Source organism: Hylobates moloch, unplaced genomic scaffold (genome assembly GCF_009828535.3).
Source record: "Hylobates moloch isolate HMO894 unplaced genomic scaffold, HMol_V3 SCAFFOLD_1, whole genome shotgun sequence".
Classification (NCBI taxonomy): Eukaryota; Metazoa; Chordata; class Mammalia; order Primates; family Hylobatidae; genus Hylobates; species Hylobates moloch.
In genome coordinates, this window is record NW_026652276.1 from 164,948,511 (window position 1) to 165,059,421 (window position 110,911).

Sequence of the window (110,911 nt, forward strand, 5' to 3'; positions counted from 1 at the left end):
GGGACATGGATGAAACAGGAAAACATCATTCTCAGTAAACTATTGCAAGGACAAAAAACCAAACACCGCATGTTCTCACTCATAGGTGGGAATTGAACAATGAGAACTCATGGACACAGGAAGGGGAACATCACACTCCGGGGACTGTTGTGGGGTGGTGGGAGGGGGGAGGGACAGCATTAGGAGATATACCTAATGCTAAATGACGAATTAATGGGTGCAGCAAACCAACATGGCACATGGATACATATGTAACAAACCTGCACATTGTGCACATGTACCCTAAAACCTGAAGTATAATAATAATAATAAAAAAGAATGTAAACTATAAGATACACCTATAATATTTTATCAGTAAAATAAACTATGGTACATCCATGCAATGAAATATTATGCATCAAAAAATAAAGTACTATTAAGACTCAATAATACTTTATTATATTTATATATTATATTAATAAAGTACTTTAATAATACTATTTAATCAAAGAACAAAGTACCATTAAAGTACTTTGTACTATTAAGTAAAATACCGAATACTCAAGTTTTAATATTTAGTATTAGTATTTTAAAGTACTATTAAGTACAAACGTAGTACTATTATGCATCAAAGAATAAAATACTAATAAAGAATTAGAACCAACAAGGATAGTATGCATAGGTGACCACATGCTCAGAGATAATACTTAAATATTTATAAGAGTTTTATAGGGCCTTAATGATAGACAGTATTGATAGTATAATAAAAGAGTTCTGGTAGGTTTTATGCAAGTTCAAAAGTCTTAATGGTTAGATGGAAATATATTTACTTTAAAATTTTTTTTGAAACAGGGTCTCACTCTGTCACCCAGGCTAATGTGCAGTGGTATAATCATGGCTCACTGCAGCCTCCACCTCCCAAGGTCCAAGCAATCTTCCTACCTTGGCCTCCTGAGTAGCTGGGACCGCAGGTATGCACCACCATGCCCAGCTAATTTTTAAATTATTTGTAGAGATGGCGTTTCCTGTGCTGCCCAGGCTGTTCTCAAACTTCTGAACTTTAGTGATCCTCCCTCCTTGGCCTCCCATAGCACTGGCATTACAGGTGTGAGCTACTGCTCCTGGCCAGATTTTCTTATTTTAGCCATAGAAACACAAAATTTAATCAAGTGATGTTGCCAACTGGGTGAAGAGTTCACATTCTAACCTGATTTAAATTGTGAGTAACTGTGATGATCAGTTTTATATGTCAACTTGGTTAGGGCAGTGTGCTCAGATAGTTGGTCAAATGTTATTCTGGATGTTTCTGTGAAGGTGTTTTTTGGATAAGATTAACACTGAAATTCGTGGAGTTTAAGTAAAGCAAATTACTCTTCATAATTTAGGTAGGCCTCATCCAATCAACTGAAGGTCTTAATGGAACAAAGACTGACCTTTCCCAAGAGACAAGGAATGATGATGGCAGATTGCCTTTAGATTGAGACGGTACCTCTTCCCTGAGTCGCCAGCCTGCAAGCCTTCCTTGCAGATTTTGGACTTACAAAGCCTCTGTAATTGCATGAGCAAGGTCTTTAAAATAAGTGTCTCTTTCTATGTATAAATACTCTGTTACTTCTGTTTCTCTAGATAACCCAATGCAGTGATGATATGGCTAAAATCCAGAGATAAAAGATAGGTACGTGGCTAGCTCACTCTTGAGACTGGTGCATATCATCATGGTCACAGTGGTTCACTCATATAACAGTTTATATTCTCTGTTTGCTAGGAAACACCATCAAGCAAAGAAAGCAACCTCAAAATTATATAGCAAAATAAGCTCAAAAATCATGTGAGATAACATAAGTTTTCTTTAGTAGGTAAGCATTTTTCAACCCCAAGAATATTTGAAATTAAGTGTATAAATGTCAAGATAAATCTGTATTATCAATAATTTAGTATTAAGAATTTTATACGTATTTATTTTCTATATAATTGTAATAATTTAGATTTGGTCTAGTAGAAGAATAGCTTATTTGAACAACAGTCTTGTGATTCTAATTTTAAATGTATTGTTAAGTAATGTATTTAGACTTGTGATTTTAATTTAGTATCTTTTCTTTATAAACATTAATGGAACATTAAGAAAACTTAAGAATCACCTCTTTGGCCAGGCTTGGGGGCTCATGCCTGTAATCTCAGCACATTGGGAGGTTAAGGTGAGAGAATCACTTGATCCCAGGAGTTCAAGACCAGCCTGGGCAATATAGTGAGACCTCGTCTCTACAAATACAAAAAAATTAGCCAGGCTTGGTGGCACGTGCCTGTAGTCCCACCTACTCAGGAGACTGACGTGGGAGGACTATTTGATTTTTTGAGCTCAGGAAGTCGAGGCTACAGTGAGCTGTGATTGCACCACTTTACTTCAGCCTGGGCAACAGAGAGAAAGACCTTGTTTCAAAAAAAAAAAATCATCATCATCACTTTAATTTATTTGATATATGAGTTATTTAAGTACTCAAAAAGTTTTGTTAAATCACACAATGTAGAGCTTAAAAAGGAAAAAGAATATGTCAGTTTTTGTGAATACAGCTTGACTTAAAGAAGTCTAGGTAACTACATTTATAAATTGGACTTAACATTAATCAAAGACTCTTACAAGTGATTGTTAAAATTTGGTTTCATAGCCTATACCTTTAATAAGCTACTAATTTTTAAAACCGAAGATAACCTTTGAAAAGTATTTTCTTTTTTTTAATTTTTATTTTGAGACAGTTTCATTCTGTCACCCAGGCTGGAGTGCAGTGGCATGATCTTGGCTCACTGCAATATCTGCCTCCTGGGTTCAAGCAATTCCCCTGATTCAGCCTCCCGAGGCATGTAGCTGGGATTACAGGCATGCACCACCACATCCGGCTAATTTTTATATTTTTAGTAGAGACAGGGTTTCACCATGTTGGCCAAGCTAGCCTCAAACTCCTGACCTCAGGTGATCTGCCTGCCTTGGCCTCCCAAAGTGTTGGGATTACAGGTGTGAGTCACTGCACCTGGCTGGTAGAGTATTTTCTATGGCAAAAAAAATCATGCTTGGGGCACCAAAAAATTAGTTGACAATATTGCTGAATACACACACACACACACACACACACACACACACACACACACAATAGTACCATATGTTTCTACAGGAACATATTTTTTTTTAATTACACATATGAAAATAAGAGAATGATAATAAGTAAGAAAATAAGATGATAGATAGGAGTACATCTTAAGCTGAAAATAGTGTTTTCTCCTAGAAGAAAGCCAGGGAGACTTTAATTTTACCAGTAACCTTTGAATATTTTGCAATGCAAGAGCATTCATGTATTGCTTGTGTACGGAAAAATAAAGAAAGCCCTTTATCAAGTTATGTGTACCTATTTTGGGTTCAATAATCTGGGTCAACATACTTCTGACCCTCTATCTTGTCTCAAAATGAGTCTGTGTCAAGGGGGTTAACCTTGCTCTTTTTATTAGCAACAGAAAGCTAATCTAGCATTACAGTTTCCAACCACCTTTCTGCTTGAGGAGCTTCACATAACGGGCAAAACTAAAAGGTACAAACTAGATTCGGAATGCAATTTTGGCACTAATTTGAGAATTTAGTTTTATTTGATAATGTGACTGTGGCAAGGAGTGAAACATCTTATAATGGTTTAGGGAATATTAATGAGAGAAGCAAAAAAGCATGCTTGAAAAGGGACACTAGGGTGGGAAGCTATTGTCAATAGAGACCATATTTTCCAAATATAGCTAGGAGAAAACACTTGTTATTTTCAAAGAACTAAAGGTAGAAATCTTCTTGAGGAACTAAGACTCTTGTTTGTTTGCTATATGTTGGTGCAAAAGTAATTGGGGTTCTTGCCATTACTTTTAATAGCAAAAGAACATGCAGGCAGTTTCCGTGTGAAATAATAGCCTTTAAGGCATGGTCTAGAAGAGAAGGCAGAACAGAGAGAAAGCTGAAATCCTTGGCATAAACCTTTCATCCTAGGGCAAAACTGGGAGGATCCTAATAGTGAAGCTGAGTGTTCTTTTTTAGAGACGGAGTCTCACTCTTGCCCAGGCTGGAGTACAATGGCGCAATCTCAGCCCACTGCAAACTCTGCCTCCTGAGTTCAAGCAATTCTCCTGCCTCAGTCTCCCAAGTAGCTGGAATTACAGGCATGTGCCTCCACGCCTGGCTAATTTTGTATTTTTAGTAGAGACGGGGTTTTGCCATGTTGGTCAGGCTGGTCTCGAACTCCTGACCTCATGTGATCCACCTGCCTTGGCCTCCCAAAGTGCTGGGATTACAGGCATGATCCTTTTAAAATTATCCTTTTTGATTTTGTCTTGAAGAAAAAATATAGGCAAAATAAAGTGGCATTACTAGAGCTTGTATACAAAGGTTTGTGGAAGATGGAATATTTAACTAAAATTACAGCTACCTGTTGAAAACCTGTGCTTACAAAATTCTATTAGGTTGTAAAATCATGAGGTTTTAATTTTATTTATTATTATTTTTCCTTAAGAAATAGTTCAGTGATGCATATTGTCTTCCTTGATAATGCTTTAGTAATTATTTGTTAGGATTACTACCTTGTTGAAATTTTTTTTTTTTTTTTTTGAGACAGGCTCTCACTCTGTCAACCAGGCTGGAGTGCAGTGGCATGAACACAGCTCACTACAGCCTTGACCTCCCATCTGGGCTCAAGTTATCCTCTCACCTAAGCCTCCTGAGTAGCTGGATCTACAGGCAAGTACAACCACACCCGGCTAATTTTTTTTTTTTTTTTTTTGGTAGAGACAGGGTCTCGCAATGTTGCCCAGGCTGGTCTCAAACTCCTGGGCTCAAGTGATCCTCCTGTTTTAGCCTCCCAAAGTGCTGGGACTACAGGCATGAGCCACTGCACCCTGCTCCTTGCTGAAATTCTGTGTGAAAACTTGCCCAGCACAGGAGATGGCCCGACTCTGAGCTGGAAACCAGAGCTTGTTGCTGAAAGTTCTGATCCAACCTTCCTTTTTTCCCATGTGTTAAGCCTCAGAAGAACAAGAATCTCAGGCTTTCCAGGTGAGACACCCAACTGCTGAGCAGAGCTGAACTCTGCAGGACCCTCCAGGTGAGCATCAGCTCTCCTCTCCATGGCCCACCAGTGTCTCAGGGTGGCTGCAACCAAGATCATTTATTTTTCCACATAGTCAGGATGTTAGGTACAATTAATCAAGCAAAGACCAATTGGGATTATTTACAGAGAACAATTTTCAGTGCTTTTCTGGAACAATAAGTAAATGGAAAGGATTTTGGTTTTGCCCTTTGGAGACAAAGAGGGGAAGAAAGGTGCTGGAGAAATGGATTGAACACAAGGTTTCAGTGAGGATACAAATCCAAACCATGTCAGTATACTTACAGTGTACTATCTCCAGAATTTTACTAAAAACCTATATTATAAAGAATCAGCATAGGCTGGATGCAGTGGCTCACGCCTGTAATCCCAGCACTTTGGGAGGCCAAGGTGGGCGGATCACCTGAGGTCGGGAGTTCGAGACCAGCCTGACCAACATGGAGAAAGCCTGTCTCTACTAAAAATACAAAATTAGCCGAGTGTGGTGGCGCATGCCTGTAAACTCAGCTACTTAGGAGACTGAGATGGGAGAATTGCTTGAACCTGGGAGGTGGAGGTTGCAGTGAGCCAAGATCGCACCATTGCACACCAGCCTGGGCAACAAGAGTGAAACTCCATCTCAAAAAAAAAAAAGAATCACCCAGCACTTTGGGAGGCCGAGGTGGGCAGATCACGAGGTCAGGAAATCAAGACCATCCTGGCTAACATGGTAAAACCCCGTCTCTACTAAAAAATACAAAAAATTAGCCAGGTGTGGTGGTGGACGCCTGTAGTCCCAGCTACTCAGGAGGCTGAGGAAGGAGAATGGCGTGAACCCAGGAGACGGAGCTTGCAGTGAGCCGAGATAGCACCACCGCATTCCAGCCTGGGCGACAGAGTGAGACTCCACCTCAAAAAATAAAAAAGAATCAGCACTGGACAAAGTAGAATAAAATGGAGTATGTGTGTAGTGAGAGGCAATAGTTCTAGCAGTCAGACATCAAAGCAGGGTCAAAAAGTTTCAAACATGGAGTACAAGAGGGAATGAGCTAAAAAAAATAAGAGGTGGTGATTGGAAGATGAGATCTTAAAATTGTGATTTTGGAGGTGTTGTCATTACCAATAATGGAAAGGTCTTCAAGTATAACCACAGGAGTAGGTGTCACAGTGGAGTAGAGACAAGGTCATAAGAGAGGAGATTATGGAACTGAAAAGTTAGGTATAAAAAGGTTACACATGGATGCTAAAATCACCAGGAATTTTGATGGTGTGTTATAAAAGAGAATGACTGTAAGCCAGGAGCTAGAACCTTTTGGAACAGGTGGGAAAATGTCCTGGCACTGGGGGTCAGTAGATAACATGAAAGTTGAAGAGACTATTTAGAGATATTGTGAATATAAGGGATTTTGCTAATGATTGACTATGATTTCCAGGGGACATAAGGAAGGAGTTTGGGGAGTTGGGGGTGAATTGGGAGATGGGGAAAAGTACCCAACCACATAGGGAAGAGAATCTGGAAGATGAGGGTTGCTGGGGAGCCGCAACTTCTTTTGGGGACTGAAGAAATCTAGATCAAGGAGTACCACAAATATTGGAAGTGAGGCAGTAAGCACTGAAGAAGAGAGCGATCTTGCCAGAAGCACACTCCAGGGCTTGCTAGTCACTCCTGCTGCTGCTGGGGGTGTAGAGGCCAGGAGAGGGGCTGTCTTATGTCAAGCAAAACTAACTGGAGATTTCTTTCCAACCTCCTATCCCCATCCTCTTCTTCCAGTTGGTTTCCAGGCTCCGTGGAGGGATAGCAAATAAGGTTTCATTCTTCATAGACACAGAATGACTGCCTGGAGCCAGTATGAAGAATTTCAAGGTCATATATGCAGATTCAGGGGAAAGAGAAAAGGGCACCTTTATGTCAGCATCTGCTTTCCTTGGTTTAAGGTGATCCCTAAAGCTCAAATCAATTTCTACTTCTCCATTGTATTTCCCCACCTTTCCCCGTCTCCTAGCCACCTGCATACTGATAAAGCTCTTAGGAATTCTACTTACACCACTTCAGGCTACAGCCTCAAATCTTCCTGTAAGTCATTTACTCAGATTGCTACACTCTCGGTTAATGATTCCCAAGTCTCTATCTCCAGACAAGATCTCATTCCTGAGCAGCAGAAACTTGGCCGCAAATGTTTACTGGGCCTTGAGCACATCAAATGTGCTATGTCGCAGGCCGTACTCACATTTTGTCCTGTCCCTGCCACCCCAAACTGTTCCTCCCCCATCCCAGTTAATATGCCCCCATTCACTCATTTCCTTCCACGTTTTTTCTCTTTTTAAAAAAACTCTAATCCCATAAGAGATTACACCCACATTTAAAAAAAAAAAAAAAAAAAAAAGAGTCTCATTATGTTGCTGAAACTGGACTGGAATTCCTGGGCTCAAGTGATCCTCCCAGCTCAGGCTGCAGAAGAGTCTCTGCCCACCCCCATTTTATTAGCCATTTCTATCCATTCAACCTTCAAAATTCCTTAAATCTGTTCCTCTCCACCATCCCCATACCTCTGCCTTGTACACATCTGTATCTTCTCTTGAATAGACTCCAGCCCACCTTCTCAATATCCCCAGAGCCATCGTAGTGACCTTTGAAAACACAAATGTGCCTCCCTTCCTAGAAAGTCATTAGTGGTTTTACATCATACACAGCATAGAGATCAAAGTCCTGAGCCCGTTACAACATTGCATGTTTGTCCAACTGCCTAGACTCTGACCGCCACCAAGGCAGGGAAGGTCTGCCTCCATTATCTTTGAATTCCCAGTAACTGCTTGGATACACAGAATATCATCAATATTAAGTGAATTACTATAAGCAGGCAGAGGAAAAGTATAAAAAGCAACCTAGTTTTAAACTGTTCCTCATGCAAGTTTATATGATGTAATTTTCTACAGCTCTCACTACCAGCTCATCCATCTCTGCTCTGACCATGAATAGCAAAGAAATGGGAATCATTTTTTATTTGACAATTAACAAAAGACATATCAAGGTGGGTATGTGGTCTCAGTATAAATTTTTTTATATTGGGTCCTGACCCTACCATTTCCAGGTGTATAACCCTGGGTCAGAGACTTAATCTCTGGCCTCAATTTCATCACTTATGAATTGGGGATAATAATAGTACCTAATTCAAATGGTTGTTAAATGAGGTAGTGTGTGGAATAAGAAGTGCTCAATAAATTATACCTGTAGCTGTTACTTCAGCAGACCCCTTCATTAAGCCTTTTCCATTAAGCCTTCTAAAAGGAGTAGAACGTTTGGTTCATTCATGGAGAACTACAAACAATGCTGCTTTGGACAATGGAAAACATGCATGCATTTCCTAGAAGAGGATGTAACATGTCTACTTTTTCCATAGAGTTCAGCCCATCCAAAGTCAGCCTCACATGGAAGTTGGGGAGTTTTTGTATCTTTCTCTCCCTGCTCCCCTCTTCTCTCCCAGTGTTTTCTCCCTCTCTGTCCTCTTCTCCAGGGTTCAGTAGCTCCTGGAAGAGAGGCAGCAAAGCCTACAGCTCTCCAAATAAATAGGCTTGGGTCTCATGGGGACGGGCAAGCCAACTGGCCTAAACTTGAAGTTTACAAAGAGCCCTAAATGTTGACTTTCAACATTATCTTGGAATTCATTTATTCATACATCATAAAGATACATTGACACAACTGAAAACACTCATTCATTTTAAACTTGAGTTCCATGACTGGACCACTCTTCCTATAGTAAACCAGGAATAAATATTTTTTAGGAATTGCATATTTATTTTGTAACTAGAACATTACATTGTATTTTTATCTCTGTTTATTAATTTGACATCTACAAACAAGTTAATATCATTCAACTTATTATTTGAAGATGTTAATTTGTTGAACATAAATATTAAAAAAAAACTTTGTTTCTGTTAGGGCATTTCTTCACTTTTTAGTATGTTGGAATTCTCAGAAAATGGCCTGGCTGTGGGGAGGTTTCCTTTACTCTTTGAGAAGCCATGGAGTGAGGCATCTACAAGGCAAATCTTTCTTTTCTGATAATAACCATCTTTGATAGCATCCTTTCAATGCATTTTTGCTCCCTTTTTAAAACAGAGGTAAGGAGAGGAAGGGATAAAAGGAATATGGTGGGCCCAACTCCCTGTCACATATTATATAAAATTACAATAATCACGAGTCACCTATTTCACAAATTACTCTGAGCGTTACAATTAAGAATACACTGCAAAGAACTTTAAAGAGTTAAAAAGTACAATTATGAAAGGCAGTGTGCTCCAGGGACCATTTTCAATCTGTGAACTCTTTGTTTCTGGTCCATGGCTAGTTAAGTATAAAAAATTGAAAGTAAGCATTTAGAAACTGTTACAGAAATTTGACAAAGTAATTTTATGTCTGTTGAACCAAATAATAAAAGATTTGGGCTTGTATTTTGTATTTCTGGTTTTTTTACTTCCAGTAAGTCATTTTCATTGTATTTTACAAAGGCCAAGAAAAACCTGTCCTTCACTGCACATAGTTTGAGAAGCATTGATAAAAGGTATTATTATTTCTGAAATTTTGCTTAAAAACCACTTAATAACCACTAAATAAGTCAGAAGTCATTATCTGAGAAACACTGTTTCATGCCAAGTATAAGGAGTTGCCAGCACACAAGCAAGTTCCAGAACAAGTTTGTTTTGTATTGAGTAACTTGGTTATTTGGTAGTCAGAAACCACTTTCCCCAGGAAACAAACATAAACCAGGGGTTATGTTCTTGGTGTAGCCTATACATCCTAGTTATCTCAAAAGACAGCTAAACTATACTATACAATGTAATAACCACTATAACATTCTTACAATGGTTTCTGATTTCCAAATTAGAAAATATGCCTCATCTCTATCCCCATGTGAGGAATGACAGTTCCAGCCCTAGCATGGTGGTGGGGCTGGGGGTAAAGATTGATACTACTTCTGCAAAAGTTGCTTCAACCGCAACATTCAGAAAGAGAAAGAATATGGGGGTAGAAGATTCCTCACACAGATTATTGGGGGAACTCACTGGTCATGTTAATAAAGTTAAAATAAGGTTTCCGTTTCTCTTGATTCTCTGAGGGTGAGCTTAGGTAGGTTTTGGTGGACTTGAAAGTCCTAGCTCATTATCACAAATGCTTCCATGCTAAATCCCAAGGCCTTGTTCCTCCTGACCACTCAGCACCAAGATGGCAAATAAGTTTCATCCTGAACTGAAATCTGTTCCCTAGCTCAGGGATTCTTATTTCCCTTTTGTTGTTGTTTTAAAAAATTGTGAGAACAAGTCTGGGTGTGATGAGACACTTTGCCAAAATCAATTAGTGACGCCTACCATGGGCCAGGGAAGAAAGCAAAGTCAGCACAAAAGCTGGTTTTGGTTGTTGTTGTTTTTGCTATCCTGAGACTAGCCTAAAAGATGTAGACCTCCAACCCTTTAATGTCACCTGAAACCAGGTTGGAGAACATGACTATTAAGAACATGACTTTTTTCTCTTTTTAAAAAATTGGGAATAGCAAAAGGGAAATAGACATAGAGAATAGGATATACCTGGATATTCTTATTTGCCATCTATGTGGTTTCCTCATTTTGCGGAACCTGTGGAAAGACACGGTAGCCTGGCTCCTGACCCAGAATCCATGAGGCATAGTTGTATGTACTTCCCTTGGGGCCTAAGAGATTAAGAGAGAAGCCCAGACAATAGTCCAAGGCCCTCTGCTTTAGGTCTTTCTTCTAAATTCGGATTCTTTAATTTTTTTTTTTTTTTTTGTAGAGATGGTTTCTCCCTATGTTGCCCATGATGGTCTTGAACTCCCCACCTCATGTGATCCTCCCACCTGGGCCTTTCAAAGTGCTGAGATTATAGGCAAGAGCTACCTTGTCAGGCCTAAATTCTGATTTTGTATCTGAGGCTCTTCTCTTCCTCAATAATTGACACCAAAAATAGTCCTAGAAAGGAGATTCCACCCTTCTCTAAACAGTCATAGCTTTAGCCTATGTCAGAGTTCTTAACCCAGTGGTCCATTGATAGTTCAGAGGAATTAATGAACTTGGATAAGAAAAAAAAATCTTGATTTCAAATGGAATTTAGCTTTTTCTTCAATTACAAAACTAGCAGACAAACCTCAGAAGCATTTGCAGTACTCGTGACTGTTACTAATGGAAATAACAGTTATTTTCATTATTTCATTACAGTTGTTTTCAGTATCATGAAAGAACATTTGCGCTCCTCTCCATTTAAAAGAGTGTTGCTAGATCTTGTCATTTAATATGTTAAATAATGTTGCACACATTACATTACCACATTACTATAGTAAAAAATTATGTTTTAGATATTTTAACAATTACATTTCAATTGTTGACCTTTAATTTTAAAGCTAAGCAAAATTAATGTAAGTAGAGAGTTTATTTGGGCCAAGTTTGAGTACTGCAACCCAGGAGCATAGATTCAAGTTTCCCTAAATATACACTCTGATTAGCAGCAGTTACACATAGATTTTTAGGGGGAAGGAAGAAGCAGTTCCTAAATTCTTGCGTTAAAATAATATAAGCTGTGGATTGGTTATACTTTGTTCTTTGTATCATAAATTCCAGGAATATGAAGATAATGGGTGGGACAGCTACTCAGGAACAAAATGTCTTTAAACAACTGTCCCCGGGCATGGGTATTGGGGTGTGACTGAAGTCCCATACTCATGTCGCTCTGGGCCTGATAAATTTTGCCTACCTCACAGAGCTCAGACTGCTCTCAGCTATTTTTTTTCCTTATAATGTAATTGATTTTCTTTGTAATCTATACATTTTATTCATTTATTTAAAATTTTTTTTTCTTTTCTTTCTTTTTTTCATGAATCGCACAGGAGAAAATCTATGCATTTTATTGTAAGCATTTATAAACATTATTCTGAGAAGTTATCTACAGGCTCACCACTGCCAGAAGGGTCCACGACACAAAAAAGGTAATGCCTCACGGGCTTTCAAAGGACAACTTTTTACTTCTCTTTCTACCATCCAGTATAATCCAATATCCCTTAGGACAAAGCAGAGATACACACACAGAGGGAGAGAGAGGTGTTTTTTGTTTCTTATTTTTTTTTTTTTTTTTTTTTTTGGTGAGAGGCAGGTGGGAAATTGGCATCCACTTTTATTTACTGGGTCTTTATAAAACTGATATTTGTTGAAAATTGTCAAGTGTGACCATTTCTGCCTACATATTGTAGGGTGGCAATTAAATACTGAAAACCATTAGAAGCTTATTTCAGATGTACTCATTTATTGTAATGGTATCAATCTTGATGGGTAAGTTTCATTTTATACTTTTAAAATTGTATTTTAAATTATTCATGTTATGGTTGTTAGAGTAAAAAAGGAAAAGAAAAAAACTACACTTCTTCCCTTTGAGTTTGGATGAAAAAGACGTGTCTAAGTCCTTAAGTCTGTAGTCTAGAAGTATTAATAGAGGCTGGGCATGGTGACTCATTTCTGTAATTCTAGCACTTTGGGAGGCTGAGGCAGGAGGATGGCTTGAGTCCAGGAGTTTGAGACCAACCTGGGCAACACAGCAAGACTCGGTCTCCACACACACACACACACACACACACACACACACAGACACAGACACACACACAACTTACACACACTTAGCTAGGTGTAATGGTGCGTGCCTGCGGTCCCAGCTACTTAGGAGGCTGAGGCTGGAGGGTCCCTTGAGTCCGGGAGGTCCAGACTGCACTGAGCTATGATTGTGCCAATGCACTCCAGCCTAGGCAACACAGCGAGACCCTGTTAAACAAAAAAAAGTATTACGAGGCACAGGATGTTTATTTATTTGCAACTACGTCCTGTTATAAAAAGTAGTGATTCCAACGTGAAATATTTACAAGACACATCCCATTACTTTCCCTCCTTTGGCCACCGACCCCCACCCCCAAAAGCTGCTTTCTATGTAAGTTTCTCACTGGAAGAGCGAGTGAGAAATGTGTTTGAAGACTAGGGAAATGAGAAAGGTATGCGGGCTGCTAGAGGGTTTCGGGTGGGTTGTTTGGAAAAGGAAGTGAAGGAATTCAAAGTTTCACGTCATGAGCCTAAAGTAAGGCGTGTCCGGGCCGTCCCGAAGGTGTTTGGGGAAATAGGTTTCTGCGGACAAAGACCAGGGCCAGGCCCAGGGCGGAGCCTCCGCGGCCCCGGCGCAGGGACTCGGCCTAGCCGGAGGACGGGGCGGAGCGCGGCCGGCACCGTCGAGCCGGCAAGATGGCACCGCCCACGGAGCTGCTGGCCAGGCCGGAGCGAGGCAGTGCGCCCGGCTCCCGCGCCATGCGGCGGCTGGTGGCTGTGGGCTTGCTGGGGATCGCGCTGGCGCTCTTGGGCGAGAGGCTCCTGGCACTCAGGTAGGTGGGACTCCCGCGCGCCCCTCCTCGGCGGTCCCCAGGCTGGGGGTGGCCGCGTGGTGCGGGGAGGGCGCAGACTGGGGGAGGGATTCCTGCGGGACCTGGCCCTGCGGCCGGGGGTGGAGAATTTTTGATTGCTGTCCCTCCCCCAGCTAGTTGAACCCCCATCACCCCGACTCTCCGCTTCTAGTGAAAAAACTAGCAAAGTTTGGAGTGAATCGCGACACTTTCTTGAAAGTTTATAAGCCCTTGCTGCTAACAAAGTTCTCTTCTGCTCAGGCTGACAAGAGAATGCTTTGCAATTACTCAAGGGCCAAACTAGTGGTTTAAATTGAAAACAAAACTACTCATGCATTGAAACCTTCATTATGAAGATTTATTTCAGGTCATTGGTGCTGTTTCTCCTTGTTGCCCAAACCAGACCCGTCTTTAATAAAGTTGTTCTCCACCCAGTTCTGCATAGTTTGAGAAACTCTTCAGCTGTAGATCAAACACACTTCAAATATTCAGCTACTGTTCTTACTTCCTATTTATTCACCAGGGAAGCCTGAAGCCAGAATGCCAGACAGTGCAGACACTATTCCATCTCGTATTTTAGTTTTAATGAAAATCTCTGGTAGGTAGACATCATAGTTTATAAATTACCAACTCAAAGTTTGTTTTTTATTTTATTTTTTGTAGAGATGGGGTATTGCTGTATTGCCCCGGCTGTTCCCTAACTCTTGCACTCAAGCAATCCTCCAGCCTAGGCCTCCCGAGAGTGCTGGGATTACAGGTGTGAGCTGTTCTGCCCTGCCTCAACCACAATTTTATAGGCCTCATGCAAACGAGTTCCAGAAATACTGAGCACCTGCTATGTGTAATGTTCTCTCTTAGGCTCCTGTAGTAGAGTACGATCCTTATGGAGTTTAATACAGGGGAAGAGAGAATTAAAATACAGTAAATGTATAAATTAGGATGTCCTAAAGGTTACAGACACAGACGAACCCCATAGGCTTAAAGAGGAAAGATTACATCCCCTGAAGGTGGAGTTCCGGAGGGAGGAAGAGACATTCGACCTGACCTTGAAGTGTGGGTGCAACACATATGGGCATGAAGGGGCCCATGTCAAATGTATAGTGCAGCAGGAGCAAAGGGGCTAAGGTGGGAAGTTGGAAGACTAGCAAATGGGCCAATTTGAAGGGAGCATAAAGTCTGGAGATGAGAATAGTAGGGTGGTGGGAAGGATAGGTTTTGAGGCCATTAAATATAAGTTGAAAAATGGGGCCCCACTTTGATAGGCCCAATAGTCTTTCAAAAGGGAAATATTGGTGGGTTTTGCTTTTCAACAAGAGCTTAATATGACTAGTTGTGTTTTATAGAGATAAGCCTGGAAGGGGGGATTGGAGTAGAGCAATGGTTTTCTGTATATTAGAATCTCCTGGAGGGCTGGTGTCTGAGTGGCACCACCGAAGATTCTGATTCAGCTGGTCTGGATCAGAATCTACAGCTCACACCTGTAATCCCAGCACTGTGGGAGGCCTAAGCCGGAGGATTGCTTGAGCCCAGGAGTTAGTGACAGGCCTGGGCAACATAGCAAGATCCCACCTCTACAAAATGAATAAATAAATAAATAAATAATTTTGAATTGGTAATTTATAAACTATGGTGTCTACCTACCAGAGATTTTTCGTTATAACTAAAATGTGATATGGAATAATGTACTGTTTGGCAAGCTGGCTTCAGAGTTCCCAGGTAAATAGATAAATAAGGAAGTACATAATGTAAGAACAGTGGCTGACAGTAGCAGTGGCATTTATTTTTAAAAACACTCCTGATAATTCTAATGAGCAGTCAAGGTTGAGAACTACTAGAATAGAGAGCAGACATGGGGTAACTGGTTAAGGTATTGCAGTAGGTCAGAGAAGATAACAGGGACCCAAACTCTGGAACCCCCAGGGATGAGGGAGAAGTCAAAGGTGCTATCAGAGTTTGTGCCACAGCTCCACTGTCTCATGGTTGTAGTTTCATCTTCTGATAAAGCAGTGCAAAGAGGAAGCGTGTGGTGGCTGAGATGGGAGTGAGAGTTGAGGAAAGAACGCTTATGGGTAGGAAATGGACATGTTGACCTTAATTTTCATGTTAGGTAATGCCCATTGTGCTCTACAGAACATTCATGAGTTGGATGACTTTGTATATGATCTGTCCTGCTCTCCGTTTTAAAGGCAAGACCACCAAAATTCACAAGCTTATTATGTTGTCACCAATGTGTAAGCCACCAGTTTTTCTGCAAGTTGGAAGTTTTCTCAACAGTCAAATTTCCCCCCTTCTCACTAATCTTAAGGTTTTAAAGTTATAGCTGCAAATCTAAAAAAAATGTAAAAGTAAATAAAACTTATTGACAGAATGCACCTGATAGTTTATTTACAGGTTTTTGTTTGTTTGGTTTTTGTTTTTCTTTGTTTTTTATTTTGACACAAGGTCTTGCTCTGCCACCCAAGCCAGAGTACAGTGGTACATCAAAGCTCACTGCAACCTCAAACTCCTAGACACAAGCAGTCCTCCCTCCTCAGCCTCCTGAGTAGCTGGGACTACAGATGCATGCTACCATGCCCAGCTAATATTTTTATTTCTTGCAGAGACGGGGTCTCACTTTGTTGCCCAGGCTAATCTCAAACTCCCGGCCTCAAGTGATGCTCCTGCCTCGGCCTCCCAAAGTGGTAGGATTATACACATGAGCCACCACCCTTGGCCTACTTTACAATTTGATGCACCTTTTCTTTACGTGACTGTGATGTACTTTATTGGGCAGTGACTTTATAAAGTGGTAACTTTATTGGATATGTGGAGCCCCAAATGGGCTGACGTGAGAATGTTGGGGTAGGTGGTGGGTGGCTGGATTTAGCAAAGAAAAATGTAGGCTACGCAGTTAACTTTGAATTTCACATAGATTTTTTTTAGTATAAGCATGAAATACTTATGCCATACTTTTAGCATTAAGCGTGGAATTTGGGACATAATTATACTAAAATATCATTCATTGTTTATCTCAAATTAAAATATAACTGGGTACCCTGTGTTTTATCATATGGTCGGGTGCCTTCTGTCAGAATTTGGTGACCCTTAGAGTCTATTTTAAAAAGGAGCACGTTTGGCCGGACAGAGTGGCTCACGTCTGTAATCCCAGCACTTTGGGAGGCTGAGGTGGGCAGATCACTAGAGGTCAGGAGTTCTAGACCAGCCTGGCCAACATGGTGAAACCCCGTCTCTAATAAAAATACAAAAATTAGCCAGGTGTGGTGGTGCATCCCTGTAATCCCAACTACTTGGGATGCTGAGTCAGGAGAATTGCTTGAACCCCAGAGGTAGAGGTTGCAGTGAGCCAAGATTGAGCCACTGCACTCCAGCCTGGACAACAGAGCAAGACTCCCTCAAAACCAAGAAAAAAAGCATGTTCCCACCTCCCCATAAGGAAAGGCTCTTCAGAGGAAGTTGAAGGGATAGAGGCTTTATGTTTGATTTTTGCTTTAATCTGATGCCTACTGTTTGATTATTCAATATTTAGAGACGGTACTTTGGCAATCAAGTTATTTCTCTCCTCAGGTTGTCCACTTCAATTTTTAGTATAAGGATGTCCCAGAGGAATAAATGTCATCAATGTTGTCTTTCTTTTTCTGAACTGTAACTGGGATTCCACACCCTCCTTTTCCACCCCTCCCTAGTTGAGCAATAAAGGGAAAAATAACAGTATACAAATATTCCCAGACCATTTCCTGGTGTCAAGGTACACAGCCGTGGATGAATCATGAGGCTTGAGTGCATCAGAGACCTAAGCGTGAGAAGGAACCCCCAGAGTACCCATGTGAATGTTCTCCTTGCTGCCTGGCACCTTTTATGACAATTCCCACAAGAAGCTATGTGATCTGTTTCTACTTCTGAAGGAGCAGCCTTTTTCGCTTGTGTTTTTTTTAAACCACCATCCTTTAAATCATTTATTAGGTGACTCTTGTGTGCTGGTCAGTGTGTCAAAAGTGTAAAAACTTCTTTATTTTTTAATCTATCTTTTCAAAAATGTTTTCTTTCCTTTTTTTTTTTTTTCTTCAAGGCAGGGTCTTGCTCTGCCACCCAGGCTGGAGTGCAGCAGCACAATCATGGCTCATTGTAACCCAGAACACCTGGGCTCAAGCGATCCTCCCACCTCAGCCTCCTAAGCAGTGAGGACTATAGGCATGCACCACTACACCTGGCTAATTTAAAAAATATGGCCGGGCACAGTGGCTCATTACTATAATCTCAGCACTTTGGGAGGCTGAGGCGGGTGGATACCTGAGGTTGGGAGTTCAAGACCAGCCTGACCAACATGGTGAAACCCCATCTCTACTAAAAATACAAAATTAGCCAGGCATGGTGGCACATGCCGGTAATCCCAGCTACTCAGGAGACTGAGGCAGGAGAATCACTTGAACCCGGGAGGCGGATGTTGCAGTGAGCCATTGCACTCCAGCCTGGCGAAAGAGTGAGACTCTGTCTCAAAAAAAAAAAAAAAAAAATTTTTTTTGTAGAGATGGGGGTCTTGCTGTGTTGCCCAGGCTGATCTCAAACTTCTAGCCACAGGTGATCCTACCGCATCAACTTCCCAAAGCACTGGGATTATGGGTGTGAGCTACTGAGCCCTGCCAAATTTCTGTATATTAAACCAAAATGTACATTTACTGATATTTGGAAAGAAAGCTCTTTTATGCCTTCATCCAGTCTTCATAGATATCTTCCGTTTTACATTGTAACTGTAAATACTGAGGTTGGAGAGGTTAACTAGTTAGTTCAACAGAATAATATAATTATTGAATAATGTAATTAATGAATAATTAGTGCTGAACCTGTCCCCTCAGCCAGGTCTCCTGATTCCAAATACAGTTTGCCCCAGCTCCTCACAGTCTTCTAGCTTCTCTGCCAGTGGAGCAAATTTTCCCTAGGTTTACAGGCCTAAGCACAAATTCTTAGTTACTTAGTGCAAGTATTGCCAGAGCCCAAGGGGTGAATTCCAAAGGGTTTTTACAAGGCTGTACATAAAAGATAAAGCCCTGACTTGTATATCACTTGCACATAGGAGATAAAGCCCCAGCAGTTGTATGTAAATTCAAAAGCAGAGAAGTATGGCACAAAGAAACTCCTGATAGTAACACTGTGTTCCCACTTTGCTTAGGGGCATATTGGCACCATAGCGTGGTGCACCCTTACTGCTACCTGCCTTGAAGCCAAATAATAGCTAGTAGCCCCTGGTCTCATTCTACTCTGGATGGGTACTGCTGTTTCCTGAATGAAAGACACTGAGATTGATTTCATGCTAATGACTGTTAGTAAAGAGTTCATGCTTTCTATTCACTATAGCAAAGACTTGGAACCAACCCAAATGTCCCATCAATGATAGACTGGATTAAGAAAACGTGGCACATATACACCATGGAATATTATGCAGCCATAAAAAGGATGAGTTCATGTCCTTTGTAGGGACATGGATGAAGCTGGAAACCATCATTCTTAGTAAACTATCACAAGGACAGAAAACCAAACACCACATGTTATCACTCATAGGTGGGAATTGAACAATGAGAACACTTGGATACAGGGTGGGGAACATCACACACCGGGGCCTCTTGTGAGGTAGGGGGACGGGGGAGGGATAGCATTAGGAGATATTCCTGATGTAAATGACGAGTTAATGGGTGCAGCACACCAACATGGCACATGTATACATATGTAACAAACCTGCACATTGTGCACATGTACCCTAGAACTTAAAGTATAATAAAAAAAAAAAAGTTCATGCTTTGTGGACAGGTAGCCCGAGTTCATTCATAGCTCTACTATTTACCTGAAACCTTGGACTAATTATTTCACTTTTCTGTGCCCTGGTGTTCTAATCTGTAGGATGGGGTACTACCTGCTCCACAGTAGGACTATGAGAATGCTTAAAATAATGCCAGGCACACAGTCAGCTCAATAAATGTCATCTATGTAGACAATGAAATTCAAGTCTAATTCCTTAAACCTTTGTGCCATACATCCCTTTGGCAGTCTGGTGAAGCCTTCATTCCTTCTCAGCATCATGTTTTTAAATGAGTAAAATAAAATATATAGGATTACAAAGGAAACCAATTATACTTAAATACTGCTACCAAGCTATTTTAAAATCTGTGATATAATACGCTTTTTTAATTAAACCCTTAAATGGATCTAGAGGTAGGTAAATGTCTAACAGAAGATATTTTGAAGTTGCGATGAATGTAAATGGCACTTTGAGCTATCTACAACTGAAATGCGATAGAAAAGTATCTATAATTTCTATTAGTGACAGTCACAAATACTACTAATAGTATTGTGGTTTGTTGCTTACACTCATCATCAAAGGAAATACTCAATTTGAGTTAAAGGTTTAAATAAAGATGTATTTTTCTCCCATCCAAGTTCATGGATCCCTGAATTCTACCCATGGATTCCTTGGTCACTGGACTCCATAGGGGTCACTTGGGGAATGATTGTGACACCAATGAAGGAAGCCAGTGGATACTGTTTGCTGTATTATACCTACCATAGGCTCGTGATGAGGAAATAATAAAATAAATAACTGTAATGAAAAAGAAAGGGAAACAAAAGGAACCTAAAACAGAGAAGGCAAATAACTTTCCTTTTGAGTGTCAATTTTAACAGACTCCCTGTGGTTGCGAAAAATGTGTCTGAGGCTGGCTCTGGGTTAAAGGGAGAGTGCTGTTATTAATTAGCGGTTCCTGCATGACAGCAGAATGGCAATAGCCATGCATCTCTGACCTAGCACAGTCGTAAGCATGTTATAAAGTATTAGGGAACAAATAGGCTCTAGCAAAAGTAAAGAGTGTTCCTCCTCTCATATCATCACTTATATGTGTTTATACCATTTATGTTGTACTTTTTTACATGAATACTTTTAGGTTTATTAATCTAATCCAGAAAGGTTTGTATAGCTTTCTCTATATTGAGAGAAATATGTGTATTTCTTAAATACACAAACTTCTTAAATCTGATGCCAGTGAGGATTGCTTCCAGCCACAAGTAACATACCTCAGATTAATAGTAGTTCATTCAAAGGGATTTATTTTCCTCACATGACAAACACCTCTGTAGGTGACCCAATATAGAGCTTGCTCGTTGAGCTAGTGATTATATCAAGGAACTGGGTTCTTCATATATTTTCATTCTTTGATCTCTCCCTATTGACTTTATAGCTGTATCTTTCTCAAGGATGCAGAATGGCTGCCGCAGTCTCAAGCACTGTGTGTGTGTTCAAATCATGAAGAAAGGAGATTGAGTGATGCTAGCTAGCTCTCTTCTCATGACTCTCCTTTGTATCAGAACACAGTGTCTTTCCCCAAAACCTGGGTCATATGATTACACCTCAATACAGGGGAATCTGGGAAAGCAAATATTTGCTTTGCCCACCACTACAATAGAAACAGCAAGGGAGAAAGAAAGGGGGTTGGGCATGGCATTAATTTTGTCAGCCACTAGGGTCTGCCACCCAGAAAACAGAAGTCCACTAACAAGCAGGGAACTGATTGTTCTGCCAGGGAAAAAGCCTGGCAGTTTCCTACTGAAGAAATTTGGAAGTCTTGATGGTCCAGGAAGGATAGAAGCAAAACCTTCATTTTCTTTTATCAAAAAGGAAAGCCAAGAAAAAAATTAGTTAAGTAGAAGTTATGCACAACCCTCGTGTAACTCTTCCATGTTAATAGCAGGTAAGCTGCATATGAAAACATGATATTGTACAAGAAAACCAGTTGACGAAGATTGCCCTATTTCGCATCAATTACTTATGCAAACCTAAGTTGACTCTGAAACAGAATCATATTAAAGCCCATATTAAACTTTTCAAACAATCAGAATGTGTTACTTTGAACAGATTTTATTTAATTCAAAGAGATTATCTTTGAAAAAGGTAGATGGTAAACATCGTTATCCCTATTTTTGTATAGTCAAATAGACATAGTATATAGTAAGTTGTGTAAATTTGACATCCAAACCAATGCATGATACTAAAACTTGATGTACAAACAGCAGTTATAACCTATTGCTTTGTATCTGCATCTGTTTCTGGAGTCATATAACATTAGTAGAATCTTGGTGGTGTTTTAGGCTCATCCTTATTTTATCCATAAAGAAGACTGCCACCTATAGAGATTAACTGACCTGCCAAGGGTCATGGCAGTTTCACTGCTAAGACAAGAACACAGATCCCTTTACTTCTTTCTGAGAAAAGTACAAAGTAGTTTAAAGCAAAAGCTTCCCTGCTTCCAGCACTTCTGGCTAAGTTGCACCTTGGGAAAATTGTTTTGACTGATTCAATTTTCTCATCTTTAAAACTGGAATAATGCTACCTAATTTATAGTGTTGTTTGAAGAATTAAATGAATGCATGGAGGTAAATCACTTAGAACAGCGGTAAATTATACCTGTTTTTATTATTTATTTCCTTTGACCACCCACGATTATCATCAGTGTCATCCTCATCATCACAATTAAGATTACTACCACATTAGGCTACATAAACTTTTTTTTTCTCTCTCTGTTTTATAATTTCAATTTTATTTTAGATTCAAGGGGTACATGTGCAGGTTTTACATGGGTATATTGTGTGATGCTGAGGTTTGGGGCACAATTGATGCCATCACCCAGGTAGTGAGCATAGTACCCTATAGTTTTTCAGCCCTTGTCCACTTCTCTCCCTTCCCCTTCTAATAGTCCCCAGTGTCTACCATCGTCATCTTTATGTTCATGTGCACCATTGTTTAGTTCCCAGTTAAAGTGAGAACATGTAGTATTTGGTTTTCTAGCTTATTTTTCCTCTCTTAAATCACTTCTGTGACACATAGGCCATGAGATTTATTGTATTTTTTAATGCTTTATTTAAAAATTTGTATTATTTAATACATTTAATGCATTTTTTATTATATTTAAATATTTATTTTTACTTTTTGCCTTATTGCTATATTGTTTCAAAAAATTTAACATTATTTGAGTTACATGATTTCAAATACATACTGATTAACATTTTAATTAGAAACTTTATGTATGATATGAATTGCCAAAATGTGTAGTTGGTACAACCTATGAGTCGTTTTGGGTTATCTAGAAGAAACTGGTAGCCTGCCCCATACTCTAGAAGCCTTCCCCAGTGTCTAGACCTCAGAAGCTGTCAGGGATATGCACAGGAGAAGGACACATGGCAAATAGCTATTTTGTCTCTTAAATGTATGGTATGTGGGAACCACTGAAAAATGTAAAGTTTCTACAAGGTGCTATTTTTATTATTTATGGCTCTAGAGAACAGAGAAGGTGAAAAATGTGAGAGAGAAGGGAAAAGCCAATAGTATGTGGCCTTCAAAACAAAAGATCCCACAGATACTGCCCCCAACTGCTTCCTGGCTCTCTAGAGTGGAGAGGGAGGGGGAAGACAGCCTATTAGAGTTCAACATTCTCTTATTATTTCCTCCTTTTAATTTTCTGGATCTACAACAGCAAATAGTTTTGCTAAAGTAGTTACAAAACTAGTTGGTGTTCTCCAGCCTTCCTATTCCAATACATACTGTCATGGATGGGTACACTAAAATCTCAGAATTCACTGCTGTATCACTCATCCATGTAACCAAAAACCACTTGTACCCCCAAAAGCTATTGAAATAAGATAAACAAATAAATTCTTATTTAAAAAAATACTGTCATAGGGATGCTACGTTCTTTTCTTTTTTGTTAGTAACTCTTTGTGGGATGTCTTTGGTGTGTCAGGCTCTGAGCAATGCCATTTTCTTTTGGCTTCTTTGCAGTCTCTGTGTGAGGCTTACAGTCATTTTTCACTGTTTGACTCTTCAGAAGGAAGACAGGGCTTCTGGTTCTACATCTGGAACTCTTCCCACAACACCAACACTGAGAAATGTGACGTGGTGCTGTGTTTACATTTGCATAGGAACTTGCATTATAAGTTTTATTTGTTGAGTTATTGGCTTTTTTTTTTAAATAACCCACATCAGTATATAGAACTTTGCAATAGGCATTTTTGTTTTAACTTCATTTCTGGTGCAGTTTTATGTTCCTACTCTTGTTTTTCTGTTTTCTCTTTCATCTGCTTTAGACTTACACTGTGTTTTATGTATTGCTGTAAGCCTCTTTAAACCCTTTCTAAAACAAAGCAGGGAATACATAAACAAATAGATTTTTTTTTTTTTTTTTTTTGTAACAGAAATCGACTTAAAGCCTCCAGAGAAGTAGAATCTGTAGACCTTCCAAACTGCCACCTGATTAAAGGAATCGGTATGTACATGAAAATGCTTGTTGGGCACGTTGCATTTTTTGGCCATTAACATTAAAACACTCATTAATGGCATTTTAGCATGAAATTACTGCTTTTCAGTGGGTAAATCACATTAGATCAACAAAAACCTCTTTAGTCAACCTCTTGATCTCATGCACCCTGTATTTATTCTTCTTTCCTACCCTCTATTAGTTTAGCATTTGATTTCTTGCTTGTTTTGTGACTTCTCGGAACTATTTTTGTCAAGTCTGTATTGTTTGTCAGGTATGGCCGCTGCAGTCTGTTCTGTGAGCCTTGTGGTCAGCTACTGAAGGAAGCTTTATGTAGGCAGTGACAGCGTTTACCCTGCTCACTACTCTGTAACTAGGATCTGATCTTATGGCTAACACGTAACTGACCAATATGGTTTGGTTGTGTCCCCACCCAAATCTCATCTTGAATTGTAGTTCCCATAATCCCCATGTGTCGTGGGAGGGACCCAATGAGAGGTCACTGAATCGTGAGGTGGTTACCCTGTGCTGCTGTTCTCGTGATAATGAGTGAGTTCTCATGAGATCTGATGGTTTTATAAGGGCTTTTCCCCTTTTGCTCGGCACTTCTCCTTGCTGCCGCCATGTGAAGAAGGGTGTGTTTTCTTCCCCTTCCACCAAGATTGTAAGTTTCCTGAGGCCTCCCCAGCCACACGGAACTGTGAGTCAATTAAACCTCTTTCCTTTATAAATTACCCGGTCTCAGGTATGTCTTTATTAGCAGCCTGAGAACGGACTAATGTACCGGCACTTCACAATATGTATTGTAAAAACTCGTTTTTATTTTCTCTTCTAAGCTATGACTGCAGAGGGGGAGTCTCCCTCTTCCCTTGACTTTATGTAGGATGTATTGTGGAGTCTGAGTCTTTGAGGAGGGGTTCCTAAGAGCAAGCCCCAGTTTTGCTATAGATAAGGAGGGATCTGTCCAGATTCTTCTCCAGCACTGAGGGTCTCTCTGGTGTGTTTGCAGTTTTTCTCCAAGGTAGAGTCTGTGTCTTGCTGTCTTTTACCCTTTATCATCTAAGTACATGTCCCTAGTACATAATAGACTAGTAGTTAGTAACTATTGTTAAATTATCAATGAACAATAAATATTGGCTTTCCTTTTTTTTTAATTTTAATTTTTTTTTTTTTTTTTTTTTTTTTAGAGGTGGCCTCACTTTGTCACCCAGGCCAGAATGCAGTAGCGCAATCTTGGCTCACTGCAGCCCTGATCTCCTGGGCTCAAGCGATCCTCCCGCCTCATCCTCCCAGGTAGCTGAGACTACAGGCACATGCCACCACTCATGGCTAGTTTTTTATTTTTGTAGAGACAGGGTCTCATTATGTTGTCCAGGCTGGTCTTGAACTCCTGGCCTCAAGCAATCCTCCCAACTTGGTCTCCCAAAGTGCTGAGATTACAGGCACTGAGCCCAGCCAATATTGGCTTTCCTTAGATATGGTTCATGGTATGATTAGAAACAAAAAGAATTAGAAGTCAAAACACCTAGTTTCTAGTTCTTTTCTGCCACAATGTAACCTTAGGCAAAGTTGGTTTTTGTATTTGTCACCTATAATGATGAGTTTGTGATTAGACTAATGGTTTTTAGACTTTAAAAAGCCTGGGACCATTTATTTATAATCTTACTCTGAGAGCCACAGTGTGGAAATAACTAGACTGTCATTGAGTCCCTTCTAGTCCTTTACAACAACATCCTTCTCTAGAGGTAGGAGAGACAATTTAATATTTTGTTTTACTCTTTAGAAATTAAAACTCAGGTTACATGGAAATGTTCTCCTCTCCGAATAGGTAACATTGTTAAACAAGTTTTGAGTGTCCTTCTATCTTTTTCTTTTTATGAATACTCCTGTACATAATTTTTAAAAACATAAATGGGGTCAAATTATGCATAATATTTCAAAACTAGCTTTTTGTACTTAATACTAGGTTTTGGAAACTTATGTTTGTACATAGAGTTATCTTTTCTTCACAACTGCACAGTATTTTTTGTGCAAAGTTCATATAAACAGTGTATGTGCAAACAATGTAGAAAGATATAAAATGGAAAGTAAATAAAAATCAAAATCTCCCATCAAACTCTTCATCACCCCCAACAGAAATAACCCCAAGGATAAAGCTTCCTTTTTTATCTTTCCGGATAGTTTCAGTGCATATGCAAACAAATATATTGACCCTTTTTTCACAAATAGAATTTTAGTGTAAATATTTCACAACCTTCTTCATTCCTAAAACAGTGTGAGCAGCTTTCCACATCAGCATATATAGTTACTTTGTTCTTTTTAATATTTTCACATTCCATGATTTATTTAACCAGTCCCTTTTTAATGTACATTTGGGTTGTTACAGTGTTTTGCAACTATGAACAAATCAGTGAACATCATTGCTGTTGCGTTTGTGTGTCTGTAGAATACATCCTTAACAATGGGATTGTTGTTCCCTTAGAATACGTGTTTAAAGTTTTGACAGTCATTGCTAAATTGCTCTCAATTTGGCAACAGTAATAAACTCAGTACCTCATAGTTGTAACCACATTCACTCCAGACAGGGTTCTCAGCACTCTTTTAGTAAAAATAAACCATCAGTTGACAGTGCAACCTTCAGAGTTTCTCTACAGATACCTTGCTTGCCTCCCTTTCTTTTTTTCTTCTTTTAAATCCGCTTCCTCAGGTTGATCTGCCTCTCATTCCTTAGGCATCTGTTTCCTATGTGTTCTTTCTCCTTTTTTTCATTGATACTTTTGTATTTCCCCAGTTCTACCTCCCCTCCCCTAGACTGGTTGGCTGTTCTGGAATTTCCCTTCTTTCTTTCAATTGCCCAAACACTTAGTGGGAGGAGGCAAACTCATATCAAATAGCAGATTGACTCCATCTGTGCTGGATCATGCAGACAGTTCAAGAGTCCCAAGTAACTTAGCAGCTTCATCTTGCCTTCCAGCTGCAATCAAGAGGAGCCCTCTCAGAACTGGTCACTCAGCAAAAGCCAGATGGCATTAGTAAAAGATGTTGGGCAAGGTTGGGAGTTTGGGCCGGTGATCTCTTAGGTTACTTTTGCTGCTGAGTTAATAATTGTCACATTATTAAACAGCCCTTGGCCCTGGGAAGCCCACCTTCTGTGAATACAAGTCTCAGAGTAGACAATAGGGCACAACCAGCCATGTTACATGACAGACTGCCAAGTGCATTCCTCTTACAACTCACTGGGATGGAGTGCTCCTCAGAGAAAAACAAGCCCAGCAACATTTATATTCTGAACAGGCATCTGTCTATGTTTGTGACCTTTATGTTGTGATGTGTGTGAGCTGCTGTCTGGAATTGGAAAGAATGAGGAAATATGTCACCTATGGCCCCTCTTGTGAAGTGTTAAATGCCTCTGAGGCACTTCAAAAGGCAACAGAGCGGAGAGGATGAGTGATTAGAAGCACATTTGGGATACATTTTTAGATCTAATTAGAATTGTGCTTTTTTTTTTCTTTTTTGCTTTTGCCCTGTGGTTAGCACACACCATATGAACGTTTGTTGAATGCTATGTTAGTGATGCATAATGGTTAATAATAACTTGTGGTTATATATCTTTACAACAGTTGCTTATTCACAGGTCTTTGATAATAAGGAATAACAATGTGCTGGACACACATTTCTATACAGGCAAAAGCGACTTCTTATGAAAGAGAGGGCTGTTTCTTATTTTCTGTTTTGAAAACAGTAGTAGCTATGCACTTGAGGCCAACTAATCCCTCTAAGAGGTGAACCCTCCTTCCCCCTTGCCCTTGATTTCCATCAACACACACATACATATGCACACACTACAGTGCTTCAGTCACCATCACTGGAAGTGAACTATGTGCAACTTTTGGGTGCTTTATATATATCATATCATATTGTGTCTGTTTTAATAAATCATAGTTATTGACTACATATCATACAGGATGTGTGCCTTCTGTGGGTCAGAAAGTAAGTTCACTATTTAGTCCTTTTTAAAAATTCCTTCCTGATCTATCTTATAGACAGAAACTAAGCTTTTATACACCCAAGATTTGGAAGATTAACATCTGCATATTAAAATGTCAAGAGCTAGTTAACTTTATTTGAGGCTTAAAAGTTAAAAAATCTTATTTTCTAAATGTCTGGCCTTCAAAATTTGAATGGACAGTCTTTCTCAAGATAACTAACAATTTTATGCACTTGGCAGTCAAGACCTTCACAATAACTGCTGCTTGGGAGATTGGGGGAAAAAAAGCATTAAAGTTTGTGGCCTTTATAATCAAGTACTTTACAGTCTACTGATGGGAGAAAAGGAAAACAAAACAAAACAAAACAAAAAACCACTGTGAGATATAGATATGTCTTTTCTTTTTCTAACAGATAAGTACCTGAGGCTCAAGGAGGTTAAGCAACTTTAGCAAATTCACTTTCCAATATAGTGTCTTTTCGCAGGGTGATTAATGTATATACTTGATGAGTGAACCAGAAAAGTAGAAAATAATATGTTACATTACATATGGGATGCTCTATTGGGTATAGTAAAAGATGCGTTACTGTTATAAAATTATAGTCACTTAGAGAAGAGATGTTTATTTTTATTTTTCTCTCGTCAGTCTTAAGGTAAGCGAATGGTCTAGGGTAGTTAGGTGACTGTGTTCCATATGGTCATTCAGGGACAAATGCTGATAAAGCAACACAGCTATCTTCATCTAAGACTAGAACTCTGCTTGTTGCCATTTCCCAGCAGGAAGGGGTTGAAAGAAAATTTATATAGATTTTTTTTCTACCCAGTAGTTGCATATATATTGTATTCTCACATCCTATTGACCCAAACTTAGACATATGGCCACATCTGTCAGCCAGAAAGGGTGGGAAATGTTATCTATAACTATGTTGCTACGTGCCTATTGCTAAAAAGGCTAAAAAGGAAGAAGGGGAATGTGGATGCTGGTGAACACTTGGCCACCTCTGACACAGATAATTGCTAAAGCAATAAGAAGAGATAGAAATTAAATGTGCTAAGCTAGGAGACTTTATAAAGAAAGGGTTTGTCATGCTACGCTGTGCCATTCATGCGTTTTTGCTCATGCTGTTCCTTGTGCCTGGAAATTCTCCCTCTAATTCCCCTGAGCAGTGGATGCGGTGGATACCCTCCCCAGATCCCCCCCAACTTCCCTGAGTGTTGGCTACCAAAAGCTCTGAGTGCACCCAGGGAGCTAAGTCCTCCTGCCCACAGGCAATAACGGACTGACACGGGGTAGATTAAAAGAAATAAGGGACACATCAATCAATTGAAATGTGTGGGACCTTACCTGGACTCTGAATTAAACAAACTGTAAATTTTTTAAAGCTACACCTTTTAAAAATGATTGGCTATTTGAACACTAACTAGATATTTGATGATATTGAGGAATTATTGTGAATTTTTAGTGTAATAATGATATTGTGGTTTGTATAAATATATTTAGGGATAATATGATGCCTGAGATTTGCTTTAAAATAACACAGGATGAAGATAAGTGGTAGGGCTGCAAGGGAAACAAGACTGGCCATGAGCTGATAACTGTTGAAGGTGGGTACTGGGTGTATAAGGGTTCACCACACCATTCTCTTGATTTGTGTCTATTTCCCATAATAAAAAGTTTAAAGAGAGAGAACCGATGAAAGGGAGGGAGAGAGTCAAGCACACAATAAGAGTGACAAAACAGTGCCATATCAGCCCACAGTATTAAGTTTTCACATATTTACATAAATATCACCTGGAATGCAATATTGAAATTAATGTATATCACTGGAATAAAAAAAGTAAAGTTTATTGGCCAGGCGCAGTGGCTCACGCTTGTAGTCCCAGCACTTTGGGAGGCCGAGGCGGGTGGATCGCGAGGTCAGGAGATCGAGACCGCGGTGAAACCCCGTCTCTACTAAAGGTGCAAAAAAATTGGCCAGGCGTGGTGGCGGGCACCTGTAGTCCCAGCTACTCGGAGAGGCTGAGGCAGGAGAATGGCGTGAACCTGGGAGGCGGAGCTTGCAGTGAGCCGAGATTGCGCCACTGCACTCCAGCCTGGGCGACAGAGCGAGACTCCATCTCAAAAAAAAAAAAAAAAAAAAGAAAAAAAGTAAAGTTTATTAAATTTGTTTTGAAATTAAGTTGAAATACGAAAAAGACAGAAAAGGTTTTGAAAGAGGTTTTAAAGAAAAGTGCCAGATATTCATTGGTAAAGATGTTGGTGAGAGGCTTGGAAGCAAAACTTCAGGGGAAAAAGACAACATATGGAATTGACCACAATTGAATTTACAAGTGAAGTGGCTTTACAGAGGAATCAGGGGATGTTTCTGAGAGAAGAAATTCATTAAATTCTAACTTGAATATTTTCTGTTTGCTTTTAAGTCAGACCAAAGGCTTTGAGTCCCAGCTTCCCAGTTCGTGACCTTGAGCAATTGCTTAACTTTTCCAAATCCTCCATAGTCTCACTCTAAAATAAAAGATAATCATACTGCCTCTTAGTATTATGAAATCGTATGAGATACTGTATGCAGGGTATTTACAAGGAGCCTGGTGCTTGGTGTACCTAATGTATGTTAGTTATTATTATTAAATTAGAGGAGCAAAAATTTCTCTAGCATTGACTGCTCTTGACATAATCACACCAAAGAGGGGATATGCGATGATAAAACCTTCCTGCAGTAGTGGCTATAGAAATGATGACGGGGAGACGATCTGGAAAATATGCCAAAGAAGGCTACAGATAGATACATTTTTTCCATTGGAATTAGGCAATGGAGTTAAACAGAAGTTACAATATGGTTGAAATAAATATATTTTTTAAAAAAAGATTTCTCTTTCCTTAATTATTAAAAAATATACAATTTTGTAGAAAATTTTAAACAAAGTATAAAGAGAAAATAAAAATCATTCATAATCCTATCAAAGAAGCATTGTTAATTTTTTCTATATGTCCTCTTTTTCCATGTGTGTAAGCATTGTATACTTGGAAATTAAATTTTCTAAAATAATTTTCAGGAAAAACAAATTTTAATTAATTGAGCTTCTGCTAAGTAGAACTGAAAAGCAAAACCTGGACTAGAATTCTCTCTCTCTCTCGGTGTGTGTGTGTGTGTGTGTGTGTGTGTGTGTGTGTGTGTTCATGTGTATGTGCTGTGTATACATGTGTATGTGGTGTAGCGTTCCCCTGATTCTTAACTTATTACCAGTGGACAACCACCGTGGAACTAGAGTCTAGTCGTTCTTAACCTTTTTGGGGGAATCACAGTCTCTTTTTTGAATATGATGAAAATCAAGGACCGTTTTTACAGAAACGTTCTCATCTGTGCACACATGAGACATTTGGCATTGCATAGAATTTCCAAGGGTTCACAGATACGTTGAAGCCCAAAAGTGATCCACGGACCCCAGATTGAGAACCCCTCCACTGTGCCATGCTTAAGCTTATTTCCATGTATATTCTTTCTGAGGAACAGGCAGATGGGTCATCTTTACAATGTGAAGTTCTTGGCATTTTTATTTTGTTTTGTTTTTCTGCACTACGATGGAGCAAGCAACACTGGAGGCAACTGGCTAAATGCAAACTCATGAAGCAAGACCAAAATGGCTGGATAGATAGATGCTGTTTGGTTTTGACAACCTAGAAATAATATTGAAGAAATCCTATGGAGAAGTCTTAAAGAGGAAGATTGGATTTTGTAGACTCAAAGAATGCGTCATGGTTTGGCTTAATCTAAGCCATTTTTATTCTTCTTTTCTTGTGTTTGGGTCTATTATCTGTCTGTAGAATTTATACAGTGAGACTGCTGGGAAAGTCTTATGTCTAATTATTTGCTGTGCTGTGTGGAGTGTACTGCAGACAATCAATAAACAATCAATAGTAATTGTAGCCTGCCTCAGAGACAGGAGTTAGAAGCTTCAACTGGCTTAGGTGCATGGTATTTTTCATTAATTTTCTTCTGCTAGTTTTTTTTCTCTAATTTAAAGCCTAAATTTAAAGATTAAATAGAAAAGCTTTCTTTGCTGATGAGAACAAGTAGGCACTGTTTTTAAGGCATATATAATCCCAGGTGTTTTACCTCTGTTAATGAGAAAGATGTCTGTTTGCTTCAGATTGAATGAGCAAGGAAGAGGACAAGGATATTTGCATGGTTAAATGCCTATGAGCCCTTCCTTCAGAAAGTAATATTCCCCTGATGTCAATTACTTTTATACGGACATCTGGATGTTTATCATGAGAGTGTACAGATGTCAACTTTTTCTGTATTATAGCTGGAAATGTGGTGATAACTTGACTTTGATTTGAGTAAACATAAAATATCTAACATTTAAAGTCAGAAGTTCACTTCAGGAAGGGGTTTAAACTGACATTTATTAAAAAGAATGGTTCCTTGGAAAAAACATCAGAACCATCCCTAAAGATACAGTCACTCTGATAAAGTAAACAGAGTCCCAGTTATGCTCTATGTAACAAATAACAGAACTTGAACATGACATTTATCTGTTCCTTAAACTTACAGAAGCTGGCTCTGAAGATATTGACATACTTCCCAATGGTCTGGCTTTTTTTAGTGTGGTGAGTGTCTTCTTCCTTCCCCAAATTCAGCAGAGGAGATACAAGGGTATTTGATGAGGGCTGCAGAACAGTAAGTTGCTTTTAAAATTCATTTTCCAAAATGCATTCTGAAGAAAAGAGAGGTCAAACAGGATCTTGGAAAACTTCCTCCAGCTTTTCTAAACGTAGAGATGAAGACTCTTTGCCCTTTGAGATAGTGTTCTTTATTTCCCCACTGCATTGCATTAAAATATTCCAATGCAATCTGTGTTTTGTTTTGTTTTTCCTTTTTTAATTTTTTTTATTTTTTGAGACGGAGTCTTGTTCTGGTTGCCCCAGCTGGAGTGCAGTGGCACGATCTCAGCTCACTGCAACCTCCGCCTCCCGGGTTCAAGCAATTCTTTTGCCTCAGCCTCCTGAGTAGCTGGGATTACAGGTGCCCGCCACCATGCCCGGCTAATTTTTGTATTTTTAGTAGAGACGGGGTTTCACTGAGTTGGCCAGGCTGGTCTCAAACACCTGACCTCATGTGATCCCCGCCTCAGCCTCCCAAAGTGCTGGCATTACGGGAGTGAGCCACCACGCCCAGCGCAATCTGTGTTTTAAATATGCATTATTAAAAGGGATGTTTGAGGTCTTACTGTGGATACTGAATACTAACATTATACTATTTTAAATATAGCATCTACTCATCTTTCTATTACATATTCAACTTGAAGCAAATATTCTTGCCATTATTATTTATTTTCAAATATTATACCAACCTTGCCCTTCTGCTTTCTTTCTTTTTTCCCCTGAATAGCCAATCACAAGTGGAAAGTCATTGAGTTTATTTACAGCCTTCATTTTGCCTTGATTCTTGTAAGCTGAAAAACAATATCCTTTCTGGCTATACAATAGAAAGACTTTAAAAACAATTGACTTGTGAATATTGTTGTGAATATTGTTGAAACTAGCTTGTAACAATATCCATTCTAATTGGAAATCCAGATAAGGGGACAGATGAGGAGGTTCTGACCACTTACCTCCCTGGCTTGGGCAGACATAGGAGTTCTTGGCATCTTCATAGGTCCAGTTTTTCTGGAGGAAGAAGTAACCAACTCTGAAGCCTGACTGTAATTATTCTATTTCCTCTCAACATCCATTATTTTCAGGCTCTGAGACTCAAGAGGGATGTGAAATACTGGGAGATACTTAGAAGGGAGTCACCACACTAATAAAATAGTTGTTAGACTTATGAGAAAGGTGAGAGAACTCACCTTGGAGTAGAATGAGAATTAGAACACTCTTCAGCTTCCTGATGGTTTTTATATGAAAGACAGTGAGCAGCTGGTTATTACCACTGAGGAAATAAAGAAATACTACAGGCTTTAGCAGAAACACCAATATATATATTTAATTTTAAAAATAAGGTTTTAAAAGGAAGGTTTTATTTAATTGCCTACACAGAATGAATAAAGTGATATTTATAGTAGGACTCTGGGTTTGTTTAGGAGCACATGCTTGCACATGTGTGGCTTAGGAAAAACCACTGGGACCACTAGTCCAAAATATTCATAAGTAAAGATGCAAACATTCTGAATAAAGTAGAAGGCAGTTGCATTGATTTTTTTATTTGTTTATTTGTGTTTTTTGTTGTTGTTTTGCAAGGATGTGTTCTTGGAGATTTTTATAATCCAGAAGTCACGTATTTCAATATTTCTCTCCAGCCCCCATAGTAATAAATCTGAAGTAGGAGGGATGAGGTCTCCAAGCACATAAATCTACAGCCATTTTAGCTTGGGGGCATATTATAGTTACAAAGATCTTATAGCCATGTCAATAGAACTTTTTCTGCTTTTTTTCTGTTACCCTCCTTTGCTTATTTGACTTTTTTTAAAATTTAGAAACATTCCCAGTTTGCTGTTGTTTTTCATTTACTTGGCATTGTCTCTAATAAAACCCAGAGTGTACTCTCTTCTAAATAAAGAGGTCCTACATTGTGGAGGTTATTCATTCTTCTTCCTAGCTTTTTAGCTCATCTAACCCAACCTGTTTTACAGTTATGGGTTGAGGGTCACCTCAAAACTAATGACACACTTCATGAAGAATTGGATGACATAGAATAAAATATAAAAAATGTAAACAATGTGAGTGTGCTTAACACCACTGAACTGTACACTTAAAAATGGTGAAAGTGATGAATATTATATGTATTTTATTACAATTAAAATAAATTTTTAAAAAGAGAAAAAATACTTAAATAAATAAGGAGTGCGAACATAACCATGACTAGTTATCATCATCTGATAGTGCTTCCTTTGCATGTAAATCATGCTTTTGTTTTGGGGACATTCATAAAGAATAGAGATTATTAAGAACTGAAGTGGCACTGCCATGTAACAATAGCATAATTCCAGTTTGTTCTACTTACCAGGCCTGCCCTCCACGAAAATATACAATTGTAGATAATCTTTTTTAATCGGAGAGATTGCCTCTTATGTCGAATTTTATACATAAAGACTTTTTTATTGTGCGCCTAAATTTGTGTAAATATGACTGCATCGTGTTAGTAAACTGAATTAGGTAGTGCATTCACATAAAATTTAACATCACCAAGAAGGCTTTACCTTAAGAATGTAATGATGAATCACCATTTTAGATAGACTGATAGGTAATTTATTAACTGATTTAAAAGAGAAAAGACCTAGATCATCTCAGTGAGTACCAAAAAAGCATTTAATAAAATTCAATACTCATTCCTAAAGTTCCAAGCAAACTAGAAAGATAAGGAAAATTCCCAAAAAACTACAGCAAACATCATTCTTGATGGTGAAGCATTGGCTGCATTTGCATTAATGTTCAGAACAGGAAGAAAATACCCAACAATACCACAACCATCAGTAATCTACTAGAGTTCTTAGTAATTTAGTAAAACGAGGAAAAAGAAATGTGAGATAGAAAAGAAAAAGACAAAACTGTCATTAGAGACAGTAGGGACTGGCTCAGTTGCCCAGGCTGGTGTGCAGTAGTGCAATCACAGCTCACTGCAGCCTGGACTCCTAAACTCCTGTGCTCAAGAGGTCCTTCCGCCTCAGCCTTCCGAGTAGCTAGGACTACAAGTGCTCACCACAACACTCAGCTATTTTTTTTTTTTTGTAGAGACAGAGTCTTGCTATGTTGCCCAGGCTGATCTCAAACTGCTGGCCTCAAGCAATCCTCCCACGTCAGCCTCCCAAAGTGCTGGGATTATAGACATGAGCCACCAGGCCCGACCTAAAGCTGTAGTAATTTAAAAAGTGTTATATTGGCACAGGAATAGACATGAGACATTAAAAGAACAAAACAGAGAGTCCCTAAATAGACCAATATGTAAATGTCAGAGATCTAGCACATGATAAAGGTGACATTTTGAATCAGTGGGAGAAGGATGGACTGTATGCCAGGCACTGTTCCAGACACTGGGATCTAGCAGTGAACAAATTTCCACAGTCAGTATGTAGATGTCACTTTTCTCCACCCTCAGCTCTCCCTGGAATCACCTAGTCCACCAACCTTCTGATTACCCTCTGAAGAGAATAAATCCCTGATCTTCTGTATCAACTAAACAAAATCAGTTATTTTCAGGCTTTCAGTATTCCACCTCCCCGTTATTATTTTTTCTGTTATCTTTTCTCTGTTTTTTGAGTTTTTGTGGCTTTATGCCACTACTTTAACAACAATCTCTATTTATCCTTCATGTACAGTTCTCATGTTCATCCATAAAAATACTTAAGCTTTTGTATTTAACATTTTTCACCATTTTGGAAAGGGTTTAAAATTCCCAGGACTCCACAGCTTTGCACCAGATAAGCCTGGAGGAATACTAATGATGGATCTAAAAGAAGAAAAACCAAGGGCACGGGAATTAAGAATCAGCCGTGGGTTTGATTTGGCCTCATTCAATCCACATGGCATCAGCACTTTCATAGACAACGGTAAGAGCCAATGGGCTACCAACGTTTAGTAACGTGTGATGGTTCACAAATGACTGTGAAAAATAGATTCAGATCATATTTATAGGAAGAGAAGAACAATTAACTCATGAGTGATTTCTGTATTCTTCATTACAAAGAACTTGTTCATTTGCCTTCTCAGCTGGCAGTAAGTTATGCTACATTTTGAAATTCCTAACAGGTAACACCTGAAAGAATGTTTAGATTTCATAATCTTTTCATATACCTATGATCATTGCATTTAAAAAAGAACTGTATTTTTGAATTAAAGTAGAAACAGATTATGCATGAATTCTGTATATGGAGTAGGAAACACTTTCTTAAAGGTCAGGGAACCAATGATCAGAAATAACACCAGACAGACAGCAATAGGAAAGACAGAGGATGATCTGTTAGGTCGTCTAACAGCTTATACATTCAACCTTTCCTTGCCCGTGGTATTTAAATGTCAGTGTCTGCCCAGAGGTCCCGTGGTTATGTCTTGTAAATTAACTCTGTTCTTTCAATTCTTTAGATGACACAGTTTATCTCTTTGTTGTAAACCACCCAGAATTCAAGAATACAGTGGAAATTTTTAAATTTGAAGAAGCAGAAAATTCTCTGTTGCATCTGAAAACAGTCAAACATGAGCTTCTTCCAAGGTACTTCCTCATTTTCTTCCTTCTCTAATTTATCCCCAGCATTTTCAAACAATCCCCATGATGGGTTGTCCTGTCATCTTTTATAAGCGCTAATGTATTATTAGCTAATATGTAAGAGCTAAAGAGCTTATATTTCCTTATTTATAAATCTGTGTGTATAGTTTCCTTATAAACCAGGGCGAGCTTGGCATATGAAAGTTGATGTCACTCATTAATACTATTCACTGTTCTATGCGGACTCCTTTGAGAAATGATGAAGTGCCCGACTACAGGGTGATGCTCTTCAGGCCCATCTTGAGGGTAGAAGGCAAACCCTAACATTTTTTTCCTGCTGTCACCCTCAATCTTAGATGACTCATCACCCAGATGAGTGTCTTGCCAAGGAAGAGTGGCCTGTTTTTTATTGGGTTTGTATGCTTTGCATGGGATTTTATACCAATAGCTTTCATAGGGTTAGTGATGGTTGCATGCTAGTAATCCCACAGAATTAGAGCCACTCAAGTTGAGAGTGAGTCATTACACTTCAAGAACATAAAGCTGGTTGAAAATGTGGCTAAAAGAGAATCATGTGTACCCCCACCCCCAGTTCAGTGTGTATTAGCCTACTGCTTCTTTTAGTTTAAACTTGATGAATATTTTTAATTTCTAATGAAATTTTATTTCTAATGAAATTAAAAATATTGCCTATCTAGGGCCTATCTATGCCTATCTAGGGCATAAGCATGTAACTTCCAATCATTCCTTCCAAAAATGCACTTGGTAAAAAAAAAATTGGAGCATAAATACCATGCAAGCATTATGGTGCTCTTTCAGAAAAAGGAGACCTACCTTCCCTGTAGCTCTATATTTTTCATTTAGCAAAGAATAAAGCAGCTCTTTCAGAAATTTTTGCATAGAGTAATTGGAATTTAAATTTAATAACACCCTCACCTAACTGGTCTTAAAATTGAAATTGTTTTTAGCATATAAATCTCTCATCTGAAGCATTGTACTATGGCAATTTTATCATCCATCTCTCTGCAAGTGTTTATTGAGTGCCTGTTCATTCTCAGCATGTCAGCTTTGTGAGGCAGGTAGAAATTGAACAGTCAACCTTAGTTTGACTAATAATTAAGCAAGGGAAATTAGAAAAATCCAGGAACTGAGTAAATGGAAGCTAGGTAAAATGTTACTGACTGCCTAACCAGCTCACCAGCCAATCAGGCTCTCTCCAGCTCTGTACTGTGGACAGCTCTGTCCTTACGTATAATTAATTGTTAAACCCTACATTTCTTGCTGTCAAAAAACATGCCCTGATGTCACTAAGTTCTTTCTTCTCTTATGGTATTCCTGCCATAATTGCTAAATGACCTGTGTTCAGATTACCTGGTACCATACAAAATTGTTCTCTGGCAACAATATTATAGTATAGTGTATATGACTATAGTCATGTGATTTTAGCTTGTCTTTTCCTCTTACCAAAAATTTAAAGCACATGTTGCGTAAATCTTATGAGTACTTAATATTTAATATGGAGATCAACAGGCCTTTTATTTCCTCTCACATGCTATTTTTCTTTTTCAGTGTGAATGACATCACAGCTGTTGGACCGGCACATTTCTATGCCACAAATGACCACTACTTCTCTGATCCTTTCTTAAAGTATTTAGAAACATACTTGAACTTACACTGGGCAAATGTTGTTTACTACAGTCCAAATGAAGTTAAAGTGGTAGCAGAAGGATTTGATTCAGCAAATGGGATCAATATTTCACCTGATAATAAGTATGGCCCCTTATAGAATATCTTCATTTTTCTTCAGTTGTGGTGCTGGCCAAATTCTTTACTTTGCTTTCTTTGTCAATGTGAAAATAATTTTCTTGATATTTATGGTATATTATACATATATATAGATACACTATATATAATTATATATAGTTTGTATATATATTTACATATACTTAGTCACATGTAAGTATATGCAAATACAATACCATATTTAAATATACTATATAATACAATAATATATATGTATTTACATATGATATATAAAGTTTGGAATACATCATTGTCAAATTTAATTTTATAAATATAAATTTTAAAGTGTGATCATACTGATGCATACATATTGAAGTAACAGGTATTTCCTTTTAAATGTATTATTTTTATTGGCTATACATTATTCCATTATAAGGATGATCTTAAACTAATTTAACCAATTCTCTATTGATGGATATGTGTATCGGGGTGGGGAGTTCTACATAAAAAATATTTTATACTTCTTATTTACCATGGAATTTTAAACAAGTATTTTTTTTTTTTTTTAAAGAAAAAGTCCCTAAGAGAGTTTTTTGTTTTGTTTTGTTTTTTTGGAGATGGAGTCTCACTCCGTTGCCCAGGCTGGAGTGCAATGGCATGATCTCAGCTCACTGCAATCTCCACCTCCTGGGTTCAAGCGATTCTCCTGCCTCAGCCTCCCGAGTAGCTGGGATTACAGGCATGCACCACCATGCCTGGCTAATTTTGTATTTTTAGTAGAGATGAGGTTTCTCCATGTTGATCAGGCTAGTCTTGAACCTCCGACCTCAGGTGATCCTCCCACCTCAGCCCCCCAAAGTGCTTGGATTACAGGCATAAGCCACCATACCCGGCCCTAAGAGAGTATTATAACATAATGGATAAACTTGCAGATTTTGGACTCATACAGGCCTGGGTTCAAATCCTACCCAGGGCACTGGCTAAATGGTTCTATGAGCTACTTTTCTGTAGAACAGACCCCTGGAAATAGAACTATTTGCTCAAACAGTGTGATTCTTTTAAATGTTAACTTTAATAGATATTGCCAAATTGTCCTCCAAAATTATCTCATCATTTTTATATGCACAGCCACAACCTATAAGAGAAGATATTAAATTCTTGATTAGCTTTCTTATCTACCGCCTCATCACACTGGAAAATTTAAACTACAACAAATACAACATAAAATAAATTTGGCACTCCTTGACAACTAAATGCCCTTATTTTTGTAATCCAATTTCTCCTCCTTTCTTGTTGACTATAGAAAAAGAATGTAGAATCATTTAATTTAAATTGTCTCTAACTGACCTGATCCAACCTCTGCAGCCAAATCTGTTTTTCACTCTTATATTTCCATTATGATAGTCAAACTTTCCAGTCACCCAAGCTAACAAAAAAATAATGAAAAGGGAGAATCAGCTTTTACTCCTCTTTCACCATTCCTATCCAGCCTGTAGGCAGGTCCTATTGGTTCTACCTGTGCCTCCTTCCTCTACCCCCAAACTCCTTTCCCTTTGAGTGAGACCTGCCTAGTTTAGGTTCTCATCCTCTTTGACTAGCATATGAGACTTTCTTCCAATTTGTTTTCTGTCTACTTGGATTTTTTCACTCTTGCCAATTTTGTCTTTCTATGTCTATTAGCCTTGAAGGGCTCCCCAAAGAGGGAACTCTGCCTTCCTCACCTTTGACTCCTTATGCCAGCACAGTGCCAGGCACAAAGCAAATGCTCAGGAATTGTGGAACAGAACTGACCATTTGTTGGCACTCTATTATTCTAAGATTTCAGTGGAATCCAATTGCTTATCCAATCAAGGCAGGGTAAAGGGTTGGACTTTGTAATGCTCAGGAATTGGGGAACAGAACTGACCATTTGTTGCCACTTTTTTATTCTAAGATTTCAGTGGAATCCAATTGCTTATCAAATCAAGGCAGGGTAAAGGGTTGGATTTTGTTTAACAGGCCAGCTCCAACCTCCCTTTTCTACTGTTTCCATGCTTTCTATGCTTTAGACAAAGAACTCATTGTTTTAAACATTCCTTCCTCTTGTTGCTCCTGTGATTCTGCTCTTGTGCTTGCTTCTGCCTGGGAAGTGCCTCCTCTGTCCTCATCTCCTCAATTCTCATCTCTCTTTACATAGCCACTGCAGATGCCCCTTCCTTGGTGAGCCTTTCTCTGTCCTCGGAAGTTAGCTATTTCTAGACCTGAACTATTTCTCATGCTTATTAGGTGTTTAATGTGTACAAACCAGTGAGATTGTTCCAACACACTATAAACTTTCAAGGAGACAGGCTGTGTCTTCTTCATGTTTGTATCTGCTACAATACTGAGTTCATGGCTTTTCACACATAATTGCTCAATAGAACAGGTGCCATGGAACAGTCAATTCAATGAGTAAAATTACCTCAAAATAGTCCGTTAATTCACTTACCTTTGACGTAGACAGATTATTCTGAGTTGATACTTATCTCTTACTCTTAAAATTCTCTATGTATTAATAAATATTTTATTGAATATTAAGGAATAATCACTATTTTAATAAGATGTTCTTTACCATATATTTCTATATGTACATGATACTTAGAAGTATCAAATTATATTGTGGAATGTAAAAGGTTTTCTTATGAAGCCAAGCATTTGTTTTATTGTCATTTCAGTGGCAAATATGGACTTCATATTCAAAATGATGTTCTATATTATTTTTCCTTACAAGCTTTTTGAAAAACAATTTAATAATTCCATGATTGTTGTAGCACCACTGAATTGATTCTGAAAGCTTACTTTTTAAGTAAAAATTGACCTTTATCAAGCATTCCTTGAGGGCCCATGATTGATTAACTTCTTGGCAGGTTATTAAGACTTATTCTTTCATACTGTATTAATGAAGCTTTATATTGGCATGGAGCTCTAACCACTGTGTCCTTTCTGCAAAGGTATATCTATGTTGCTGACATATTGGCTCATGAAATTCATGTTTTGGAAAAACACCCTAATATGAATTTAACTCAATTGAAGGTAAAATATTTATTTTTACATATAGACAGTAATCTATTATGCTTTGCAATGACACAGTTTTTCTATAAGAGTACCACACGTAGAACAAAATATGGATGCCAGTGTAGCTATTCTGGGTTTTTAAATACTCCCTACAACTAGAGAAAGCTCCTGTTTCCAGCGATCACAAGGACTGACCATGATTACATGCAGCAGCAGGTTGAGAGTGATATTTGCATCACATTCAGGGCCCATTCCATGAAGTATTGATGGCAGTGGAAGAATTCCAATAAGAATTTTCACAATTGAAATCACTAATAGATGCATTCTCAAATGAAGATTTATGCACAGTGTCAGCTCTTTCAATAATAAATGAAGGTAGAAATTGGGTTCCACACCATTATTATTTTCTTCCTACTCAACAACACATATTTTAGATTAAGAATTTCCTATCTTGCTTTGGTTGAGTTCCTTGAGCTAACTGATCATTGTGCATCTTTTAAGGGAAAAGGAGTTCAGTTTTTAAGAGAGATTTTTAGAGAGACTGATTATCATCCTAACTTTCTTAATTTCAGGGAAGAAGAAAAGTGGCTCCAAAGTAGTTTTTAATACATTCCTTTTAAGCAATATTGGTGTTAGAAGGTGGAAGCAGGGCGATGTGTAATTTCCTCACATGCATAGAGGCAGGAAGGTTACCTCTAAATTATTTAATCAAGTTTCTCATGTCATTTAGATATTGACAATTTCTCATTTGGAAGGTACTTGAGCTGGATACACTGGTGGATAATTTATCTATTGATCCTTCCTCCGGGGACATCTGGGTAGGCTGTCATCCTAATGGCCAGAAGCTCTTCGTGTATGACCCGAACAATCCTCCCTCGTCAGAGGTTTTTATATTTTTCATTTTTCAAACTTAATTATTCAAGTCCTTTTGAACTAATAATACAATAAATTGTCACAGGGATGATTTGTTTAGTTATTTTAAAGCAATAATATAATAAACTTATGTCGTGGTTTTGTAATTGCTTTAAGCCAATAATTGGCAGAATGTTACATTGTTCAAATACTTTAAGAAAGGTAATCGTTTGATGTATTAAATTATGGTGGAAACTAGTCAAAAGGCGTTTTTATAAAGACATGTGCCCTTCTTGGGTGGTATACTGGCAATTTTTAAAATATCTGATTTATTGTCAGCTCACCACATGATGTGATATTTGTTCATGTTGAAGTAGTGTGAAAGTAGGCACATTAGTATGAAAGTATTTCTATTAAAGCTGAATTGCTATAATAACACTAAATCCTGTGTTGGCATGGAATAACTAGATGGTTTTAAGAAAGTACTTTCTTTGAAGATTGGAGAAAGTACTTTAATTTAAACATTAAAAAGATTGGTAACTGCTATTTTCAACAGCATGTCCCCTTAATCAGTGTGTCATTGTGGAAAACAGGGCTTATTGATGATTGAGTGACATGCATGTACGGTGGTCTTATATTAATACTTTGTATCCCCTGAATAGGTTCTCCGCATCCAGAACATTCTATCTGAGAAGCCTGCAGTGACTACAGTTTATGCCAACAATGGGTCTGTTCTCCAAGGAAGTTCTGTAGCCTCAGTGTATGATGGGAAGCTGCTCATAGGCACTTTATACCACAGAGCCTTGTATTGTGAACTTTAAATTGTACTTTTGGCATGAAAGTGCGATAACTTAACAATTAATTTTCTATGAATTGCTAATTCTGAGGAAATTTAACCAGCATCATTGACCCAGAAATGTATGGCATGTGTAGTTAATTTTATTCCAGTAAGGAATGGCCCTTTTAGTCCTTAGCGCACTTTTAACAAAAAAGGAAAATGAACAGGTTCTTTAAAATGCCAAGCAAGGGAGAGAAAAGAAAGCTGCTTTCGAATAAAGTGAATACATTTTGCACAAAACAAGCCTCACCTTTGCCTTCCAACTGCCAGAACATGGATTCCACTGAAATAGAGTGAATTATATTTCCTTAAAATGTGAGTGACCTCAGTTCTGGCACTGTGACCACTATGGCTGTTTAGAACTACTGATAATAACGTATTTTGATGTTTTGTACTTACATCTTTGTTTACCATTAAAAAGTTGGAGTTATATTAAAGACTAACTAAAATCCCAGTTTTGTCTGTGTTTAATTCTCAAGGCATATGGCTAGGAGAAATGGGAAAGCAGCTGCTTCCTTTTGGAGTTTGGATAAGCAGGCATGGCCATATTAATTTCTCTTGTGGAAAGCTGAAAGTGAATGGACTCTTAATTTGAAACAACAACAACAAAAATCAATGAAATATCGAAACTCAAATTCCCAGTTCCTAAGGAGGTTTCCATCAGCTCTCTTCCTTAATGGGAGTCCACTTTAGATACAAAGAGGAAATAAGGGGTTGGACAGGAAGGTCTTGCCACCTCCTCATTGAACAGAACTGTGAACTAAAGCCAGGAGAATGAAGTCAGTTGTCCGTGACCACATGGTTAAGCAGCAGCAATGCTAGGATCAGGGCTGCATGCCCAGCTCACAGAGGGAGAGTTTTTCTGCTCACTATACCTCCTAGAAAATCATCATAAGCCCTAGAGAGAGACTTTCATGCATTTCTTTCCGTTGTAATTTATCAAAGCACTTTACTTCACTTCTCATACTTTTTCCCTGTCATCATCATGAAAATATTTGTCAGTTAATTACAATATGCCAAACAATGCACTGAAAGTATTACATTCGTTATTTAATCCCAATTGCAGCCTGGAGTAAGTATTGATATTATATCACTGTTAACATTTCACAGATAGTCTATTTCTGATGCCAGAGCCTGTACTGCTAACCACTACATGATGCTACTGCCATAGAACGAACTAGTATTTTGTTACTCTTTTTCCTAATGTATACAGTTTCTTCATGTTTTGTAGATATGTTTGAGTTCTACTTTTAGATGGATCATTTAATGGATTTTAAATTTCAGTAGTATTCTTAAATTTGGGCTGTATCCATTTGGCCTGTGTTGTTATTTATATATTTAAATAGTTTGTTACATATTGTATTGATTTATTTCATGCTAAAATAATTATTTTCTTTTTTGTTTACATTGTCCATGGGAAAATGCTAAGTCACAGATGAATATAGCAAGATTAAATATTGCAGACCTAGGGATCTAAATGAAGAACTAGATGTTTTAGACTTTATGAGATTATATCAGACTACCTAAAAAGCTACATTTATAAAAAGTACTGGAATACAGTAGGCATAAAACAATCTTGGTTTCTATTGCATTTATCACAAATTTTAGAATGAAACCATGTCCTTCACAGCAACATGGATGCAGCTGGAGGTCATCCTAAGCAAATTAATGCCAGAACAGAAAACCAAATATTGCATGTCCTCACAAGTGGGAGCTAAACACTGAATACACATAGACAAAGATGGGAACAACAGACACTGGGGACCACTAGACAGGAGGGAGAATGAGGCTATGGGCTGAAAAACTATCAGGTACTATGCTCATCACTTGGGTGACAGGACCATCCATATCCCAAACCTCAGCATCATGCAGTATACCCAGATAACAACTCTACACCTGTACTCTTTCACTACCCCCTCAAAAAATACTGGGGAGTACAATTTGCTGGATCATATGGTAGAAGTATGTTTAATTTTGAAGGAAACTGCCAAACTATTCCAAGTGGCTACACTGTTTTGCATTTGCACCAAGCAATGAATGAGAGTTCCTATTACTCCATACCCTGGCCAGCATTTGGTGTTGTCAGTATTTTAGGTTATACTATTATGAAGTGGTATCTCATTTTGATTTCCAATTCCCTGATGACATAAAATGTTGAACATTATTATGCTTGTTTGCTATCTGTATGTCTTCTCTGATAAGGTGACCGTTTATACCATTGGCCCATTTTAAAATCTTTCTTTTGTTGTTGTTTTCATATTAAGTTTTAAGAGTGCTTTGAATATTTGGAATAACAATCTTTTGTTAGGTATGTCTCTTGCAAATATTTTCTCCCAGTCTGTTGCTTGTCTTCTCATTCTCTCGACAGTGTGTTCTGCAGAGGATATTTATTTTCAAAAACAAAATCAGGGCACCTCTATAAGATAATATAGCCACTTCAAATGATACTGCAGAATATTAGCGTAGACATGTACTCACAGTGTATTTTGAATAAAGCATGCAAGTATTTAAAAAAAAATTTATTTGGACAAAAGTATATGTAAGTTAATAAGAACATGTATGGCCAGCTACGGTGGCTCACGCCTGTAATCCCAGCACTTTGGGAGGTTGAGGTGGGCGGATCACCTGAGGTCGGGAGTTTGAGACCAGCCTGACCAACGTGGAGAAACCCTGTCTCTCCTAAAAATACAAAAATTAGCCGGGCGTGGTGGTGCATGCCTGTAATCCCAGATACTCGGGAGGCTGAGGCAGGAGAATCCTTTGAACCCGGGAGGCAGAGGTAGGTTGCGGTGAGCCAAGATAACACCACTGCACTCCAGCCTGGGCAACAAGAGTGAAACTCTGTCTCAAACAACAACAACAACAACAAAAAAGCACATGTATTATTTATCTTAGAAATTAAAAAATGAATAATCTCTGATTTTTGGCCTCTCTCGACCATGAGGAATTCTATCAAACTCAGTATATTGTGCACTTATTTATGGTGTCCTCTCTCTGGTCTTATACTGAGCTGAACAATTGAAAACAACTGAGACTGTAATTGGGATATGACACCATGAGGTGAATATAGGTCTTACAGGTGTGTGAGTATGTGTTAATTCTTTTTACTCCAAGATTCCATTTAGTGACAATAATTGTTTTTTACTTTTTACAAAATCTCAGCTCTTTTATAACAAATGTGAACATGAATACTTAATACAAGGAGTAAGAAAGATTAAATATAAGCTATAATACAGTATTTTTTTCATGTTGCATATGGATTAATCCTTAATTGCAACTCATATAAAGCTGATTCTTTTCTCTGGACTTTGATTTGCTCAGTTTGAATCCTATCTTGGAGTCACAGCCAACCTAGGCTAGTGAATATCTACTCTACTCAGCAAAGCAATGAAAAAGTAATAGCTTAAAAGTAACCCACCACCACACCAGCCACTTCTACCTTTCTGTGGCTACTTGTAATTTTCATTACTCACACTGTTTTCCAGGGAAGGATTTCTGGGTGTGAGAGAAGGAGCTGGGTGGGAGAATCCCAGTAGCATTCTCTCTTAGCTTTCTGCTCCTGCTTTTCAGCACTTTTCTTCTACTGTGTTTTAATTTTCGTTCTCTTTTTATGAGTTTAAGTACACTTTGAGATATTTAAGGAGATCTGTATTTATTTTTCTGTGAACTTTTTTTTCCCTCAAGGATGTTGGCCTTTTTCTATGAATTTCTAGGAGTTCTTCATGTGTAAAGGAGGGAATTATTTTTCCAGTTCATAACTAAATCATCCGTTATGCAATTCTTGACAGGGATTGAAAACATCAGGAAATGATGTTTTCCATTAGAAGAGAAAGCAGTACAGATATTTTCAAACTTTTAAAATCGTGGAACCTGGTTGTCCCATCATAGGCAGTATTGAGTGCAGAAGACATTACTCAGACCTTTCTTAAGAAAGGGCTAATGTAAAAAATACATTTATTACATGAATTGATTCAAGGCCTGAAAATGATGATTAGGATAAACATGACTTTTGTCACTCCACTTTGAAGAAAACTCTCCAGATTTCTCCTATAATATAAAATGGAAATCACGGCTTTAAATGGACCCTCTGAGGCTGGGCACAGTGGCTCACACTTGTAATCCCAGCATTTTGGGAGGCTGAGGCAGGAGGATCAATTGAGCCCAGGAGTTCCTGACCAGCCCGGGCAACATAGCGAGACCCCCATCTCTATGTTTAAAAAAAAAAAAAACTTTAAAAAAAAATTACTACAGCTTTATATATAAGATATATAGTGGCACTTGCTGTAGTCCCAGGTACATGAGAGGCTGAGGTGGGTGGGTCACATGAGCCTGGGAAGTAGAGGCTGCAGTGAGCCATGATCACACCACTGCACTCAAGCCTGGGCAGCAGAGTGAGACCATTTCTCTAAAAATTGTTTAAAAATGAATTCCCTGTTTTTCTATTCATGTTGCTTCTGTTTCTTGGTCCCCATATCCATAAATACAGCCCTCTTGAGCAGATTCTCCAAGCCTAGACACCTTCTTTCATTTCTCCCTCTCCCTCACTGCCCCTTTGCTCATATCCAACCAATTGTCAGTCCCTCCACCTAAATATTTCTCAAATCCATACAATTCTAAGAACTTTGAGAAACAATCTCCTCACCTTCTCCAATCACCCTCACATATCTCACCCAGAAAGGCTTCTAACTATCTCCTAGCCTCCAGGAAAGGTAAGTGCTCCACCTGCTCCATAATCCACTCTCATCATTGTGGAGCAATGTTTCTAAAACACCTGCCAAAACATGTTACTTCCAGTGGCTTCCCAATGCCCCTTAGAATATAATTCAAGTTTCTTAACTTGGCCTACAATCTGCCTTCCTCTCCAGATTCAATTCTCACCATCTTCTCCCAATTCTTTAAGCTCAGTGATTCTCAAAGCATGGTCCCTGGGCCAGCAGCATCAGCATCACCTGCAAACTTGTTAGGGATGCAAATTCTCAAGCCCCACCCCAAATCTAACAAACCCGAAACACTGGGTCTAGGACTCAGCAATCTCTCTTTTAAGGAGCCCTCTAGGTGATTCTTAGGCCTGCTGAAGTTTGAGAACCACTGCTGTATCCATACTGGACTATTTCTGTTACAGTTCCCCTACTTGTGGATGCCCTGACCTCTTTCTGTGAACCTCACCACCCTTTCTCCACTTAATTAATTCCTTCTCCTTGTCATACAATCTGACAAGTTCATGCTGAATCAAGTAATGTAATATGTTGAGTCTACCTTGAGATGTGTTCCAAACTAGAGTCGCTGAGGGGCTACCAGATATTGATGAAAAATCCCCTGAAGACAGTTAAAGTGGAAGATAAATCTGGAAAGAACCTTCCTGGCAAAGTGTGGCCTCTCAAGGATCCCCCCATTCACTTGGTGCTTACATAGTGAAATGTGAGTCTGCTGGAACCCTGGTGCTCATCCTGCTAAATACACTCAGCGCAGATGATTCCTAGCACACTGCAGGTTGCACCTGAAGTCCTGAGTGGGGGCACCTTCCCCATGGTGAGTTGCAGGAAGTCACCAAACAAGGTATCAGACTTTCACTACCTGACTTCATTATTAAGTGCATCTTCAGAATGAAATTCAGAATTTTATTTAAATTCAGATATACCTAAATATTTAATACTTAAGTATAAATTTAAAATAATAAATTTTCTAAATAATAGAAGTAATTTCTTCAAATAATACAAATATCTGGTCCTCTAGCTTTTCTCTCTCCTGAGCAGCACTAGACACATTAATGACATGTAGTCATACCCAGGTTTTTTTTTTTTGTTTTTTTTTTTTTGAGACTGACCCTGTCCGCCAGCGCAACTCCGGTCGCCTTCCTGCCTCTCGCGTCGTGGGAGGACCCGCCACCCATTTTAGTAGAGACGGGGTTTCACCCTGGTCTCGATCTCCTGACCTCGTGATCCGCCCGCCTCGGCCTCCCAAAGTGCTGGGATTACAAGCGTGAGCTACCACGCCCGGCCCATACCCAGGTTTTAAACAGTGGTTTCTATGGCTTAGGACAATGTTTCCTAATGTTCTAAAATCCATATCGTCTTTTTAAAAAACAGCTTTATTGCAATATAATCGTAATCTCTTCTGATTTGTTGCTCTTTTTCTCTATCACCACCTCTTTTTCTTGGCAAGATTCACTGATACAATCTTTTTAAACTAAAAATGTAGCGATTGTAAACATGATCAAGATATAAAGTTTGAAAATTTGAAACATTACAGAGGGTCGTACAGTAAAAGCAAAGTCTCCTTCCATACTCACTGACCTCCCCACTCTCCATGACCCCAATCTTCTGCTCTCAAAGTAACTACTCTTCAGTTTATGTCTAGCTTGTTTATATATATATATATACACACACACACACACACACACACACACACATATGTGGATATGTAATTCTCCTAATTTTATACCTTAGAATTATACCACATGTATATTCTGCATCCCCCTTAATGGCATTTTGATTATCAATGGTGTCAGACTCCCTAGATTGATATACAGTATTGTGTTACTTACTGTTTAAACGTATAGCATTGAATTTGGTCTACATTAGCTCTTTGAAAGCCCCACTATACATGTAAGGAAAGAAGGGTCCAAAGGTGGTGATAAGTGATTTCAAAAGATTAAAGGGCCAACTACAAATGGAACTGGATCTTGAATTTAGGCCTTTTGAATTTATCTGTCCTGCTCTTTCAAAGTCAACAAACCCCTTTTACAATACTGATGTACCTGTGGCCTCTTGACCAAGTCAATTTGGCCTGTTGCCAAGAGCAGATTTAGATGGTGACACTCGATACAGTGGCCTCCAAAGTTTGGAATTCTTTAATGCTAATTTACCATGCTGGGGATTTGAATTACTGATTATGGTATTCAAATAAAAACTAACCTCCTCTAGGGTTTAAAGTTAATGTACACACACACACACACAGACTCCTCTGCCTAAAGTGAAGAATTTGTAAACAAATTATAGCTAATACAGAACTTCAATCAATTGCCCAAGAATACGCTTCTTTCTTTATCCCCTTCTTCATGGTATGCTGCAAACACAGTGATAAGGAACATGAGCTCTAGAGTCACCTGATCTGAGTCCAGATGGAGGCACTGACACTTCTTAGTTATGTAACCTTAAGTGAATTATTACTTTACCTCTCTAAGCCTCAAAGCCTCACTTTCCTTCTTTTTAGTCCCATCAAACTTGCAGCAAGCAATTCACTTTACTTCTTTGTAGGTAAGGTTAATAAGAAGTAATGTGACAAGGCATGCAAACGCTGAGTGAAATAATAATATGACTATTATTATTTCATTATCCACTCCATTTATTTTTATTCTTCTAATTTTTCTTTCTCCCAAGTCCATATTTTACATCCATCCATCTAATCATATTTATTGAGCCATTATTAAGCACAAAGTTCTGTGGATGGCACGGGAAAACCCAGTGATCAATGCGATGAAGTCCTTCCCACAGGAGCCTACAATCTCAAGCAAAGTTCAGAATTAATTAGTGGTTAATCTTTACTGACTTCATAAAACGTTATCAAGCACAGTGCAGAGCACTTGACACTCATTATCACATTTAATTTTAAGCTACCTATGAGGTGGACGCTCTTTTACAGAAGAGGAATCTGTAGCTTAATAAAGCGGAGTACCTTATGTAAGCTGGATCCAAACCCAGGCAGCCTGACTCCCAAACCCTGCAAGCATGTCTACATCACACCCCAGGCCCCTCAGCTCTGTGAGCCCTCCTGACTTCGATTCCTCCTCTGCTTGCACTCTTTTAACATTTGTCATCTTAAATGGAACTCTATACAATTCAAGACGTTACACTGTCCTTTTAATACAACCCTTCTTCCATAGCTTTTCTAGAGGCAGCATGGTAGAGGCAGCTCAGTTAAGGGCTCAGATTTTGGAGACTGCTGCTTGACAGCTGCGTGACCTACAGCAAGTCACATAAGCAATCTGTGCTGCAGGTCTCACCTGTAAAATTGGGGTAAAGCTACCCACACTCCAGAGATTGTGTTGATAATTAAATGCGTTAACATAGGTAAAGGTGTCAGCACAGGCAAAGCACACAGTCAGTACTGCATAAGCGGTGGGCTTCATTATTCATCCTGTAATTACATATTCATACTAGAATCACGTATCCCATAGGTCAGGGACCACCTTTTCTTTTCTTAATACCCCCAGGATTGGCAAATCTTGCTCTCTCAACAAATAGTTTACTCGGTGGAACCCAGCAGAACTATTTCTTTCTGTCGGTAAATAAAAATAGATCATGCTTGAAGATGCTACTTTGCCCGAACTCCTCAAGTCTTCCCCCATCTTCAGTTCCTCCCCCTCCAACCTGGTCTTCATCAAGAGAGGGGAAAGAGCATTTCTTGCCTGGCAGGAACTCAAGACCTAGAAGAAAGAGGGCCTATCCTGCCAAGGAAACGACCTTCCCCTTCCTCGCCTCTGCTCCTCTTCCCGTTTCCTATGTCTTTTCCTTCTTTTCTCCTGGTGTTTCCTTCTCCCGTTAACTATGGGGACAGACACAGATATTCACATGTCCGTCTGGGCAGCACACTCCAAGGTAAGGCACGAAGGTCAGGAGACAGGTTCCTGTGCCCCAAATCCTGGAGAAGATGAGTTAAAGGTCTTCGCTTCGATTACCTTCGCCCTTCCCGTGTCTCGGGAGCAATTCAGTGTCGCCTCACGTCTTGCCTTGCAGAAGTCCGGAGTTCCGGCCCTGAACTGGAGCTCCGGTTTCCCCCTCAGGCCATCTGAGGAACTGAGGTAGGATTTCGCGGGTGTTAGGAGCAAACTCCCACCACAACTCGGTCCCGGGCTCCCTCTCCGTTGAGCCTTGACTTCTGCCCAAAAAACAAGGAATCGCGTGCGTGAAGGTGGCCTTGAACCCGGGCGGTGGGGCTGGGCGGGACTCGTCAGCGCCCTGCTGCGGCACCCGGGCCGCTCACCTGAGTGGGAGGCGTGCGCGGGCGGGGCCGAGCGGGCCCCAATCCTTAGGCGAGGCAGGAACCGCCCGCCACGCCCCCGGGAGCTCTCCGCGCCGCGCAGTCCCCGCTGGGCACCCCGAGACCATGGGGAAGCTCGTGGCGCTGGTCCTGCTGGGGGTCGGCCTGTCCTTAGTCGGGGAGATGTTCCTGGCGTTTAGGTGAGTGGCATCTTGACGGGGCGTCTTCGACTCTCTTTCTCTCCTCTTCCAAGTGAGGTCAGGGGCTGCCTGGCGCCCCCTTCCTAGCGGGTAGGAAAGAGCAACTTTGGAACCTCACTCCTCCATCGCACCCAGCAAACCGCCCCTTGAGACTCGCTTATGGGGAAAGTGAGCTACTTGCGTTTCCAAAGACTGCCGAGCCGAATTACTCCCGTTTATTTTTTGAAGGTTATGATCCCCCACTTTGCTTTCTGAAGGTCATGACCCCTTTTTACTTTCTGAACGTGATGACCCCTTTCCCAGCTCGCCCTCAACATTCTGCTTGGGAAAAAAGGACGTCCATTGGAAACGCTGGACTTGGGAGAGAGGATCAGGCTACCAATTGGATATTTATGGCTGACTGAGACATTGCCCAGATCTAGCTAACCACACAGAAGTACTGGATTATGGAACCTATCCTAGATTTTAAGAGCTGGCCAGACAGCAGGGCAAGCCAGCTGAAACCTGCAGGCGGTAACTGGCATTTTGTAGGCATTTGACCTTTTGAAGTGGAAGATACAATGGTGATAGCCAGCCTAGAAATGTCTCAGGAAAAGTCAATACTGGGCTAGAAAGAAGAACCTTTAAGTGATAATAATATACATTCATGAGTGGACCGAAAGCCTCTGCTTGCTCTCAGTTGTCTTTGAGTGTTTATGTATTTCTCTTAGTAGAAGCTGGTCTTCTCAGAGGATCACGTCTAGAATCTGTTGAGGTGCCTGGTGCCTATTAGTAATACTTCCAGTTTGAGAGTTTTATTGTTACATTTGCTCCCAGTGCAACCACATGGAGAATCATAAAATAATAGTAATAATAATAAAGTAGATCTAAGGGTATTTTTTAAATAAATGACTGTAAGATAAGTATTGAGTCTTCCTGAATATACCTTAATAAAAATTTTAAATTATCCCTGATATTAGAAGAATGTGGAAACATTCCATTTCACTCTGGAAACAAGAAAATTGTGTTGAAAAATAAATCGGCCAATTGTTTAAATTGTGGTTGGTTTAATGAATTTACATACTTGCGGAGTAAGTCAGCGTAAAATTTAAAAATTAAAGCAAAAGTGATAGAGTTTGACAATTAGGAGACCCTGTTGAATTTTGGGAAAGCAGTCTGGAAGGAAAAGTTCAAAGGGCAAGACTGTAGGGAATTAAGTGCAGATTTATAACAGATGATACTTCAGAAAATTAAGTAGGGCTATTTTGTGCATTTAAATTAATAATATTGTTCAGTTACTCATACTATTAAATAATGTCTTTTATTTGGGAAGCAGAATGTTTTCCATGTTGAATCATATTATATAGTTTTTCAGCAATAATTGGGTAAGGTTAGCTGATATAGGTAAAATACCCACATGTCTACATTATGTAAATAAACATAAAAAAGAGGTACCTACTTACTTGTTATGTCATTCATAAATTATGATAAAGATAGTTAACCAACATGAAGATGATTGAAGTCCACATTTAAACGTACATTTTGAATGCTGTGCCTTGACTTCCAGGGTTGGGTTTTATCTTCTACAGAGAAAGGATGAATGCCTCTCGAGAAGTGGAGCCAGTAGAACCTGAAAACTGTCGCCTTATTGAGGAACTTGGTATGTATGTGACAGTACCAAGAGGAGCCAGCACACCTTCTCTACCAGCTCGTTTAATTACCTGTCACTGCTTAAGCCCTCCCAGTGGGACATCTGCCCCGTCCACTCTGCCCCATGCAAGGTCTTCAGGGGTGTGCTAAATGACATTCTTTGTGGGTTTTTCTCAGCACATTTCCTTACTGACATCTCTCCACATTACCTAAAGAATGTCATTGATCACACCCTGGTTTTCCCCTCACTGAATGCTTCTCCTTTCCCATCTGTGGTATTTCACTCTCCTCCTTGTCCTCTGTTACATTTCTTTTTTTTTTTTGCTTCCTTTCTTCTTTCCTTCCTCCCTCCCTTTCCTTATTGTCATTCCTGGCTTCAAGTGTTATTTTTTTTCAAATAATATGACTTAGCCCCTCCCCTCAAAAACCTCACAGCAGGCTAGGCGCAGTGGCTCACACCTGTAATCCCAGCACTTGGGAGGCCGAGGGGGAGGAATCATGAGGTCAGGAGATCGAGACCATCCTGGCCAACATAGTGAAACCCCATCTCTGCTAAAAATACAACAATTAGCCGGGCATGGTGGTGGCGCGTGCCTGTAATCCTAGCTACTCGGAAGACTGAGGCAGGAGAATCACTTGAACCAGGGAATCATCATCGGAGGTTGCAGTGAGCCGAGATTGCACCACTGCACTCCAGCCTGGCAGCAGAGCGAGACTTTGTCTTAAAAAAAATAAATAAATAAAGGAATCTCACAACCTACCTACCTTCTTTTAAAAAAATTCATCAAAAATCCACGGCCCAGTCCCTAACCTTTCAAACTGCAGCCCTTCTTTTTTAGTCAGTTAAAGGGTAGCTGCACCTCAAACTCTCCCTAACCTGAAATCTATTTTACATTTCTGTCGTTTTCTGCCTCATCCTCCCACCCACAACCAGCTCTGCTTCTAGACTTTTCCTATGTATGGTACCCCCGTTCTCAAATGATTCAGTTCAAAATCCAGGAACCATTGTTCCCCGCTTGTCCCTCATGCTTCTACGTGAGACATGGGCTAATCTCACCTACTAGTTAATGCCACAACTGCTTATTTGGGCTCCACAGCTCCAATTCTTCCTGACATTGCTGACAGAAAAATAAAATAAAATCAGGCTAGATTGTGTTCCCTGTTCTGGGAATATGTTCTTTCACTTTCTCACCTTTGCTTATGAAATTCCCTCCAAACTTACTGATTCCTCTGTCTCTGCTTACTGAAATCAGCTGCAAAATTCATCTCCTTCCTCTGAACTCTCACAGCACTCTGAAGCTCCGATTCACTTATGACACCTGCCACCTGCGTTAGCTAGCAGTGTTCTCTCTTTCGCTATCAGATTGTAAACTCCCTAGGGCCAAGAACTGTGACTTATTTATTAGAATGTGATGAGATAGCTTATTTTGGGATATGATGTTCTATTTTATTGCTATGTTTAAAAATACAGAAAAAGTACCCTTTTGATTTGAGTTTTCTGCCTTTTTTTGCCTCTCAATTTCTAAAACATAAAGTAATCTGAGCCTTGCACTCCCTAGTCTTAGAGGTGGTTTGTGCTAGCTGCTGGAAAGCAGAAGAAACCGAAGAAACCGCCTTTCCTGAATTGTTTTTAAAAACTGAGCCCCTTCAAGGGATTCTGGTGGAGAAGGGATATGAATATGTGGATATCTTTGAATAATGGGGACCCTTACCCCACTGGCTGACAGCATTCTGGGAGAGGAGCAGGACCTCAGAAGGAATGGTTGCAAGGTATCTTTAGGGACGCTGGACCCTGTGTTCCAGCTAAGGTAAAGACCTTGTGTCAATGCATGACATGGAAGTAGCAGAATTGTCTAAATTAAAGGGACCAGTAACTTTGGCAATGAATAATTCGATGATACGTAGTGTAGAATGAATGCCAGGTGGCCTTTCCAAAACATTCTGCTTAGGTTTAGAACCCACCACCTAAAATGATTTCACAACCCTAACAGAGAAACCCAGTAATGACTCAGATTGGATTTTCCATCAACTTAGTGAAATGGGATATCAGAGTGATTTAATTTGATTTTAAAAATAAGGAAATGTGACATTTACTCATTTGTTTACTGTTTTGTGGTGTAGTAGTATTCATATTCACTCTACAAATAACTGTCAAAATATATAAGCCTGCAAATAATTAAGAGGTATAATTAGACTAGATGATTGGTAAGGTCTAGTCTGACTCAAATTATATCACTCAACTAGATTTGAGAAGGTAAAATTAGAGTTAATATTGTAAGTCTTAGGTCAATGTTCTGATTATCCAAATATTTTGAAGAAAATGACTTAAATAGTTGGAAGCAGGCTGGGAGCAGAAGAAAGAAATACCATGTTACTTCTCATGTCTATTGGCATATGTTTGGTGAACTAAACAAGTTAGAATGATGATGGGTCATGTGTCAGTAGGACAATACTGATATATATCTTTTGAAAAAGCTGCTTTATCAAAGGCCTGGTGACTATGAGCAGCCTGTTGAGTCCTTTACAAACATCTACATCATACTCATAACCAGTTTGTAAAGTGGATGCTGCTATCTATGTTTTGCAGATTAGGAAATTGACATACAGAAGAATTAAGTTGCTTGCCCAGTGGTCTGGAACTAGGGGGTGATGGGCTTAGCTTATGAGCCAAGATCGTTTCCTTCTATGCCTTTGTACTCTCGGTTGTGTAACACTACCTTTCTGATCTACTGACAACACATTTTTTATTTTGGAAGCTTCAGGAAAGTATTGCAACAGTGGAAAACAGAAAATCTGAGACGCAAACAGCTGAAATATTACTAGATATAGGTTAATCAAAACAAGGCAAACTAGATATTTAAATTAAGATAATGGATAAGATAATATTCAAAAGTCACAGCTAGTTGAGGAGTAGAGGCTTAATAAAGCCCTGAAAAGCTGCTGAAGGATTTTAGGTAGGGTATAGTAGGCTGTAACAGAGCTGGAGAAAAATTCTTGCTTGTGTTTTCAAGACCCAGACTTTTGAGGTTTATTTTATTGGTGGAAGAAACCCTTATTTTGTTTTTCTTCTCCAGTATTTTTTTCTGGGAAGAGAAGTTGAAAGGTGAAATATATCTTTCTCTGGAAATCGTATCTCATAGATCTTTCTGTGTTATGTTCATCTTTTTTTCCAAGGCTTTGAGGGTCAAGGATTGTTTTAACCAGGACGTTATCTGGCTGCCCTTGGCATCTAATCAAAGCTGCACTTGAAATATGAATACTTCAGTAGGGCTTTCACTGGGCAGGATTATCGAGTAGGTGGCCTCTGTATTTAATACCTACGTACCTTCCCTTCCACTCGTTTCCATTCTATAGCTTCCCATGTCTCCAATATATGCTTCTACTCCATAATAGATTCCATGTGTTTTCTTAGCTGGCTATCAGAAACTTCTCTCCAAGATGTGAAGTGACGATAATAAAATTAACTGATAGTAATGCTTTGATGTGATCCTTTATCAGAGTGCTTGTAGGGGATGACTGGAGAAATGAAGAAAAGAGTAAAGAAATGAAGTTATGCCAAGTAGCAGTAGGGTTGGCAGGCTAAGAAGCAGTAGGCACCTATTCATAAGACTGATTTTAGACTTAGCTGTGGGGTTTTAATGATAGTTGTGCATAGGCTAATAAGTGTGTGGGAAAGTCTCAGAGGAAGGTATCCTGGGGGCTTTTGCTCCCACAGGTGCCATTGTTGCTGAGATGCATGGGGCCTGTCATGCAGGCACAGTGTAGGTGGGAAGGAGCGGTGGTGATACTGTGCAATCTTGTGTGGTAATTCTTTTCCACTGCTGAGTGCAAAGCACCAGCTTTTCCATGCTCTGGATGGAGCAAGTAAATAAAGACAGGCACAACACGTCTGAAAAATGCCCACTCTGTTTTAGGTGAGTTATTGAAGTAGGTTTATGCTGTCAGAGGAGACATGTAAAATTGTGTTTGGAAGAGAAGAGGAGCCAAACACAGTTCAGGATATCTTGGACTCGGAAATCATCACCCACTTTTCAATAGTTTAAGCTGAATACAAGACAAAGTTCAAAAAACAAAAAGTGTTTATTTCTTTTTTGAACCAGCCAGCTTCATTAAGAGCTTCTGCAGTGAAAAGGAAGTATTATGTTGGGTATAAGGATACAACACTGAATAAAACCCAGTCCTTGCCTTCAGAAAGCAGACCATCTAGTAGGAAATTAACAAGTAAACAGAAGGGTGCAGCTCAGTATGAGAAAGATCATGTAGACATAGTCATAGATGACCATATTATACATAAAATGGATGCTGAAACCAGGAATGTTTGCATAGGTTGAGAAGGTGGCCCCGAAACTCCGGGAGCCTATGGCCTTGGCCAAGTAGGGTACGATTAGGATGGGGAAGGTCTGAGTGTTGCAAGGAGAAAGCAACATATGCACAGATGTGCTGGTGAATGAGTCTGGCCCATTTCACAAACTACTCACAGCACAGTAGTACGTACCACAGCATAGCTGCAATGTAGAGTGGAGAGTGGGGCCACAATAACTGAGACTGGAGCCAAGATGTTTGGGACCTAGACCAAAGAGCTTGGGATTTATACTGCCAGCCCTAGTGGGCCTCTGGGAGGTTTTAAGCAGGAGGGTAACAAGGTCAACTTTAAATTTTAAAATATGACTCTCAGCAGTGCAGAGAATGGGTCCAGGGAAGCAAAGCTGAGTTATTGGGAAACTATTGTAGAAATCCAAGAGGAAGTCCTAGAGCTTGAATGACTGGTGATCAGTTGGATTTGAAAATTAAGGAAAAGGAATGCATCAAAGATAACTCCAAGCTTCCTGCTCTGGGTGTTTGTGGAACGGGGGCACCATTCGTTGAAGTAGGAATATAGGAAATGGAGCAGATTCGAAGGAGAAACATTCCGATCAGTTTGGGACCTGTGGAATATAAGAAATAAAAGACCCAGGTAGAAATGTCCAACCTGCAGGTTAATACAAAGGTCTGGAACTTGGAAGAAAGCTTTGGGCTTGATTTAGAGATTGGGGATTCAAGAGCATCCAGGTGGAAACTGAAGCCATCTGCCACGACCCATGTGGGACTACAGTGCATCATCTGGGGAAAATGAGTGCTCTGCCATGAGAAAGAGCCATGGCCAGACAGAGCCTGGAAAATATCCACCTTTAGGACAGAGATGGGAATGAGATTAAGGTACAGGGAAACCAAGAAGAGAGTGCAGAGAGGAAGGAGAAACACCAGAAAAGTAACCAACCAGTATTCAATGCAATTTTTAAAATGGCTTTATTCAGTTTGCTGGATTCTTCTGATGTCTATGCCATTTCATGTGGAAATAGCTATCAAGGTACCATATATAGGTAAATCTTGATTAACTGCAATGCCTAGGAAATGGGAAGTTCTGGTTAATTTGATTTTCATATTTCTAGGTGGGGATTACTTTCAACCTTCAGTATACTGAATAAAATAAAATCTTTCTCAACTTCTAAGTGCCTATTGTTCAGCATTTTATTGATTTCAGTTTGCATCTTCTTTGACTTTGCTGCAATTTTCTTTTTCATATTTTCCCCTATACTTCCCCCATTGCCTTTTAACACTCTAGTAACCCACTACCCTAGGCAGCCATTTCCCCACATGTCCCAATAACTATGACTGTGTAGCAAACCACCCCAAAACTTAATGACTTAAAACAACCACCATTATTTTGCTCAAGAATGTGCAATTTTGACAGGGCACAGTGTAGGCAGTCCACTCTGTTTCATTTACGTCAGCTAAAGTGACTCACAGGTTGGGAACTAGAGTCATCTCTAGCTCCTATGGCCTGAGCTAAAGATAATGCTGACTCTCTTTCCACTTTGGGTGATCCCTCTGTACTCTTTCCTCTGTAGTTTTACAATAGCCAGACTTTTTACATTTTGATCCAGAGTTCCCAAGGTGCATGTCTTAAGAAATAGAGAGACAGCCAGTGGCAGCTGTGACTATGACTTAGCCTTGGATGTTATGTGGCATTGCATTTATCTTCTATTTGTCAAGGCAGTTACAAAGTTCTACCCAGCTTCAACAGGGGAGAATATAGACTTTACCTCTTGCTGGAGGAGTCTGAACATCACATTTTAAGAACAAGTGGCTGTGGTACATATTGGTTCTGACGTATTTGTAGAATATAGTTTGCCACACTAGATAACCATTGCCTTCAATCTCACTTCTGTCTACTTGGAGCCACATCATATGCAGATCTCAGTTCCTACTAGAAGCCATGACAGCTCCTTTTTCATCTTGTTCTCAGTCAAAACTTACTTATTATATGTCTCTTTCCATAGAAAAAAATGCTGAAAACTAGCTCTTACTGAGAAAAAAGATCTAACTAAGCTTTCATATTAATACTCAGTAATCTTTCATATTCATTTATACTCATTAATTTATTACTTAATAATTTCCCAATATGATTGTATAATATAGTGTTTTAGGCTTTATGTTGGAAGAGAAGGAATGCTTGGCAGAGAGGCCTGTAATAAAAGACCTTCACGATTATGACTTTCCAGATTTTATCACTGAGTCTATAGAGCAGCCTTCTATGGGGGATAAAGCTGAATCTCTCAGGACATGCCCTGTAAATTGTTACTTAAAGAGTAAATCTAGGATATGAGTTTATTTTCTAGGTATTTGCCTTTTTCTCCTGAAAATGGGATTCTAAAAAAGGATTTAGTATTTGAGGAGTCTGACTCAAGCTTTACTATAGAGTAGCATGCCTGTGAGATTCCCCAAAGTTAATATAGTTTCCCAAGTAAATGGTTGAACAAGTCAACAATTTCTAAAAGAAGTTTCCAAAAGATATTTGTAGTTTGGACTGTGAGACGTATTTTTTAAGCCTTTGTATATGCATTTTTCTGATTCTACCCTTCTTTTGCAGAAAATGGCTCTGAAGATATTGATATACTTCCTAGTGGGCTGGCTTTTATCTCCAGTGTGAGTATTTTCCATGCTGCTCTGATGCTCACGTCAATAGCTGTATAGACAGTGCATTAATGTTGTCCTCTGGAGCTGCCAGATGGATCTCTATGCTCTCATCCCACCTTTGGGTAAACCAGTCAACTAAAAAAGCCAAAACAGGATTTTGGAGGGCTAATTAGAACACCACAGGAATGCCCAGCTTTGACTGCCTCATGGTGGGCAAGTCCCTGTGGGTAGTGACATACTCAATAGGGTCTTGATAAATGTGTATTGATTTCCACTCGATTCCTAGGCTAGTCTCCAGTTCTGTCCTATTGCTATCCACTCTCATCATTGCCCTATTTGACTGGGCTTCCACTCTGGTAGTCATCTTCCCACTAACTGGTATTCCTTTCACCATGTCTGCCTTTACTTGGAGCTCTGCAAATGTTTGTGGATCGAATATTAACCGTGTTACTCAATTTAAAACTCTAATCACTTTCCATCTTGGGTTCCCTGCCATTCTTAACAAGTCTTTCAAAGAGAAATAGAGAAGAGACTGCATTTTAATTCCCAATACTGTCTTCACAGGAATAATCAAGAAGTTACACCAGGTACAGCATTTCGGTAAACAAAAAAATGTGTATTTATGAGATGTTGAAAATTTTCATATATTAATATTTGTTAAATCAATTGCATTTTGGAATGGGGATATGATTTTGAAAAAGTATATTTACCACATTTTCAATGTGAATTCTGATTGCTGGAATTGGATGTCTAATATTCCATTTGGGGCAATAAAATACCACCAAAGAACATGGATTTTGAATTTAAATATTTTTGGCCAAAAAAGGGGTACATATAATAACTGTGGCCTGAATTTATAAATTCATAAGTACACATGGTAGAATAGAGTGAGGCTCTCATTTGGACCTTAAACTGCTGCTGGTATCACTGCTGGAACTGGTGCTAGTCTGTGTGGGCAAGATTTTATTTCTTTATTTTTCCTTCAAAATCAAGGATAAAACAAAATGGTCTAGAAAAGCTTTTTCCTTGTTGACTTAAATTTTCTATTGTCAGTTTAGTTTTTTTTATTATACTTTAAGTTCTAGGGTACATGTGCACAACGTGCAGGTTTGTTCCATAGCTATACATGTGCCATGCTGGTTTCCTATACCTATTAACTTGTCATTTACATTAGGTATTTCTCCTAACGCTATCCCTCCCCCAGCCTGCCATACCCTGACAGGCCCCAGTGTGTGATGTTCCCTGCCCTGTGTTCATGTGTTCTCATTGTTCAACTCCCACTTATGAGTGAAAACATGCGGTGTCTGGTTTTCTGTCCTTGTGATAGTTTGCTGAGAATGGTAGTTTTCAGTTTCATCCATGTCCCTGCAAAGGACATGAACTCATCCATTTTTATGGCTGCATAGTATTCCATGGTGTATATGTGACACATTTTCTTAATCCAGTCTATCACTGATGGACATTTGGGTTGGTTCCAAGTCATTACTATTGTGAATAGTGCTGCAATAAACATACATGTGCATGTGTCTTTATAGTAGCATGATTTATAATCCTTTGGGTATATCCCCAGTAATGGGATTGCTGAGTCAAGTGGTATTTCTAGTTCTAGACCCTTGAGAAACTGCCACACTGTCTTCCACAATGGTTGAACTAATTTACACTCCCACCAACAGTGTAAAAGCATACCTATTTCTCCACATCTTCTCCACCATCTGTTGTTTCCTGACTTTTTAATGATCACCATTCTAACTAGCGTGAGATGGTATCTCATTGTGGTTTTCATTTACATTTCTCTGATGACCAGTGATGATGAGCATTTATTCATGTCTGTTGACTGCATAAATGTCTTCTTTTGAGAAGTGTCAGTTCACATTCTTTGCCCACTTTTTGATGGGGTTGTTTGTTTTTTTCTTGTAAATTTGTTTAAGTTCCTTGTAGATTCTAGATATTAGCCCTTTGTCAGATGGGTAGATTGCAAAAATTTTCTCCCATTCCATAGGCTGCCTGTTCACTCTGATGATAGTTTCTTTTGCTGTGCAGAAGCTCTTTAGTTAAATTAGATCCCATTTGTGAATTTTGGTTTTTGTTGCCATTGCTTTTGGTGTTTTAGTCATGAAGTCTTTGCCCATGCCTATGTCCTGAATGGTATTGCCTAGGTTTTCTTATAGGGTTTTTATGGTTTTAGGTCTTACATTTAAGTCTTTAATCCATCTTGAATTAATTTTTGTATAAGCGTGAGGAAGGGATCCAGTTTCGGCTTTCTACATATGGCTAGCCAGTTTTCCCAGCACCATTTATTACATAGGGTATAATTTTCCCATTGCTTGTTTTTGTCAGGTTTGTCAAAGATCAGATGGTTGTAGATGTGTGGTGTTTTTTCCAAGGCCTCTGTTCTGTTCCATAGGTCTATATATCTGTTTTGGTACCAGTACCATGCTGTTTTGGTTACTGTAGCCTTGTAGTATAGCTTGAAGTCAGGTAGCATGATGCCTCCAGCTTTGTTCTTTTTGCTTAGGATTGTCTTGGCTTTGCGGGCCCTTATTTGATTCCATATGAACTTTAAAGTAGTTTTTTCCAATTCTGTGAAGAAAGTCATTGGTAGCTTGATGGGAATGGCATTGAATCTATAAATTACCCTAAGCAGTATGGCCATTTTCATGATATTGATTCTTCCTGTCCATGAGCATGGAATGTTCTTCCATTTGTTTGTGTCCTCTTTTATTTTGTTGAGCAGTGGTTTGTAGTTCTCCTTGAAGAGGTCCTTCACATCCCTTGTAAGTTGGATTCCCAGGTATTTTATTCTCTTTGTAGTAATTGTGAATGGGAGTTCACTCATGGTTGGCTCTCTGTTTGTCTATTATTGGTGTATAGGAATGCTTGTGACTTTTGCACATTGATTTTTTATCCTGAGACTTTGCCGAAGTTGCTTATCAGCTTAAGGAGATTTGAGGCTCAGACGATGGGATTTTCTAAATATACAATCATGTCATCTGCAAACAGAGACAATTTGCCATCCTCTTTTCCAAATTGAATACCCTTTATTTCTTTCTCTTGCCCGATTTCCCTGGCCAGAATTTCCAACACTATGTTGAATAGGAGTGGTGAGAGAGGGCATCCTTGTCTTGTGCCGGTTTTCAAAGGGAACACTTCCAGTTTTTGCCTATTTAGTATGATATTGGCTGTGGATTTGTCATAAATAGCTCTTATTATTTTGAGATATGTTCTATCAATAACTAGTTTATTGAGAGTTTTTATTTATTTATTTTTTTTAACTTCTTTTTTTTTTTATTTTTATTTTATTATACTTTAGGTTTTAGGGTACATGTGCACAATGTGCAGGTTTGTTACATATGTATCCATGTGCCATGTTGATTTCCTGCACCCATTAGCTCGTCATTTAGCATTAGGTATATCTCCTAATGCTGTCCCCGCCCCCCCCACCCCCCACCCCACAACAGTACCCGGAATGTGATGTTCCCCTTCCTGTGTCCATGAGTTCTCATTGTTCAATTCCCACCTATGAGTGAGAACATGCGGTGTTTGGTTTTTTGTCCTTGCGATAGTTTACTGAGAATGATGTTTTCCAGTTTCATCCATGTCCCTACAAAGGACACGAACTCATCATTTTTTATGGCTGCATAGTATTCCATGGTGTATATGTGCCACATTTTCTTAATCCAGTCTATTGTTGTTGGACATTTGGGTTGGTTCCAACTCTTTGCTATTGTGAATAGTGCCGCAGTAAACATACGTGTGCATGTGTCTTTATAGCAGCATGATTTATACTCCTTTGGGTATATACCCAGTAATGGGATGGCTGGGTCAAATGGTATTTCTAGTTCGAGATCCCTGAGGAATCGCCACACTGACTTCCACAATGGTTGAACTAGTTTACAGTCCCACCAACAGTGTAAAAGTGTTCCTATTTCTCCACATCCTCTCCAGCACCTGTTGTTTCCTGATTTTTTAATGATGGCCATTCTAACTGGTGTGAGATGGTATCTCACTGTGGTTTTGATTTGCATTTCTCTGATGGCCAGTGATGATGAGCATTTCTTCATGTGTTTTCTGGCTGCATAAATGTCTTCTTTTGAGAAGTGTCTGTTCATGTCCTTTGCCCACTTTTTGATGGGGTTGTTTGTTTTTTTCTTGTAAATTTGTTTGAGTTCATTGTAGATTCTGGATATTAGCCCTTTGTCAGATGAGTAGGTTGCAAAAATTTTTTCCCATTCTGTAGGTTGCCTGTTCACTCTGATGGTAGTTTCTTTTGCTGTGCAGAAGCTCTTTAGTTTAATGAGATCCCATTTGTCAATTTTGGCTTTTGTTGCCCTGGCAAACCGAATCCAGCAGCACATCAAAAAGCTTATACACCATGATCAAGTGGGCTTCATCCCTGGGATGCAAGGCTGGTTCAACATACGCAAATCAATAAATGTAATCCAGCATATAAACAGAACCAAAGACAAAAACCACATGATTATCTCAATAGATGCAGAAAAGGCTTTTGACAAAATTCAACAACCCTTCATGCTAAAAATTCTCAATAAATTAGGTATTGATGGGACGTATCTCAAAATAATAAGAGCTATATACGACAACCCCACAGCCAATATCATACTGAATGGGCAAAAACTGGAAGCATTCCCTCTGAAAACTGGCACAAGACAGGGATGCCCTCTCTCACCGCTCCTATTCAACATAGTGCTGGAAGTTCTGGCCAGAGCAATCAGGCAGGAGAAGGAAATAAAGGGTATTCAATTAGGAAAAGAGGAAGTCAAACTGTCCCTATTGAGAGTTTTTAGCATGAAGGGCTGTTGAATTTTGTCAAAGGCCTTTTCTGCATCTATTGAGATAATCATGTGTTTTTTGTCATTGGTTCTGTTTATGTGATGGATTACCTTTATTGATTTGTGTATGTTGAACCAGCCTTGCATCCCAGGGATGAAGCCGACTTGATCCTGGTGGATAAGCTTTTCGATGTGTTGCTGGATTCGGTTTGCCAGTATTTTTTTGAGGAAGGATTTTCTCATCAATGGTCATCAGGGATATTGGCCTAAAATTCTCTTTTTTTGTTGTGTCTCTGCCAGGCTTTGGTATCAGGATGATGCTAGCCTCATAAAATGAGTTAGGGAGGATTCCCTCTTTTTCTATTGATTGGAATAGTTTCAGAAGGAATGGTACCAGCTCCTCTTTGTACCTCTGGTAGAATTTGTGAAACCGTCTGGTCCTGGACTTTCATTGGTTGGTAGGCTATTAATTATTGCCTCAATTTCAGAGCCTGTTATTGGTCTATTCAGAGATTCAACTTTTTCCTGGTTTAATCTTGGGAGTGTGGATGTGTCTAGGAATTTATCCATTTCTTTTAAATTTTCTAGTTTATTTGTGTAGAGCTGTTTTTAGTATTCTCTGATGGTAATTTGTATTTCTGTGGGATAAGTGGTGATATCCCCTTTATCATTTTTTATTGCATCTATTTGATTCATCTCTCATTTCATCTTTATTAGTCTTGCTAGTGGTCTATTTGTTGATTTTTTCAAAAAAGCAGCTCCTGGATTCATTGATTTTTGGAAGGGATTTTCATGTATCTATCTCCTTCATTTCTGCTCTGATCTTAGTTATTTATTGCCCTCTGGTAGCTTTTGAATTTGTTTGCTCTTGCTTCTGTAGTTCTTTTAATTGTGAATAACCAGATAGCATCATGATGATGGATCAAATTCACACATAAGAATGCTAACCTGAAATGTAAATGGGCTAGGTGATAATTTTAGATCTTTCCTGCTTCCTCTTATGGGCATTTAGTGCTATAAATTTCCCTCTACACACTGCTTTAAATGTGTTCCAGAGATTCTGGTACATTGTGTCTTTGATGTCATTGATGTCAAAGAAAATCTTTATTTCTGCCTTCATTTCGTTATTTACCCAGTAGTCATTCAGGAACAGGTTGTTCAGTTTCCATGTAGTTGTGTAGTTTTGAGTGAGTTTCTTAATCTGGAGTTCTAATTTGATTGTATTGTGGTCTGAGAGACAGTTTGTGCTTTCTGTTCTTTTGCATTTGCTAAGGAATGTTAACTTCCAATTATGTGGTCAATTTTAGAATAAGTGCGATGTGGTGCTGAGAAGAATGTATATTCTGTTGATTTGGGCTGAAGAGTTCTGTGTGTGTCTATTAGGTCTGCTTGGCCCAGAGCTGAGTTCAAGTCCTGGATATCCTTATTAACCTTCTGTCTCGTTCATCTGTCTAATATTGACAGTGGGGTGTTAAAGTCTCCCATTAGTATTGTGTGGGAGTCTAAGTCTCTTGGCAGGTCTCTAAGGACTTGCTTTATGAATCTGGGTGCTCCTGTATTGGGTGCATATACATTTAGGATAGTTAGCTCTTCTTGTTGAATTGATCCCTCTACCATTATGTAATGGCCTTCTTTGTCTCTTTTGATCTTTGTTGGTTTAAAGTCTATTTTATCAGAGACTAGGATTGCAAAGCCTGCCTTTTTTTGTTTTCCATTTGCTTGATAGATCTTCCTCCATCCCTTTATTTTGAGTCTATGTGTGTCTCTGCACATGAGATGGGTTTCCTGCATACAGCACACTGATGGGTCTTGACTCTTTATCCAATTTGCCAGTCTGTGTCTTTTAATTAGAGCATTTAGCCCATTTACATTTAAGGTTAATATTGTTATGTGTGAATTTGATCCTGTCAATCCTGTCATTATGATGTTAGCTGGTTATTTTGCTCATTAGTTGATGCAGTTTCTTCCTAGCCTCAATGGTCTTTACTATTTGTCATGTTTTTGCAGTGGCTGGTACTGGTTGTTCCTTTCCATGTTTAGTGCTTCCTTCAGGAGCTCTTGTAGGGCAGGCCTGGTGGTGACCAAATCTCTCAGCATTTGCTTGTCTGTAAAGTATTTTATTTCTCCTTCACTTATGAATCTTAGTTTGGCTGGATATGAAATTCTGGGTTGAAAATTCTTTTCTTTAAGAATGTTGAATATTGGCCCCCACTCTCTTCTGGCTTGTAGAGTTTCTACCGAGAGATCAGGTGTCAGTCTGATGGGCTTCCCTTTGTGGGTAACCTGACCTTTCTCTCTGGCTGCCCTTAACATTTTTTCCTTCATTTCAACCTTGGTGAATCTGACAATTATGTGTCTTGGAGTTGCTCTTCTCGAGGAATATCTTTGTGGCATTCTTTGTATTTCCTGAATTTGAATGTTGGCCTGCCTTGCTAGGTTGGGGAAGTTCTCCTGGATAATATCCTGCAGAGTGTTTTCCAACTTGGTTCCATTCTCCCTGTCACTTTCAGGTACACCAATCAAACGTAGATTTGGTCTTTTCACATAGTCCCGTATTTCTTAGAGGCTTTGTTCATTTCTTTTTATTCTTTTTTCTCTAAACTTCTCTTCTTGCTTCATTTTATTCATTTGATCTTCAATCACTGTTACCCTTTCTTCCACTTGATCGAATTGGCTACTGAAGCTTGTGCATTAGTCATGTAGTTCTCATGCCATGGTTTACAGCTCCATCAGGTCCTTTAAGGACTTCTCTGCATTGGTTATTCTAGTTAGCCATTCGTCTAATCTTTTTTCAAGGTTTTTAACTTCTTTGCCATGGGTTCGAACTTCCTCCTTTAGCTCGGAGAAGTTTGATCGTCGGAAACCTTCTTCTCTCAACTTGTCAAAGTCATTTTCTGTCCAGCTTTGTTCCATTGCTGGTGAGGAGCTGCATTCCTTTGGAGGAGGAGAGGCACCCTGATTTTTAGAATTTTCAGTTTTTCTGTTCTGTTTTTTCCCATCTTTGTGGTTTTATCTACCTTTGGTCTTTGATGATACTGACGTACAGATGGGATTTTGGTGTGGATGTCCTTTCTGTTTGTTAGTTTTCCTTCTAAGAGTCAGGACCCTCATCTGCAGGTCTGTTGGAGTTTGCTGGAGGTCCACTCCAGACGTTGTTTGCCTGGGTATCAGCAGCAGAGGCTGCAGAACAGTGCATATTGCTGAACAGCAAATGTTGCTGTCTGATTGTTCCTCTAGAGGTTTCATCTCAGAGGAGTGCTTGGCCATATGAGATGTCAGTCTGTGCCTACTGGGGTGTGCCTCCCAGTTAGGCTACTTGGGAGTCAGGGACCCACTTGAGGCGGCAGTCTGCCCCTTCTCAGATCACCAGCTGTGTGCTGGGAGAACCACTACTCTCTTCAAAGCTGTCAGACAGGGACATTTTCTGCAGAGGTTTCTGCTGCCTTTTGTTCGGCTATGCCCTGCCCCCAGAGGTGGAGTCTACAGAGGCAGGCAGGCATCCTTGAGCTGCAGTGGGCTCCACCCAGTTTGAGCTTCCTGGCCACTTTGTTTACCTACTCAAGCCTCAGCAATGGCAGGCGCCCCTCCCCCAGCCTCACTGCTCCCTTGCAGTTTGATCTCAGACTGCTGTGCTAGCAATGAACAAGGCTCTGTGGGCATGGGACCCTCCGAGCCAGGTGCGGAATATAATCTCTTGGTGTGCTGTTTGCTAAGACCATTGGAAAAGTGCAGTATTAGGGTGGGAGTGACCCGATTTTCCAGGTGCCATCTGTCACAGCTTTGCTTGGCTATGAAAGGGAATTCCCTGACCCCTTGCACTTCCCTGCTGAGGTGATGCCTTGCCCTGCTTCGGCTCACACTTGGTGTGCTGCACCCACTGTCCTGCACCCACTCTCTGACAAGCCCCAGTGAGATGAACCCGGTACCTCAGTTGGAAATGCAGAAATCACCAGTCTTCTGCGTCACTCACACTGGGAGCTGTAGACTGGAGCTGTTCCTGTTCGGCCATCTTGGATGGATGCATGTATATTTAGGATAGTTAGCTCTTCTTGTTGAATTGTTCCCTTTACCATTATGTAATGGCCTTCTTTGTCTCTTTTGATCTTTGTTAGTTTAAAGTCTGTTTTATCAGAGACCAGGATTGCAACTCCTGCTTTTTTTTTTTTGGTTTTTATTTGCTTTGTAGATCTTCCTCCATCCCTTTATTTTGAGCCTATGTGTATCTTAGCACATGAGATGGGTCTCCTGAATACAGCACACAGATGGGTCTTGACTCTATCCAATTTGCCAGTCTGTGTCTTTTAATTGGGGCATTTAGCCCATTTACATTTAAGGTTAATATTGTTATGTGTGAATTTGGCCCTGTCATTATGATGTTAGCTGGTTATTTTGCCCATTAATTTATGCAGTTTCTTCCTAGCATCGATGGTCTTTACAATGTGGCATGTTTTTGCAGTGGCTGGTACCAGTTTTTCCTTTCCATGTTTAGTGCTTCCTTCAGGAGCTCTTGTAAGGCAGGCCTGGCAGTGACAGAATCTCTCAGCATTTGTTGTCTGTAAAGGATTTTATTTCTCCTTCACTTATGAAGCTTAGTTTGGCTGGATATGAAATTCTGGGTTGAAAATTCTTTTCTTTAAGAATGTTGAATATTGGCCCCCACTCTCTTCTGGCTTGTAGGGTTTGTGCCGAGAGATCTGCTGTTAGTCTGATGGGCTTCCTTTTGTGGGTAACCCAGCCTTTCTCTCTGGCTGCCTTTAACATTTTTTCTTTCATTTCAACCTTGGTGAATCTGACAATTATGTGTCTTTGAGTTGCTCTTCTCAAGGAGTATCTTTGTGATGTTCTCTTTATTTCCTGAATTTGAATGTTGGCCTGACTTGCTAGGTTGGGGAAGTTCTCCTGGATAATATCCTGCAGAGTGTTTTCTAACTTGGATCCATTCTCCCTGTCACCTTCAGGAACACCAATCGAACGTAGATTTGGTCTTTTCACAGAGTCCTATATTTCTTGGAGGCTTTGTTCATTTTTTTTCACTCTTCTCTAATCTTGTCATCTCACTTTATTTCATTAATTTGATCTTCAATCACTTATATCCTTTCTTCCACTTGATCAAATTGGCTATTGAAGCTTGTGCATGCATCAGGAAGTTCTCGTGCCATGATTTTCAGCTCCATCAGGTTGTTTAAGGTCTTCTCTACACTGTTTATTCTAGTTATCCATTTGTCTAAACTTTTTTCAAGGTTTTTAGCTTCCTTGCGATGGGTTAGAACATGCTCCTTTAGCTCGGAGAAGTTTGTTATTACTGACCTTCTGAAGCCTACTTCTGTCAACTCATCAAACTCATTCTTCATCCAGTTTTGTTTCTTTGCTGGCAAGGAGCTGTGATTCTTTGGAGAAGAGGCACTCTGGTTTTTGGAATTTTCAGCTTTTCTGCTCTGGTTTCTCCCCATCTTTGTGGTTTTATCTACCTTTGGTCTTTGATGTTGGTGACCTACAGATGGGGTTTTGGTGTAGATGTGCTTTTTGTTGATGTTGATGCTATTCCTTTCTGTTTGTTAGTTTTCCTTCTAACAGTCAGGCCCCTCAGCTGCAGGTCTGTTAGAGTTTGCTGGAGGTCCACTCCAGACCCTGTTTGCCTGGGTATCACCAGTGGAGGCTGCAGAACAGCAAATATTGCTGCCTGATTTTTCTTCTGGAAGCTTCGTCCCAGAGGGGCATCCGCCTGTATGAGGTGTCTGTCAGCCCCTACTGGGAGGTGTCTCCCAGTCAGGCTACATGGGTGTCAGAGACCCACTTGAGGAGGCAGTCTGTCTGTTCTCAGAGCTCAAATGCCATGCTGGGAGAACTACTGCTCTCTTCAAAGCTGTATGTTTAGGTCATATGTTTAGACAGGGATGTTTAGGTCTGCTGAAGCTGTCTGCTGCCTTTTGTTCTGATTTGCCCTGCCCACAGAGGTGGAATCTACAGCAAGGCAGTAGGCCTTGCTGAGTTGTGGTGGGCTCTGCCCGGTTCAAGCTTCCCGGCCTCTTTGTTTACACTGTGAGCACAAAACCGCCTACTCAAGCCTCAGCAATGGTGGACGCCCCTCCCCCTGCCAAGCTGCAGCATTGCAGGTTGATCTCAGACTGCTGTGCTAGCAGTGAGCAAGGCTCAGTGGGCGTAGGACCCACCGAGCCAGACACGGGAGGGAATTTCCTGGTCTGCTGGTTGCGAAGGCTGTGGGAAAAGCACAGTATTTGGGCAGGAGTGTACTGTTCCTCCAGGTACAGACTGTCACGGCTTCCTTTGGCTAGGAAAGGGAAATCCCCTGACTCCTTGCACTTCCTGGGTGAGGCGACACCCTGCCCCACTTTGGCTTTCCCTCCATGGGCTGCACCCACTGTCCAACCAGTCCCAATGAGATGGACCAGGTACCTCAGTTGGAAATGCAGAAATCACCTGTCTTCTGTGTTGATCTCACTGGGAGCTGCAGACTGGAGCTGTTCCTATTCTGCCATCTTAGAAGCCTCCTTTCAGTTTAAATTTTCAATGTTATGCCAAATACACCACTAAAAGTGATTATTCTATAGCTAGGAGATTTATTTGCTGTTGTGAAATAATGTTTGTCCTTCCTACTGTATGTTTTCTTTTCTTTTTGTTTAATTTTCACTGGAACTAAAAGTTCTGAATCATTGCTATACAGGAAGTATATATTTTCATCACAAATAATTTTATGAGAAATGTTAACATGAAGTTTTAAATAATGGATCTCCTTTTGTAAATGAACAAACAACTTATAGGATAAGGATTATGTTGTTTGCTTGTTTCTAATCATTCTGCACTATAATAAATTCAGGACCTTGTTCTTTTGGTTTCTCCTTTTACCCTTTCTTGCCATCCTAGAAGATGTTTGGAAGTTGCTGATTTGGAGAATAATTCTGTGCAGTAGATATTTCTAGTCTATTTAGGGATGACAAACAGGATATTTTCTTCCCTGCCTTGGGACTTGACATGCTTCTCTTTGACTCCAAGATTACTCCCTTCTTCACACTTTGCCAGCTAACTCCCACTTCTTTGTGAGGGTTCATTGTGGTGGCACTTTACTTCCTCAGGAGAGTCTTCCTTGGCACTCTCTTGTGGGGTGAGGTGCCTCTTCAATGTTCCCTCTTGAATATTCCCTCACATCCCCTGAGTTTAGGCTGTTATAAACCACACCATACTTATGTGCTTGCTCTAGATTTCAAGATCCTTGAACTCAAGACTTTGGAGCATGTATTGACATGTCCAACACTGAACATACTACCAGGCATTTGCAAGTCCTCGAATATTTACTGAGTACATGCGGTGGTGAATGAGGATAGTGGAAGAGTTCATTGATTGTCCACATATACCCGTAGTTTGTTGGGAAAAATAAGATTCCTGCATGTCTAGATGATGATTTTCATCACTTTCACCAGTGAATGGTATGAAAAGAATCGCTTACAGTCATTAACACCCAGTTGGTTTGCTGCCACAAATTCCTACCTAACTGCTTTACACAGAAAACTAGGTGAATGTGAAGCCATTTATCAGAAGTGTTTCTTTGATCATCACACTTAATCTAGACCAAGCTTGTTTGCAGTGCCCCGCCCTTATCTATCAGATTATTTTATTTCTGTAACATCCAGTCTTTCCATTAGCTGGCTATGCTCCACCTTTCCCCAAGCTACCAAGGTACTTGCCATTGCCATTGTGTTCTGTCTTGAGCTGCCTTCCTGAGCAATATTGTTTACTTCCAAACCTTTCTGTATGTGTGGCAGAGAAAGTCTGAACAATAAATGATCTGAGTGATTTAGGCAAATCACTCTTCTAGGCCTCATTCCCCTCATGTGAGAGGGAAGATGTGAGATTAGATGCCCCTAATATATTTATATATATAATTATTATATATTTTTTATTTTTAACATATGTGTGTGTGTGTATATATATACATACATACATATACACACACATACATATATATATATATACACACATACATATATACATAAAATTTTTTCTCCAGTACTACTATTATCTGAGCCATTGTGCTTGGTGATAAATTGATTATGGGGAAAAGAGTGGATTGAAAATTGAATTTTATGGTCTGATGTTGGGGAGCATAGTGATGTCCTTAACTGAGAAGAATAGATATAAATGAGAGGATGGATTCGAGGGGAGAATGTTGATTCTGGTTTTGACTAGTTGATTTTGAGCTGCCCTTTGGGAGGAAGTTGGGAATGCAAGCTAGAGTTACAGAGTTACAAATAAATGTGCAGACTTGAAAGTCCTTGATATAAAGGAAATACCTGAATCTTTATGTATAAATCTGCAAGGAAAGAGCATATAGTGAGAGGGGAGGAGGGATCGATAAAAACAGAAGGAGGCAGAAATCCAAGAGTCAGGAAGAGGAGCAAGATTTCTATCTGGGAACTCTACTTTTGACGTTTTGATAAGAAAGAAGAAGGTACACTGTAGTGTTGAATGCCACAGAGAAGCAGATTAGAAGTAGAAAATTGTCAAAATAAAGTAATTTGGAGACCATTTATATGACCTTTATAAGGGTATTTCTACAAACTGGTGGGAGTAGAAAACTAACTTCAGGGAATTGAGAGTTGGAGCAGTTCACATTAGGCAATAAGATCAGGTGATGTTTCTAAGAAATTTGATGGTGAGGGGAAGAGAGATAAATGCATATATGAAGAGGCAGTAAAGTTAGGAAAATATTTATTTCAAGGAAGGAAACCTTGTAATTTTTTAGGCCAAAGAAGAAGCTGTTTTGAAAAATGAGTGGTAAAGCAAGAGAGAGGGTGTAATCTCTAGAGACAGACCCTAGAGAACAGGAAACCAAGAAAGCAGGTAAAGGATTTAACCTAAGAACAGAGGAGGGACATTTCTTACTTGAGAAAAGAGGGAGAAAGAAAGAGAATGAATAAAACTGAAGAAGAATTACTGGGACAGAAAGGAAAGAATTATAGGAAATTCATGTTAAATGACATGACATTTTCAGAGACGTAGTAAGTAAAGTCATCCACTCATAATAAAGAGGAAGAAAGGATGGGCTCTAGAACAGTGGTCCCAGCCTTTTGGGCACCAGGGACCAGTTTCGTGGAAGATGATTTTTTCCACAGATCGTGGAGGGGGAGTGGGGAATGGTCAAGATAAAACTGTTCTACCTCAGATCATCAGGCATTAGATTCTCATAAGGAGCATCCAACCTAGATCACCTGCAGGCTCAGTTCACAATAGGGTTTGCACTCCTATGAGAATCTAATGCCACTGCTGATCTTACAGAAGGTGGAGCTCAGGTGGTAATGCTCACTCACCCACAGCTCACCTCCTGTTGTTCCTTGTAAGGCCCAGTTCCTTATAGGTTATGGACCAGTACCAGTCTATGGCACAGGGGTTGGGGACCCCTACTCTAGAAGATAATGAAATAAACTTAGAAGTGAGACATGAGGAAATCCAATAGATTGCCTATCATAATGAGCCAAAAAAATCAATAAACAGTACTAAATGTCTGGCTGAAGTTGGGGTGGTGACTTTGTAGTGGAGTTTTTCAACCTGATTTTAGACTTGCCCTATATAAGAGCTAGACTAAGGCAAAGGGAGTTGAAACAGAATGTGATAAGGAAGCAAAGGGTGTAGCTATTGATGAGGACAGAATTATGATCTGGAAGCAGAAGTTTGTGGCTAGGGACATGCCAATCCCTTCTCCAGATGTGCTGACTTAAGGAGAATAAAGAGGGAACAGTGCCTCCTCTGATGAGCTTCAGTAGTGCCAGTGTTGTCTGGGAAAAGCCAGGTTTCCCCCAGACAACATTGGGACATACGATTTGGGCATAGAAGGACTGTTTTAAAAAAAGTTTGAAGATATAGCTGGGGTTGTTCAGAAAAGATTGACTACCTCAAGAGGGATCAGTGGAAGAGCCAGTAATAGTATTATAAGCATATGTGTACGTGTGTGTAGAAAGGACAGGGAGAGGGAAAGAGGCAGAAAGACAAGGTGAAATAGGAAAGAGAGAATTGTAATAGACTGTAAAAGAAGATAAAGTTAGCAGAGACGATATAAAGTTATTGATATTGATATATATCCAGTGATAGATAGGGGACATGGAGAGGAAGTGGACTGTTTTGTAACTGGTGTAGAATAAACCAACCCCAAGGTTTGTCACAGTGGACTCAGATGCAGCAAAGGCTTCATGCATTCAGGATGCCTATTGTTGATTGATAGCTACCTGATCCTAATAGTAGAAAGGACCACTGTCCAAGTTACTGGAATAAACTTTTTGTGATATTTGAGTAAAGCATTCATGTCAGAATTTTCAGACATACCTATAGGAGCAAAATAGGTCAAAAATAGTCAACTATGTAAGACTGGTATCCTTATGTTAATTCTTAGCCAGCTATACTGTTTGCCACTACATGATATAATCATTGTAGGAATGGGAACGATACAATTAAACTGTACACCCCTTCCCTCTGCTTTGAGGAAGGTTAGTTATAGAATACCAGGACCAGAAATAATCTTACAATCATGTATTTGAACTTCTTCATTTTATAGATGAGGAATGTGAGGTACAGGCTTGTGAAGGGATTCACACAAAGTAACAGCCTAGTTTCTTCTGTTATATTTTTTGGCTTAACTCCTTTTCTCTAAATTAAATACTCTTCCTTATCTTGAATATGGTTCTTTCTGTGTTCATAACCAATGTTTAGATGACATCAGTAACATCCCAGATCAGATCATGGAAACAGCTGACAGAGTGAAAAAGCCCAGAAATCTAAATGAAATTTAGAACTTTGAACATTTTTATTTGGCTTTGAGATTTTAAATTCCATATGAAAATATTGTTTTGATATGTATATGTGTGCACACTTGTTCTTTATTTTTAAAAGGGATTAAAATGTCCAGGCTTGCCAAACTTTGCACCAGATGAACCAGGAAAAATCTTCTTGATGGATCTGAATGAACAAAACCCAAGGGCACAAGCACTAGAAATCAGTGGTGGATTTGACAAAGAATTATTTAATCCACATGGGATCAGTATTTTCATCGACAAAGGTAAAGCCTGTATGTTTAGGGATAAGGGGGAAATGAGGGAAATAGAAACCATTTATCTCCAGCCCCTCAATATTTATGTAACAAGAAGAGAGAAGATGCTATTTTACCATACAGATGTGTTTTTGTAAAATGATAAATATGTATAAAACATTGTAAACATTGCATTAAAGAAGGAACACTAGTATTTTTGGCCCTATGTGGCCTCCTCCTCTTCCTTCTATCCACTTGTCTTCTTGTTTGACTGTTACAACCTGTTTGAATACTGTTCTCAGAAATCTAACATACAAACTAAAGGCCCTTTAGTTTAGTTGTCACTAAAGACAACTGTGAGACGTTACAAAACATAACATAAAAGGGAAAAAAAAACAAATTAGACTCATCAAAGTTAAAAGCTTTTGTGCTTCAAAAGACACCATCAAGACAGTGAAAAACAACCCAAAGAATGAGAGATAGTATTTGTAAATCATATATTAGATGAGAGACTTGTATTCAGACAATATAAATAATTCTTACAACTTAACAACAAAACACAAATAGTATAATTTAAAAAGGGACAAAGTACCTACCCAGATAGACATTTCTCCTAAGATACACAAAGGCCTGTAAGCACATGAAAGATGTTTATCATCCTTAGTCATTAGGAAACTACAAATCAAAACCAGAATGAGATACTATTTCACACCCACTAGGATGGTGATAATTAAAAAGACAGACAATAACAAATGTTGGTAAGGATGTAGAAAAATTGGAACCCTCATACTTTGCCAGTGGGATTGTGAAATAATGTAACCACTTTGGGAAGCACTTTTGCATTTCCTCAACATGTTAAACATAGAGTTACCACACAATCCAGCAACTCTGCACCTTGGTGTATGCTCAAGAGAATTGAAAACATATCCATGCAAAAACCTGTACACAAATGTTCATAGCAGCATTACTCTTAATACAAAAGGTGGAAATAACCCAAATGTCTATCAACTGATGCATTCATCAACAAAATGTGATAGGTATTTATACAATAGAACACTATTTGGCAATAAAAAGAAATGAACTACTCATGCATGCTATAATATGGATGAAGCTTGTAAATATTATGCCAACTGAAGGAATTTAGTCACTAAAAGCCACACATTATGTGATTCCATTTAATTGAAGTGTCCAGAATAGGTGAATTTGCAGACAGAAAAATTGTTGGCAGGAGCCAGGGAAGTGGGGAAGGAGGAATGACAGCTAATGAGTAGGTGATTTCTTTTTGGGTGATGAAAATATTCTGGAACTAGCTAGTGGTTGTGGTTGCACAATTCTGTGAATATACTAAAACCCACTGAAGTTTACATTTTAAAAGTCTGAATTCAATGGTGTGTGAATTATATCTCAAAAATATATTATAAAAACATAACAGTTATTAATATACCATGTATGCTTTAAAAACAATAGTTTCCAATATTATTTTTGACTTGTTCACAGTTTATAATTTCAAACATTTAATTTTAAAATATTTTGGGGTCTATACAGCATGAAGAAAAGTAAGAACAGGGAAACCTCACTAACAGTAACCACATGAAAGCAGGGCCAAATTGAAGTGCTAGAATTCCATGAAATCTTATATACACTTTTATTTGCTTAGCAAACTCTGCTTTAAAAGATAATTGAATCTAACAATTTTTCATTGGTTTATAGTATACAAACTATTTTCATATATAATGGTGTCTTTACTTCTCGAAATAAAATCCTGCACCCAACGTTGACACTTCCTCTCCCTGGCCCTTTTGATCAACTCATTATAATGTTTTGTTTAATGTATCTCTCCAGTCTGAAATATCTGTCCACCTCTCCCCATCCTCACTGCCACCAGCAGTTCAAGGCCCCAGCATGCCTTCCCTGATTCTGCATGGGCCCCCAACTGTACCTTCCTTCTCATACCACCTCAATTCATTGTCATAGTAAGGATTACTTTTTATGCAAATCTGATTATGTCCCTCTTTTCATCAAATTTTCCATATTGTTCTGCCACTCTGAGGATAAACCCCAAATCTCCAGAATGGTCTGGGTTCCTGGGTGCTTCCCCTGTACCTTCTGGCATCTGTATGCTCTCCAGTTTCACTGGAAACCATTCTCCCCCAGACTCTCTGGACCAGCCATACTGGATTTCTTTTCATTCGATGAAGTGTCTCATGCCTCAGGATCTTTACATCTGCTGTTCCCTCTGCCTGGAATGTCCTTCTGCCACTTCTGGCTCACTCTTTGTCATCATTGAAGCCTCAGCTTAAATATCATCTTCTCAGGGAAACTTTCCTACCATCTTGTTCCAATTTTTGTACCTTTCTATATTTCTTCTCAATGTACCTCTTTTTCAAAAGCATTCATTACAGTAGTAACTAATTTTTTTTTTTTGAGATGAAGTTTTGCTCGTCACCCAAGCTGGAGTGCAGTGGCACGATCTCAGCTCACTGCAACTTCTGCCTCCCGGGTTCAAGCGATTCTCCTGCCTCAGCCTCCCAAGTAACTGGGATTACAGGCATGCACCACCATGCCCGGCTAATTTTTTGTATTTTTAGTAGAGACAGGGTTTCACCATGTTGGCCAGGCTGGTCTCGAACTCCTGACCACAGGTGATTCACCTGCCTTGGCCTCCCAAAGTGTTAGGATTACAGGTGTGAGCCACCACTCCCAGTCTACAGTAGTAACTATTTTTTTTTAAATGTTAAAGGATAGCAATTTTCTTTCCCTCTCCTGCTCTTGCTCTATAGCAATTTCCTAAACTTAACTGTTACTCTTCAAATGAATGACACTCTATGAAGAACGTGTCTCCCCACTGTAGTATTCTTTGTTTTAATTTATTTAATAATTTTTCCTCCTTGTTTTCCTCTCTCAAATATAATCACCATAAAAGCATATGTGATTAGTCCATTGCTGGATTCTGAGAGTCTAGAACAGTATCTGATGGGCAGTAGGTACTCTATGAACACATATTAAATGAATAAATAAACGAACCCTATAGGACAGGCAGAGCACATAGTAATATTCAACTTTATAGATGGATACAATGAAGTTTAGAGGAATGCAGTGAAGTGTGACTTCACTTCTCCAATTAGTAAATGGCTGATCCAGAACTCAGACAGAGGAGGTCTCACTTCTAATCCTGTGTCTTTTACTAAGGTGAGATTAGGACTCTATTTAAATAATTTTAAAACCACAACTGGTTTGCCTGACACTGTACAAGACATAAGATTCTTCATTGGAGATGGTATAATAAGTGATTAGATTTACCTGAAACTATTTCATTGCATGGGATCGTATTAGAGGTAGAGGTGGAGGTGGGTTTGGGGCTTTTTTTCTTTCGTTTTGTTTTTGTTTTTGTTTTTTTGTTTTTGTTTTTGTTTTTGAGATGGGACATGTTTACACAATAACACTCAGTCATATAATCAGGCTTCCATAAGTTGAGTATATTATGATTCACAGCTTATCTTATTTGTTTGTCATCTCCCTTAATTATGTATTTAATTCATAAGGCCAAAATATTACACATAGAAATAGAGATGGAGTGAGGAGATGGAGAAGAAAAGTATTCTCACTAAGTATATCTTATTTGGAAAGGGGGATTCAGTAGATGCACTAGAAGAAATGAAATCAGGACAGCACATGTGATTGTTCACTATTGTGTCTAGCAAAAGACTGAAGGTCCGTGTTGGGGCTGAAATCCAACCCATGTTCTGTTTGCCAAGCCCTGAGCCTTGGAACAGAGCTGGATCAGACCAGAAGGAAGATTTCCTCTGTGAGCGAGCACCTTTCCTTAATTTGCATCAAAGTGCCCAGTGTGTTTCAGAGGTCCTGGTTATGAATTTTGCATCTCAGGGTTCGGGCTTGTTCCATCACATGCTTAAAAACTACATTTGGGAAAGGAGTAGGGAAGATGAATACAGATCAAGTCCTACAGTGGGAGGATAGGGCCAGACCCTTTAAAACTCCAGAGCTCATCAAACCTAGAACTCCTGGTAAGTCAGAAGACAGCACTCTCAGAGGCCAAATTACTACCCTCAATCTTGTTCACAGCAGTTCACATTCCAATTGAAATGGGTGGGTGACATTTCTTAGGTGGGTACTACCTGGAATTAGTTGGTTTGTTTTATCTTGCATTCATATTTACATGCCATGTCCATTGAGCTCACTAAATATTGTTATGTTGGCTTGTGTCAGAAATTCATTGTCTAGCTGGGAAATGTTGCTTATTTTAAGGTGTTTACACTGCCCTGACATTCACTGAGCTTCTGTTGTAATATAGATAATTATTGCACACACACAGCATCTCAGCAAAGTTTTGTTTGCTTGCACTCACTTCTCTTGCTGAAGGGCCATCTAGGGAAACCACATCCCTGTTTATGCATCATTATAGTTCTGTAGGCTCCTGTTAGACAGGATGTGCCTATAAGGGTGAAGTGACTATCGCAAAACGTCTTGGTTCTGCCACTTTGTGGTGATAAAATTGCTGATGGGTCCTTCACCTCCTGAGCTTCAATTTCCTCAACTAAATCTGGATTCTGGCATTTGTCTGACTTACCTATCATGTAGACTGTGAGATGCAAGATGTATGAAGAAAATTTTTGGAAGTGAACAAGTTTTAAAACAAGTCTAATATTAGTTGTGATTGAGGTAACTTTCCTGGAAATTTTTTTCATGTAGACAATACTGTGTATCTTTATGTTGTGAATCATCCCCACATGAAGTCCACTGTGGAGATATTTAAATTTGAGGAACAACAACGTTCTCTGGTATACCTGAAAACTATAAAACATGAACTTCTTAAAAGGTATGGAATGAAAGTATTGTGCGGTTCTATTTACTTTGCACCTCTGCTGTGTGCTTTGTTTTCTTTGGTTCAGTAGGCTTTCTTAAACTTTTGTTTTGAAATCATTTTAGATTTTTTTCTAAAGCTTTCTAATGATTCCCATGGTGACTCTTCCCAGCACCTCACTAGAAATTGCCATGTTACGTATTGAATATGCCTATATTTTCCAGCATTTTGAAAGCATTTTAATCCTATAAAGGTGCTCAATTAGATTCCCAGCTCTAATTCCATCCTCTACCACAGCAACTCAATACCTACTATCGGTCTCTGTTTAAACACCTACACCCTTTTTTGGTTGTCCTGGTAGGTTGTGTTCTGTAAGCCTCACCCACTGGGTGTTATAACCAACCTCCAGATGAGCCACTTCTTTGTTTAATTACAGCTTTAAAGTAGAATTTTTTAAAAGCCCATGGGCACTTATAAAAATTACATTTGTTAAGCATTGACTATGTGCCAGGCACTATGCCAGAATACTTAATTTAATTTAATTCTCACAAAGCCTTTAATAATAGGCATGGGTAAACTAAGACTTAGAGAAGGTTTGGGTTAGGTAACTTGCCCAAGTTACACAATTTGTAAGTGGCAGAAACAGGGTATAAACCTAGATTCATCTGAATTCAAAGCTGAGCTCTCAATTGCAATGAACATCTTTCTTAGGACATTCATTAAAATAACAGGCTTTTCAGTGGAGAGGCTGCCTGTTTAAAGGCTGTAGCAAATGATAAAGAATTCATCTTTTATCAAATGGGCTTAACACTAAAAAACTGGCTCCAAAACAGTATACTGTTTCATGGGATAGAAGAATAGGAAAAGAAAAGAAAGTTCATCTTCTTTCCTTTGCTCTCTTTCTCAACATCATATATTAATTTCTCCCCACAGAATATGGGGGAAACAAATGCAGAGCATAGACGTAAGAGAAGTTGAAGTTATTGAACTCTGCTCCTAATGCACTGTGCAGGGTTCTGAGGCCATAGTGGAGAACAGGACTTCCACAGGGTTGCTGGGAAACTGTGGAGAAGTCACTTAATTGGTGCCTCAATTTCTTGAGCAAAATGGGGATTCTTATTTGCCTGACTTACCTAACTAGTGGATTGTGAGGATCAACTGCGTTAGCATAGGATCTCACAGGAAGAGTCTCCCAGCAAGTGCAGCCTGAGGGCACACCTGATATGTGGCCACTTCATTAGGGAGTACAATCCTAAGAAGCAGACTTGAGAAACCAGTGTGAGGCAAGGAAGGGAGAATGTTGTGGGTTGAATTTTGTGTCCCCCTGCCCTCCCTGCCCTCCCCCCCGCCGCCAAAAAATATGTTAAAATCCCAACCACCACTTCCTCAGAAGGCGACACTATTTGGAAATTGAGTCATTGCAGATGTAATTAGTAAAGATAAAATCATGCTGAAATAGAGTACCCTTAATGCAGTAGAACTGGTGTCCTTGCAAGAAGACAGGCAGATAAACAGGCAGAATATTAGGTGAAGATGGATACTGACACTGGAGTGATATATCTACAAGCCAAGGAATGCCTGGGCCTACTGGAATGCCTTGCTGAAAGTGGGAAGGAAGGATCCTTCCCTAGAACCTTCAGAGAGAACATGGCCCTACCAACAACATGGTTTTGGATTCCTAGCCTCCAAAACTGCGAGGCAATACATTTCTGGTGTTTAAGCCACTGAGTTTGTGGTTCTTTGCTGTGCCAGCCCTAGGAAACACATACAGTGAGGGAGGTACAGCAAAGGCGTCATTAAGCCAACCACTGCTAAGTGCAACTGACTGCTTGAAATCATGGGCTTATCCTCCAGTAATCAACGTAAGCTGCATCTCAGGACAATCTGGTTAAGGAGAAAAAGGGAGAAAGATTTATCCACCAGCCCCATCTCCTATTAGTCAAAGGTTTGCCTCAAGAGGCCTTCATTTTCCCACATTTTTGGTTGTTGTGCATGTGCAAGTCTAGTTTTGTGGTATCCTATGACTCAATGTCAACATGAAGTCTGGAAGTGGGAGGCAAGAGGCCCACAGTAGGTATGAGCTGAGACACTGCTAGGCTGCCCCTGTGGCAAGTACGTCAGACCTGTGCAGAACTGGTTGAAATAGCAGCAGCTGGAACAAGGTAGGTGAGACCATGAGGATCTAAAGAGGAGCCTGAGGGTACACTGGCACAGGCATTGATAAGCACTTACAAGGGGGCATAACAGAGAGCTACAGAAACAAATTGTGAGGCAGTTTAACCTAATTTATGGTGTCAGGCAATACTTTTTGGAGTAAGGAGTGCTTAAGCTGAATACAAAAGGTGAGTGGCCCAGTGACCTTGGGAAAGCCATTATATGTCAAAACCTCTAAGTATTTCCTGATTCACCCAAATTTTCCTCCCTAAAATTTAATCTAAAAATGTTTAAGCATTATTTTTTCAAGTCATTTTTTTTCTTTTCAAAAATAAAAATGACTTTATTGTTCTTACGGATTGTAAGAATAAGACTTGCTCCATTTTAAAATGTCAATGATATTGAAGAACGTAAGAAAGAATATCACCCATAATTCCATCTACTCAGAGAAAATATAAAGGTCCAGATGAACTGTGTTATGCTATGATAACAGGACAGCAAAACCCTAACATCTTGGTGGCTCAGAACTGCCAAGGTTTGTTTTGTTTTCTCATGCATGCTGTGTATCCAGTGTAGGTGATTTAGGGACTCAGTTTCATATAATCCTCATTAAGGGCCCTAGGAGGACCACAGTCTCTGTCATCATAAAAGTTGCTCATTACTGTGGAAACATGAGGGAAACATGGTGAAGCAAGCACTGGTTCTTAAAATCTTCCATCCACAAGCCACTCACCTCATTTCATTTCATTTCATTGGCCAAAGCAAGTCACATGGCTGTGCCTAACTGCAAGGGGATGGGGAAGTGTAATTCCTGAAGGAGGATAACCATAACTATCAGTGAACTGCACTACAACTGTCACAGATAACTATGATCAACATTTACAAGTCAACAGATTTTGGAGTTTGAGATTTATTTGTGAATTTATTTTTTTTCACTGATTTCTGTGAAAGAGAAGAGTAAGAAAATAACAAATGGCTAAAGAAAACCCATCAGGGCAATGCAGGATCATGATTTTCTGTGGAATTCCTTAATCCATACTAGTTCATGTATCCTTTCTCAAATTGATGGACATATTAGTCTATGTAGAGATAAGTGATTTTGACAAGGATAAAGGATATTTAAATACCTCATGGGTCTCTTTTTCCACCTCTCTTTCACTTTAGTGTGAATGACATTGTGGTTCTTGGACCAGAACAGTTCTATGCCACCAGATACCGCTATTTTACCAACTCCTTCCTGTCATTTTTTGAGATGATCTTGGATCTTTGCTGGACTTACGTTCTTCTCTACAGCCCAAGGGAGGTTAAAGTGGTGGCCAAAGGATTTTGTAGTGCCAATGGGATCACAGTCTCAGCAGACCAGAAGTAAGCTCTTTTATGTATTTTTCTATCCTTTACCCTTGACATTTTGGTGGACTCCTTTCCTTACGAGGCAGTTACTTCCTTACTTAGGCTTATATAGTGGGTATATGTGTGGAGGGATCAGTTGTGGCCAGGGTTCACACAAAATCTGTGATCCTAAGCAATACATTTGTTTCCTTGGACTTTAGGTTCTTCCCAGTTAAAGGAGGGATGTGGACTTAAGGATATAAGGACCTCATTCCAAATTTTTACATAACTCTTGAAACACACTTCCGAACACACTACAAAGGAAGATAAATGAGCAATACCTCTGCCCCTTATGAGATTACGAAGTATTTGACCACTTATGCTAAGTTCAGTTACACAAAAGCTCTTAGGAGAGAGGGAAGGCTACCTTAGATTGGGCATAGGGATTGTATAAGTTTCAGACTTACTGACTTACAACAGCAGACCATTCAGTGAGAAAACACTATTTTAAACAGCATGAAATTTTATGAGAAAACACTTTTAAAAAGTGTTTAAAAATTGAAGGTTTTTTAGTAAACAGAAGTACCTTGAATATTAACATGTATATTTGAGATAATGAACAGAGATGATCCCTGTAGAAAACACCTCTCAGTGTCCTTCCTCTTTTAAAATATTGTGATTGAGCTTTAAGGTCATTTGATACTTCTTTTCAAGCACTAGTTTTTAGAAGTATATACACTTTTGGCCTTATAAGAGATCCACTTACCTTCATTCAATTTAAGGAAAAAGTTGTGACTTCGAAGTAATAAGATTGAGCCTATATATGTCATCTAGAAACACCAGTTTCATTATGGTCATAACTCATATTCAAAGCCTGTTTAAAGCACTTCAAGAATATTAAAAATACTACTCCATTATCTTCCTTTACTGTGGTTTAGAAATGAATTGCAGTGGTACTTTCAAGGAGTGTGCATTTTTATACCTCTTCTCCAAAATAAAAGTGAGTGTCGTCTCTCATTACCACATGCTTAAGTGTAAATGTCATTTACTTCAAAGGTATGTCTATGTAGCTGATGTAGCAGCTAAGAACATTCACATAATGGAAAAACATGATAACTGGGATTTAAGTCAACTGAAGGTAAGAGTACCCTGTCTGGCCCACACAATCTGACTTCTTACCTTAGTCCCATACTTGACCCAGGAATGTGCCCCTTGAATGAGGAAAACATGGCTATTTGAGAGCAATGCCAGTGAGATTATGCATGCGTTTCTAAAATACAGAAGCAGAGCCCCCTAAAAATACCAATTTTAGGTGCCAGAAGGAGCTGTAGGGGTTGTGGGGATGAATAGGGAAGAAAGCGAGGAATCATTGAGACAATGTCTTCACTACTCCCTCTTTGTTGTAAGGTGATACAGTTGGGCACCTTTGTGGATAACCTGACTGTCGATCCTGCCACAGGAGACATTTTGGCAGGATGCCATCCTAATCTTATGAAGCTGCTGAACTATAACCCTGAGGCCCCTCCAGGATCAGAAGTAAGTTCCTATACCTCTCTGAGCTCACAGGCAAAGCTGCAAGAACAAATTTGTTGGGGTGACTTGGGAGAATTTAAGCCAGTCATATTTGGTGTTATAGAACTAAAGAAATTTTACGTATGAGAAAAGTAAAGTTTTTGACAGGTAGGGAGATAATGTTCGTTAACTCTTTTAGGCCACCATTAACTTTTCAATAACTCTTGCTATTGGGAATAATGGAAAAACATAAGCTCAATTATTCTTATTGACCCAGATTGCCATATCATATTTCCAATCAGGAGATAGTCTCTGAGCAGGTCTTGCAGTTGGACAAAGAGAGAGTTGTATATGGTACCATCTTCTTTCATGCTGTCTAACATGAAGCTCAGATTAAAGGATTTAAATAACTGTCACCTCAAAATAAAATGAGTTTTTGCCTGTAAGTTCTAACATATATGATGGTGTTGAAAATTGTCTTATTTTCAAGATATCATTTGTGTTATTTTAAAATATCTCTTCTAAAACAATAGCATAATCCATTGAATTTTCTACATTAAAAACATTATAAGATAACTGCATTTTCTGTGGCATTAAGGTTAACAATTTAAAAATCTTTAGTGAATTTATATATAGCTATAAATTCTAGGCACACATACTCAGAGATTTATTCACAAAAATTTATTGAGTACCTATAATGTGTCAGACATTGTTCTTATGTTTAGGGTATATCAGAAAAAATATACAGAGATCCCTGATCTTAAGAAAGGGGGACAAACAATGAACAATAAGCGTAAGAAATTAGTAAATTACATAGTAACTTTGAAGATGGCAAATTCTATGGGAAAAAAATCTCAGCAGAGTAAAGGGCATCAGGATTACTATATGCAGGAGGATGAGCAGGTCCTACTACTAAAGTCAGAGATCAGGGTAGGCCTCATTGAGAAAGTACAATTTGAAAAAAATTAAAATGGGTGAATCCACATTTGGGGATTTGGGAAACTGAAATTCAAATTCAAACCCAGTAATTGGCCTAGTGGGTAAATTAGGACATACAGTTATTTCTACTTCCAATATTGCTGTTTTTCAGTTAAAAATATGATTATTTCTTTTTTTATTAATGTATTAGTCACAGCTTCTTAAAAAGAACACAAGAAATGTAAAAAGAAACAAAAGTCCAACCTAAGCCTAGAACCAGAATTGTTACCCTAAACTAGGAAGCAATCCTTGCCTCAGATATGTACCCCTAAGAGTGATAGACAAAACTTTCCTTTAAAAGCCCAACCACAATGTCTGCCTTAAGGAAATGAAATATGATACATAGGATTATTGGAAAATTGTTTAGGATCTTTTTCATATCTCTATTTTCAAGTTGAATTATTTTTAAAATTTTAGATAAGACTTTTTGTCACAATTACTGACACCCTTTAATTTCGGTTTAATCTCATGTTTTCTACATGAAATCAAAGCTTAAGTATTTTTGTGTAACAAACCTGAGATGAAGGATCTCCCTTAAGATAAAAAAAGAACAAACTCTATTCTAATAAGAGATATCAATATAGACTCGTAACTCATAAATTTCTAATTGTTTTCCTTTAATTCCAAAATAAAAATTTAATTTTATTTTGTTTGAGTGAACTTCATCCAGCCTATTTGGAAGCCTGAGTGCTTAAATATATACTGATTAGTAAAGTTAAGTGTATTAATCCTGGGATCAATAACAGTACTAGGCAGTGATGTGTCAGGTGAAATTCCAAAGTAGTATCCATTATTTATGCTTTCTAGCAATTTTGCAGATGTGAAGGGGCTCCAGCTGTGATGACTGCCATCCCATCAGTTACCAGGTTGGGTTGGCTGGATAACTGGATGTTTCTTCATTATTTTGTCTTGTTTCTCTCCCCATACTGTAATCTCAAAGGCAAGATTCTTCCCACAGAGGGAGGACCACTGTGGTGGTCAAGAAGGAGGATCCTCTTGAAAACTAAAGGATCCTCAAGAGGGAGGATCCACTTGAGAACTAAATAAGAGCATCTTACCTCCTTCTATAAGGGATGCCTGCACTAAAAAAAATTGTGTAAGTCATCCCTGAGGAATTTGGCTAATGTCAGAAAGCCAGTTCACTTTGGTGCATAGATATCTTTATGACATAGTACTTTCATCAGAAGATGAACAATTTATTGAAGATATACAGATTTTAGCTTCTGATTTCTGAAAAATAGATTCATCCTAGAATGTTTGGGAAGGACAACATCATGAAACAGCTGTTTACTCACATAATATACTAATAAACAATCTTTTCTTGACAGGTACTTCGCATCCAGAATGTTTTGTCTGAGAAGCCCAGGGTGAGCACCATGTATGCCAACAATGGCTCTGTGCTTCAGGGCACCTCCGTGGCTTCCGTGTACCATGGGAAAATTCTCATAGGCACCGTATTTCACAAAACTCTGTACTGTGGGCTCTAGACTCTAGATAGTAAAAAAAAAAAGAAAAAGTCTACGTATTTGGTAAAAGTAAACTGATAATTGTATGATAAGTGGAACTGTAAGTAAATAGCAAACACCAACCAGTGAGTGTGGCTTTTCTTATGGATAGAAGTAAAGGAGCAGACAGAGATTCCATGATAGCCATCAAATTGCAAGTCAGGTTAATGACAGTCCAACAAGAAGCCAAACTTTACAGATCTTTGTTAGCAGCCCCAATATTCTTTCTACAATAAAACATGTGGACTATGTCCAGTGAGGTCTCCAACTCACCTAGAGGTCCTTGGTAACTGGGTCCAAGTTTCCTCCTACAGTTTTGACATTCTGGGTCTCCTACAGTCCAGACCAAGAGAAAAGCTAATGTTCAAGTATTTACAACCCCTGTTCTCTCCCCCAAGTTGTGCTGGGCACAGACAGTTAATTAAGTGTTCCAGTCTGCAGATAAAGAATTAGCATCATGTGATTGCCCAAAGCCCTTAGAACTTGCATTCTCCCAGGGTACCAACACATAGGAAATTGGGTTCTGAGAGATCTGACAGTTGGGCCTCAGAGGCTACCTTAGGGCAGGGGGTGCTTATCTGTAATAGGCCCTTATTTGTATTGATGCTTGTATCTGATGTACAGTTGGCCCTCTGTAACTTCAAGTTCTACATCCATGGATTCAACCAACCAGAGATTGAAAATATTTGGAAAAAAATGGATGGTTCCATCTGTACTGAACATGTACAGACTTTTTTGGTCATTAATCCCTAAACAACACAGTATAACACATATTTACATAATATTTACATGATATTAGGTATTATAAGTGATCTAGAGATTACCTACATAGGGGAATGAACATAGGTTGTATGCAAATACTATGCCATTTTATATCAGGAACTTGAGCATCCGTGGATGTTGGTATCCATCAGAGTCCTGGAATCAATCCTCCATGGTTATTGACAACTGTTTTGCTAACCTGCTGGGCTCTGAATCTTAGATGAAGCCTTAAGGCAGTTATCTTTGACTGCCTTTAGCTTGCTCTTCTGGTTTATTCAATAAACACTTATTAAGCAACCTCCAGTAAATTTGGCCCTATGGAATCTGAAATGAGTAGAATGGTTCTGGCCTAATGTCCTATCTTAAAGACCAACCTTAAACTTAATTTGATGAGAATGAATAGAAGTGTCCTTTTTTGGTCCAAAACCAGTACAACCTTTAGCAAACAAACCATTAATGAAAGAGCACCCTTCCCTTTTTGTGACTTTTATTCAGGAGTGGTTGGTTGATGCTTTTTCTCTTTTGGGGAGACCACTTTATATCCGAAAGAACATTGCTCAGTTTTATGTAGGTTTGCTGAAAAGTTTTGCAGGGTAAAATTCTCCTTTTTTCCCCTTATAACCCATTGTGATTTTGACTATAAGACTTTGTAGTTTTCATTGCTTCAAAGAGGAATAAACATTCAGCAGTATGCTGTAGTCAGTTATTAGATTTTAAATTTCAAAAGCCTAGCTATCAAGAGAACACAGAATAAAAAAGAAATTAAAGACATAATTTAAGAAAATAAGTAGAGTCAGTTTTGAAGAATATAATAGTCTTTGTTTTAGTCCCTAGCCCTCATACTTATTATATTATAATGTTTACCAGACTAGGGGAGAATAAAGAGAGATAGGAAAAGACAAAGATAATTTAGATACTGGTGAGTTCCGGAGAATTGATCCTGCTCTGCCTTCTCCTCAGGCCAAGTTAGAAAGGCTGGGGGATAAAACCCCTCAGGAAATTTGGGTGATCTGATTGCTGAGGGACTAATGTGTCCTTTCCCTGGGAGGGGCTGGGAAAGTCACAAAGCCCTAGGGATTCTCTGTGCTCAGCCTGATGAAAAAACAGAGAAGAAATGCTAGTGTGATTTACTGGGGATGGCATCACACCTACACTTGAACTTGGCACAGAAGCAAATTCCCACATGCCCAGAGGGGTATGGGGGTTAGCAGAGAAAGAACTGATAGACTTAAAAGGTCTTGCTGTCAGGAAAAAGAAAATAAGTAGTCATCTGGTTCAAATGAAGACCGAAGTTTAGACAGTGACATCAAAGACCAGCTGTCTCCCATGATGCTTTAGCTCTCCCTCCTGGATTTTAGACAAAACTCCCGGGATTGGGAGGGGGCTTTGGAATTGCCTTATGTATTGATTTGTGCTTCCAAACAATGTGTGGGGACTCAAAAATAAAATTACATGAGGCCGTGGAAAAAATAAGTTCTGATACACTTCATGGTTTTAGCTTTTTCAGAATTGGAACAGGATAGAGTGGAAAGGACTTAGTCTTTTGCTAATGGACATGTGATTAGTATCTTTTATTGCTTGTTCTGTGGCTAAGACCAATGGACTATTAAGTTGGCTCTCTCCTGGAAATGCCAGTGGAAGATCCAGCATAATCTCTTTTACACTTCACCCCTGCACTTGCTCCAAATAGGTCCCTCTCAACCTTCAGCTACTGGGATCCCCTCATTCAGTGTGTCCTCTCTTTGGGATAGGCCCTGGCAAGATGGTTGAAGCTTGGATTCCTCCTGGAGTAGGCAATTTACCCATTCTTTCCAAAGGATAGGGTTGTTGATTGTCCCACTATCATCCTCTCTTTGCCTTGTCATCTCCCTTCAATAAGTTTTTTCTCCCCTTCATAGGGAGGCACAGGTTTACCAACAGGCCTGCAGCCTAGACAGTTATCTCAACCAATTTTCCCTTTGCATAAGCACTCCCAATCTTTATGTGATTATCTTGAGCCTCTTCCCTCACTTGGCTTGGGAAGGAGAAGAATCGCTCCTCACAATAAATGCTACATTTTGATAATTCATTCTCTTCTCTTCCCCAGTCTTTCTGCTTAATTATCAGAGACATGAATTGGGAATACAAGGGTGAGGGTTAGGGGTAGATGAACTCTTCCAGGAGCCACAAACAAGCTTTGGTTGTGATATTTGACTTCAAGTATTTTCAGAATGTGGGGTACTTGGTGCTTTGTTGTTTTTATCTTTGAGCCCTTCGATGCTGATTCTATAATCACAGAAAAATTCTCATTCTATATTCCTTTGGCATCAAACAGGTTTTAGTTTCAGGTAGCAGAAACCACTCTATCCAGTTTTTGGGGAAAGTGATCAAATGCAGGAACCAACGCTTCACAAAATGCTGGAGTATTTCCTTTGGGTTTGGAAATAAGACAAAGATTCTCTATTTTACCATGACTGTTGCTTAACATAGGATTGGAAGTCCTGACCAATGCTATAAGATAAGAAAAAGAAATAGGCTGGGCACAGTGGCTGACACTTGTAATCCCAGCACTTTGGGAGGCTAAAGAGGGCAGATTGCTTAAGTCTAGGAGCTCCACACCAGTCTGGGCAACATGGCAAAATCCCATCTCTACTAAAAATACAAAAAATTAACCAGCATGGTGGCACATTCTTGTAGTCCCAGCTACTTGGGAGGCTGAGGTGGGAGGATCACTTGATCCCAGAAGGTCAAGGCTGCAGTGAGCTGTGATCACACCACTGCACTCCAGTCTGGGCAACAGAGAGAGACTCTCACTCAAAAAACAAAAGAAAAAGAAATAAGAACTGTAAGAATTGGAAGAAATAGAACTATTATTGTTTGTAGATTACATAATCATCTACTTGAAAATAAAACAATAGAACCAAGAGATATACCATTAGGATACTCAACAGTGTTGCCTGATACAAGCTAAATAATAATATTTAATAGCAATGACAATTATGAATTTGAATCAAAGAGAAGATAGCACTCACAATAGCAAGAAAATCTATACAGCATCTAATAAATAAATATGTTAACTGGCTGGGCGCAGTGGCTCACACCTGTAATCCCAACACTTTGGGAGGCTGAGGCGGGTGGATCACGAGGTGAGGAGATCGAGACCATCCTGGCTAACACGGTGAAACCCTGTCTCTACTAAATATACAAAAAATTAGCTGGGCGTGGTGGCAGGCGACTGTATTCCCAGCTACTCGGAAGGCTGAGGCAGGAGAATGGCGTGAACCCAAGGGGCGGAGCTTGCAGTGAGCCGAGATCACGCCACTGCACTCCAGCCGGGGTGACAGAGCGAGACTCCGTCTCAAAAAAAAAAAAAAGTGTTAACCAAGAGTACACAAGACCTCTATGGAGAAAATGTTCAAACTCTAATAAAAGATCTAGAAAATGTTTTGAATATGTAGATACATATTCTAGGCTCCTGGATAAGGTGAACTTGTAAGGATATAAGTTCTCTCCAAATTAATCAATAAATTCAAAGTCTAGTAGAATTTTTTTAAATAAATGACATAAACTTATTTATATCTTAAAGGGACAACTTTGATTTCTAGCAATACAACAGGCTAAATAATTCAGAACAAAACAGTCTAATATAAACAACAAAAGATAACAGATAAAATATTTTTGAAAGCATCAAATATCTCACAAGATAATATGGAATCAGCAAATCATAATTTAAAGGAAAGCAGAAATCCAGAAAGGTAAGCAGGATTGAATCTGGTCTTGTCCTGAGGGCATCTTAACTGATTTATCTTGTGCTTTGGGTATTAATGTCTCAGAGGGCAAGGGGAACAGAAGCCAAATCCCAGTTCATCCTAAAGTGGAGTCTAATAAGGGACCAATGCCTATAAAACCAAAACCCTCTGACCCCAAAGGGCTAAATATTCATCTAAGGTTGAAATAAATATAAATCCATTCAATATTTCGACTCCCAGAAACCTAAAAAGAAAATTGTCTTGGGACTGAGAAAAGTAAAATAAATACATTTAATATTGCTGATTAATTTAATATTGCTGAAATAAATTCAAGATTGTTGTTGATATCCATCTGCTTATCATCACTCAGATTTCGAGCCAAATTCCCACTAATTGAATGGAAAAAAAAAAAAAAAACTCAAGCTGTAAATTTAGTATAAAGTCATACCATATTTGTTGTATATTTACTCACCTGGCAGAAACAAACACATATCCTCTCTGGATTTTATCCTAGATCTTAAGAAACCTAACAAATAATTATCTAAGCAATAAGCAACAAATCACAGTAAATAAATAAATAAATAAATAACCAAAGAAACAGAGCAGGAGAAACAAAAGCCAGCAGACAAGTGATGGCAGAAACAGACTTGCAGAGACCCCAAATACAGAAATGATCAAATAGAGGCTCAATAACTATACTTACAGAATTTAAAGAAATAAAAGACAATTTTAAAACCAGGGTACAGTAAACTGTATAAAAAAATTGCAAGAGATTTGAAAAATATAAAATTGAACTTTCAGAAATGAAAGTCTAGTAATAGAAATTTAAAACTTAGTAAGTAGCCAGGAAACATTTTATTATTGAGGTATAGCAGCTTAAAAATTGTTCAAATATACATTTATATAGGCTCTCACAATCTGAGGGAAACATTTTCCACTGTTTAATTTCAAAGCACACAAAAAGTGTTACTCCATTGGAAAGGCTATGAGGATGGCTTCTAATCTTCAGGACTCAAATGCCTTGGGATAGTCACTCAAAGCCTTCTTTTTTTTTTTTTTTGAGGCAGGATTTCTCTCTGTCACCCAGGCTGGAGCGCAATGGTGTGATAATGGCTCACTGCAGCCTTGACCTCCTGGGCTTAAGCAATCCCCCCACCTGAGTAGCTGGGACTGCAGGCGTGCACCACCACACCCAGCTAATTTTTTTTAATAGATAGGGTTTCCCCACATTGCCCAGGCTGGTCTCAAACCCCCCCTAGGCTCAAGCAATCTACTTGCCTCAGCCTCCCAAAGTGCTGGGATTACAGGCATCAGCCACTGCATCTGGCCCCACACAAAGCCTCTAAATACACCCTCTAAAGGTAGATGACTAGTGAGGTCATGTAGGTTGTAAATAAACACAGGCCAAAACATGCTCAGGCTCAGATAAAGTCATGGGTTATGTGATGCACGTGGCTAGTTATTGGAAAGGGCGAAAGGGACCTGAATTCATTCTTAAGTTTTTGAGGTCAATTTTTAGGAAACAGTGTGGGGTTGTGTCAAGGACATTAGGGAGCCAAAAAAAAAAAAGAAAAAGAAAAGAAAATGAGAGAGAGAAACAAAAACCTTTAATAGGTGAATTTAACAGGAAATGAAGCAGATCTGAAGAGATAATTAATGAAATGAAAAATAGTTCATGGGAGATTATATTCAGTATAACACAGAGAAACTGAGAGATGGAAACTCTAAAAAAGACATGGAGACTAAAAGTGAGAATATCTAGCATAGGACAAATTGGATCCCCACAAGGAAAGGAAAAAAAGAAAAGAGTTGGGTAGAGAAAATATTTTAATCATGCTGAGACTTAGAAATTCATACCTAGCCGTATCTTGGTGAAACTGCAGAGTATCAAACACAAAGACTTTAAAAGGAGCCAAGGGTGGGAAGAACTATACTGTTCAATCAAAATAGACTTTAATAGTAAAAGTATTACCATGGATAGAAGGGACCACCCAGAAGATAGAGTGATTTTAAGTGTACATGTTCTTTCTAATACAACCTTAAAATATACAAAGCAAAAATTTGCTGAACTACTACAAGAAAAATACAGTCGTACTGTCATCATGGTTGATTTTAACTTGCATTCATTTTTTATTGGTAGAACTAGCAAATTTTTAAAAAAAGATTAGTGAGAATAGAGAGCACCTAAAATACGCAATTAGCAAACTTAACCTAATAGGATTATATAGAACCTTGTGCCAAGTAGTTGCAGATACACATTATTTCAAGCTCACAAGGAGCATCTACAAAAATTGACTATATACCTGGCTATCAAGCGAGTCTTGATAATAGTATATATTGTCTGACTACAATGCAATTAAGCTTAGACTCAATTTTTTAAAAACCTAGAAAATTTGCATGTTGAAAAATTATGTAACATTTCTAAATAATCTGTGGGTCAAAAAAGAAAAAGAAGTAAAATGGAAATGATAGCGATTTTAATTGAATAATAAAAAATTTCCAGCAGATAAAATCTTATAGGAAACAGCTAAAATTAAATTTAAGCAAAATTTATACTCTTAAATGAATACATTAGAAAAGAAGAAAGACTGATATTAAAGAGGTAATATCATCCTTTTGTTGATAGAAAAAAAACAGCAAAGTAAGACCAAAGAAAGTTCAAGAAGGGAAATAGTAAACATCAGAGCAAAAACTAACATAGTAGATAGCTCTAGGATTGTTAGCAGTGGTGGATCCATATGAGTCTGCAGCAACTTGATTCTTGCCTCCTCAAAGGAAATAATTTACCTAAGGGGTATCAGGTAGAGTGAGAGACCAAGGCAAGTTTTTGAACAGGAATGAGAGTTTATTCCTGTGAATGAGAGAGCAGGAGTGAAAGGAAAGAAAGTATACTTGGAAGAGGGCCAAGCACGAAACTTAAGAGATCCAAGTGCCTCATCCAACCCTTCACTTGGGGTTTTTATACATTGGCATGGTTCTGAGGTTTGCATCTCTCCTTCCTTAATTTTTCCTTAAGGTGGGATTTCCACGTGTGCAGTGGCCTGCCAGCACTTGGGAGGGGCTGCATATGCAATGTGTTTACTGAAGTTTTGTGTGTGCTCACTTGAGGCATTTTTCCTTTACCAGTTGAGCATTCCTAGAGGAAGGTCATATACCAATTAAACTCCACCATTTTGCCTCTTACTGTGCATGCTCAGGCCCACTCACCCAACCCCTGAGACCTTATCAGGAAGCTGCTGATCATGTTTCAGGTGTTTTCTATCTGTGGGGAGCCGGCCTGTCCCTGGCATCAGCTGCAACCAATTACTATTTTAGTGAGACAGCTTAACAATCACCTGGCCATCACCTGATCATCTGATGGTTGCCTGAGTTTCATGGAAGCAGCGGCAGGGTGGGTGCCTCTTTTGCCCTGTTCATGTCTGCCAAACTACCTACTCTAACATCCCCGACCCAATTCTTTGGGAAAATGGACAAAGGTCAGTCTTCTGTAACTGCTTCCTGCTGACAGAAGGACGGTGATGATTGTTCTGTGGGTCTTGGCGTCTTGCTGTCAGGGCAGGGTGGCTTTGTGAGTTGGTGAAAGTGGTATCCAGCAAGGTCCAAGGGAGACAGGGACAGGATTTTGCTTCTTTCATGTCTCACTGATGAGCAGTCTAGTGGTCCTCTGTAGAAGTGTGACTCTTGAATATTGAGACGATGGTATCTCTCACTGAGGAACATCTGAAGCTTGATGGCCTGAAGGTGTGAGGAGACAAATCAGGTTGCTAGATTTAGAAGACATGGCCCAAAACGGAGCAAAAGTAGGAGACTAACAAGTGGGCCTAAAAGGGGAATAACTCAGGAGAAGCATTTCCAGCTTCCTTCCCAATCTAACCAACCCTAAGAGGCTTGTTCCAGTAAACTCAAGGCTCAATTTAGGAGTTGTCTGATATTGTACTTTCCCCGATTGATTGACCCATAAGCAACATTTTTCATCTAAGGCTAAACAAATTTCTCTCTGTGCTGCCGTTAACTTACCTAACTCCTGATAATTTTGGAGGACTATAGCTACTAAAGAGTCAATTTGTTCTTGCACAGTTAAGGTTTTAGCCATGGCATCAATGTTCTTGGCTATTTCCCTCGAGGGCTGGCTATGGGTCAAGGAGGCTTTTGTGATTCTAGCAATTCTGGTTCCCATACTGGCTATAATACCAAGTCCTGTGAGAAAGAGAATTAATTGGATAGCCCTCCTCATCCTGGAAAAGATGGAATGCCTGTAGATTGGTGCTGGAAGAGAGAGATTGCCAGGGACTATGAAGATGTCTAGGGATACATAGCCTATGGTACAAGTTCCAATCCAGTTAGTGGGGAGGCACTGGTGAACTGGCTGGCCACAAATATAGTAAGTTCCTTGGGTTTTAAGATAAGTAGAGATGTAAAAATGAAACAAGGGGGTGAGGACAGCTCCAAGAAATGCCAAGGCTGCCAACACACCCAGGTAACTGGTGGCTATAGTCATGCCTGCTAAGACTTATGTGCATGGGCTTTGGTTCTGTTTAGTTCCCTTGGTTTTATTTTCCTAAAAAAGAGAATTTTGAGTCTGGTCCAATAGAACCCATTCTTCTGTAGAACTGAAATTGGTAATTTGCAGGCATTGGTTGTATCAGCAGGCTGGAACCAGAAATTCTGAATACTGCAGGAGCTTGGGTGTCCCTGGCAAAACTGGGTGGATTTATCCAGCAAAGTTCCCATAGGAAAGGTAATATTTGAAGGTTTGAGGAATCTTGTGTGATGGTGGAATTAGTTGTGGGTGTACGTTTGGCAAGTTCGTTGGTTAGGATCTACAGTGAGAGTAAGATTGCTAACTGTACTGGAAAGAGCCCCAACATCCATTCCATTTTTCTTATTGGCCATAACGCAAATAGGGGCTAGTCCCATTAAAGTGATATTAGAAAAGATGGATCCAAAATTTGGAGGTTCTTTGCAGATACCAAGGAAATCTTGCTTTACTTTTGCAAGAAGGCTATTTGCAGGCCCAAACATCTCTGAGATCTTGCACATAACTGTGCAAGAACCTCCCATTGATAGAAAATATGCAGTTCTGCCTTTATACTTGTCCGATCTCTTGGTGAGGCTGAATAAGCTCTCCCTGCTGTTTTAGCAGAAGAGCTGGTACATAACCAGCAACTGGTGGAGTAAGGGGATCCTGTGCTTTGGAGCAGTTACTGAGCTTTTTCCAATAATGGGAAATCAGGATGGTAGTGTCCTGCTAGTAAAGGGGTGAGATTGAGAACCAACAGGAGCAGGCCCATAGCAACCTAAGGTGACTGTGAAGAGAGAAACTGGTCACAAAGAAAGCTGCCACTGGAATGCCTAGTGGTGTACAAGTTAGGGTTAAAATAGTGATAATAATCAGAGCAATTGCGAGTAAGATTTCTAATATTAAGATCATCTTACTCTGAAGAGAAAGGATATTGAGGGGCATTACTTATCTTTTCACTTAAAGAGGAATCACAGATTTTCCAGTGCCTTGCAAGTGTGTTCTGGAGCTGAGGGCATTGCTTCCAGATCTGGTGTTTTGGAGACTGTCCATGTCTTCACTCAGGTATGATGTATCCAACTGACAGTCTCTGACACTTTAATGGCTCTAAGGGTGAAGAGGCCCCTTCAGACTGCAGTTAGTTGGGAATTCAGAGTTCCATCCCTCCAAGCTTTAATGAGAACTAGTGAGCCTGGAGGATACAGAGGCTGGTATTTTTCCCCTTCTGATTTTGGCTTTCTTTGTAACCAAAATTCCTGGAAAGCCTGTTGGAAACCTGCTAAAGAAGAGACACAGTAGGTGATTTTGGCAGTTTTTTCATCTAGCATTAAGTCTGAATATAGGAATGACCTACCATATAAGGCCTCAAAGGGGATTAATTGCAAGGGAGTCTGAGGGGCAATATGGATCCAAAGGAGGGCTAACAGTAAGAGGTCCACCCATGGCTGTGCTGTTTTCTGACAGAGTATATTGAGTATGTGTTCGAGGGTTTCTTTAGTTCTTTCCACTTTTCCTGAAGATTGTGATCACCAGGCAAAGTGAAGGTACATTTATGCCTACTAAGGGCCCTACTAACCTGTTGACTTACTTGGGAAATAAAGGATGGACCACTGTCACTTTGCAATGCCCTGGGTAGCTCAAACCAGGAAATGCGTTCCTTTAAGAGGAATTTAGCTACCTCCTGTGCCTTCTCAGTCTTTGTGGAGCAGGCTTCTACCCATTTTGTGAAGGTATCTACACAGACCAAGAGGTACTTATACCTGAAGCCTGCAGGGAGATGAGTGAAGTCCATTTGCCAGTCCTCCCCAGGGTATGTACCTCTCCTCTGGATTGGACTTATTAATGGAGGGGGCTTCCCTCTCTGGGAATTATTTATGGTACATAGGGTATAGGCTTGACAAACCTGTTGAATAGTTTTGTTTAGTCCCTTCCCACTGAACACTTATTTACAAACTTGTCCTAGACTGTCCTTTGCAAGGTGGCAGAAGCTGTAAAAACTCTTAATGACTTTCCGTTGGGAGGTTCCATTTTTGGACCCATCTTTTCTAATATCACTTTAATGGGAATAGCCCCTATTTGCATTATGGCCAAGAAGAAAAATGGAATAGATGTAGGGGCCCTTCCCAGTACAGTTTGCAGTGTGACTCTCACTGTAGACCCTAACCAACAAACTTACCAAACACACCCACAACCAATTCTGCCATCAACCAAGATTCCCCACACTTTTCCCCATCTACCTGCCAATTTCTTCATCTCTCCTCCAATTTCTCCATCTACCTCCCAATGGAAAACTTTTCACTGGGAGGCTTTCCATTGGGAGGTAGATGGAAAAATTCTTCCAACCTGTACCATCCATTGGTTTCTTCTTTATACCCATGTTGGGTGGCCCAATCTATTTCTTCCTTAGTGTATTGGAGAAAGGGCAGTTCACTGGGGAGAGAGAGGAACAAGTCTCCCATAAAGGTATCATTTGACATGGCTGCCTCTTCATCGTTTTTGTCAGCTAACCTATTTCCCCATGTAGTTTCATAGGAGCCCCTGTGATGTCCTTCACAGTGCACAACTGCCACTTCCTGGGGCAAATGAACAGCCTCCAGTAGCTCTAAGATTTGAGGCCCATACTTAATAGGAGCATCCTGAGCTGTTAGGTACCCTCTTTCCCTCCAGATAGCCATGTGGGCATGAAGCACCAAGAAGACATATTTGGAATCTGTATAGATGGTTATTCTTTTTCTTTCACCTAGTTTTAGGGCTCTGGTTAGTGTGATGAATTTGGCTAGTTTCACTGAGGTCCCTGGGGACAGAGCTTTAGTCTCTACAACTTGGTGATGGGACTCTATAGCATACCCTACATATCTAGTTCCATCCCTGACAAAGCTACTGCCATCTGAAAACCATATTTTGTCTGGATTATCTATGGGCTGATCCTTTAAGTTTTCCCAGCTGGCATAAATTTTGTTAAGAATCTCACAGCATGAATATGTTGAGTTATCATCTCCTGGTAGTGGCAGTAAGAGGGCTGGGTTAATGGTGGAACACTGCTCAACTGTTACCTGTGGGTTTTCCAACAACAAGACTTGGTACTTTAGCAATGTGTTGTCAGTGAGCCATTATGGTCCTTTTAAATTCAATAAAGCGTGTATTTGGTGGGACATTAGGAGCCAGATTGATTGTCTCATTGTGATATTGAAGGCCTCCTCGAGAAGAAGGGCTACTGTACCCACTACCTTGAGGCAATGTGGCCATCATTGTGCTGCTGGGTCTAGGTTCTTTGAAAAGTAACCTACAGCATGTTTGGCTGGCCCAAAGGTTTGAGTTAGAACTCCTAGTGCTATACCTTGCCTTTTCAGTGATGAAAAACTGAAATGTTTTGGTTAGTATGGGTAACTCAAGGGCTGGGGCTTGTGAGAGGGCAGTTTTTAACTGCCTAAAGGCTTGCTCCTGATTCTTTTCCCAGAGATTGAGTCCCTTCTTTTAAAGCCTGATATAAGGATTTAATAATTACACCACAATCCAGTATCCAAAGTCTGCAATATCTTGTGATCCCCAGAAAAGCTCAAAATTGCTTTTGGGTGGTTGGGGTAAGTATTCTAAGGATTGCCTATATCTATTCTGCAGAAAGCTTGTGTGATTATCCCCAGGTATTGGACTGCTTGTCTTAATAGCTGTGTCTTGGCCTTGGAAATCTTGTACCTTCTGTCTGCAAGGAAATTTAGATGCTGGATTCCTAACTCTCTTGTTGGGGAGCAGATTAACAGGTCATCCACATACTGTAGGAGATGCCCTCCCACATAAAGGCTTAGGTCCTGCAAATATCTAGCCAAGGCTTACCCAAACAAATGGGGACTATCTCTGAAAACTTGTAGAAGCACTGTCCAGGTGAGCTGTTAACTTCTTCCTTTTTCATTCTCCAGCTCCAATGCAAATATAAATTGGGAGGATGGGCCTAGGGGGATATAGAAGAAATTTTTGAAGTCTAAGACTGAAAACCACTGAGCATCTGGAAGTCTTCTAGAATTACATAAAGGTTGGGGACCATTGGGTGTATTCAGACTACTGCCTCATTTATGACTCACAGGTTCTGGACTAACCTGTATTCTCCATTAGTCTTTTTAACAGTTAAGATAGGGGTGTTATAGGGTGAGTTACAGGATATTAATCCATGTTTTAGAAATTTTTAAATCAGGGGCTGAAGTCCCTCTTTGGCCTCCAACTGAAGAGGAAACTGCCCTCTGCAAGGATAACTAGAAGGATCCTTGAGCTGAATTACTATAGGCATGGTCATTATGGCCTTCCTGGGGCCCAGACCTCTGGAATAATTGGAAGGTCTGTGGGCAGTTCATCCTTGTGTGTGGTTTCCTTGAGCAATAAGATTGCATTTGGAAAAGGAGGTGTTGGCCCTGGAGGAAAGGTTAACTGAACTCCTAGTCTAAACAAAATATCTCTACCCAAAAGGGGCATAGGACATTCTGGCATCAGTAAAAGTGAATGAGAAAATACCATTTATCCCCACAGGCAGCACCGAGAAGGAGCAAACCTCTATATTATGGGCACCTCATTTACCCTCATTGCCTGGCAGGATTTGAGGATAATTGCCCAGAAAAAGAGGCAAGCACTGAGCAGGTAGCTCCTATGTCCCAAAGAAACCTTACAGTCCTACCTGCTGTGTCCAAAGCAGCCCTTAGCTTCATCCCCTCAATAGTGATGTTCAATCCAGGAGCTGGCCAGAACATAGGGCCCTTTCAGCTCAAGGTCATCAGGGGTTGTGATTCTGTCCCAGGCGCCCTTTGGCCCTCAGGGAAGTCTCAGATCCAGTGGCTGAGCTTGTGGCGGAGGGACAAACCATGCGGGGCTTTTTCCCATCTGTTCCATTGGGGCTGTTTGCCTTCCAGTGGCCTGACTTCTCATATCAATGTCAGTTACCTGGGAGGGTTGTCTGAGGGCAACCTGGAGGGGGCTAATGGACCTGTAGAGCAGCCAGTAGTTGGAGCTGCCTGTTTTTCTTTCACTTCTCCTTTTCCTGAACCCTTTCCTCTTCCTCCTGGTCCTAGTTGTAAAAGACTGAGGAAGCTATTTTGAGGGCGTCAGGCATAGGGGTGTTGGGACCCAGTGCTAGTTTCTGGAGTTTCTTCCAAATCATCTGGGGCTGCCTAAGTTAGGAAATGGTCCTTTAGGACCAGTTGCCCTTCTGGTGTCTCTGGGTGTAGGTTAGTATATCTCATTAGGGCCTCTTGTAGCCTCCCTAGGAAAGCAGAGGTTTCAAGAAGGCCTTGGTCTATTAAGGCCAATTTATTGTAGTTCACAGGCTTTGTTCTGCTAGCTTTCATTCCTTCTACCAGATAGAGGAATATGTGGCTCCTTGTCTACATGCCCCACTGGGTATTGTAATCCCAAAAGAGGTCCACTTGAGAAACTGTTGTGTCCCCTACCCGCCCCTACCCCCAGAGTAGGCACCAGGGTCAGTCATATGTATTGCATTTGCAAATTATTGGGCCACTTCCTTAATGGAGTCACGTTCTCCCTTAGACAGAGTTTGCCCTAGTATGACTGAGAGGTCCCTCCAGGTGAGTTAAAATCTTAAGCCTACCTTGTGGAACCCTTTCATATATTTGTCAGGGTCTTCCATAAACTTCCCTAGTTCCATTTTAATTTGGCTCAGGTATTGCATAGTGAATGGAGTTTGGACTCTAGTGGCTCTACTGGGGCGCTAACCTCTTGAAGGGGCATAACTTAAGGGGGTGGTGTCCAGAGGATGGCCCTGGTTCGGGAAGGGAATGGTCCAGGGCTGGGAGACTTGGATATAATAGGGTAGAAGGGGCAGTGGAATTTGAGCTAAGCTCTGCCCTTGGTTTCTCCGGGGCTTGAGCCCTGGATAAACACAATAATGGTCTCCCAAACCAACCAGAGGGGGCTGCCTGACTGTGGCTGCTATCATCGCTAGATCCATTTTACAAGCCTGACAAAGGTCAGGGTTGTTTCTTGGGACTATGAAGGCCTGTGCATAGGGGATTTTTGCCCAATTTCCCTGCTGCCAGCAAAACAAATCCAGTCAATAGATCATATTAAAATTATGATCTCATTTTCTGGCCAAGATTCCTGGTACCTAAGCTTGGATTCAACCCAGGCTGTATTACAGAAAAATGTTAGCCTTTTCTTTTTTAGGGTTTGGGGGTCAAACTTTTCCCAGTTCTTGAGGAGGCATCTAGGGGTGTGTCCTGTCATATGGAGAGGCAATTACCCATCTGTGAAGAGAGAACAGAGGAGAAAAAAAGAAAAAAAGTAGGCATTCCCTCTTATTCCTCTATCATCCTTTCCTGAACAGGGCATCCCCCAATTCGTCCTTACAGTTCCAGAATAAACCAGTCTCACCAAGTACCCCTAACCTTGGTCCCATCTCATCATGATTACCCACTTGAGAACAGAGGAGATACTGGAGTAAACAGGGGGCCCCTTCTTCATCCTTGGGGTTCAGAATGAACTGGTCTTATTGGAAACCCCTAACCTTGCTTTCTTTCATCCCTGTTCTAATGGTAATCTGTGCCTATAGCCTGGGACCAGCCTTCATCTCTGTCCTATGAGTACTTTTGTCTGTTGTGCCTGCAGCCTTGGGCTGGCCTGTATCTGTCTCCATGACCTTATGGTGACCCTCACTTGCAGCATTCTAGCAACAAAATGATTATTTCTTTTCTGATATTCCTGTTTTTGGGGGCATAAAATTTGGATAAACTTTAATGAAAAAGGCAAATTAAATGTAAAAATATTGAAATTATTCTTCAGGCTTTCAAAGAAGTTATTGGGTTTTTTAAAATTATACTTTAAGTTCTGGGGTACATGTACAGAACGTTCAGGTTTGTTACATAGGTATACATGTGCCAAGGTGGTTTGCTGCACCCATCAACCCATCATCTACATTAGGTATTTTTCCTAATGCTATCCCTCCTCTAGCCTCCACCCTCTGACAGGCCCCGGTGTGTGATGTTCCCCTCCCTGTGTCCATGTGTTCTCATTGTTCAACTCCCACTTATGAGCGAGAACATGCAGTGTTTGATTTTCTGTTCCTGTGTTAGTTTGTTGAGAATGATGTGCTTTAAGTAGACGAGAAGACTGGTTTTCAGCCAACTGCTGCAAGGTGTTGGACTTCCCTCCCTTCAGATATGGCCTTGAAGGTCCTTATACCTATTGAGAAGAGTCTGGAAGTGATCGGAAGAATGGGGAAAATTTTGTATTTGGGGTTCCTTATCCTCCCAGGGTAACATGGAGAACAAATGCTTCAACAGACAAGATAATCTCTCTGCTACAGGAGGAAATGGGAAGAAGCAAGAATTCTCACGGAAAGCCTTCATGGGCTCGCAAAAACAGCAGCCCTTGGATTCAAAAGGGCAGCATTTTTTGCCCTCTTAACATAAAGGAGGAATCTCCAGAGGACTTGGAGCTCGAAAGAATAAGGGTTTGCAAATGGCAAAGGAAGAATTTTCCTTCCTCCCAAAGGGTTGCTTACTCAAAAAAAAAAAAAAAAAAAAAAAAAGCAGGGGGGAGTAGGTGAGGTCCTTAAAAAGCCACAGAGTGAGATCCTATACAGTGGATAAACAGCATCAAAAAACACCAAAAAACTTGGCCCTGGAGCATAGCATAAATGAAATGCATATGGTAAGTCATAAGGAGCTGGCAGAGTCAGGGTTCTGGTAAATGTCTGAAATGAGCTAACAGACATCCACAAGGAAGCCCATCTCTTTGCTGCTATGCAAACACAGCAAGAGCTTCAGGCATATCAATAACAAACTGGGAGTGTGTGTTTAAAGCAGAGGAAAGCAGAGGAGGAAGTCGTGTGGCATGCAAAGTGAAAGCGGGGCGGGGCAGGGCGGGGGGTGGGGGAGGAGGCAAACTTGCCACCTGGTGGGTACCCAAGACCATTTCAGAATTCACAGAGAGAAAACAGAATAGGTGGTGTTGGTTTTAGGAAAAAAGCCAATTTTAGTAGGGAAAACAGAGGAAACCCCAGACATTGCACAGTCTTAGGCTTTAGCCCTACCCCTCTCATGAGCCTCCTATCCAGGAGAGCTGTTAGTGTCTCAGGTCTACTTGGTGCAGTCTCCAAGGTTTTATTCACCCCTGTGAGCCACCATCAGGGCCAGCTGAGAGATCAGCTATGGGGACCAGAGCTACTGTGACTGAGAGGAACCATTCTAGGGGTTAATTAATAAGCAGGAGAATGAAAGGGGAGAAGGAAACCATGTATGGGGGTTGGATGCCTCCAGCCTAAGAAGGCGAGACATAGAGGTGTCTTACCAGTAGGGAACGTATCCAAGTCATGGTAGCAAAGTATTTTTGCACTGGCAAATCTGTACAGCTCTACAACAGCTCAGTTCTTGCCTCCTCAAAGGAAAGAATTAATCTTACTTGTATAAGGCAGAGTGAGAGACTGAGGCAAGTTTTTGAGCAGGAGTGAGAGTTTAAGTTTTAGAGCAGGAATGAAAGGAAGTAAAGTACACTTGGAAGAGGGTCAAGTGGGTGACTTAAGAGATCCAAGTGCCTCACGTGACCTTTGACTTGGGGTTTTAATACATTGGTGTGATTTTGGGGTTTGCATTTCTTCTCCCCTGATTCTTCCCTTGGGGTAGGCTGTCCACATGCACAGTGGCCTGCTAGCACTTGGGAGGGGCCACATGTGCAGTGTGTTTACTGAAGTTGTTCACATGCTCGCTTGAGGTGTTTTTCCCTTACCAATCGAGTATTCCTAGTGGCAGGTTATATACCAGTTAACTCTGCCATTTTACCTCTTAGTGCGCATGCTTGGACCCACTCACCCGAGCCAAGATCCTGAGATCTTGTCAGGAAGCTGCTGATCACCAGCTTCAGGTAGTTTCTATTGGGAGACTGGCTTTCTCTGGTGCCAGCTGCATCCAATTATTATTTTAGTGAGACAGTTTAATAACCACCTGACCATCACCTCATGGTCACCTGACATTCCTGGTGGTGGGCAGTGGGAGGGGGAGGCCTTCCTTCCCTGCACATGTCTGCCTAACTACCTACTCTAACCCCAATACCAGAACCCCAACATCCTCACTTCCTGGTATTCATGCCCTTGCATATCCCCCTACAACATAAAATAGGGCTGACCTGTGTAACCAATAGGACACTGTAGAAATGATGATGTGTGACTGTCAAGGTCAGATCATACAATAACGCTACCATTTCCACCTTGCTCCCGGAAAGAATGTGTTATGATAAACATTTCTGATTATTTTTAGCTGCTAAATTCCAAAATAATTTGCTACGATAACTGGTACAATTAATGAAATAGAAAATGAACATATAATGGAGTGATTCAACAAACCTTAAAAGTTCATTCTTTAAAAAGACTGATAAAAACTAATACCCCTGTGATGAGACAATGAAGAAAAATAATGGCTCAAATATCCAATTTTAGAAATGAAAAATAAAACATGAAGATGCTATAGACAGAGAGGGAAAGAGGAGTCAATGAATCATTTTATGCCAACAAATTTGAAAATTTAATGAAATGGACAAACTTCTAGAAAAAATATATGATACTCTATTAATTAGAGTAAGACAAAATTACTATAACACATAGAACAAAAATATAGTAGCTTAAAAAACATGGATGTTTATTTTTCTCTCATCTAACAGTTCTTACGAGAGTTATTAGTAGGGGAGTTTCTCTTGAGGGGTCATTCAGAGACCCCACTCATCAAATCCTTCAGGAAACAGAAGGCACACTCAGAAGGGCTATTGAGGGAAGTTCTTTAAGGGGACTATTGACATAAGGATGGGAAAACTAAGGGAAATTAACAAGACACAATACAATACTCCAGTGCTAGCAATGGGATAGAGGAGGTGGGGTGAGGGGAAGGCCAGGAGCTCTTTCCATCTCCAGGTTTGAAGGAATAAGGAGTGGAAGCAGATACTGGCACAAGAAGAGGGTAGCCAAAGTGGAGACTTTCCCAGTAGATGCTGTGGCCATTGGTAGAAGGATGAAGCCAACCTGTGACAGCTCAGCACAGAGGGCATGGAGGGAATAAATATCCTGACTTAACTTATTCCACCGTCTGAACTAGAAGCCAGAAGGCGAGGGAGCTATATTGGTGGAGTTCATAATGCCTCCAGGGACGGAGCATTGAGGGGGCTGCATAGAGAGTGAATCTTGAGCAGTGAGTGGCTCTTTCACATTGCTAACCATTCCTAGGTGACTGGGGTTATCTGCATGGTTGAATCTAGGTCACTACTGTGTCTGTGTTCCATCAAACTGGAGGAAGAAAGACTAGAGAGAATGTAAAGGAGAAGTACTCAATGTCTTAAGGCACAGGACCAGCAATGGTACTCAGCACTTTAAATTCCCTTCTAATGGTAAAATCTAGCCACCTGGCCATACCTCACTAATTGCAAAAAAGAAATGGGTAATGTCAAATGACTGGAGAGACATATGTTCAAGGAAAAGAAAATAAATTTTAGTGAGCAATTAGCAATCTGTGCCTGCCATTTGGCCACCAAATAGTCATCTGCACTCTTCTCTCACACATTGACTCCCTCATCCCTCACCAAGGGATAAAACCCCAACCCCCATCCAATTTCTGCACCCACTTCAAGGTACGGTATCTCCAGGTGATGTTCTGACCTCCACATTAGGTCCACTAGGGCTGCACGAGGAAGCCTAGAAAACAAAATTATTATCCACCAACACATCTAGATTACCATCTAGAATGTGATCAGAATAACTATAATAAGCAGTCTTGGCCGGGCACGGTGGCTCACGCTTGTAATCCCAGCACTTTGGGAGGCCGAGGCGGGCGGATCACGAGGTCAGGAGATCGAGACCACGGTGAGACCACGGTGAAACCCCGTCTCTACCAAAAATACAAAAAAATCAGCCAGGCGTGGTGGCGGGTGCCTGTAGTCCCAGCTACTAGGAGAGGCTGAGGCAGGAGAATGGCGTGAACCCGGGAGGCAGAGCTTGCAGTGAGCCGAGATTGCGCCACCGCACTCCAGCCTGGGCAACAGAGCAAGACTCCGTCTCAAAAAAAAAAAAAAAGCAGTCTTAGGAAAAGAAAGGAAGAAGGGAATACGCTTAATAGTCACTGAAAAGTTGTTTCTTTTCTTTTCACATTGTATAGCAATGAGATTATTATTCCACCAGAGAGGAAGTGAGATGGTCCCCTGTCCTGACCATGGTGTACTTCCCCACGTTCTTTATGATTTCAAATTTTGCCCTTTGGAAATTCTTCCTGGTCTGTTATGCTTTAAGGCCACCTCTGAAGTGGGTCTTGGAAAGACCATGTAATTTTAGTATCCATTTCCTATAGGTATAGGTCTGAGAGTCTGAGGACATTTTCAGGCCATGCTTCTGGTTGCTTTTGAAATATCAATACCTTAGAAACTCGATAGGCTTCTGGGTTTGTTTGGTTCTATGTGCCGGCAATGTCACCCAGATTTCATTTCAGAGCATGGTGTTAAAGCCAACTTTACTTCCTGGTTACCATGACCCATTTCCCTCTCTCATTTAAATACTGTCTCTTTTGAGGCCATCAGAATACATGGGCAAGAAGAGGCAACGCCTTTAATATAATCTCCCCTGACTAGTTTTCCTAATTTGGAGGCATTGGGAAGGGCTGTGAGCCATAACAATCTTACCTCCTGGTGTTAAGGACGTAGCACCATATTTCTAGACATTCTCTATAGCTTTTTCCTTTGTACCTGCTAGTTCTCTCTCTCTCTCTCTTTTTTTTTTTTTGAGACAGAGTCTCACTCTGTCACCCTAGCTGGAGTGCAGTGGCATGATCTCAGCTCACTGCAGCCTCCGCCTCCTGTGTTCAAGCAATTCTCCTGCCTCAGCCTCCTGAGTAGCTGGGATTACAAGCACACACCATCACACCCAGATAATTTTTATATTTTTAGTAGAGACAAGGTTTCACCATGTTGGCCAGGCTGGTCTCAAACTCCTGGCCTCAGATGACCAGCCCACCTTGGCCTCCCAAAGTGCTGGGATTACAGGCATGAGCCACCATGCCTGTCCCACTAGTTCTCATTTGAAAACACAGTTTTTCTTTTACTGACCTCTGCTGAAAGCATCAAGGAATGGCCAACACACATCAACATTCTGGTTGCTCTCTGGGTAAATGATCAATCTTTCAAGTTACTGCCAGAGAGAGTTTTACAAAATATTTTGTGGTGACAGTACAAGAGTCCCCATTTTTGCAGCCTGTGTGTGAAATCTGTTTCCTCAGTTCTGCTCTAACCACGTATTTATCTAGGTTCAAGTTTCTGTATTTTTAAGGTCATGCTAAGCTGTTGCAATGAAGACTCCAAATATAGTGGCTTAAAGGACATAGACATTGCTGGAAGGTAGTGCATCACAGTGGGTTAAAGCACAGATTTGGGAGTATATTTTTCTGGATTTGAATCCCAGTTCAGTCACTTACTAACTGTGCAAATCTGGCCTTCTCTGAGCCTCAGTTTTAAAAAAAATTAGGTAATAATAGTTACTACTACCTTCAACTGGTAATAAATCTTTAAAATTAAGGTAATAATATTAAATAGCATTGGT

The 110,911-nt window shown here is 39.8% G+C and overlaps 2 protein-coding genes across 3 annotated transcripts; both read left to right on the forward strand.

The window, feature by feature from the left end:
* Positions 1–13,311: 13,311 nt before the first annotated feature.
* On the forward strand, positions 13,312–43,913 carry PON2 (paraoxonase 2). Of its 2 annotated transcripts, none has more exons than XM_032761009.2 (9): positions 13,312–13,498; positions 23,744–23,814; positions 32,350–32,405; positions 36,175–36,340; positions 36,909–36,999; positions 38,563–38,763; positions 41,706–41,787; positions 42,525–42,653; positions 43,284–43,913. In XM_032761009.2, the coding sequence occupies exons 1-9, from the start codon at positions 13,362–13,364 to the stop codon at positions 43,440–43,442; spliced, it is 1,092 nt and encodes a 363-aa protein (XP_032616900.1). In that variant the 5' UTR covers positions 13,312–13,361; the 3' UTR covers positions 43,443–43,913. The 2 variants fall into 2 exon arrangements, with proteins under 2 accessions (XP_032616900.1, XP_032616896.1); XM_032761005.2 differs by having other exon boundaries at positions 13,315–13,498; positions 36,873–36,999.
* An 8,626-nt stretch (positions 43,914–52,539) lies between these two features.
* PON3 (paraoxonase 3) lies at positions 52,540–89,426 on the forward strand. The gene is made up of 9 exons (XM_032761010.2): positions 52,540–52,638; positions 54,207–54,277; positions 61,178–61,233; positions 76,908–77,073; positions 81,754–81,880; positions 85,184–85,384; positions 86,405–86,486; positions 86,756–86,884; positions 89,167–89,426. The coding sequence occupies exons 1-9, from the start codon at positions 52,565–52,567 to the stop codon at positions 89,323–89,325; spliced, it is 1,065 nt and encodes a 354-aa protein (XP_032616901.1). The 5' UTR covers positions 52,540–52,564; the 3' UTR covers positions 89,326–89,426.
* The last annotated feature ends 21,485 nt before the right edge of the window (positions 89,427–110,911 follow it).

Bases quoted from the DNA above. Each gene is read 5' to 3' on its own strand.
- PON2 (XM_032761005.2), top strand. From the start codon at position 13,362: ATGGCACCGCCCACGGAGCTGCTGGCCAGGCCGGAGCGAGGCAGTGCG. The intron at 13,499-23,743 runs GTAGGTGGGACT...TTTTTGTAACAG, and splicing joins GAGAGGCTCCTGGCACTCAG to AAATCGACTTAAAGCCTCCA. The intron at 42,654-43,283 runs GTTTTTATATTT...TCCCCTGAATAG, and splicing joins ACAATCCTCCCTCGTCAGAG to GTTCTCCGCATCCAGAACAT.
- PON3 (XM_032761010.2), top strand. From the start codon at position 52,565: ATGGGGAAGCTCGTGGCGCTGGTCCTGCTGGGGGTCGGCCTGTCCTTA. The intron at 77,074-81,753 runs GTAAAGCCTGTA...TTTTTCATGTAG, and splicing joins CAGTATTTTCATCGACAAAG to ACAATACTGTGTATCTTTAT. The intron at 86,885-89,166 runs GTAAGTTCCTAT...TTTTCTTGACAG, and splicing joins AGGCCCCTCCAGGATCAGAA to GTACTTCGCATCCAGAATGT.